At 33.2% G+C, this 144,179-nt stretch overlaps 2 protein-coding genes across 2 annotated transcripts in view; both read right to left on the bottom strand.

Annotated features, from left to right (window-relative positions):
- The window catches only part of LOC147069511 (uncharacterized), a 71,195-nt gene extending 25,184 nt beyond the window's left edge, over positions 1-46,011 (bottom strand). The window contains exons 1-10 of the mRNA XM_085950824.1: positions 45,938-46,011; positions 45,753-45,837; positions 23,787-23,918; positions 20,630-20,773; positions 20,299-20,468; positions 18,214-18,428; positions 16,167-16,253; positions 14,251-14,579; positions 13,235-13,368; positions 10,666-11,045 (exon numbers count right to left, since the gene is read on the bottom strand). Of these exons, the coding sequence (XP_085806950.1) occupies positions 10,666-11,045; positions 13,235-13,368; positions 14,251-14,579; positions 16,167-16,253; positions 18,214-18,428; positions 20,299-20,468; positions 20,630-20,773; positions 23,787-23,918; positions 45,753-45,815 (1,654 nt within the window). The 5' untranslated portion in view covers positions 45,816-45,837; positions 45,938-46,011. The remainder of the gene's footprint in view (positions 1-10,665; positions 11,046-13,234; positions 13,369-14,250; positions 14,580-16,166; positions 16,254-18,213; positions 18,429-20,298; positions 20,469-20,629; positions 20,774-23,786; positions 23,919-45,752; positions 45,838-45,937) is intronic.
- A 16,685-nt stretch (positions 46,012-62,696) lies between these two features.
- Positions 62,697-136,081, bottom strand: Flo2 (flotillin-2). Its single transcript, XM_085950430.1, has 7 exons — positions 135,990-136,081; positions 135,007-135,208; positions 69,401-69,633; positions 68,361-68,480; positions 66,995-67,209; positions 65,947-66,130; positions 62,697-64,702 (listed from the first exon to the last, which is right to left on the bottom strand). The coding sequence occupies exons 2-7, from the start codon at positions 135,203-135,205 to the stop codon at positions 64,475-64,477; spliced, it is 1,179 nt and encodes a 392-aa protein (XP_085806556.1). The 5' UTR covers positions 135,206-135,208; positions 135,990-136,081; the 3' UTR covers positions 62,697-64,474.
- Positions 136,082-144,179: the final 8,098 nt, after the last annotated feature.

Here is a 144,179-nt window from a genome sequence, read left to right as displayed (position 1 = left end):
AGTTTATATTGTTAATAATTTATTATTAGTGAATATTTTTATTTGTGTATTTTGTTGTTTGCTGTGCACTCCCTACATCTCCACTTCGCACGCCACTGATGGAGATCTCATATTTGGAGTACCGGATCGCTCCCAATCTAATGTATTACCACCACATCAGCACACGTGTGTACGGGAAGTAAATGAATATAAGTCTCTGGGTATATTATTATAAGATGGGAGGCAGGCGAAATTTTAGCGTACCTAGAAAAACTCAACGTAACAGATTTTAGCTTAAGAGCAGAATGCACAATCTAAGATTTCGATCCTAAGGATAAGTCGCCGAAAAGTATGACTTAACTATAGACAATCCTAAGTATAGAGTTAAGGAATCCTTAGCCATAGACTACTTTTGTTATGAACACGCCCCCTTCTGTATTACCATTTACCACTGACAGCTGCTGTCAAAATAAATTCGCATGTCTATAAAACAGTCCATGCACTCAAATTCATTTAACAATGTATCTTAATATGGATATTGATAGTGTTAATTCGTTTGGCATGTACTTTGAGAATATTATTTTACGTTTATACGCCAGCCCGCAGAAATACAAAATGCCAGGTGAAGAATGACGCTAGTGTTAACATGTTAAAAAAAATATCTTGTGGTGCCTGTGGAATCACGTATAATGACTTATTACGGAAACATACGAGTATTATAATTAAATATTAATATCTATTTTTAGTTATTGCATTTATAAAATGTAGTTGTCATATTTTTGTCATCGTTTAACAATTATAAAATAATTTACCTAAACTATAAGAAAGGACAATGTTTCTGCATAGTGTTTTCTGCTAAGGAAATTTTAGTTATGACAAATGTTTCTGCATTCCGCTCTAAGTGTTTATATTATAATAGAGAACATTATTTAATAAATTTAAAAAATATATATAGAATTATCTGTGGATATGTTCATGACAATTATTCATGTAGCCTAGATAATTAAATCAATAAAATTAAACTAATGTACTACTACTATTACAAGTAATTTAATGAATATTATAAATCAATCATAATTAGTAATTACTAATGATGAGTAATGACATCAATTAATGCTTAGCAATAATTTAACTATCTTAAGTGCATGTTTGTCGCAGATTGAATTTTAGTAATAAAAAATGTGTTGATAGCTATTAGTACCTAGATCAGGGGTGGCGAACCTTTTTATGTGATGAATAACAAAATAAATGTGATAACGCGTGGTGTGTCAGAGGACACTTTTACAGTCTTTTACGCCCAGTGTTTTTTAATTACAAAATTCCTTTCAGAATCAATGTCAGGAGATTTTTATTTGCCTGACTCCCAATCATTAACCCATTGGACCCTATCGGCGCCAATTTGGCGCCGGTGTTACAGGATGCAGGACATGATGAAAATCAAACAATTTTAATCATATTTAAATTTTTTTAAAGTTGATATTACTTAATAATAGATGTAGCTATCATTTTTTGATGTTGGTTATATACTGTCTAATATATTTTTTAAGAAATATTTGATTTACAAAATCTATTTTTATTTAAATTTCTCAAAATAATGATCAGTTCGCAAGGTATGTGCAGGTGTTTGAGACAGTAAAAAACATAAAATGGCCCTCCATCTTCTAAATATCTTGAAGAGTATTATATTTAGCTCCAGTTTTAGTATATCTTCTTTTTATTATTTACTTCTATCATGAACTTTTTTTTATCTATGTCATTTTGTCTAAAATAAGGCTAAAAAACCCAAAAAACTATATTTGACATGTTTTTTTCATTCCACTTATACACAACGTTAACTTAAAATGTAAATACTTAAGTAATAGAAAAATTCAATACCTATAAATATTAGAAAGATTAATTTAAATTTAATGAATAATACATGATTTATATCAATTTTAGTAATCAGTGTGCCTTTTTAAGTGATCCTGAAAAATTAATTCTGTCTGCAATGGGTTAATGTTACATGTAAATCATACGTAATACATTTCAACGTGAGCTGACGTAGAGGCCGTCAATGCTATACGACCATCGGGTTCGGATACAATATCTCATGATGAACTGTGATACGGCCAATTTCCCGTACACGAATGGTTAAAACTGTTTTCCGTGTCGAATTCCATATGTGCCAGACGTGGCACGCGTGTTATGTATCGGTGCGCTACCGCTGATCCGGATAATGTCATGAAATATAGGGGAGGAATTTAGTGGTGGTTTTAGATACGCAGATACTCGAGGCGCCGACTGAGAATATCTTGAGAAAATTACCTACCCAATAAATCGAGAGGCGTGATCTTGGCGCTAGTGTCGCGATTTGAGTATTGGCGGCGTATTGTGTGATATTAGTACTCAAAACTACTGCACCTCAAGATATAGTTGTCGGTCTCTAGTCACGTTGACAGGATTTGTTTACACTTTAATATGTATGTGATTTTTTTTACAAAATCTTCCTCATAATGTTCCATGAAAAAAATATATCCTTCTGCTTCCAATGGTGTTACAACCAAAAGTAAACCATGACCTGCTTATTTTTTTAGTCTCCGGCCAGCAGTGGCGAAGGGTGGAGGTAGGCTGTTAAGTTCCGATATAAATAGTGCATACTGAATTTTATCAATTATACGTAGTTGTTTTCTCTGAACTAAGACTACAGTTCACAGATGGTGTTGGTTAGTTTTTAAAATTCAATTATACCCTGCGAAAACCAAGCCATAATAGATAATAGTAAAAAAATACTCGTCTATCTATTAAATATCTATAATTATGACATTAAATCATACATACTTTTGGATATTACACCCACGATGGCCGCGTGGCTTAAGTACCGGCCTATAGTGTTTAATTTGTGTACGAGTCAGAGTATGGATCTAATAGGTTGAGCAAGTGGCTGACATCTATCTCTCGTAAAAATAAAATCTGTTAATACAAACCGCCACTTTGTGGAGGCCCATATGATCTTATTAGGATCGGAAATGGTCGAAAGAAAGAAGACTTTTGGATATTTTATAGATAATTATTATAATATCTTCTAACAGGGAATTGAAAAGTCGGTGTTGCAAAGGAGCTGCTCGAATAGAATTGATTATTTTTGTAACTATTTTCATAACGTGTTCAAATGACAATATTTTACAACACAGAGCTTCCTGGTGGATAATACAGTGGTAGGACATAAAGTTTGAAAATGATTCATCCTTCTTGCAGAGGGCAATAAATCCTTCGTTTTTACCTACCATTGCTGGTGCCCCATCGGTGGTTACCGCAGACAGCTTGTGCAAAGCCATATTTATTGACTTGGCGTATGTTCTGAATGTATTATAAATATTCTCACCCCTTGTCTGTCCTTTCATAGGTAATATTTGCAACATATCCTCTTTTACTGTAAAGTTACTAAATACCATTCTCACCATAACTGCTAACTGTGCGGTGTCTGATATATCTGTTGACTCGTCAAATTGTAGCGAGAACCAGTCACATATTTCCAAGGCAGTCTTTAAATGTCTGTTGAAATTGCATGTATTCTTCTTGTGACGATGTTATTTGACAACTGTAAGTCTTGTATTGCTGAGACAATCTCAAGTTTGTTAGAAACTCCATCAAACAAACAATCGGCACCAGTCAAAAATAGTTTTTTAAACAACTCACAGATTATAATAATATTTTTATATAGGTATTATGGCTTGGTTAAAACAGAGCTTAATGCATTTTAAAAAACTGACCAACAACATGTGTAATAATATGTATTCTTAATTCAACGAAAACAAATAAGTATGACTGAAAAAGTGTGCACAATTTTGTCGGATCGCCCAAAGCATACCAAAACTATTATGGTTTGATTTAGGCAGGGTTTAATTGTTTTTTTTTTAATTGATCAACTCCGTCTGTAAATTTTAGTCTTGAAACCAAATACGTATGACTGACAAAGTTTAATGTGCACTATGTATGTCAAATCTTAACAGCCTACCTCCACCCTTCGCCACCGCCGACCAGTTCTACTTGCAATTCCAATGTATACCCTTTCGTTCTATCGATCCAGCGAAGCAGTGGCCTTCCCACATTTCGCTTCCCATCTGTATAGGTATTCAGTGAGGATTGTTTTCATTCATCCAGAGCCGGCTTAAAACAATAACTCATGAATATAGTGCTCGAATTGTAGGTTGTTTACTCGGATCGGAGTACCGGTCGATGAAACATAAATTTCACCCGTTCCGGTTAACTAAAGAGCGCATTTGGATACAAACTGAGCTATGATTCTGAAAACATAAATTATTGTATATACCTACTATTATTTGAACTATATTACATCGCAAACCCTTGTCTGCTTCCTTATCCACTCATTCCTCTTTTTGTTCTTTCGCGTTATGCCCAGCAAGTACCTCTCCATACCACGTTGTGCTACTCCAAGTTTCTGGATCTCTCTTTTACTTAGGGTCCATGTTTCACACGCATATGTATGTGATTACGGGAAGCACACACCGGTTGATCGCTTTTGAAGACATTATTCAGGCGGCCAAAAGCCTCAAATAGAGATTGGCTGGACTGCTGGACACGTAGCTCTCAAATTTAGTCATCCAGTGGTATCCAAGAGGTAAAAAACGTCCGCAAGGTAGACCTAGAGGCCGCTGGATCGATGAAATGATAAAGTTCTGCGGAAGCACGTAGCAACGCAACGCGCAGGACCGAGATAAGTGGAAGTAGCTTGAAGAGGAGTTCATCCAGCAGTGGATAGATTCAGGCTGATGATGACTATTATTTAATTGGATAGGGTAATTAAACACAAAATATCTGTCCAGTTTTTAATTTTACATGTTTATTTGTTGAGTTTAACAATTTTGGAAAAGTGTTTCAATATAAATTGTACAAAGGGATATAAATTTGTATGGCAAACCAACCCGAAACTACGCAGTGTACCTAATAATTATTTCTTTGACGTATTTTCGTATTCGAACGGTTTCAGATGCCGGTTCAAATTCATCATATTGATGTAAAAATGCTAAAAATAAATTTACCATTTAAACTCTATCTACACCAGTGATTCCCAACCGGTACCGCAGTACCCTAGGGCTCCGTGAGGCGTTGTAGGGGCTCCGCAAGAATTCGAAAAAGCTACAACTTAAAACATTAATTCGTAAGCATAGCGCGCATTTAATATTTTATGAAGTCTTTGTGTCCCTTGGTTTAATGGCCTGCATTAGTAATAAAGCCAATCCTGCTTCAAAATTGCTACCACAATTAATGATAGGGTAAGCCGGTTTCCATTAATTTTGTATTCCCTGGGTTGCTAAAGGGTTCATTTGTGGTATCGTTTAAAATAAATAAATAAATACATGAATATGCTCGCGTATTCCCAGAAAAAGCACTGTCAAAGCCTAGGCCAGGCCAAAATAATGGTGCATGAACAAATTAATATTGTTTAAAAACTATTCACGAACTTATGTATAAAAACATTTTAAATGTTTTTATACATATTTCGCCGCGGACGGAACACATAATATTATGGAAAACACTTGCAAACAACAATAATTGGTGTGAACATATTTGAGGGATAACTTTTAGAGTTTCATTGGAAGTAGCGACGACTGGTTTTGATTAAAGCACGTAAATTTATACGATGTACGCTGTTAAAACTAGATTAAATTTGATGGCAATGTTTGCAGGTGTGAACGAAATTTATTTATTCACGTTCAGTTGTATCTTGGTTTGGACCATGCATAAGTATTTAAGTATAATAGCAAATACTGCCTGTTGGACGAAAGTAAACATTTATAAAAAAAAAATTAAATAATAGCAATCACTTAGACAGTGCTCAGTGTAATGATGTTATTAATACGTATGTAGTATAAAATTTCTGAAACTTTCTTATTGTTGTTTTCATACAAATTATAGTTATGATTACAGAACAATAATTTCATACTATTTCTAAATAGAATTTCTCGCATTGTAATATCATTCATTACTTACGGATAGAATATTAAACAGATTTGAAATATTTTTAGCAGATTTTCATTTTCGTCAAGCATTTCATGTAACATCTACTTGTTTAAATCGTCGCAATTTAGTAAAATGCCCGTAGCTTAATTTGAAAGAGCAAACTGGCGTGAATCCAACAGATACAGGTTCACGTCCCGTCGGGTGTCGTATTTTTTTTCTACAAAATGATTTTTTCTAGTGTGTATATGCATGATAAGTTTTTAAATTATATATCTTCAATATATAGAATGTTACAGAAATAATAAAACAGTTTATAATAATTGTACCTATTACAAGTCCAATGTAAACGTTAAATAATAATCGTGTAGTAACAAGTATTCGTTAGTGATGGGTTGTCACTAACTTCGATGTTGTCAAATAAGACTTTAATTTAAAAAAAAAGTAAAAGTAAAATTGGCTCTATAAAATGTTTTACTTTCTTTAATGAGAAAGCTATCGTACAAGTTTCTTAGAGCGTTTTAAACAAAATATAATATGCATGATTTATTATCAAGCAGATGTATTACATATGAGGGGTATAGAAGCAAAGGCAGCTATCTACCAAAACAGTGTTTTGAAGAAAAAGCTAAAAAACTAATTTAAGGCAGATAAGTTTAATGCAAAACTTTTTGTTGTTTTATTCAATGTAGAAATAAGGTTAAAAAGATAATCTGTATAATAAAAATCAGTAATTTCCCTACACTGATTAAGATATTTTAATTATACAAGTCAATATTGCTACATTTGCTTCCAAATATATAAGATTGCTGTGTTTGCGTCCAACTATTTGAAAGTTTGCTGTGTTTACTCCCAAATTATACCGAGCGGCCATTTTGTCACGCGACTATTTTGTAGGGGAATAATATTGAATATAGAAGCAACGCTAGAAATGGAAAAGTTTACGAACCGGAGCGCTCGACAGTTTTCTGAAGATATGTCCATAGTTATAAAATTTTATGGGTATTTCACAAAAATAAGTGTGTTAGATTTTCTATTTTTGGCCTATCTGGTTCAAATGGTCAAATTATTTTTTCCACGAGATGCAGCGATAATTTTACCGATCTCACGAACAGGAATGGCGCTCCGGTGCGCTCCTGTCCATTTCGAGCCCTGAATAGAAGAATGCAGCCTTTGCTTCTAATATGAATTTTTAAAGTGAATTTTGCATGAAAGAATGCAAGGTTTGCGCCTCAAATATTGTTTTACCATGTGCATAATGAGCAGCTCTATATTTCTGCATTCATAGGTTATTTTGCCAATTTTAATTGCTGCCTTTGGTTCTATACCCCTCATATTATCATCGATGTAATGTATAATTAATTGTATATGTACTATAGAAGTGGTATTCTTCTAAAGTGTAGTTTTATTTTAAATATTCGTTGAATTGACGTTTACGTGATAATCGTTTTATGATGGTTTTGAAACATTTTTTTTTGTTAAGGCTATTCTTCAGTTGAGGCATGGTCTAAAAAGATTGTGACTAGGCGATGCGCGGATTGTGGAAATGACGCGAGCCGAACGAAATATAATTTGTCATAAAAATTCAACATGCGTCCATTTAATGTTCTGTTTATTGTTCTATTAGTAACAATAATAATATATTCGTAGACATGTTTTCTTTTTCAAGTAAATGGGTAACGTTTTTTAGTCATCTTTACACGATTTAAGAATTAATACCCCCGTCGCCACCACGCAACAAATTGACGTGTAAACAGCTCGACTTTCGCTCTCCTATTGCCAGCGAGTCCAACATTTCGTCGCACCTATAGTTGAAATTTATTTGCCGTTTCACTGAAGTATGCTCTTAATAATTCAAATGCCAACTTATTGATTTTATTGTCGGATCTATTATTTTTTAATATGCACGTGGATTGAAAAATTAGCATCTTTATATACGATCTAGCTTTTTTCTTACCGTATCTCAGCGATTTCCAAACTGGGAGGCGCGGTGTGTTGCGAAGGGAGGCGCGAGAAGTTTCACACAATTAATATAGCCACAGGTTTGCAGTTTGCAAATGCTTATTTTATAAAACGGCCGCTAGATATAAACTACATAAAACAGTCCTATAAAAGGTTGTTTGCAAACCTGTCTGAAAATATGGAGACTAATTTTATAATACCTCACTTCTATAGTAGGTATATTGTGAAACGCGCCGGCTATCTCGTGAAAAAATGAAATAAAAGGGTTAAATCATAATGTTGAAATTTGAGGCAAATTTGTTTAGGAACGATAATTTTGTTGTTAAACTTGTCTATTTGGTTGAAATTAAAAAAAAAATGAGTGAATAAATCAATGCACGGAGCACTAATGCATTCACTGATTTAAAAAGACGAAATGAAGGCATTCGTAAAATATTGGAGCTTTGGAAATCAAAATTACTAAAAAAAATAAGTTCGCCATGTTGCCACTTTTAAATGATTTGTGCGCCAGATACATTGAAGCAAACAAAAATCTATTAACTGAGTTCTTGGTTAGTTTGCTAATGTACTTTTCACGTTATTTTATTAATAGTAAAAACGCTGCTTTGTTTAGAGTCTGTTAAATATTTTAAATATGTGGTTGTCCGTTGCAATTCTATATGATACCTATATGATGATTGATATACTTAAATGATAATTTTTGATATATGATGATATTTAAAAAAGTGTTTTATTTAATGAAATAAAGGGGAGGGGGGAGGCGCAGTAACATACAGTTTGTAAACCACTGCCGTATCTGATATAATTATGTTGGCAGCACTGGATATAGGTAGTATGATAATATCGTAGAATGTCAAAAGTCGTTAACCATTCTTAGTGGAAATATAATATAGAAGTAGAGTACATATACGTTTTATAGCTTTGCACTTTTTGTGCACTCTTTACTACACTGATACGCCTCTTTGCCTGATTACCTCGGATAAAATTAGATCAGATTATATTCACTTGTATTAATGTATGTAGTAATAAATTAATAAATAGATAATATAATATGTAGATTAGAATATATTACATCATTTTTATCCTAGAGCCGGAGTGCAAAGTTATGAATCATATACCTACTCTACGGCAGATTGGTACGGGTCGCAAAATCCAGTCGTACATCAGTCAATCAAAACATCTTGACAGCAGCAGTCTCGTGTGGCTACGACAGCATTTTATGATTGTCGCGACTGTTATATTACTGCCAATAGCTCGGTTTACATTCGGGCATTTTTTATTCGCTAGATGAATGTATTGTAGTGCATGCGTAGCCTGCGCATTGCCTGTCTCAAACCAGTTTCAGAACGACCGTTTTTCGTAATGAAAGTGCTAGCGGACGTAGCTCAATTTCTGTTCAACATCACATCAATGTTGCCAACCGAAGGATTCCGCTAAAATGTATTATAGTATATTATAGTACACTTTTACGCCAAATAAGCTAAAAATACTATAATTATGACAGGGCTCGTAATAGCGCACAGGAGCCCAGCTCCGGTTTGTTAAATTCCCGAGATTATTGCTTCGTCTCGTAGATTTTTTTGACCGTCTGAGTTAGTTAGGTCGACAACGTAAAATCAAACACACATAATTATGTAAGTACATATATAAAATAAATATAAAATTTGATAAATATGGTAATATTTTCGGAAAATTATCGAGGGCTCTGGTTCGTGAAATTTTCTATTTCGAGAGCTGAATTTTGAAGGATTCAAAACGAAAAATGTTCTGTGTACCTACTATATATTTTTTTTAAATATTATAATTTTTACAAATTTGTATTAAAATCATTAGGTAAGTATTATAAAAAGATGACAAAATTGAAAACTATTTGATGTAAAAGTGTAGACCATGGTTTCCCAAACTATGGGTCGCGAGCGAATATTTAGTGGGCCCTCGCCACTGTATACATGAATTAAAAAAATAGGAAGTAATAATAGTAAATAGAAGAATTACTTTGACGACTATTTTGGGGAAGAGATGAAAAAGTTTGATTGTGAGATATGTGAGGTCGGGTTTTCGGCTATGGTTAACATTAAAACTAAATACCGAAATAAATTGGATATATCGAACTCACTGCGATTAAAAGTAAATAAAGTTGAAGTTGATGCTAAAACTGTAATGAAGAAAAATAAGAAAGAAATACATCCTTTCCATTGAAATAACTTTGTAAAAAAACCTTGCAGGTGTAGGTATTTTAGTAATATTTTTTTTTATTTAAGTTGTGTTTCTTATTTCAATAGTCTTTCATTCATATTGGTAACACTTATAAAAAATATTTTTTTTATTTCAATTATAACAAATAAGACAGCATTAAGTAGTTCCACGACTCGCCACTAGGGAATCTGAGCATTACCAATATTTATACCCTCTTTTCTCTAAGACAGCTAAGAGGTGGGTCCCAAGATTGGAAATTTTTGTTAGATGGGTCGGAGCCCAGTCAACTTTGGGAACCACTGGTGTAGACAGTTGAGGCATTGCGTACCACACTTGCAACATAAAGAACGCGCAAAACTAACCAGAATTTAAAAGTTGAAGTGAAGTGAAAGATGAAGTGGTCAAATGTAGACATAGCTTACAAATATCTGTGCAACTGATTGAAAGGGTGGATAGTAAAGGCACAGAGATTATTAGGGTGAAGTTAACATGAATGACAGTATCACAAGTATAGTGGAAAAGGAAAAAGGTCAGCATGGATTTTTTGATGGGGTTTTTCATGGAATCAATAAAAAAATCTTAATAAACTGAATGCCATGAATAAAATGGATAAAGTCTTGATGATGCCAACGTAAGCAGAGCTGGCGGCGGATTCTGGCCAATCGTCTCTCTCGAACACCCTCCCCATAATGCCAAACGTCAATAATTCAGACTGCGGTGACTTCAGTGTCATCTTTAACAATTGGCTGGTGGTAGAATTGCCATCTTTGTCAACGCTGTATTTGAATGTGCTCATGTTCAGTGGAAAGATTCTGGTGTCCAGGGTAACGGGGTAGTAAACAATATTGTCCGCTCGGAGAGTGTCATTGTACACTGGCTTTGGTACTTTGGCAACGATTTCGATGGTTTCTATTTCGAATGTTTGCTTCACGGTTGAATAGTTCAGGAATCTGAAAATTTGACGATAAAGTTGGTGACAAATAAATTTTATACAAGCGGCCTTCTTAGTTATTCCACCGCTGGAGTGGTATTACGTCAATTTAGTTAATGGTATGTCTTAGGTTCGAATCACATAGTATTTAAGTTGGCAAATGCGCCAACTTAATTACTGAGGGAAATACCTATATTACATTATGATATCGACTGCATAAATCCATAAACCGACTAACTCCACTCAGTGACGTCCCTAGATAAAATGCCGCCCCTAGGCAGCGCCAAAATGCCGACCCATGTTTCTATACAGTATTTTTATCATCCTTTCATGAGTCCAATATCTAAAAAAATGTGTTGTATGGATACATTACTAACTATCAGATTGTAATTATTTGCAAATCGGCACGTGCCGTTTCTGGTCACCAAGGACGTCGAAGGGAAACGGAAGTAAACAAATTTCGCGCACCCGACAAAACCAGTGAGCTGATTTTTTTAATGGAAAGATATTTTCGTTATTACTAAGTTTTGTTAGCTTTTTCTATATATTCCAAATGATTCTCCTCAATTTGCCGCCCTTCGAGTAACTGCCGCCCCCAAGCGACGCTCAATCTGCGTACCCCCACGGGACGTCACTGACTCCACTACTTGGGCAAATTGTTCAGGAAGGAGAAAAAACTTAATACCTACTTTAACTATCGAGCGGAATTTAACAATTCCTTGGATTTTTTTTATAAATAAGCTGCACTATGAACACTATTTTAGCTTTCCTTTTATGTACTTATAAAGAAAATTGATATAATGAGTGGAGTTGTTCCATTTACGATATTGGAAATTTGGTACCTGGAGTTGGCTGTTTTGTGTGAATAACGATAACGCATTTATTTATAGATTTAGGAGTTTTTGTATGAGCATAGAAAACATGCTTTACAACAAAATGGCATCAAAATCTAATTTTTGGTTAAAATTGCAGTTAGCTGGTTTGCAGATTTCGATTTGTAATTCTTTTGATCAACATTATAAGTGATTCTTTTACGGTAGGTTATTCTTCAATCTCAGTTTCTAAGACGACAGGTACAATTCATTATTTCTGAATTAAAATATCATAACATAATTATTATACCATTGAATTACAGTACATAAAGGTGCATTCACACTATCTATAATTCGTAACTTTACATTACATAGTAAGTTATATTACGATATAAATATTTCCTCATTATCAATTTTGTGTTGAATATTTGTCGATATGGCAATTATCTTTATCTAATTACGACAGTTTAAACTAGTAGGTCATACATGGAATGCTTATCAAATTGCGTTATAATTGACTATCGGGTTTTGTGTATTAAATCAAAGAATATTAATTACTAACCGATGCCCGGCTCTCCCCAAATATTTTAGATATAGGGGATATATATCTGGGGTGTTTTCAAGTTATGTATGATAATATATGGGATGTAACATTCTCAAAATCTTGTGAATTATTCGTTGAATAAAAGAAATTGTTTATTAAAACTATGTACACAGTTATTTATACAACTTTAAAATGTTAATATGACACATATTGGCTGTCACGAGTGGCAGAGTTGCGACACCGTTAGTGTCATATGCTGGGTCCAAACTGGCAACATGTCGCCGGCAACCTCGTTGAATTTTAGGATTATTATCATAATTGCTTAAGAAATTTTACGATAATTATCATACTTATCGTAAAATTTAACGAGGTTGCTGGCGACATGTTGCCAGTGTGGACCCGGCATTATGTGCGCTCACTATTGGACAATATCGCACCCGGGGAATAATAGTGGCACAACTCGAAAAACTTATTTTTGCAGGAGAGCAGTGTAAATATTTTATTTTGGTGTGTTGAATCAGTTTTTTTTTTAATTTACTTTATAATAGCGTGAAGTTGGCACACTTGAGTCATCTCATTTCGAATGTTATCCGCAATAACAATGGCACAACGATTATTGTGCTACTATTTCTGCTTGAATTCAATTAAAATATTATAATATGATAAATGATAAAAATGCGTTTAAGGCCACCATTATATTTTTAAGAATTATGCTGTTATTTGTGCGGATAGAAATGATGTCGTGGAACATTTCTGCATACTTATCTCAAAAATGACTATTTTGACTTATGCCATTATTATTCCCCGGGTGCGATATGTATTTAACAAATTTCTATTTAATGATAGTGTTACCTGGTACCACATGAACTGATGCTTGAATTGGTACAAGCCACGAGTGCACAATTTATATTTCCTCCAGTTTTATAAGTGTACGAGCGTACTCCATCGAAGACCACTGCTCTGTATCTGTAGCTATGTACGCCTTGCTGGAAGTATACAATAAACATCTAAGTGTAATAATAAATGGTGGGTACTTTGGTGGAACAAATGTGTCACAACACAAAAACGATTTATTTACGTCGAGTTTACTGGGTTGATGTTATACTTCTTTTGGTGCGTTTGGGAAATCAGATCAGAGTGTATAATGCACATAATTTATTTTTTCACACGAAAAAAAAACGCACTCGATTGGATTCGAACCACCGATTGTTGGATTATCGGCCGAACGCACTACCTTTACGCCACAGTATGATACTGCAATCGTGACGATTATACAGTATAATATTATTTTAGTTTAGAATTGTTTCGTTGCCTAGGCAGCGAATTTATTATTGTCGGCCATTTGAAATTCCTTACGTAAACAAACGATTAAACGTCAGAGTGACAGTAGGTACTTTAAAAATAAAAACAACGAGAAACCATTATATAATTTAGTAATATAAGTTAAAGTGTATAGAAATAAACCAACGGCGTTCCAACAACTGGTCCTTTTTCTTGAGTGTGTAATTTAACAAAATAATTAAGAGCTAGTCATAGATTCTAGTTTATCACAAGTTTTCTTTTTGTTTTGTTACGCCAAAGAAGTATAACTTCTAACGCGCGTACATAAGTACACACACCGATTTTTTATTTATCTGATTCAAAAGTTTAGGGTGCCATAGAAAAGTCCTGATCTACCATGAGCGCCGTAAACCGAAAAATTCTCAGTAAACTCTAAGTTTACTTGTTTTTCAAGTCTTAACCTACGCCATGAATTTCGTTCTCCGGTACCGGCACACAAAACGGCCATGGCCCAGATAAACTGTCAAAAAACATAATGAGACGCAACAAGTGAATATAGAGTAGTCAGTTAAAAAAATACCACTCACTTCATTCTCGGAGACAAAACTGGTGTTAATAGTAATCCTGAAAGCACAATCCACGTCTCCATGTGTCAGACTGAACACTTGTGTCTCGTTCATGTCCAGTAGTTGTGATGTGTAGATGTTCATGTTCTCTTTCTTCAGAGTCAAGCTGTCCAACATGTCTGGGGTATCAAGGCGTAGTTTAATTCTCAAGTGTTCGATTTTTGACGGGGTGAGTTTTTTGATATTCATGCCGGGGATTTTGGGGACCTCCGCCACCAACATTTGACGAGTCATGTTCCCTCTCATAACGGCAATGATTTGACCCTGGTTTCCGGCGTAAATACCGCTTCCTGTAATTACATAAATACGGTTATATAACTTATCCATTATATTTTAATAACAAAGTGTAGAATGTACCCTGACTGTTGATAGACTGCTCCATGTCATGGACCGCACATCCGAAAGCGGGCCCCCAGACCAGGATGTTTGGTGGGCCTCCCTACCTATCGTTAAGATAAAGAAGATGAAGGGCAGTGTGATTTTTTTACAGTAGTGTCCCCCAAATGGTTTCCGCGGAATTCCAGAGTTATTTGAAGTAAATTTAAGAGTGTTTCATGTATTTTTAAATAAATACAGTTGGTATAGGTATTATTGAGTTGTCGAGACTCATTATGAAGCACTAATCGCGATCCCCTTTGTGGTTGCCAAGTAACATGTGACCCTTCGACATATTGGATAAATAGTCACTTTAATAGTCAGGAAACACACTAAAAATAATTTTACCTTAACCATATCACATCAAATTGCATTGAATCTGAAATAAATATAATTATAATAGCACCGCAGGTGACTTTTGTATACCATTGTACACCAGGCGACACTGGGTGGTGTATGTATATCTCACTTAACTGGCCACGCCGGGCCCCTAGGCGAGAGCCCTGTCAGCCCCCCCCCCCCCCTTGTAGGGGCCATGCTCCATGTACACTGTATATCAACAAGACGGCTATCAAAATTATTCCTCACTGTACACCCCGATTGGAAGACCTCGTTGGCGCTGAGTGGCGTGTTAAAGCAATGGTTGAAACAGACCGAGACTACTGGCGACCGAAAATAATTTTGGATCCAATGCTGGAATGTTACTGTACCAAAAATCAGTGGCGTGTGTGTGTGAAGAAGAAAGGTATGCGTGCGATGCAGCCGCCCCGAGCATAGCTTTTGTGGTTACATGTAAATTGTACGTACAACATTTCACCGTGGCACAGTTCGCCGTGAGTTTTCTATCGGAAAGAGATGACTGTATACTATACGGTCTACAATTTTATTAGATTAAATATGAACATTAATTTATATTTATATTTCATAGCTGGCAAAATTCATTAATAATTCAAGAATGAAAACCTAACCTAACCTAACAAATAATCCGGTATATCGGCTATTTTCAAAATTTGTTTGCTGTTGGCTTCCTGTAAAGTGTAAATCGACAAGAAACGTGTTTTATTTAGACGTGAATTGTATGTCAGTACTATATGAACCAAAGAGGTTGGATTGTCTTTAATATACGGCCATATATTTCCGATACAACATTTCATGGTGAAGTGTGATACGGCGAGCTGCATACGTACAAGTTTCCGGACACGAGCATTTGTTAGGGAAGATAGATAATTGAAGAATGAATCTCTTTGTTATTTGTAATGTCTATTGTTATTTGTCTAATTGTCGTATATCTATATTATGTTGTAGAGATTTTTAATAACACAGGTTTACAATATGCCGTAAAAAGTCAAATTATAGAATTTCTGCATTCCTAATCGCTGGAAAACCTCAAGTAAACGGGACTCAACTCGGTGTTGCCGGCAAGCTACGTACCAATATCTAGTCTTCAGTCTAATAATATGTTCAAAATGCTTGGGTACTAAGTAAAGTTTTTATGTACTGACCTGTACTACCAACTTTTGGATCATTCGCTCCAGCGGCCAAGAGATTGACGTTATGTGTACGGGCCCAACTTTCCTGTATTTGCACAGCTGGAAGATAGAAAGAAAATATTAATTAATTTAGTAGGTACCCGAGGTTCTTAAAAAGTCATAAAAGTCTTGGGTAACTGATCCTATTAATTTCTCCGGCACAAACAATCTTGGTGAGGCTACAAATGCTTACATCAAATTTTATGTAGGATTTCAAGAAACAACAAATAGTTTGGTTTGGAGGGGGCGTGTGCCCATGTGTTTAGTAGATATGCTTGTCAGAAGTCATCATCGGCCGGGGTCGATCCTCTGCTGTGGATGAAGGCCTCCCCGAGCTCCCTCCACTCTTCTCTTACAAGTCCGTACATTCACCGAACTTTACGAGTTCGTCTATCCAGCAGGTTTTAGGGCGTCCATGTGGGCGTTTAGTGCTCCTTGGTTATCACTGCATGACGGTATTTGTCCAGCGGTTGTCCACTCGCCGAATGACATGCCAGCTCATTGCCAATTAATCTGCTTAGCGACCCGTATCACATCGCGTACTATTGTCTGCTTCCTTTTGTTTATTTTGTGATATTTACGCGTTATGCTCAACATGCACCATTCCATGACACATGGCGCTTCTTATACTATTTGGATTTCACTTACGTTAAAATTCCATATTTCATCTGCATACGTGGGAGATGGTAGCACACATTGATTGTCAGTATAAAGAATGATTGAATTTCTCCGTACAAAGTAAGCATTTAACAAAAAATAATAAGAGCTCCGGTTAGTAAAATTTTCAATTCCGAGTGTTAAATATTCTCTAAAAGTTCCTTTGACTTATTTTATAGACTTATACTCTCTTTATAGTGACGTATTTAGTCAAAATTTTATAAAATATAATTTAGAAGCAGGCGAGACCATGGCCCCCGCATTTTGAAGCGGGCCCCACAGACTAGAATCTTTGGCGGGCCCCATACCCATCACTAAGTTAAAGGCAGTGGGACGCTTTACAGAATCGTTATCTAAATGTTGTTTCAAATAAAATTAGGGGTATTATGTGTATTTTTAGCGATGGTTTTGTACTTATTGTTGAATAAATCCACTTGAATAATTATAGAGTTGTTGAATATCGACAGACAGTAATCAAAAATTGCATCTCACAAGTAGACATTTTAAAATTTTAAGACTCAACAAAATGACCCTTTTCCCATTAGGATATTATAAAAATTGGGTAAGTAGGTACCTGTCAAGTAAGTACCTAAGTAGTTTATCAATCAAACTACTGAAATATTTATGCTTATCCGATAACTTACTTAATATTTTGTTTGTAATTTCATAGTATCTTAAAATACGCATTTATGCATAATAATATACATGTTTAAGCTTTATTATAATATTAAGTCGATAAAACGCTTAAAAATAATGTTATTTACACTATATACACTATTTTTAATATTTGTTGTAAATATAAATAAGTACCCATGTATACACAATAAATTAATTCATTATGCACATCTTTAAGTTCTAACGAGGTAAGAAATATTTTCTTTTAATAAACATCATAAGGCATAATAATTATTCTCCATCCATATTAAAAATGTGTCAAGCGCGAAATGTATAAGGTACAACTACTGAGAAGATGGAAGCATATTAAATTGACTTGCTTATTTACTCCAACAAATCGTAACGTACGTCTATTCCTTTGCGCATTTAATTAAATTGTGCGGCGTCCAATCCTCCCGGTGGCCAATTGGGTCGGCGTCCAATTGGGCCGGTGTCCGATTGTACCGGCGGCCAATTACCGGAGGCCAATCGCCGGAGGCCAGTTATCGGTGCCAAATCGTCCTAGACCCCAAATTTGTGATGTGTGTTTATCTGTCAGCCCCCCCCCCCATCTTGTGGGGGCCATGGGTGAGACAGTCAGCGTGTGTGTTGTGGGCAGCTTTAAGCAGGAGACAAATCGTAACATCTGACAGTCGTGCTTGCGGTAGATCTAAATCTAAAAATAATGTATGCAACAACAACGAAATACCTGTCAAGAATGGTAATTCTGAGAACCACATCGTGGGGAAAACTATATCCCGCACTCCCTCCTTCTTGAGGATTTCAACAGCGGGGTTCTGGAACAGCAGATCGAAGCAAATGAAGTGGCCGAACTTGACGCCGAAGTCTGTATCGAAAACACCCAACTCCTGTTCGATGGAAGGCGAAAAGCCTATTTCTCCAAACAAGTTTATCTTACGGTATCTGGAACAAAACGAGTATATTTTGTATGTACTTAGAGAATGACTGTAACACAGAACAGGTAATAAATAGAATTCCGATAAGCTATATTCAATACGCTACATTTTTATGCAGGGATTTGAATGACGTGTGAGTGTCCTATGAAAATGAAACACGCATTATGCACGTGCAATAGTGTGTGTAATACACCAATATTAACTGAGTGTCAATGCATAAACTGAGAGCAGTTATCAGTATTCGACGGATGACGTATTTTTGACTCGAGATCGGTTACCTGCTACTCCTTACCCGTTAGGTATTTCAGTTCCCGTTATTTATGAGTTCGTGTATGCAAAACTTAAAATATACCTATTAAAGAAGATATTGACATCTCGAAGTGACTGAATGTGTTTGGGAAGTACATGTTTGTGCAGACCAAATTACATCGGAGTGTGTAAGGAAAACAAGTAAAAATTTTGAAATATTTTTCATAAAAGATACAGAAAATATTTAGCAGTAGAAAAATCACCCCCGAATTTCATAGGATGCACGCTGCTTCGGAGGTATTATATTTCATTACATTACAATTTTATAAATAGGTGTACATATTAAATTTGATGGATTTTGTTTTATTATTATTGCACCTTTGTTGGATTCGGTCAATCAATCAACCGTTTAAAAAAAAATCAGTTAGGTACATGTTCAAACACGCGCGTTAACATCATTTTACTCCCTACTTCAATTATAGTTTGTTAATTTATGGCTACGGCCATATGTTGTAGCTTAACCACTGGGGAATGCCAAAAGAAATGGCGTATTTCAAAAAAACACTACCTTATTCTTAGATCAATAATTATTATAAAGCAATCATTATTCGTAGGATGTTTATCACACTTGAATGGTAAAAAACATAGCTTATAATTAGTATCTTTAGAATTATCTTCAAATGTGTCAATCTTGCCCATTTTTTGAATAATAAAATGCCTAATTCTTGTCAAATTTGGGATCACAGAGATTATCAATATAATTTTTTATCGTAAATATTTCACTATAATAATGTCGATATAAATTATACTGATGGTTTTATAAATGTGTTTAAAAATTAATAAATGTAAAAAATCTTAACACCACTGCACATTTATGTACTTACTGAAATATGACTATATTCTAAAACATTAGAGCGAGAGGTTTAAAAGAATACTATTTTATGTAATAAAAATACTTTATGCAGTCATCAAATGTTTAAAACAAATATAAAGGATAATAAGGCTTCAAAATAATATAAATAGATTATCTACATCTAAGGTATGTCCAGGATCATGCTTTGAAAATAGAACAAAAGCTCTATTTTGACCTACGCTGAGCATGTCCCACCTTAACACAAAAATAGCTATTTTAGCAACACGGTTATCGACGCATAATTAACCAATAAGGTAAGATTTGGCGGCTACACCGAGCAAACCATCTCCCAAATCTGTAAACCTTTTATCTTACTCTAGCGCGTGTCGCAGAGATTATAAGGGTGTCGAATACTTTCTCACTCGCACTTATGCATCGTTTTTGTTCAGGCCTTGGTAAGTACGTAAAAGCCTCGCGAGGCAAAATGCTCAGTCAGTCAGTACACGCCTCGCCCGATCATTGCCATACCGATCTAATCGTTGTCGGTTTATCGATGCTCGAAGGTGCTGCGCGCGGCTGCCTCGCGTGACGTTAATTTTGTTGAGACTGGCCCGCGAGATGCCTCGTGTAGCGATTCTCGCAAAGCATATGCCCTAGGCTGCTCGCTCAGTTAGTACGCGCCTATTGACATACGATACGTATAATGCTTACTTTTGATATGACGCGAGATTAATAATGGTGTAAAACGATCCATTGTCAAGAATGAATTACGTACCTTGAAATTACCCTTCCTTCTCTGTTGAAAACCACGTTCGTGTTGAACAAGTAGAACCCGTGCTCCGGACACTTGTCGTCTTTAGTTATATTACAGTTCACGCGTTCTACAACATTTATGACGACATAGATTCTATGGTCTTTGGCAGAACAGGATATGTCTGTCAGCATCTGTAATAAGATAGGAAACACGTGATATTATTGTTTTCGCCAACGCTCGAAATGTACCTACCGAAGCGGACAGGACAAACTTTGTGTTTTATAGTATAGATAGACTATAGATAGACTATATATAGATTATGTTGATATTGTGGATCAAGACATCGACTAACCTTATTGAACTTCAAAGGCTGGTCACAAGGGATTGCGCCTTGGTTTTCATGTGGAACAGTGAAGGCGACCCCTTTGTATAGCTCAATTGGTCCTTCATCGTATCTGTTGAATGTTGCTTCGGGAAAAACCAAGATGTCTACCGACTGAAATGAACAATAATTTGTTATTATGGTGTCATGGTATTATGGTGTTAACTTAGCAAAAGTTTAGTCCATTTATAAAAAATATTCATAATAATTTAATATTGATTTTTAAGGTGGCTGGATTAACAATATCTAACAGGTGACACTGATTTCACTCAGGCATAGGAGAATCCGCACATGAAAGCCCCCCCCCCCCAACCCCCTGTGTGTGCGAATGTAATTCAGTGATTTTCAACAGTGGAGCCGGAGCGCTCCAACACTTCTTAAAACGGTTTCATGAATAAACAGAACTGTGCCAAAACAGAACAGCGATAAATATAACTATGGAAATTCACGAGAAATCGGTGTTATTTGCATTCGTTCTTTAATTTGCTGCCCTTAAGCAACGCATGATTCACATACCCACACGGTACGCATTTAGGTGTTTTGGATGTAGTAGATTTGTGTGTATGTATATATTAGAATTTTTGATTCTCTTTGCACCACAGAACAGATAATACATAGAATACCGATAGGCTATATTCAATACGCCGCATCTTGATGCAGGGTTTTGAATGTGTGAGTGTCCTACGAAAATGAAGCACGCATTATGCACGTGCAATAGTGTGTGTAATACACCAACATTAAATGAGCGTAAATGCATAAACCGAGAGCAGTTTTCAGTATTCGACGTAAAACGTATTCTTGACACGTGTGTAAGTTTAACCCGGATTCTTCCTTACTCGAGTCGGTTACCTGCTATCGCCTTACCAGTTATGTATTTCAGTTCCCATTATTTCTGAGTTCCCTGCTTTGCACGTATTGATATGATAGGACAGCGTTTCCCAAACTTTTTATGCAATGGAACACTTCGCAAACGCGGAAATTTTAACGTTATTTTTTAGATTGATTCCTAATAGCTAAAATTTAAAAAAAAAATAATGACTTTAATAATTTTGAGTCCTTGAATTGCATATCTTCTTGATATCAGGCACAATATTGCTAAGTTGCATTCTAATAGGTATCTGGTGTGGCGTCGAGCCTGTTCCTGCACTTTGACTTCGTTGCAGCATAAATAGAAAATCCCGCTTCGGATAAATAGGTAGTAGAAAACGGAAGTAATACAATCATGGCCCCACATCCTGAAGCGGGTCCTCAGACTAGGATATTTGGCGTGCCCCCTACCTATCTCTAATGTTAAAGGCAGTGTGACACATCACATTAACATTTTTCAAATTTTGTTACTGCTCAAATTAAGGGCCCTTATTCAGTGTATTATTAACTATTTTTTTTTATTTTTAATACGTCTACTTTCATCATGGAGTTGTCGAGTATAAATACGCAATAATCAAAAATTACATCGTTCAATTATATTATTTTAAACTAATTAATTTTAAATTAATTAATTAATTAACTAAATAATTATAGCGCCAGGCGAGTTTTTTTTTTACTATTAAAGCAAATTTGTGATGTGTGTTTATGTTACTTATTTGATCAACCCGGAACGCCGGGCCCACCCAGAGCCCGTGCCCCCGGGCTAAAGCCCTATCAGCCCCCCTTGTGGGGGCCATGAAAGCAATAATAGCTTGTTTTGAAGAATTGGGGTACTCTTCTGACAAACTCGCCCAGAAATCATTTAAAGGCTGATCTTCAAATCAGAGTCACTAATTAAATCAATAAGATTTTTATAGTCACTTGCGCTTAAGCCTACTGGTTTAGCTGTCGCGGAAAATGGATTCCGAACCCAGGAATCGTCCTTACTAGTTGTCAGAAAATATTGCAAAAGTGTATAAAACCTTTTAAAATTGTCGCGGAACACTTATTCAGGTTCGACGGAACATAGTTTGAGAAACCCTGTGATAGGACATGCAAAAACAAAACCGTGAAAAAACATAACATAGATAAACACAACTATGAAAAATCATTCTGCAGCCTAGAAAAACCATAAATAAATCATTAAATTACGGATTTTTTTTAAATGAACCTCCCCCATACAATCTGTGTGCGCACCTGATTGATATACAATTTAAATGAACATTGATAGATGACGGAGCTTTATTTCGGGACGTTACTGCCCATGTATCAAGCAATTTATGTTACCCAGAAATCATCCCTATCGAAATCGTCATCCCCTTAAAAACTTACATACTGCTTATATACTGCAGTCTGCAATTTAGAAGAGATCTTTATTTAGCTACGTATTTTTTCAAGTTATACGTGGTGTAAATGAGAACTCTGCCATTCTCGGCAGTGTTGACATGACGTGTGTCCCTGATAACTATCTTAGAAATAGAGAGCATCAGTTGTTTATTTTCCCAAGGTGCAGAACCAACCTGCCACTGGTAATGCCAATTGGAAGGGCGACAACGATGTTCAACCAAATTGCTTCCGGTGTTGATATATTTCACTTGCGTGAGGGTGAGTTTAGGTGGACGCTATTTTATAAATTCTTAAAATAGGGTCTTCTTAGCAAACTTGGTGTACTTCTTTGAACTTGTATATTATGTAGAAGTATAATTGTATTTTCACTGCTTTTGTATGTTTATATTATGTTCTCTTTTTATATTTTCATTTTATCGTTTTAATTACTTTTTTTTATTTATAATATTGTTTCATGACATGTTGTGAACGTCGTAAACTTACAATTAGTAATATCCATAATATGCTAAAAATAAATAAATTGAATTTGAAGTTGTAAAATGTGCCGCCCTTTGATATGAAAGTCGGTAAGGGTGAATTTAATATTTAAGACGGTCAATAACACCAACATAATATTTGTTGTCCGATAGGATTTTCTTTATATGGCTACCCATTGGCCGATATGAATAGTCAGTATTATCAGTTGTTTTAATTAAATTTTATTGTATATAATCTTTTAGTTTAAACTATTATTTTTGAGCACAAAAAGCTACACAAAACCGTCTTATAATTTGTACTGAGTCTACAAGAATATGAACAATCATCAAATGTACCAAAATAAATAATAGATGTCGCTGGTTTTATAGTCTGTGATATAAGTATTATTATGACTTACCTTATCTTTTGCCAATTTGATAAAGTTCATGTAATTTTCCAAGTTTTTATCCAACCGGTCAAATATCGACACGTCACTACTGGGGTAGTATTCCACAACCCCCGCAATATATGACGTCGAATTTTCATAGGACTGAAAGCAAAAAAGACTTATTGATATTTTAACATGTTAATTTATTGATTTAAAAAAATGTTAAATTCGCCACCGGTGTACATGATACTAAACTGAGGAATTCCGAGGAAAAGTTGTGTTCGTCCCCCCTGCACGCATGTCCACCTTTCCGCCGTAGCGATTGACTCATATAAACGGCGGAGGGCGTGTTACGGGAAAAGTTGCTGCGGCGCGTGGTCATCATGGGCGGGTGGATTTAATCTTTAATGATATGCTATATAATATTTTTAATAATAGCGCCGACTGACAGATGCTTTCCAAATAAACCCTGCAGTGTGCCTGCCTACATATTATTATTACCTACGTTTTGTGAATGCCAAACAAAATAAATTATCAACACATTCGACGTACTGTTTTGAGTCCCTAATGGGTCTATTCTATTCAGATGTTAGGTATATTTTCTTATGATGAGAATAAATTATTATTGTCAATGTTTTGGGTATATTTAATTATTTTCAAATCACCAAACCGGCTGTCATCTTTGGATTGTTCTAATAATGTATTGATAATATTTATATTTTTACTTAGGTAATCTAATCATTATTTTCTAAAAATGTGTTGTAAAATAGTCTATGACGCCATTTTTATGGAGATCATGTGTATGGTCTAATGATTCCATACCTAATTAATTATCTTCATTATTATGAGAATGTCAATAATTTACAGATTGTTATCACATATAAATATCATTACACAATATTATTATATGTATATATTTTTTTAATACAATTACTATAAAATCCAAATCCAAATTCTAATACAATCCAATCCATTACAATTAAACTCACATAAGTAATTATTATAAGGTACTACCAGGTCGATGGTCCACGTATATTTTTATAATAATCTGACAAAATATAAAAAAGTCCGATTGAAATAAAATGCAAAAAATATATATAACATTGTTTAAATAATAACTGTAATTATATCATCTGTTTTTAGATTTTTTATCAATATATAATTACAGTGACATCTAGATAAGATGCCTCGAAGATTCATTCAAATTGGATTGTAATTAGAATTAGATTCTGATATAATTTTAACCTATATGCTTTGTAATTCGGGGAATAGATGGCTCTATGAAATCTAAACTTTTTATGACATCCCCCTTAAGTGGCAAAAAGTTCGTTCTTGACGTTGGCGGTCGCGGGATCGAATCCCGTGTCTGGTAAATTTACATGGTGTTTTTAATGTGTGTTTGGAATGAGAACATGAACCAAATAGAATAAGTGAGTGACTCATACCTAACGTGACCATTTATTTTTTCCCCCAAACCGGGACACCTAAACAAAAAGGTAGGTACCTACTTACCGTTTTAGACACCTCACACTATCATACAATACAATTGACAGGATAGTAATGTTCTCATTTCCCCCATATTTTTTCATAGTAGGTACATATTATTTTATTTATTAATGAAAACTACATACAGGAATGAATACATGAAAATTTATTAGGTGTTTTCCCAAGAAAAAATTTTCTTAAATACTTGATTTCAAAAACGAATGAAATTCTTGGCAGGATTTGATCGAATTTACTTTTCTAATCAACATTGCTTTAAGGACATCTACTTTCACTCGTCCACAACTTGTTCGACGATACATCAGTGAAACGGCAAATAATTTTCAACTATAGGCGCGACGAAATTTTGGACTCGCTGGCATTCGGAGAGGGAACGTCGAGGTGTGAATACGTCAATTTGTTTCGTGATGGCGACGGGGGTATTAATTCTTAAATCGTGTAAAGATGACTAAAAACGTTACCTATTTACTTGAAAAAGAAAACATTTCAATGAATATATTATTATTGTTACTAATAGAACAACAAACAGAACATTAAACGGACGCATATTGGATTTAAATGACAAATTATATTTCGTGCGGCATGCGTCATTTGCACCCGCGACCCGCAATCCGCGCATCGCCTAGCCACGATCTTTTTAGACAATGCCTCAACTGAGGTATAGCCTTAATAGAGAAGACCCTTACTACTGGTGCATTAGTGCCGAGCAGACATAAGATAATAATATATTCAATAATATTATACGAACATTCTTGTGAATCTCTCTTTTTGAAAACGGGACATTTTGGCGTCCCGAAGCTATGTTCGGGAACACCGGTGAAAACGAGACGTCTGGTCACATTGCTCATACCTCGTTATGCCTTGTTCGGACTGAGCCAGTGATTTAGTGAAGTAGCGAGTGATTTGGTAAAAAACCGTGTCTGAACAGACAAATTTAGTCCAGTAGTTTAGTAAAATGGTCAGTCAATCCGATCCATTTTATTCTATTATTTCTGGCGAGTAGCGATCCCCACCACCTCTCCAGTGCTCGAAATGGAAAATTTCACGAACAGGAACGCTGTATAATTTTCCGAAACTAAGTACTTATGCTAATCCTTTCTTTACGTACGTACGTACTTTTGATATAAAAATGCAACAATAAACTTTAAACTTCTTACGTAGATCTATATTTGGCAGGTTGGTAAGGATTGTCAGCGCCGCAGGCGAAATAATCTTGTTTTAACAAAGTATACCGTCAAAAATTGTATTATTCTTTATTCTTACTTTATCTACCACTATAACCAGTGCATGATACCTTTACCACCACTCGTCACTGATTATAACTTATATTACTGTCTCATTTGGGATAGATAAGTTTGTAATTAATTAGTCATAACAAACAACATATCCACATAAGTACCTTATAGATTCAAATTAAAAATTTATTTACGTACTTATAGAAAATTTTACAAATTCCATTTAAATACGAGCACAGAATATCAAACATCAAGAAATAGTATTTAGTGTTTAAAAAATAAAGAAATAGTATTAGAAAAAACAGTAAGTGCCTACCTATACCAAGAATTTATAAAACAACGTTCACATAAACTCGTTCTCACGCAGGTGGAATATACGATTATCCGAAGCGATTTGGTTGAACATAGTTATTTCCTGCCCAATTATCATTAGCAATTATTGCACCTTGGCAGAACAAACAACTTAGATTATCAAGAAAGTTATAAAATAATATATAATAAAATCAATACTAAGTACCAATAATGGCAGAGTTCTCATTTGTACTGGGTAGATATAAGTTGGAAAAAGTACGTAGCCTAAATACCTAGTTCTCTTTTTAACTTTCAGAATACAGTATGTAAGCATACGTCTTGAGAAATCAATCGGATAAAACCATGGATAGTATCCACTATCCACACAGCTTTAAAGGATTCTCAAAGATTTATTTTGAACCTTCTCCACTATAAGGGGGCATAAGGCCGTACCTACATCTAATAAAAGTTTCAAGTCATCCAAACAACGTAAACATAGCATTATTTGTAATTAAATTACCAATGGTGTGTCATTTTCATTTATATAAGATAAAACATGACGGAAGGTGAAACTCAGGTTGCTAAGCGCGATTCTTATAGAATAATATAAAATTGTCATTAATTAGTACCTACTATATTCAACATTATAAGGACTAATATTGTATTGTATGCATGGTATGTTACAATGGTGATGCTTTGGTTACCATTATTGTAATATACATCTACCACCGTATTTATTTAATAATCTATGACTTAACACCACCTAAAATAATTAGATGTCCGCACTGGACACATAGGTACCTAATTTGTTAGTACCTACTTATTCTAAACGATTTAATCTATGTTGTTCGTCCTTCCCTACTCACATTATTATTGCCATGGAAATGATAATAGGTACCTACATACAATACAGATATTATGATTGTCGTACATTTTTATTGCAGGATATTCCTATTTTTTTTTTAAACAAATTTATAAACAAAAATTAAGTAAAAGTTCTCTACACACTACCTATGTATTATTTCTATTATTTTTAAAGTCACAAGCTACAATGCATGTAATAATAATTGTAATACAATAGGAACGTCCCAAATAAATAAACTCTGCAGAAGGCTATTCAATATTTTCTGCCCAAACCGTCAATGGCCCAAACACATTTTTGTAGAAAAAATCATATTATTCATTGTAAAAATTGGGGTTTACGACTTATCATAAATATTTTTTTAACACGAGTCAAGTTGTTGAGATGATAATAATTATTGAATCACAGAACAGATGTTGCCACTGTATTGTCCACCGGAAAGAATTCCTAATGTTTTAGCAGATTTACACGAAGTACCTACTACGTAATTAAGCCTTCATTATTTTTATAAATATCCACAAAATTATCAAATTGTGCGTGTGGCCAGAATTATCTTAAATCAGATACCAGCGACAATAGTATATAGGTATATAATAATATTATATAATAATATAATTATGTAAAAATGGCGAATTTGTATCCCACAGGAAAGTACTTATTAAAAACGATAATTGTAAGGGTGATTATCCACTTAGTGTTACGAATAAAAAGCGAATTTAACATAATAGACTTTTTAAAATATTATATTATAAAGCCTATTATAAGGACAGTATTCATCCACAGGTAATTAATAAATAAATGTCAAAGGTTAAAAATCCTCCTCCTGTAAAATAGTATTTTGGTTAATTCGCCCATTTTACAATACACCGACGATATAAAGGTATTCCTATCGCCTGCTGAGAATTTTAACCAACTTTTAAGAGAACAAATTGTTGTTAAAAAATATGTTCAACACAAAGTTAAAATTAAAACACAAAACTTACCAGAAGCAACAAAATTCACTTACAAAAAAGTATACTCATCATGACCTATGGCAAATAAATGAATGAATGTAGTAGTTATATCACAAGATTTATTGTACTATAGTCGCAATTCAACAATAATGTAAATTACAAAACAAATGTTTTAAAGATCGTAAAGATAGGGGTTTACGACACGTCATAAACTTTTTTTAACAAAAGTCAATTGTTGAGATGAATACCATCTGTTGCCACGTCAATGGTTATTGGAGTGAATTCCTAATGTAATGTGGTTTTTGCAGATTTACACGAATTACCTACTACTTTATTATACCTTCATTATTTTTATAAATAACCACTCAATATCATTTTTTAAATGATCAAATTGTGTAGGTATGTGGCCAGCGTTACGTTACCTGCGACAAAATATTTTTCAATAGTTTCGGTTAACACGTTTCGCCTGATGACATTTTTGACCAACTTTTAGAACATTTTTTTAATAAAAAATCAAGTTAAACACACAGTTAAAATTAAAACACAAAACTTACTAGAATGCAGCAAAAAAAACACCAAACTAATAATATAAACAATTTTGTTTAGAAACGTATTTATATCTTAAATAATACAAAATATTTTAAAAGGCAACTAATAGGAATATTATAGCGTTATTGCACGAGTCAAATTATCAAACTTTTTTGTATTAATTTATCCACCGAAAACACAATTCATTCACCCGAAAATAAATGGCGAAGTAATATTTTTTGTCACTCCGAATAAAATAATATAATAAATTAGTAGGCAAGTAAATTAACAATGCGTAATAGTCAAAGGTAAGATTGTATTGAGATTTGAAATGTTTCATCCTTTAGAAATTATTAAACAATGTATACTTTATTTTTTAAGAGTTTTCAAATAGTGTCGGCACAATAGGCACATTTTTTTGGGTAATAAAGTAATTTACGCTTGCAGCTGGTTGTTTCTTGTTATTTAGACAATGCATTTAGGCATGGACATATTGACACAAAATAAGAAGGTTGAAAGAAATTTAGGGATGTCATTATTTTTATTTTTAACCCTTGCACGCCCGGCATAACATAACTTCGTTAATTTTTAATTTTGAGAAAAACTTTAAAAGATACATTCATATATAATTATCTCAATCTAACGAACCGCAACGCAATTTTAAATGAATCCACGAGCCGGAACGGTATATTTTGGAATTCCACGAACCACAACGGCGCTCCGGTGCGTTCCTGTCCATTCCGAGCGCTGCACCTCTCACTATATACTAAACAAGCCACAAACCAAGTCTGAACAGGCGAGTGCATTAGTGTTGTCGGCTGCCGTAGGAATGGCACAGCTATATTTATAACATCTATGGGCACAGCGTTGAAACAAAGATTACTACTCGAAAAAACATAACTTATATTATTATACTTCAATGCGACAAAAAGTCGCGAACGTGTGTTGATAGATCCGTAGATAAATGGCGATATTTCACAGAAAGCTTGTTGTTATTGAGGATAGGTAAAGAGGTACACATTATCTTATGATTATTATATATTATATTATATTATTATATATAATTATTATATTCATTTATTATTCCGTTTAGGTACATTGTACACTCAGTATGAAGGATATTATGTCATGTCAGTAGGTAGTGTGGATAATTTGTTGATTAAAACTTTGATAAATAATGGAAATATTTCACAGAAAACTTGTTGTTATTGAAAGTAGGTAAAGACGTAGGTAGGTAGGTACACATTATCGTAGTGTTCATAAGAATAATAATTATAAGTTATATTCATTTATCATCTGTTTATATTTTTTATAGTCAGTAAGGACAATGGAGCATAAAATCAGGGGCGGATCAAGTCAAGCGGACGCCCTGAGCGGTAAAAATTTCGGGCCCCCCAAATTCAAGTTAGAAAAAAAGTTTTATGCGTAGAAACACTCATTAATTTATTAACATAAAATATAACAAAGGTAATAGAAATAAAATAAAAAAAACATGTTTTAAATAAATTTTCGTCTTGCAAATTCGTCAATTATTTTGGCAGTGTCAATTCGGTTTAAAATTTCTTGCTCTATATACAAAATTAAATCTTTTTCTCCCATAGTACTTCTCAAATAATTTTTTGCACGCTTTAAAACAGAAACGATCTTTCACCTGATGCGTTAGATAAGGGGATTGTTAAAAAAATATTTCTACATTTGGGAATGTGTAAGACATTTCTTTGGCGGTTCGATAGATGTCTGGTGTGGTTTTAATATTGTGCATAAAGTAAGTACCTATTTATTACCTAAACAAACTACAAAAATACATAGGTAAGCATACAAAAATTTATGCAACCACAAAAATATAATAGGTAGGTATCCTATGTAAAATAGTATTCATCATTAGTATCAATAGGAATTTGGAGCATAAATCGATTTAATTCAACAACGCCGTTTTTGCATAGTGTAATTTGAATTATTTTTGAAGTTACGACAGACGGCAGCACTCTCGTGTCGCGCGAATGGTGTCCGTTTGAAATATCCGTCGTTCTCGACGCTCTGTTCATTTTGACGCGTCACTCACTAATGAACTGTGTTCGGACACTTTTCAGTTACTAATTCACTAATTCACTCGCCACTCTACTATATCACTCGCCCAGTCCGTACCGGCCTTTAGGTTGAGCAAGTAAGTAGCTAGCATTCATTTCACGGGAAATCAAGGTCTTTTAACACAATCTCCACTCGGTGGAAGCCCACATAAAGAAATAACACGTACCTATTTCGTTATTTGTCATACATCGTTGGGGCTTCCCACATTGTTGGTTACTTGTAAATTGTACGTATTACATTTCACCGTAGCATAGATCGCCGTGAGCTTTCTTATCGGAATGAGATGAAAAAAATACGCGTTGTTCGTGGAGCATTGCAAACAATAATGTTCCAATTTTATTAGATCCTAACCTAACCTAAACGAATCTCAAGTAACCTAACTTAACATAACAAGTATATTGGCTATTTTCAAAATTTGTTTGCCGCTGGCTTCCTGTAAGTAAACCGACAAGAACCGTGTTTTATATTTATACACGATTTTTTACTCAGTACTATTCGACCCAAAGAGGTTGGACAGTCTTTAATATACGACTATATATTTCCGATAAAACATTTCGCGGTATGTGAAATACGGCAAACTGCATACGTACAAATTTCCGGACACGCGACATTATAAACCGACGCTTCAGCCGCTCGGCCAGTTAATTGAAAAATATGGGTGCCGGACGAAATCCCGAAGGCCGAAATCCCGAATGCCGAAATCCCGAATGGACGAAATCCCGAACGGCCGAAATCCCGAATGGCCGAAATCCCGAATGGCCGGAATCCCGAAGGCCGAAATCCCGAAAAATAAAAAAATATAAACAGTATTAATTTTCAACCAGCGGTACCCCAAAAGGCGGCGCTTTTTCTCGATTGTACAATTTAACTAGATAATTAATATAGATAGTAGTATTAAAAACTATTATTAATTATGGAATGAAGCAAAAACATAATTTTCAACCAGCTGCACCCCAAAAGGCGGCGCTTTATCTCGATTGTATAATTTAACTATATAATTAATATAGTAGTATTAAAAACTATTATTAATTATGGAATGAAGCATAAAAATAATTTTCAACCAGCGGTACCCAAAAAGGAGGCGCTTTTTCTTGCGTGTGTAATTTACCAAGATAATAAAAATAGTTTTATAAAAACTATTATTAATTATGGATTGAAGCATAAAAATAATTTTAAACCAGCGGTACCCAAATAGGCGGCTCTTTTTCTTGCGTGTGTAATTTACCATGATAATAAAAATAGTTTTATAAAAACTATTATTAATTATGGATTAAAGCATAAAAATAATTTTAAACCAGCGGTACCCAAATAGGCGGCTCTTTTTCTTGCGTGTGTAATTTACCATGATAATAAAAATAGTTTTATAAAAACTATTATTAATTATGGATTGAAGCATAAAAATAATTTTAAACCAGCGGTACCCAAATAGGCGGCTCTTTTTCTTGCGTGTGTAATTTACCAAAATAATAAAAATAGTTTTATAAAAACTATTAATAATTATGGATTGAGGCATAAAAATAATTTTCAACCAGCGGTACCCAAATAGGCGGCTCTTTTTCTTGCATGTGTAATTTACCAAGATAATAAAAATAGGTTTATAAAAACTATTATTAATTATGGATTGAAGCATAAAAATAATTTTCAACCAGCGGTACCCAAATAGGCGGCGCTTTTTCTTGAGTGTGTAATTTTACAAGATAATAAAAATAGTTTTATAAAAACTATTATTAATTATGGATTGAAGCATAAAAATAATTTTAAACCAGCGGTACCCAAATAGGCGGCTCTTTTTCTTGAGTGTAAAATTTACCAAAATAATAAAAATAGTTTTATAAAAACTATTATTAATTATGGATTGAAGCATAAAAATAATTTTCAACCAGCGGTACCCAAATAGGCGGCTCTTTTTCTTGCATGTGTAATTTACCATGATAATAAAAATAGTTTTATAAAAACTATTATTAATTATGGTATGTAGCATAAAAATAATTTTCAACCAGCGGTACCCAAATAGGCGGCGCTTTTTCTTGAGTGTGTAATTTTACAAGATAATAAAAATAGTTTTATAAAAACTATTATTAATTATGGATTGAAGCATAAAAATAATTTTCAACCAGCGGTACCCAAATAGGCGGCTCTTTTTTTTGCGTGTGTAATTTACCAAGATAATAAAAATAGTTTTATAAAAACTATTATTAATTATGGTATGAAGCATAAAAATAATTTTCAACCAGCGGTACCCAAATAGGCGGAGCTTTTTCTTGAATGTGTAATTTTACAAGATAATAAAAATAGTTTTATAAAAACTATTATTAATTATGGAATCAACCATAAAAATAATTTTCAACCAGCGGTACCCAAATAGGCGGCGCTTTTTCTTGAGTGTGTAATTTACCAAAATAATAAAAATAGTTTTATAAAAACTATTATTAATTATGGATTGAAGCATAAAAATAATTTTCAACCAGCGGTACCCAAATAGGCGGCTCTTTTTCTTGCGTGTGTAATTTACCATGATAATAAAAATAGTTTTATAAAAACTATTATTAATTATGGATTGAAGCATAAAAATAATTTTCAACCAGCGGTACCCAAATAGGCGGCGCTTTTTCTTGAGTGTGTAATTTTACAAGATAATAAAAATAGTTTTATAAAAACTATTATTATTTATGGTATGAAGCATAAAAATAATTTTCAACCAGCGGTACCCAAATAGGCGGCGCTTTTTCTTGAGTGTGTAATTTTACATGATAATAAAAATAGTTTTATAAAAACTATTATTAATTATGGATTGAAGCATAAAAATAATTTTCAACCAGCGGTACCCAAATAGGCGGCTCTTTTTCTTGCGTGTGTAATTTGCGAAGATAATAAAAACAGTTTTATAAAAACAAACTATTATTAATTATGGAATGAAGTAAGAAAATAATTTTCTATCTCAATACACATTATTTTTTTAAATGTCCCGGAAAAAAACATTCCCAGAAGAGCTAAAAAGTTTCTCAACTTTCATTCATCTGAATAAAAGTTGGCAACCCTTCATACAATTTATCATACTTACTATCAAATGAACAAAATAATTAATGGATACATATAATTAAATCCTTATGAAGCACATTTTTAGATTATGTTTATAACCAAAAACTTTGGTAGGGCCATGGAATAGTGATTCCAAACGGGTATCGGAAACAATTAAGAAATATACTGCAGAATTTCATTCTATTTTCTTTATAAATCATAGAAATTCTGACAAAAAGTAAAAATAAACTTTTCCCACATTTTTTTTTATACTACTAGTATGTTAAAGTAAAGATGTCGCTTGTGGCGCAATTTTATTTGGTATTAAAAAAACTGTACTGTGAAAAATATGTACGCCATAGCATATTATATTTTCGATGAATGTTTATCATTTTTTAGCATTTTCTCCCTGGTGAATTATCTTTTATGTTGAAAGTTCACTGTTTTTGTGGAATATAGCAGCACTGGCTTTGCATATTATGAGGCTGTTAATTTCAAAGTTGGTAACCTGCATATTCCACCATTTTGAGACACTCGCAAACAACAGCTGTCAAGCACATTTAGGACAACAAATAGAATATTTTATTTTTGCAAACATATTAATGATAAATTAGGAAAAGCGAGTAGTAAAATAAAATATCATTAACGTCATTAGAATTAATAAAAAATCATGTATAGAGTTGATATATATAAAAAATGGAGCCTGATGAATGTATTCAACTTTGCACTCGATTTCCTGTTTAATTCTATTTAACTAACAATCGGAGCTGGATTTGATATTTTATGAAAATACATATGTACGATGGAATTGTACTCACAGAAATTGAGTCAAGAACAATACAAATAAAAGTATTTATGAAGGTTACCGACTTTGAAACTAATAACCTAATATTATTTATGTTGATTGAATTATTTCAAAAAAATGCAATTAACAGTGTGACATAATAAGTCACTAAAGATAATGATTATAAGGAAGAGTTTATATTTGCTATCATTCAGAATAATTTTTATGGCTAGCAATTCAATAAAATCAATGTGAAATCGCTATTATATGATACATATAAAAATGTCCCTCTAGTAATCTAGTTGGTCAAAACTCTGATGTGGTTAAATTAATTATTAAATTAAAAAATGGATAAAAAACGATAATTTGAAAGTCCGAATGAAGTTATATGTCAACCAACATGTTAAGTATTTTTCAATGTACTGCGAAAATATTATAATTTGAAAAGTGTGCCGTGACATGAAAAAGGTTTGGAATCACTGCGATAAAATTAAATTTTCTTTAACGTTTTTGTACATAATTATATTTATTTCATATCATTACTAGTCCAAGTCGACCCTGAGTCTCGAAAAAGTCGCCAGTGTTAAGCTAGATTTGATATAAATAAAAGAGATTTCACGATTTTCAAAAATGAAATATAGAAAGTATGATTTATTCAAAAATATTTTTATTAAATTCAACAAACTTATCACACTACATTTAAGTGATAAAAATACCGATAAAATCTGATACCTATAATAATCAAAGACGGGTGTTGAACGAGCGCACATTTTACGACGGTTTTTTTTAAATTGTGAGTTTTAAGAAACGTACATATTGATTAGTTAAAATACAAAAAAATGTTATTTAATTGGATGCTAGGTTTTAGAGTGGTGAAGGGTGGAAGTGAGCTGTTAGGATCTGACATAAATGATGCATATTAACTTTGTCAGTTACACGTATTTGTTTTTATTGAACTAAGACTATTCCCACAATGACCGCGTGGCTTAAGCGTCGGTCTATAGCTTTGTGGGTCCCAGGTTTGAATCCTGGGTCTGTACAAGTACACATATTGCCTTTTTAATTTGTGTATGAGTCAGAGTATGGACCTAATGAGTTGAGGAAGTGGCTGACATCCATTTCTCGTAAAAAAATAAACCTGGATCGGACATGGTTGAAAAAAGAAAGAAAACTTACAGATTGAGTTTGGAACATGACTACGTATTAACAAAGCTAATGAAAATGTTATGTATACCTGATAATTATTAATAAAAGACAGCTTTATCACTTTCGTTCTCAGATAAGACCACATTGAACTGTCCATCATCAGAAATCAAATTCCGATAAAACCTATAATCAATATACAAGGCTTGTATTACAAGCGCATTTGATAATTATGATTAGGTTATTATCCATCTAAAATGATATTTAAAATGAAAATTATTTTTGGGCTTCATTCCATAATTAATAATAGTTTTATAAAACTGTTTTTATTATCTTGGTAAATTACACACGCAAGAAAAAGAGCTGCCTATTTGGGTACCACTGGTTTAAAATTATTTTTGTGCTTCATTCCATAATTAATAATAGTTTTTATAAAACTATTTTTATTATCTTGTAAAATTACACACTCAAGAAAAAGCGCTGCCTATTTGAGTACCGCTGGTTGAAAATTATTTTTATGCTTCATACCATAATTAATAATAGTTTTTATAAAACCATTTTTATTATCTTGTAAAATTACACACTCAAGAAAAAGCGCCGCCTATTTGGGTACCGCTGGTTGAAAAATATTTTTATGCTTCAATCCATAATTAATAATAGTTTTTATAAAACTATTTTTATTATCTTGTAAAATTACACACTCAAGAAAAAGCGCTGCCTATTTGGGTACCGCTGGTTGAAAATTATTTTTATGCTTCATACCATAATTAATAATAGTTTTTATAAAACTATTTTTATTATCTTGTAAAATTACACACTCAAGAAAAAGCACCGCCTATTTGGGTACCGCTGGTTGAAAATTATTTTTATGCTTCAATCCATAATTAATAATAGTTTTTATAAAACTATTTTTATTATCATGGTAAATTACACACGCAAGAAAAAGAGCCGCCTATTTGGGTACCGCTGGTTGAAAATTATTTTTATGCTTCAATCCATAATTAATAATAGTTTTTATAAAACTATTTTTATTATCATGGTAAATTACACACGCAAGAAAAAGAGCCGCCTATTTGGGTACCGCTGGTTGAAAATTATTTTTATGCTTCAATCCATAATTAATAATAGTTTTTATAAAACTATTTTTATTATCATGGTAAATTACACACGCAAGAAAAAGAGCCGCCTATTTGGGTACCGCTGGTTGAAATATATTTTTATCCTTCAATCCATAATTAATAATAGTTTTTATAAACCTATTTTTATTATCATGGTAAATTACACACGCAAGAAAAAGAGCCGCCTATTTGGGTACCGCTGGCTGAAAATTATTTTTATGCTTCAATCCATAATTAATAATAGTTTTTATAAAACTATTTTTATTATCATGGTAAATTACACACTCAAGAAAAAGCGCCGCCTATTTGGGTACCGCTGGTTGAAAATTATTTTTATGGTTGATTCCATAATTAATAATAGTTTTTTATAAAACTATTTTTACTATCTCGGTAAATTACACACGCAAGTTAAAGAGCCGCCTATTTGGGTACCGCTGGTTGAAAATTATTTTTATGCTTCAATCCATAATTAATAATAGTTTTTATAAAACTATTTTTATTATTTTGGTAAATTACACACGCAAGTTAAAGAGCCGCCTATTTGGGTACCGCTGGTTGAAAATTATTATTGTTTATATTTTTTTATTTTTCGGGATTTTGGCCTTCGGGATTCCGGCCATTCGGGATTTCGGCCATTCGGGATTTCGGCCGTTCGGGATTTCGGCCATTCGGGATTTCGGCATTCGGGATTTCGGCCTTCGGGATTTTGGCCTTCGGGATTTCGACCCAAACCCGAAAAATATATTATACCTACAAATAACTATATTTTATTCAATGAAATATTCAAATTTAAGAATGTTACAAGAGTTAGAGCATCTTGGCGCGAATCCCAGGGTACGCGGATTCAAATCCCGCTGGGTGTCGTATTTTTTTAGAAAGATTTCATATGAAGCGCATAGTTTCAAATCCCCAAAAAACGGTTTCTGAGTTTTTTTGAGTTAGATATGTATTTAGATGGATTTATTTACATATATTATGACGTATATTATGATTTTACGTAAAAAAAAACGCCAAAAACCGTCAATACGTAGATATGATAAAAAAGTAGGGTAAATTTCAAAACCCGCTAAAATGGTTGGGTGTGCTTTTCAAATACCCCTAAAATGGATAAGCCAAAATACTCTAGAATGTACGAATTTAAAATAATAAATACACAAAAAAGTTCACAGATTGAATAGGTATGAGTTTTTCTCATTTTATAACATAACAAATTTCTCAAACCTACCTTCAATCGTTTTAGGGGGTTTTGAAACTAGGCGCTTATTTTATTATATTATATTTTATATTATTATACTATTATATTTATATTTTCTCTGAGGTGTTTTCATAATTATGTATGTAAAACTATACATTCTCGAGCGACTTTAAAACTCTTACACCCTGCGACAGAATTAGGTAATACATTGATGACAATAATAATCGAATCGATGTAAAATTTGACCGTCAAAACTGTTACAGCATATCAATTATTAAAACATGAATATTTTGATATTTAGTTAAATGCATTAAATATTTTATTGGCCAAACTGTGACCTCTTAATCATGTTTCTTGTTAAATCATCAACGTAATATTTGTTTTTATTGATTTATTTTTTTTGTTGCGACCGGCGATTACTTGAAAAGTAATTAATGCACCACAATCTATTGTTTCTATACAATAAAATATTTTTTTTTTGTTTTTTTTTTTTTAATATTAGTACCTAATATTATTATTTGCCGTCAGATAATCTAAAATATTTTAGTATTGGTAAATTGGTACGCGTATCGGTTCGTAAAATTACTCAAATATATTATATTTTAGAGTCTGGCCACCGCCATCTTTAGATTAATAAAGCCTGAGCATAACTTTTTGCACAAGCAACGAGTGGTCCACTGCCATACTATTTATTGATAACGTACTTGCAAGCAGAGTTTGGTATTATATAATGACTGAAGAGTATAAATAAGTTATTAGCTATTGTCGTTTAGAATCGACTGTTACATTGACAAACGTCCTAGTGTATTATGAGCAATGACATTAATATGGACAAAGCATGTGGAAAAAAATGACACTCACTTTTTTGTCGGGTCTGGCGATTGGCATAATCTGTTCTAACGCTATTACAATAAAGGTTGTATTGCTATAAATTTACGATGCTTTTTGTCGGGTCTGCCGAATGGCATAGTTCATATTTTAATATCAATATCGCTCGCTCAAATAAACATTGACAATAGAAACACTGTTCTGACGCCATTACAATAAAGGTGATATTGCTATAAATTCCCGATACGTGATATCGCATAATGGAAATTAGGAAATTTTGTCACGTGACGTCTACCTATACATGTGCGAATGTCGCTTTTACTTGCTAGCTACTGTAATGAGTGCGTTGTCCATTAATAATGTCATTGATTATGATATTATTATACACAGAAGAAGTTTACTTACTTTGATCGTCACTTCCAATTATTAATAACACATAACCACTAAATCAGATGAACTCCAAGGTCTCCACGATACGTTCAAATAATTTGAAAGAAATCTGAAACTAAGAATACTCCGACAAGTGAACACGACAGACGCGCCAGTATGAGCACTCTATAGATAATGACAGGAAATGACGGGTCATCCATAGACAACGGGAGGGGCGAAAATTAGGACCAGTCGTGTAATGTATCGGCTTCCTTCTTCAGTGGGCAATGGTCTGGCATGATGAGACTAGGGATTGCAATACTGAATGAATATAATATCAATACCGCTATTTAGGAATTTCTTATTGAATACCGGTATTCGTTAAAACATATGGAAAAAAGAAGTATCTATCAATAAAATATAGCTATTAAAATCTATTTCAAACATTATTTTATAGCAACCTAAAGTATCTACCTAAATTTATAAGGTTGACTTTTATAAATATGTATAAATAATCATAATATTTTAGAACTGCAAATTTTCACAAATATAAGTCCAGGCACACGAAAATCTCTGTCAAATTCAACGTTTGTTGGATGTACTATCAACGCTGGATCAAGAGTTATAGAATATTTGGAAATACTTGCCACGATTGTTTTTTCTCGAAATATGCTAATTCATCACGACAATTCTACAGGTAGGTACATTTGAGGGATTTTGTTTCATTATTTAAATTTTGTTGGTTTAAGTCAATATATTTGCGTTTTGGCAGCATTCAACTCATACATTAAAATAATCTAATATACAGTATAGTAGGTACCTAGTAGTAATGAATAAATAACATTAAATTTATTTACGAAAAACATAATATGCTTAAGTATGTGTGTTTTCTTAATACCGAAAATATCGGTATTTTGGATTTTTGAAATCGGTATTTCCGTATCGATAAATAATTGAATACCGGTTTTGAGATACCGGTATCGCAATCCCTAATTACAATATGTTGGGAGAAGATTTAAAATCAAATATGGGGTAAGCTCACTAAGGCTTTCTTTACATAAGCTCCACAAATGTTGTGTATTTGATAGCGCGCTAGTCGTTACTAATATAGACTGAAAAAGAGATTGACACGACAGTCCCCGATTCCTAGATGAGACAACATAAGAATAAATGAAGACACACTCATACCACAAATTCACTGTTGATACACCCGGCTCTGCGAATTCATCAGTTCGCTTCAATTGCAAGGATTTTCGCGAAAAATTTAAACTGGAAATAAAAAGGGAGTTTGCGTAGAGACATCACTGTTCCCCTTGCACCTCCATCAACCTGCTGCAGTATGCTGCATTGCCTAGGGGTTTGTTAGCAGATCTATCGTGAATAGTCGATTAGTAAAGTTAACGTTTCAAATGGAAGCACACCTGATCTGCGCATCTTACGGTATTATAATTGATACAATAAGTTGACAGGTGACTAGCGTTGACTTTAAATCAGTGTCCGATGTATATGTACAACAATACTTTATGTAATAATAAACATAAGGTTTGTTTATACGGGCTTAGTGGTAATTATTAGTACTCACTACACGCACTAATGATTAGTACTAGTCCCGTGTAAGCAAGCCCTTAAGCGGACCCTACATTGTCAATATTACTGATAGTAAAATCGCATCAGTGGGTCTAGTCTATACCTAAGACGGCTATCGGCTGCTATCGAGGGTAGTTTATCATATATATGTATTGAGGTATTATGATTATTACAATAAATTAGCCGTCTAAAGTGTCAAAACTGTCTATCTCAATCTAAAAGTTAACAGCCAAGAGAGGTGCCGTTAAAACATAGCAATTTTTGACAGTTCAGAAGGTTAACTTATTGTAACATTTTTCCCCTACCTTTTCTTTTAAAATGAGACCTTGTGACATCTGAGAGGCAGACCTCGGTTTTCTGACTATTATTGCTAGGGTTGGGTCTTGTGAGTACATTAATGCCCTTTCCCACATGTGATCTAGCTAAGTATCGAGCTGTTGAATCTACTTACATTCGCTTTTCAAACAAGTCTTTCAAGGGAAAACAGTTAAGAAAAATCCTAATATTATACTAATCGGTCCAACAAACAAAAAGTTCATCCTTTAGCGGGATATTTGGCTTGAAATTATGATCTTGTATGGTTAACCGCCTCAATAAATAAATATGTTAAACTACTCTATATAGCCGCCGATAGTAACCTTATCTATGTATAGCAGGGATTGTCACACTTTTCTTTTCTAGGATCGACTATAAAAATTATATCGACATATCACTTGAAAACAGATATTTTATACGCACAAAAAAATCAAATTAACGACAATAATATTATATTATTATGTCTTTCACTTCTAAAAAAATTAAGTAGGTACACATTAACTGTAATTTCGACATAGTTATACAATTTACTTGTATATCGAATATTAGAAATTTTGTAGTAGCCAAGTAACATGCAACCCTAGGCCAGGAAACATACTTAAAATAAATTCTATACATGAATTATCATTTAATTACATCAATAATCATATCACATCAAATTGCATCGCACAACCGTGTATTTTAAAATGTAAATTTTCCTCGAGGAAAATAGCGCCGCTGTCGACTTTTTTAAGAAACCTAAAACGCATAGTTGTGCAATATCCGTGTAATCTACCGACTCGTCAAATTGCAAGGATACGAATTTACATTTATTTTATTAATGTTTTCCTGTAGAATTTCTTCCAAGTTTAAGCTCATCACTTATGTTCTTCGCACGACTGTCTTTCTTGATAATGATAATATGTAAGAGAAGAGATAAGAACTAGCGGATTTTAAGAGCTGGAACGTCAAGTAGTTTTGACTCGTTTGAATAAGAAGTAGTCCAGTACATTATTATGTCCGCGATCGACCAAAAATACCTTCGCGATCGACGCACTGGCCATCCCTGATCTATAGAATAGATCCGCTGGCATCAGGCACACCTGTAACCCACTGAAGCGACCTATACGACCTGGTACCTAGTGATTGGACCAGACTAAAAACGTTCTGGAAACACAATCTAGAGTTGACATTATTGACAAGTGCATTTAATTAACTCTTTCATAGTAATTAAATCTATATGGAATATACTATATTCGTACCGTATTTAATGAATTTAAGATAACACTTACATACTTTTACTATTAATAAATAAATTGTTCATATGTGCAAGTAACTATGACGATGATAAGAATAGGATGTATATCTACCTATATACATACAAAGATATTTATTTAGCATTAGATATTAAATGATAACTATGTCGTGTCCGGAAATTTGTACGTAAACAGTTCACCGCAGGACACTTAAGTATTCGTGCGCCGCAGTAAGTATGTGAAACATAAGTTCGTGTAACATTCAAATGACGAGTTCTTCGTTGAACATTTCACCGTGGAGTATATTTGTACGTATGCTACAACATGTGGCGAATTTTATGAGATGTCTTTACTAGGCTAGGTTAAGTTAGGTTAGGGTTAATCTAATTGGAACAGTACTATTTGCAAACTATCGCCGCATTTTGTAAGATACGTACAAATGAAATGGTCAACGAAGAACTCGTCATTTGATAAAATGTTATACGAACTCATGTTTCACGTACTGCGGCGCACGAATAAGTGTCCCACGATGAACTGCATACGTACAACTTACATGTAAACGAAATGTGTACGTATGCAGTTCGCCATATCACACTTCACCGTGAAATGTTGTATCGGAAATATATGGTCGTATATTAAAGACCGGCCAACCTCTTTGGGTCGTATAGTACTGAGATAAAATTCATGTATAAATAAAACACGGTTCTTATCGGTTTACAGGAAGCTAGCGACAAACAAATTTTGAAAATAGGCGATATACTGGATTATTTGTTGGGTTAAGTTAGGTTAGGTTCTGTTAGGATCTAATAAAATCGGAACATTGTTGTCTGCAATGCTCCACGAACAACGCGTATTTTTTTCATCTCGGTGCTATAGAGATGCGGTGGTATAGTACCTATACGGCCATCTCTTTCCGATAAGAAAGCTCCCGGCGAACTGTGCTACGGTGAAATATCTAAATAAGTAGGTGCTTGCTATTTTTTATGTGGGCTTCCACCGATTGGAGATTGTGTTAAAAGGCTTTGCTTTCCTGTGAAATGAATGCTAGCTACTTGCTCAACCTATCATGTCGGCTCTCTGGATCCAAGCATATACTGAAAAACAATAGGTGAATTTTCCAGACCCAAGATTCAAACGCGGGACCCACGGACATCGTTAATTAACTTAATAAACTCAGCGCTCGAAATGGAAAATTTTACGAACCGGAGCGCTTGATAATTTTACGAAAATATCAACTATATTATACTATACTACATTAATTGTAAATGTGATTTATAAAAATAAGCGTGTTATTTTTTTATTATATGAAATATCTAGCTCAGACGGTCAAATTAATGTTTCCACGAGACGGAGCGATAATTTTGTGGATTTTATGAACCGGAACGGCGCTCCGGTCCATTTCGAGCCCTGAATAAATTGTTTATTTTGTCCAACGAATAATTCACATAAATTATACGTTGTATAAAAGAAATAGTTTATTAAATTATTAGCAAATGCAAGTACGTTATAACTAAAATTGGGAGAGATCCAGACGTCGGTTAGTAATTAGGGCACTTGATTTAAAACACAAAAAATACGATAGCCAAATTAACGCTATTTGATAATCATTTCTTGTAATAACTACTAGTTAATTTCATCGTAATTAGATGCCCCTAGGTTAATTGTTAGAGCACATTGCCATGAATCTAGTGCGTACATGTCGAAGGCGTTGTGATTAGGGAATCCAATCCCGAGCCAAAATTCTGATCTCGGGATTTCGGGATTACAATATGACAGTCCCGGGATTGGTCCCGGGATTTTTTCCACTGTTAATATAAAAAAAATATATTTACAAATAGCATTGATAAAATCGGTCAAAAATAAATCTAGTATAATTTATACTATTTAAGATATTTATTGTTAAAATATATAAGTTTAATGGAGTAAATGATATTGTAATATAAATAATAATGTGAATTTAATATTAGATTGCTGTTTCTGATAGTAAAGACTGGTAAAGAAGTTTCTGATAGTAAAGCTTCATAAATCTAATTAGTCAGCCAAATATAAAACTGCCGTTAAAACGTATGAGATCATGGTGGAATTACTTTGTTAATGGTGCGAAGCATTGTTTTTCCAATTTTTCTCATTTTTATTAATTTATGTGAAAAAATAAAATGAATCGACAACTTACACATGGATATAAATCAAACTTCATTCATACTCAGTTTATTTCTAATATAGTTATTTGTTATTAAAAGTATGTTTTCTGTTATATTTTCGTTTTAATTTTATTTTCCATAAAAATTTAAAAAAAAAATCAATCTCAAAAGTTTCGGGATTATGTTTATCAATCCCGGGATTCATAGGTATCGAAAATAGCTCGGGATCCCGGGATTGGAATCCCTAATTGGAAATTGACAATTTTACGAACCAGAGCGCTCGATCATTTTCCAAAAATATTAACAAACTTATTATACTATTATTATACATTTTTTGTACATAACCTACATATCTCAAATGGTCAAATTATTGTTTTCACGAGGCGGAAATCTAATATCGGGGGTTTCACGGATCGGAGCTGCGCTCGATATAAGATGCCACCAAACGAGGGAGAAGATGATATTTTAATAATTTATTTACTATCAAATACTAAGTCCCAAACCACGCCATATTAGATCATGTATGTAACAAAACCAGATACTTAGCTAATAATATTTTAATTCATAAACAGTGTTATATTATATTGATAAGTATTTAGTGCACATTTCATACAGATCAGCACCGCCCACCAGTTTTATTTGTTATAAAGAAACAAAACATATGGAAAATCTGTATCATAGAGATAAAACAAAGTATCTTGTTTCACTATAAACGATAACGTCCCAGAATGAATTACATTTACAATACCTACTTAATATGGTGATATATTTTAATATTAATTAGAAATAAAACATAAACTGACCTGTGTTCTTGCATCGCTAACTCCGAGGAAAATTGAGAGAAACACCAAATGGTAGGTCTTCATGGTTGTAGAAAACGGTTCTCTACTGAAATTTATAGAATATACATTTTGAGGAGTCAAATAATCATTATTAGATAATAAAAAAAATATATATTAATATTGATTATTAAAAATAAAACAATTACATTTGTTTCTAGGTATTATCAGCTGCCTCTACCACATAAACAATGTCACACTTATATCACGTCTGTCCGCGACTGCATTTCCAACTGAACGTAATTAGATAATATTTTTTTCACATATTTTTATTATAGAGTGGTGTATTTACGTATATGTCTGTCGTATTCATATTTAGGTACAACGATAATAATATATGTAAAAACAATACTAAATATATTAATTCTCAAAATGCATAATCAATACACAAAATATAATTGGCACTAGAACTAGAAGAATAGGTACTATGTGCCATTGCCAATATCCTAAATAAATCTATAACTGCCTAATATTATATACTATATATGTAAGATGAAAACTTATATGGATATCCAAAGATGGCTTTGGGTGTAAAAGGCAGCGTGATTATTTTTATTAAATAGGCACTAAGTGCCGTTTAGTTAATATGTATCATGGGACTTATAAAAGGCACTAAGTGCCGTTTGGTTAACATATTGTGCCATGAGACTTAGTATTCGTTTTCGATATAAAGCGTGGCGCTTAGTCCTTTTTTAAGCAATTAATGTTGCGACGTAGTGCTTTTCTAAACTATCGTTCCTCAAACGTGTTTTTCTCACAATTTTAAATTAAATCTATGACGAAGCTAATAAAATAGTGCTTTTATGAAAAATAAACAAATTATTCATTAAAACCCCTATATTATCTCAGATTCAGCTTATTGGTACTTAGTGCCTATTTTAGTTCGTGTATTCAATTGTGCTGATAGGTACCTCATATTATCATGTTCTTTGTACTTCGTAATATTGATCTTAAAACATCTAATAATCTGTACAGTTGGAAAATATGTTAAATTATAATAATATTAACACTAAGACTTATCAACGTCGGTAAAAATTAAATAAAAAATAGAGAGTAATAGGTAATAGTTTTAAATTTAAGTGTGACGTTGATACCTAGTTGAATATAGTTATGCAAAAATTAGCTAACCCACAATCCGGGAAAAATAGTTAAGAGTCGTAAGCTACGTTCTGCATAAATCACATAGGCTCCTTACATAAAAAAAGGTTATAAAAATACTTATTGAATTAAAAGTTATTCACAAGTGGACTTATATTTAATAAATAAATTTAAATCCACTGTTTTTATGATCATCATCACCGGGGTTGATCCTTTACTGGACAAAGGCTTCCTCCAGCTCCTTCCACTCTTCTCGTTCTCTACTTCTTCACTGTCACGTACATCCACCAAAAAAGAGTTTGTCTATCCATCGAGTCTTAGGGCGTCCCTGTGAATGCGCTTCTTCTTCTCTTTGTCCATCGTCACAACTCGAGCAATACTTTTCTAGCACCGCTGCAGGGTGAGAGAGGGTCGGCCACGGCGAAGGAATCCTTGTTGAGCAACAAGGTTACGGAGTGTCATACTCTCACGTCATGTCCAATCACGTAAAGTGTCTCTTTGCGATTCCTTCAATCACCGAGGGATCCGTTCACGAACTCGAGTGTTTATAAGGCGGTCGTACAAACGTACCCTACGACATTTGGTTCTCACAGAATACTGCCTCGACCTCGATGCTATTCCATGTTGATTTAAGGCAGCCCGCCACATCCATGGGGATTTTATGTTCAGATTGTTCACCGGAAAGACTGCCATCGTCGGCAACAGTGACACCTAAGTATTTGAATTCGGTCAGCAGGTCGACGGGCAGAGGAGTGTCGGCATCAATGTATGTACCATTGCGGGGTCCCGACAAAACCGCCCGGACATTACTGCCCAGACATTGCCGCTAAAACAAGTTAGAAATGAGACAATTTTAATTTTTACATGGCATTACATTTTAGATAGGTACACAAATAAAAAAACATACGAATAAAGGTAAACCTTCTTAAATATTCTAAATTAAAAATACAACCGTACAAAGGCATTAAATAAGTGTTAAAAGCTGATGATTTTAAGTTATTGCTCTACTAAAAGCTGCAACGGATTAAATCTCAAATTGCACTGATTATCGTAAGTATCATTTCTATCGATACGCAATTCTAAAAACCAAAATAGATCTTTTAAATATTTTTGTATTTTTTGCGGACGGTTTTGTCTAGGCGGGTTTGTCCGGGCGGTACGTAGAGTTGGGTATTTCCCGAGAAAATCTCAATCTGGAAATTCGGGATTTCCCGAAATGATGAAATTTTGAATTCTCGAGATTCGGGTACCTATTCCAGGAAAGATTTCTAAGATTCTCGAGAAATCGGGAAATTGCTAAAAAACTTAAAACCTAAAATTGGTGTAAAAACAGACAAATTCAAAAAAAATATGATTTTTTTTTATTTATGTAAGAAGACAAACAAAATAGAAGTAGGAAAACAAAAATAGTTTAAAACATTACTTATTAATATCTTGGACGCTGAAGACGCACATGCGCGTAATGACCAGGCGGGCGATCGATGTAATTAACGTGCATTTTAGAAGTGCTAATTAAAATCTCATTATCTACTCAGCAGGGAATGCGTTAAAATAGGATTTCAAAAAACACAGACTGTCAATCGCTGCGTCTGACAATCGCGTACGCTTCTGAGACACAAAATTCCATGATTTTTTCTCATTTTGATTCGATGTTGGTTTAATTGTATTAAATGCCCCGATCAGTCCTTGAATTTTGTCTTTTCTGTCCACTTTTTCCATATAGAAAATCGTTTTTTCAATTAATATTTGATAATAAAGAAATCCCGAATCCCGAGAAAAGATTCTCGAGATCCGGGATTTCCCGAAATGTTAAAAATTTCCATTCTCGAGATTCGGGATGGAAAATCCCGAAAATTTCTCGAGAATTCCCGTCGGGAAATTCCCGAAACCCAACTCTAGGTACGGGCCCATTTGGTTTGGCGGCAATGTCTGGGCAGCAATGTCCGGGTGGTTTAGTCGGGGTGCCCACCACTACATACGGATTAAATTTGGTCTTTGCCGCATAGAGATAGAGCGATGGTTCGCGGCAAGCCTGTTCACGCTAACGGCAGTCATTTAACAGCAAATGAGCAAAACGCCGGTCTCTGAAGTCGTTGAATTCCTCGTCTGGCAAAAATGCAGGTTACCGACAGAACATAATATTATTAATAAGATATAAATGATAAATTGTCCATCATAAAGTAATACACCATACTCGGCTTCAAAACCTTGGTCCATGGCAACTGGCTTTCCTATTTATAATATAATCTGTTCTGTGATCCATACCGTAATACTGCCCTGTATTCCATGCTGGTATGATAGTAAGCCAAAACGGTTTCTTATGGCAATTGTGTAATAGAGACGAAATATCGATCATAAACAATATTCAGTGTAGTAATAATAACATCAACGTCAACATTTTGCAGCCATAAATACTTAATGCATGAGAGGTGGCACTCGAAATATTTTACGTTATCTTATTCCCGAACACTCCAAGTCATTAGTGTTTATCTAGAGTTGTTATTTTGTATGACGGAGTACCTACTTTCCTTCATACGACAGGTAAAAGCTTTTTTAGTTATTTGTAATAAGTATATTTAATTAGTGCCCGCGTAGGTTGCGCAGTCGTGTTGCTAGGTTGTACCCATCGGGCACAAGAACCGCTGAGATTAGGTACTTGTCTTCGTCACTATCATTGAGTTTCTAAGTCTTTCCATTGGATTTCAATCTTCCTCTACGTTAGTGATTTCCATCCCCTTTTGGTTGGTGGAACCCTTGAATTATTTTGTAAAATATAGCAGAACCCTTCGTTACGTTTAGGTATGCCCCAAGGTAATGCGTAGGTGCTGTGACTAGAGTTGGGTTTCGGGAATTTCCCGACGGGAATTCTCGATAAACTTCTATATGAAAAAAGTGGACAGAAAACACAAAACGTTCAAAGACTGATCGGGGCATTAAACAAAATTAAGCCAACGTCGACTCAAAATGAGCGCAATTTTTGCAACAACAGGGAATTTTGTGTCTCAGAAGCGTACGCGATTATCAGATGCAGCGATTCCATTTTAATAAGTAATATTTTGAATTGTTTTTGTTTTCCTACTTATATTATTTTATTTGTCTTCTTACATAAGTAAAAAAATTATATTTTTTGGAATTTTTCTGTTTTTACACTGATTTTAGGATTTTTACAGGTTTTTTTTAAATTCCCCAATATCTCGAGAGTTCTCGAGAATTCTTTTCTGGTAGTCCCAAATCTCGAGATTGAGATTTTATCGGGTAATATCCAACTCTAGCCGTGACGGTGCCCCAAGTTGTCATGACGCAAAATAGGTTGGAAATCTAATGCTTTCTGCTCTATAATATAATATAATGCAATTGCTCTATCTATAACATAATATAGGGCAGGGTTGGCGAATCTTTTTATATACACGTGCCAAAATTTCCCAATAATTCTGCCCAATCCAATGTCTAACGTGCCATGTAGTTTTTTATGGGGGAAACAAAATGAAAAAAAGGTTACAAAGAATTTTATAAGTATGTTAAAAGTTTAAAAATTACAAATGAGTTCTTGAGATTCTATATTTCACCGTATTTCTAGCCAAAGGATTTATTACATTAAATAAAATGCATGCACTTTTCTTCACTGAACAAAGTTTTAACTACGGCTAATATCGGCTGGATCTAATAATTATTGTTAAGAAAATTAGGAAAATTTCTTGGCTATACAGAAATTGACATTCAATGTAAATTTTTTGCCGGTCACCTGTAAACATTAAGATTTCATCAAAACATTCAACGAAACGCTGGAATTTTGCAACAGTCTGCCAGAATTACTACTACTAGCTGCATCAATTTTTTTTTCTTATTTGCTACAGCCATTTTTGAAGGTAGAAATTAAATTATTTGGTAGTGTATTACTTACTTTGGTTATTTAAGCACAAATTGACATCAGAAATGCTCCAATCAGATGAGGCATTCTCTCGCTACAGTGGTCTCAAGCATATCGATCAACATTAGAGGTTTCGCGGCGCGTTTTCCCCCGCTGCCTGATGAGGTTAGTGCGATAATATTATATGTGACGCATAAAGCCTAAGGAACGACCTATGCAATTATATATTTACATTAAACGTAATGTTTATTCTTGAAGAGTTTTTGCCGGCGATTTTTTTATACAGTGCGATCTGTCATTTATTATTATTAGGTATATGTTTTTTACAACGTTTTTCTTAGCTCGTATTCTTATTTTTCCGGTGGTTCTTTGTCCGGTACAAATCTTGCAATCGATTTTTAACTAACTTCCCGACTAGCTAGACATTTGAAACTTTTAGAGTATATCAGAACACGATGCCAATGCATTTTTTAATACTTTTAGCCATCTTTAAGTAGAATTGAATTCATTTTCAGTTAATTCTGTTTTGTATGAAAAGTTTTTTCGACACCATAATTGGTTGCTAGGGGTCTGGGGTCCTAGCAACAAAATTATTAATATATACGTGCGTTACAATGGAAATCAATATGACATTTCAGTATTATTTCTACTAAGTACAAATTTTATTGATCGTTTAAGCTCGTCAAGTCAAGTTTATATGATTCAACAGAAAATTTAAAAACGTTGTATATAAAAAGTTCTTTTTATCTTGTAATTATTTTATTATCTTCAAAATAAAATATTCGTGTGCCATAGGTTCACCACTACTGCTGTAGCATATATGCTGCATGATGAACTAAAGGGTTATAAAGCAATCTTTTACTGTTATTTTACATGATTCACGTTTCCAAGTTGCCAGCATAATACATATGTTTTCGTACTTCCTTCCTTGGTTGGGCTTTCAACTAAATAGTTCTAAATAATTGTAAATACATGTACCTACAGGTGCTGTCAATCTGTCATTGATAACAATATTACAACATATTGTGTCTCTTATCTAAAAAAAGTAATTTTTACGGAAGCACCGTATGATACTCGTAATATAACAATGTACGGAATAATGTTGGTAAATCTACTCACAGATCATAAATGATTTAATTTAATAAATGGAGACGTGATTCACCGTAATTCAAATTAATATGTTGCTTTGGGTACCTATTGAAGGGTTCCATGAATAAACAGAACATGAAGAAACAGAACTATGACATTTCAGGAAAAATATAACATTTAATATTGAATTTTCGTATCCAATTCTCCATAATATTATGTTGTAGACATTTTTAATAACACAGGTTTCAATAGGCCGTAAAAAATCAAATTATATCTATAATTTCTGCATTCCTTATCGATGGAAAGCCTCTATTAAACGGAACTCAACTGCCGGCAAGTTACGTATACCTTGTCTTAATCAATCTAATTATATTGTTCAAAATGCTTGGTTGACTAGGTACAACGAAATATTGAGTTTAATAACATATTAATACAGATGAAATTGTAAATTATCAAAAGAAATCTTAAATTGCAAGCTTCGTATTTTTCCACTAGGTTCTTTGTTGGCATAAGGACCCCCCTTAAGACCAATCCTCTACCTACCAGAGGCACGTAGCGGAAAAATGCGAAGCTTACAATTCGAGACATTGTTTTGATAATTTACAATAATAATAACTTACAATGTAAAAAAATGTTTTCATGTGTTTGTAGAAAGATTCATATTAGTGATGTCCCTAGTCAGACTTAAAATGGCGTCTTCTTTCATTATAGACTTTTATTACAAGTAAGTACCTACTTGTATAGGATATTTAAATTTATCAGTTTATAATAACAATAACATAAATAGAGCCTGCCTACGGATATGATTTTTAATGTTGTACGTTGGGCATTAGCTGAACAAATTGTATGCAAATTTTATTACCTTTTCATTTTCGGCTACCTATTTTAAAGACGCAACCAAAATCTTGAATAAATAATTGACATATACCTATACATCATCTACTGACGATTAGGGTATTTTCACAAAATCTACTTTCAAGCATTATGTGGTGTTAGGTATGTGACCACTGATCTGAGGTGCTAACAAGTTTGAAGGCACCCTTGTCACTAAAAAAACGAATTCAAAACAAAACAATGTCGGTAATTTCTAAAGAAGTGACCGTATTGTCATACTATATCTCACTCTAAAACAGTTATGTTAAACATAACATAAACATACGGTTATGAGCGGCCATTTAAAAAAATATCATGCCTGACAGTTCACACCCCGGGATAATAATTAACTGTCTGAATAGGATACAGCATATTTATCAATTTTTAAAATAAATTTTTGTGTTAAGTGATATGTTAGAATAGCCCTGTAGATTTGCTTTCCATGTCATTATCGATCCATTGCTGGATGAAAACCTCCCTTAGCTCCCTCCACCCTTCTGGGTCCCTATTTTTTTGGTGACACGTACATCCACTGAACTTTAAGAGTTTGTCTATTCATAGGTTTTTAGGCGTCCTGAATGACAGCATTTGTCCTGCGGTTGTTCACTCGCCGAGCTACATGTCCAACACATTACCATTTCATCTGCTTAGCGACCTCTATCACATCGGGTATTCTTGTCTGCTTCCTTATTCTTTGGTTTCTTTTGTAATTTTTACATGTTGTGCCCAAGCATAGATATTGCCTTTCCATGTCACGTTGCGCTACTTGTAATTTTTTGGACTTCTCTTACAGGCTATATATACCTCAGCTGAGGCATGGTCTAAAAAGATCATGACTAGGCGATGCGCGGATTCTGCAAATGACGCGAGAAATATAATTTGTCATAAAAATTCAACATGCGTCCTTTTAATGTTATGTTTATTATATATTCGTAATAATAATAGTATATTCATTGACATGTTTTCTTTTTCAAGTACATGCGGAACGTTTTTTAGTCATCTTTACATGATTTAAGAATATATTCCTCCGACGCCATCACAAAACAAATTGACGTGCGAACAGGTCGACTATCGCTCTCCGACTGGCAACGCGGCCGAAAATACGTCCCACATACTGTTGAAAATTATTTGCCGTTTCACTTATGTACGCTCTTTAGAGTCCTTGTATCACATGTATACGTGAGCTTTGGTAGCACACATAAGTTGAACACTTTACGCTTAAGACCCAATGGGAAGTCACCTTCCATGCACCTTAATGATAATACATAATAAGTAGGTAGGTACTTTTAACTTCAAATAGGTAATAAATAAATAAATAAATACACATAGTCTTGCTTTTTTTACTATATTTAATATTCATAGATGGGTATAATAAAAAAATACAAGTAAAATTGGGGATATATCGAATAATAATGGCAATTATTATTCTCATTAAATACAGAATTTAGCTATAAATTTATTATTATTACTCTCTTCCACTTTACAATATTGTGTTGACGCAAATTTAGGTTTGTTTTGGTTCTAGTTAATTGTACCGACACAACTCTTGCTTCGTAACTGTTGGGTAAATTAGGAAATTATAATACCTCAGCCACATTATGAGAAGATCAAGCAATCTCTCGCTCATTATCCAAGGAAAGATCGACAATTTACGTGGTAAAGTGCAGCTAAATCTAAGTGAGGTTCTACCTGATGGTGGGAAGGGTAGTAAAAGTCGACGATACCTAAGACGTGACGAATGAAGCCAATGATAATTGTAAATAATAGTAAATAAACAGTTCAGTGGCACTTTAGATATTTTTTCTTAATAAAGTGGCCCTTGGTCGATGAATAGCGTACACCACTATGTCAGATGCTTCATTTTCGGGTGGTGTCTCCTGTTCGTATGTATGACTCGGGTATGTATTTTGAAAGAATTTGACACTTTGTGAAGCTTACATCCATTATAAATATATCACTTGAGTTCAGACATCTATCTATATTCTGAATATAAAAGTGTTAGAAGCGGTATACGGTGGGAATATATAAGTACGTGAAACAGAGCAGGGATTTGATATATGTAGGCAGCATACTATAGTGGCGAAGGTTGAATGTGGGCTGTTAAGATTCGACATAAATAGTGCACATTAAACTTGGTCAGTCATTTCTCATCATTGAACTAAGAATACAATTTGCAGATGGTGCTGGTAAGTTTTTAAAATTCAATTAAACACTGCCTAACCAAACCATAATAGTTTTGGAACACTTTGGGCGATCCAACAAAATAGTGCAAACTTTTTCAGTTATACTTATTTGTTTACGTTGAATAAAGAATACATATAACAGATGTTGGTTAGTTAAGCTAAAATTATGTATGGTTTAATGGCATAATTTTAAGATATTTCATAGACAAATGAATATTTTTTGACTATTATCTACTATTAGGATTAGGCAGTGTTTAATTGAGTTTTAAAAACTAGCAAACACTATCTACACATTTGTAGTCTTAGTTGAATGAAAACAAATATGTTTGACTGATAAAGTTTAGTATCCACTATTTATGTCAGATCTTAACAGCCTAGCTCATAGCTATACCTCTGCAGCATAGAGATGTGTTTTAAAAAAAGTGGGGCAATTTATAGTTCTCCAGATGGCAGACATAACGTGGCCAGAATATTGTAGTCGTGAATTTAAGCACAATATGTGAGTGTTATTAGCAAGATAAAGCCTTCATAGACTACACAGATACTATACCCGACTCCCTCTCACATTGCAATTATGATATAAGAGCAAACTACTTACGTACTCTAAGTTATCACTAATAGAAACAAAAAGAGGTCCTTATGCATCTACGTTGAGGTGTAAAATACGATGTAACTAAAGAATGTTAGATTTACAGAAATGAGATTGATAGAATCTGTACAAAGAAAACCAAGTTATTAAAAACGGCAATTTGTCTACCTAAATATGTGCTTGGATTCATGAGTTGATAAAAACCATGCCTCGTAATGTAATCTATTAGTTGGTGTCAGGTGTTTATTAGCTTTCTACAACAGCAAGAGTGGCGACGGTATAATTAACTAGTACTTTTATTTATCTCTGTTAAATTCACAGTGTGAACTGTTTAAATAATTTAATTAAAAAGACAGTCGCTGGGAATTTTTTTTTTGACTAATTATTTTTCCATTTCTAATTGAACACATCAGTATTTTTTGTTCCATCGTTAGTACAATATTATAATAAATATAGTGATTATATATACAATACAATATGGTCACATAACTTTTAAATAATATACATATAAATAAAAGATTAAAAATAGAATAAAAATACAATTAATATAGAACTTTTGATATATTGAACATACAACGAAAAGATAAATTAAAATTGTATGATGAAAAATAGAATAAACAGAGATTGATTAAAAATGAAGACTTTAATTATGTTAACTAAATATGGTAATGCGATGACTTGCCATTTTACTGTATCAAAACTAATTCTCCTAAGAGGGATCAATAATTACATCTATCTCGGACAGTAAACACTCGTATGTGAAGAGATCATTATCGAAAGCAATAATGCATTGAAACATTTAGGAGATAAGGAGACATTCATTTACGGTTGGATCGACGCCGCATGATGAGTATTAAGAAGCATCTTCAACCAAAGTATTGGTATTCATATACCGGTTATATAAAACGCCAACTGGATTTCAGCATCCTGGAAGGCCGTTAAATACTATCTACTGACATGTCCTGGAATAATGCAAGACTGGCGAGCGACAGGAATTCTTGGAGCCACTATGTGGTGTTCATTTGCTCCAATTGAGTGGACATCGGTAAAGTAGATTATAAAATGAGATGGATAAATTTGTCAGTTGTAAACCAAGAAGTAAAATATGTCTGAAAAGTAGACTTTTGGTTCAGAGACATAGTTAAGTTCTTCAAAACGCAATCCAAAGGGCTTAGTGGAATCAAATCTGCTAGGGAAAATTTCATCCAGTAGTGGATTGAGTCGACAAAAGTGCTCAACACATAGAATATAGGTGATTCTCGAGGTATATTATATTCATACCGAATACAGCTATCTATCGTTCTGAAGGTCTGCAAAAACATTATTATTAAAGGCATATTATAAATATCGGACAATTAAACAGTACCAGTAACTGATTAATCCTACACGTGGTTTAGGTAGAGTTTTGGTTATTTCACTGACCAGCACTTGAGATCATTGGTATTGAAGGGGAGCAATATCACACTTACTATGGGACGAATTTGTTTAGATTACGATCGATATTATGTCCCTTATTAAATAGAATAATTGGAGAAGTTAACGCGGGAAGTTGACGTTTGACAGGACCTTTGCGTAAACGGCGTGACCCTCCATTTTGGGGATAGTTTTTCAATTAAATTCTAAAATATTCAAAGATTTAACATTTCTGAAAGGGGAAGCAAGATGCGAAAAGGGGAAGGGTATGAAAATAATGTCTGAGAATCTTGTCAGGTTTCCAAAAAGTCCCATTGTAATAATGTTAGGTAAATTCTTATTGCTTAGGTGATGCTTTTGAATAGTATTCAGGTATAAAGGGATGCATTCGATACAGTAAACTCCCATGCATGAATTTAATTTTTAAAAACAATTCAAACAGATATTGGAAAGATTCCTGCAAACAAACCAAAATCACATATTTTCTTAATAAATAATGAGTATTAAACATGTTAAAATAATTGTCTGTTTTAGAAATGTATAATATTATGTAGTATTTTAAAAAGAAAAAAACAAAGTTCGGTTTATCCGTGTTATTCGTTTATCCGTGCCACCTCTCTCCACCATTAGCCCGGATAGTATACTGTATTTATTTGTGAGCGAGGGGTTCTAAACTTATGGGGTAGAATGTCGCGATTTTTACTTAATTCAGATAATTATAATAGAGATTTTTGATGGTGAATTAAGGCGTGTCCGGAAACTTGTACGTATGCAGTTTGCCATATCACACTTCACCGTAAAATGTTGTATCGGAAATATATAGTCGTATATTAAAGATCGTCCAACCACTTTGGGTTGTATAGTACTGACATAAAATTCATGTCTAAATAAAACACGGTTCTTGTCGGTTTACACTTTACAGGAAGCCAGCAGCAAACAAATTTTGAAAATAGCCGATATACTGGATTATTTGTTAGGTTAGCTTAGGTTAGGTTTTCATTCTTGAATTCATGAATTTTGCCAAAATCAGCTATGAAAATTGAATTAATGTTCATATTGAATTTAATAAAATTGGAGACCGTATAGTATACAGTCATCTCTTTCTAATAGAAAGCTCACGGTGAACTGTGCCACGGTGAAATGTTTTAAAATTTACGTGTAACCGAATTTAGGTATGTTACTATCAATTACATATTATTGGTAATATAAAATTATGTGACCATAGTATCGAATAATCATTATTACTACTATAATAACAGAGCAAAAAGCCAACTTAATGTAAATTTCAAGTTACACTGAAAAATATATTTACTTATGACTAGTTTTATTACACACATTTTTTTAGAAGTATATTTTATATTATTGATAATTAAAGTATTCTTTCAAAATACAAAGAAAGCCCATATTAGTATATAATAATATAAAGTGCATATTGTAATTGTAATAACTTGTTTACAGGGTGCCACATCACACAGAATATTTTTTTTTTGTTTATTTATTGTACAATGAATATTAATTTATTTATAGGTATTATAAAAAATACACGCCAATATCAGTTAATATGATTTCACTCAATACATCAAAGCAAACCATACATAAATAATATTATAAATTAATAATAATTTATTTTATACTTCGTTTAAGAGATGGCGCTTAGTCATCATATTTATATTTTCAAGTAAGACAATGACCAAGACCTCCTAAAATTTTCTTTATGTAGCTTTATTGAAATCAACATAATATTAAAAATCACAATCTGTTCGATTAAGTTCTAATATTTTCTGACGGTTTTATGTTATGCATGTAAAAATAAAGCGACATATCTATCCTAAAAATAAGAAATTGTCTGTAAAAGTATAAACATTAATTTTCCTATACCTACACATAATATACGCCTAAAAATATATCATCGGTAAATATAGAGGTATCAACAGATCAAAATCACAAACAACTATTAACACAATTACTGCATACCTTTTCATTAATTTTTAATTACCACATTTAAATAACATATTAATTGCATCTAATGACCGTTTAACGGGGACACAGCAGCCATGTCGTCCGCGTCGAACGAGTTAAACAGAAATAATATTAAACCATTTCAAGTTGAGAGTTTTTTTGTTATTACCATGATGTTGCATGCGGACTTTAAGGGTTTGGTCACACTGTACGGTGTGGGATGGAAATTAACTGTAACATTTTTCTTGCTTCTGCAGATTACCACCGATACTGGCAGCGGATCGTGGACTAAGCAAATGAATGTAACAACGGAGCAGCTGGACACTGCTCATAAGATAATAGGTACTGTGGTATTTTTGCACACTGCGTAACAGACGAAATCTCAAAGTCTCAGCCATCGCATGCAATGGAGGTGTGATCAGGGTTAATGTGGTGTTGTTCAAATTAATATATTATATATCAATACACCATTTTAATAAGCAACTCAAAGAAAATCGAAAAACCCTTCCTGAGATTAATCATTAATTCATTTATATACTGAAATTTCCGGGGTAATTGTAAAATTTCATTATGCATTGGTGAATTCTACTAAACTAAAAATAAAAAACATACGTTTTCCTCAAAATCAAAGCTTTAAAATTAAAATGAGAATTCCTACAAAAAATTAAAAAGCCATTATCTTGGAACAAGATGTTTCGAGTTGTTTTACTATTGAACTGTGGTATAGATCTATACACGCTGCAGGAAACAGTGCAAGATTATTATTCTATTCCTGTAATGTTGTAGTTTGGCATAAAACCTGATTAGGTATTTCATTTTTGTAAAAATGTCGCTTGATCTATAAATACACAACACCGTTTGATAACAATAATTGGCCATCAGTCAGGAGTCAAAATCACTGTCGATTTTTGTTTAGTGTGGTCACCGCTTAACGAAAAATGTTTTATAAACATCGTACAACTTATAGATAAATTCCCGATCGAACTAATAAAATATTAAACAATTGAAAATATCTATAAGTTATTTTATAATAGCGTTTAGTTATCACAATTATCATTAGATTGAGTTCAATATTAAATAACGTGAAATATTCAACCAAACCAAAAGTGAATCACACTACTAAACGATGTGGACATAACTCGACAGAACATTATTACAACAGGTTAAAATACCAAAACGCACAAAGAAAGGTTAATAATAATAATACAAAAAGACTTATGAGTATTGTTTAACAGATTCAATAAGAACAATTAGTAGAATCAATGATTCGCAGATTTCCTATTGGAGAAGTGTATTTGCAGCAATCGTCCATTTTATGATGAATTAAGGTAACTTTGAAACAATAATTTGAAAATGTTGATTAATAGAGGTAACATTGCACCTAATGCAAATGTTTTTTTTAATTCAAGATAACTGCATTATGTATTTTTATAGATTAAGAAATTTTATTTAGTTACGTTTTTAGGTTTGGGTAGGATTTGTAGTAGATAGAGAGCTTTTCTCAAAAGCCTTGATTAGCGGCTGTTAATTTTTAGGGGTGTACAAATGGATAACAACCATGGATGTATGCCCTGTAATGGTAATTTACCCTTTTCATTAAATGTTTATGGAATTAAAGTTATCGTGAATTCACAATAAATTAACATTGAATAAATCACTTTAACGTAATCCAATTATTGTTAGTAGGAATGTTGTTAAAAATATACTCTTTTCAATTTTTGCGTTTGGATAACATGGTGGCCATTTTTACCGGATAACGTGTACACTAGTCAGTTTACCTAAAACTGTATGGATGCAAAACAATCTTATTGGTATTAAACTTGACTCACAGTATAATTTAAATTGATATTAAATCATGAATGAATGAATAGTAATAAAAAAAAAAAAATTAAAGGTAGGAAGGAAAAAGGACACAAGGAAATACTGGTACAAAATAAAATAAAACAAATAAAAAGTAAAGAAGTTTATTAGTTAAAAAAATGACAAATTTAAAGAATATCCAATTAATCAATTACACATAAAATGGAAAAAAAAATATGAATGTAGACGAAAGAAAAAAAACAATAAAGGATGACAATGTTTTGTCAAACGTCCATTAAAATTAAACATATTATGTAAGTATATAATTCAAGCAATTTTTAAGATACAAGCCCTTATCATACCCACTATGGTGCAACGTAATATAAAAAAAATATAATTATTCTATACTAACAATATTTTTCATGCTTAAATACGAAAGAATTGTTGTTGGTTTTTTTTAAAAACAATAAGTGTGTAAATTAACTTAGTTCAAAGGTAATAATTAACACCTGTTTCATATTTTCCAATAATATACTGAATATCATTAGACAGAGCATATATTATATTTTATTATAATACGGTTTCAATAGACAGACAATCAACACGGAATTGATAATTATTCAACAACAAAAAATATGAAACATTTATATCATAATATATATGAGGGAAAGTTACGAATTATAGATAGTAATGCACCTTTATGTACTGTAATAAAATGTTATAATTATGTTATAATATTTTAAATCAGAAATAATGAATTGTACCTGTCGGAAAAGAATCACTTATAAAGTTTGTCAAAAGAATTACATATCAACTACTTAATCTGCAAACCAGCTAACTGCACCTTTGACCAAAAATCAGATTTTGTTATAAAGCATGTTTTCTATGCTCACACAAAATTTCAAACTTATAAATCTATAAATAAATGCATTATTGTTCTTCACACAAAACAGCTAACTGCAGGTGCCAAATTTCAATATCATAAATGGAACAATTCCACTCTTTATATAATTTTTCTTTATATAAAGGGAAACTAAAATATTGTATTAATTCATAGTGCAGCTTATTTATAAAAAAATTTATTTCCAAGTGTATTTTTGGAATTGTTAAATTTCACTCGATAGTTGAATTGTTAAGTTTTTTCTATTTCCTAATGAAGAATGAAGAAATGAAGTTAGCTGGTTTGGATGTTAAGCAGTCGAAATGAGTATTATGGTTCATTTGCCATCTTTAACTCGTTTTTTGATTTTTAAGACTTATCGCCATGTTGCTTTCGCACACAGAATTATGTTATGATATTTAAAATCAGAAATAATGAATTCTACTCGTCGTAAAAGAATCACTTATAAACTTTGTCAAAAGAATTACATATTATTATGAATAATAATTATTTGTCAATAAAATTTACGGAGCACAGTTATTTTCATCATCGGAAAATATTTTAAACAGAATTTTAATTACATATGTCAAAAATACATTGAAATTATTTGAAGCAACTGAGAGGACGAAATTACACAACAAAAAACATGTTATTATTACATACAAAAAAATAATATTTTGGTAACATTTCGATTAATTGGTAATATTAATTATATCATATAGGTGCGCGTAACTTATGAAAATCAATAACAACCTACATTTTGGCATTACACTAGAAATATACGAACTTGAAGTTTTGATTATTAGTAATATTATTACGAAGAAAATGCGGTAGAATGGATTAATATGGCTGATTCAATACGCGATGATGAGTTGTTGCCGTATTAATTTACGCAATTATATAACTTTTTTATTACGCAAATTTGCTGTTAAAAATCAAAGAATTATTAATTAATCCGACAGTATTGTAAACACTAATCTCTCAATGCATAGAGATCGTACAATACACAAAAAATAATGTTTACATAATTATACGGTTTCGTAAACTACCTTATTCAAGTAAAAAGTTACGATAAACGTCAGAATTAAAGATATTATATAAATAATAAGTCAGAAATGATTTAGCTTTACGATTTTTATTAACCTTTTCTATGTGCTTTATGATTTTACTATGGCAGATTTTACTATGACAGGCTGCATATTTTTAGTGACACATATTGAATGTAGAGAATGCAGAATGCGAAGCTCATACTACAATCACTGTAATATCGATAATTTGTGACTTAGTATTTCATATTTATTCAAACAGATGTCACTGTCTTTAATTTTTTAGATTATGCAAATCAATTTACAGTGGCTAGTAATTTGGGTTTAAAGTCGGACGAAATTTGTATGCGCAGCCTGTCGATCATGGCCGAATACGAGCGAGAAAACACACTGAAGGGATAGAACTGGTTAACAAGCAACAACTCATATCGGTTTAACACACTTAGGTCCTTAATAAATATGGAAAATAAAAGCCTTAATAGCACATAATAAATTGTATTAATTAATGAATTATCATTTAAAATATCATCTTGAAGTACATTTATGAAGTATTAATAATAGAGTTACGTACACGCATACAACATACAACATACGGAAGGCCTCAGTGGGATTATCTACCATGACAAAATAAACTATTTTTTTTTCATACAGCCCCCTAAGTTGTTCTTGTTTTCTAATATATTATAATTTTTCTTTAATCATAAAAATATAGCAGACATTCAAGAACCCACCGGAAAATGGCAAAATTTAAAAATTACCGTATTTTCACAGGATTTATAAAGAATGCTTTCTTACATTGTAAAGATTATGTATTCGCGGTGCATTTTACAATTGGTTTTTAAAGAATATTACAATACGTTTTGTATATTGCGGGGGGATTAATCACACTTTAAAATCCAGTGAAATACAATGTGAAATTTACTAATATGAATGACGTATGTATCAAAAAAAATAAGATACAGATATTAAAAAAAATATATTAATAATGGAGATATACCGTTGTGACCTAAGGTATCACAACTTTATAAACCACTATTATCAACAAATTTTATACAGATTTTACTTTTTATTTACGATTACATTTCCGAAGCTGCCGAAAGATTTAAAATATAATATAAGTAGCGAGTTGAGATTCAAATTGTTTCCGATAGGTTCCCGAGGGTAAATATCAATTTCGATTCCCATGTCGAGAAATTCGTGTTCCTTTATTTCGATATCACACTTTTAATAGTTTTAATGCCTAGAGAATGAAATGCACCTATTTTGAGCATACCCTGTCTGAGGATATTTTTTATAAAAATACAAAAGTATCCCTAACAATATGACCTAGCTCTTTATGTGGAGACATGAAAACTGAATGACAATTCTAATCACGGAAGAAAAAATAAAATTCGAATAAGAAATATGAAACAAAACACAATCAGAGAGTAGTGGATATTTTAAATTAAGAACATGCAGAGTTTTTTTTTTAACATTTTATGGGGATACAAGGAACTTAGGGTTACTGAAACTAATCGATATTTTCTTATATAATCAAATAATAAGTAGGAATCTACTTTTAACTATGCAAATTTATGGTGAACGAAAATTAGTTTCAACAGTTTTTGGACAATATAAAAAAAGCATTTTGTATTTTTACTGTAGGTACCATATTATTAAAAACTATAATTTTTACTATTCGAGATTAAACGGTTAAATTTTTTTTTGGACAAAAACTGTAATAATTAATATTTTTGGACACAAAAAATATATATTACATCTCAATTACTTGTAATAAATAGTAACACTTTTATTGAAACTAGTTTCATAATGAACACCAATGGATAAAGGAACACGAATGTGGTCGACGCGTTTAGGATAGCTGTGCAAAAATATCATCATAAGTAGGTTACTTGGCCGCGACCGTGGCAGCCGAGGAGTGATGAGTGGGGGTGACCTTGGCTCCGGGGATCTTGCTCAGCACCTTGGACAGATCGACGCCGGTTAGGGCGCTGATTGCGGGCGGAAGCTGGCCCACCAATCGGGTGATGTCTGCAGCCGCACCATCACCAGGCCCCGCACCGATTATTACGATCTCTTCCGTCTTGGCCAGAGGGGCAGATATCTCAGCAGCAATCTGGAATGATAAATATATGTAATAATTCATTATGGGGAAAAATCAATTTGTCGGAAACTAAGCATTTGATTTCGTGATATATCCGTACCTTGCACATACAGTGAAACATTGAATTTATGGGTTTGAAGGGACTATTTATGAAAAATATAATTTTTAATAAAATAATTACAAGATAAAAAGAACTTTCTATATACAACGTTATTAAAATTTCTGTTGAATTATTATGCTCAATATGCTAAAACTTGTACTTGATATGAAGTAAATAAAAAACAAACAAACAAATATAGAATACTGAAATTTCATTTTGATTTCCATAGTAACGCACATATGTATTAATAATTTTGTTGCTAGGACCACCCCCTTAACAACCAATAATAGTCTTTTACTTTTTACGGATTTGTCTGAAATAACTTTCCATACAAAACAGAATTTTTCTGAAAATGAATTCAATTCTGCTTAAAGATGGCTAAAAGTATTAAAAGAATGCATTGGCATCGTGTTCTGATATATTCTATAAGTTTCAAATGTCTAGCTAGTCAGGAAGTTAGTTAAAAATCGATTGCAAGATTTGTACTGGACAAACAACCACCGGACAAACAAGAATACGAGCTAATAAAAACATTGTAAAATACAAATTGGTTTGACGCATATTTTTGGCTTGTATATATAAAACTCTTTCAATATTGTAAATCAATTTGAAGGTTTTGTTTTGTATGTCTTCAATGCTAGTAAAATCACATTTTGGGTCCTAGATGTACCTCATAGCATTTTCTTTTATTGGAATTGGATTTGAGTTTACCACTTCTTGACTGGAGACTTATTCATCAGACAAATTTTCTTGAATATGACTGACATAGATAAGTCAGAATGACTTCTGATAATTGGCTAAAACAAAAAATCGCCCATAGATTGCATTGCGTTGGACATTGCTGACGTGTCTATAAATAGAAATTGACATGTGCATGCTTTAAAATGTATTTATTTCAAAGATTGCCATGCATTTAATTGAATTTTAAATATGTCATATGTAAATTGCGGGAAATAAAAATGTAAAACCGGGTATTCAATGTATTAAAATAAAATGGAAATGCAGAAATTAAACACAAATAATAGGAAAATGTGAATTCCAGGAATGTAAAATCGGGGTTCCACTGTAGTATAAGGCTTGTTGCTGTATCTCTGTCTCCATTCTGACCGTGTCATAAAAAATCTGATGATGGTTGTCAAATGACAAAAAAACTCACCTTGGGTAATGCTTCCAGCACCATGGACATGATAGCCGCCTCTCCGTACTTTTTGTAAACAGCAGCCTTCAACTTCATTCTGTCGGCTTCAGCCAAACCAACGGCCAAGATTGCGTCGGCCTCGGCGGATCCCATCAGCCTGATTCGCTCGGCATCAGCCTTGGCGCATTCGATGGTCTGAGTTCTGTGGACAAGATAATATTATATCAAAACCTATGAATATAAAAAAGAAGTAATGAGCATATGTGCAAATCACGGCAATCAGAAAGGCCGGCAAATATGGCCGACATTGTGTGATACACAAACAAAAAATACACAAAATTACTAACACATAAAAAGTTTATACGCACACGTACAGAGCATGTGCGCTTTCCAAGATGGCGAATTTGGTTGCCCGTTTTTATACTGCAATGAATCAGTATGTTCCTTCCTTTCTCTTTTTATTTGTTGATCAAAACATAAACAATAAACAAATATGAGTAGAGACCAGAATCTTATTGTTCTCATACAGAGTACAGACATTAGATCAAGGCTGCAGATACATTAGTTGGAACTAATAGTGGTAACGATAATTAAATATCCCCTATGCAATTCGTGTGCAATAGAAGAAATCGCAATCTGCGCAATTTCAAGGTTAAGTTGTTCCACTATATGCTTAGAATTAGGTTGCAGATTTTGATTTGTGGTCTCGTTCAACAACCGTGCAAGTAGGAAGCACTGTGCGTGTAAAAAAAAAAATAATTTCACTAGTAGTAGCTAAATTTAATATTATGATGTCGACAGGTCGTCTTTAGCACAAAGCCTAATGAAAGCGGCTTCGTGAGGTATGGGGATCGGAAGAGTCTTATGATGAGCAAACTGAGCAAATTGACCGTAAAACCCTTAGACTCCAACACATAGCCAAGAGATTTAAACACCTTCAGTACCATCTTATTTGGAACAATACTTTCAAGATTGATAAGATCATCAGATGTATTTTTTAGATTTGACAACTCGATGAAAGATCTTTAATAAGAACTCTGGTATTATAATGCAAAGTTTCCCTTACTTCTTTCCGTCGGCCAAACACAGCACCTTGTAGGCCTCCGCTTCCGCCGGCAGACGGACCATAGCGTTGAGCTCTGCAGCGCGTCGCTGAACCTCTTGTTGCTCCACTTCGATGCGCTTGCGTCTCTCCACCACCTCGATCTGGATCTCTTCGTTTCGAATGCGCTGGCGCACCTTCGCTGCTTGCAGCTCGTAAGCCAGCTGAGCCTCGGCTTTCTGCAGAAGAATACATCAAGATTGGTATCATCGTCATCACAAGTTGTTGCTTGTGGACCTAAAGCTAGATGCGAGACCGAACAAAAACATTGCTAATGTACTACATACTACAATAAGGTTAGTTCGAAACACTGAAGATGTTGAAGAAAAACTATCTTCTAGATTCTATAAAATAGGTATGGAGCCGTTAAATGTACAAAGTTGATTGTGATTAAAATTAAAAATGATTAAATTAACTGAAATTCATTTGAAGTTACATGTTCATATTTTTTAATTTTATTAGGCTTCGGCCATATAGGCAGGTGCCTTGCTTGGTGGTTACGTGCTAGGTAACATATCCTAGTGAACGAACGCACACTATTCTATTGCGATGGCCACACTGCACGCTTTGCGCCTCGCTACGTGATTATGAATCACCTCGTGAGTCTTCCGGCGAACAAACGTGTTGGTTATTTTTATTGTGTCACCTAGTGATTTTGCGCATTGTCTACGGATTTTGCAAGATGGCGGATGTTTCTTCAGTATGACAAACGTCAAACATTGTATATTTTGATGTTATGAATAATGATGCATGGGATAAATTGACATTATGCACCCAACAAGTTCGAATTTGAGAATTTCGAAATTTTCAACTTAAATTCTCTGTGAGAAGTAGCTTTCTGGTTAGTTTTGAGAGTGACATATCGTTGTTGACTTGAGCACTCCCAAATGTAAAATGAATTGTACCTAAGCACGTAGCGTGCAATGTGGCAGTAGTGTTTTTAGCATAGCATCTAGCTGAGGACTAGCGAAGCACCTGCCTATGTGGCCGAAGCCTTAGGGAAAACAGTTAAATAGATTGATTATAAATATATATAAATTTGTAGGTAACTGCTGCAGTAGCTAAGTAGGTAGTCTGCTTGGTAAAAATACAGTGTTTTTGGTTTTACTGAAATGAGAAACCAAAGTGACCAAATAAGCCACCACCAAAGAAGGAGAAAAGACTACAATACTTCAGGCATATTTTTCGCAATGAGAAATATGATCATAATCAGGAGAAAGAAATTCTCTTGGATACTCGATCTTCATAAATGGCTAGATGTCAAATGGATTGATAGGCAGATGCACTGAAGTTCGCACCGAGACGATAATAATTAAGAATTTGAACTTACAGCAGTGTTGACTTCTTGGTCGAAGTTAGCCTTCTGTAGCTTGTACATTCTCGTATTGTCTTCGATCTTCGTATCGGTCGAGTACTTCACGTCCATGGCTAGCTTCTCACACTCGGCTTCCTGAAATAATACAAAAAAACGTAAATAAAAATAAGGAATTTCTAACTGAGGAATAGACATGCTCCAAAATACTCGACTGTATATCCGTGAACAGTTGATTGTATGAAAATAGCAGACTTTTGTTTTGTGGCTGATGTGAGATGTGTCTTGACCCTAAACAGGCCTTGTTTGTAATCGCTCCTGTATTTTCATACAAAATATGAAGATGCAGCAGCCGAATTCCCAATAGGTACTCTTGAGTTCCTTGCGAAATAACTGTGGCCGAAAATGGGCATTTATTAGGGGACACCAAATTAATGAGATACTGGGTGTAGTATAATAGGGTATGAATCTCAAGTGCGGAGAATTAATATGGGGAAAAATTAAACATGTAAGTATTATAGAATATGTTGTTTTCAATAGTTACGTCTACATCACAATTAGTTAAGACACTTCATGTAATTAAAGATAAATGACGGCAGAGCAAGCATTCTTTTTATTTTCTAAAACTCTTTCTTTAAGCACTAAAGTGCACGGTTTCTACATCAGTCCCGTGCAGCATTGCTTCGGGACAAGGAAGTGTGGCACTAAAATCTTTTCATTGTAACACGTTTATAGCGTAATGGAAGGCGGCCGTACCAAACGGCACAAACATGGCGGGTGGAGATGGGGCAACTCAAATGAGTTTGTTATATGAACGAAACGCGAATTCAAAATTTGAGGATATCGGCGCGCTTTGCGATCTTTGCATTTTATGGCCTGACCGTCATAAAGGAATAACGGGAATCCGGCATCAAACCTTTGATCCATGGCGACTGGCTTTCACATTTCTATAAACTTAGCTAATTAAATTTGTGCGTGGTATTTATCAATAGCTGTGGAATAATTCTAAAACAACCAATGGATAAATGGAATATGTACGGTTTGTAAGAATCGCTTACCCTGATGCCGGCGTCTCTGTTGGCCTCGGCGACGCCGGTGTCTGCGTCCCTCTTGACGATGGCTGTCTGCGCCTTGCCCAGTGACGCCAGGTACTGCACCTCATCGTAGACGTCCTTGATGGTGAACGAGAGGATCTCGATCCCCATGCGGCCGACGTCCGGCGCGGCCACTTCGCGCACCAGCGCCGCGAACTGGTCCCTGTCCTTGTACACCTCTTCTACCGTAAGCGTTCCTGCGGAAGATAGAAATGAAAACCATCAGCACAAATTCACATTGCATAACACAGATCAGTAATTTCCGCGGAACCCCGTGGCTCCATGAGAATCCACAAGAGCTACAAATGTAAATAGGAAATTCGGATAATAGAGTGAAAAAGAGTTTAACATGACCAAGAGGGGTCTAGAACGATTTGGCGCCGGGACAACTGGACGCCACGCAATTTGAAAATAAATAGACGTTAGGTACTTATGAGTACTTTAAAAAATATTTAATATTATTATATTATGATTTAATAGTTGGTGAGAATTTAAATATACACACGTAAATAATGATTAAATCGTGCATATGTTTAAGTTCCAACGAAAAAAGAGTTTTTTATTGTTATATAAAGCCTTAGGAATGGTAATTCTCAATCCTCAATAAAAAAACATTATGTTAAGAGTAACATGAATTAAAACTACTAAGTAGTCGATAGAAACTGATTAAAATTCCTCTTCTACGTTCTCTTTAGGTGTCTACGACAGTGCGGCGTCCAATTGTCCTGGCGTCCAGTTGTCCAATTCCCGACCTAGCGTGATAAAGAAGTATTTTAACAGTGTTGTCAGTATTGAAAGTCACCGCCTACTACGCACTGTTATTTTATTCTCTGCCAAAGCGTTTAAAATTTGAGTGACAACGTTATAGTTGCACCACAAAAATGATTTATTACAATACCATGTATTGTTAAGTACGTATTTATTGGCCTCCCAATATCAAGTTTTATTCTTCCAATCATTTTTTTGCCTGAGACTAATAAACCTGCAAAATATGATCTTTATGTCTAATTAAAGGGATGCTAAATGGCACTTTGCCTCGGTGTATAACTGCCTACTGCTTTATTTATTATTATTATTACATATTGTATATTTTTACTATCTGGACCTTATCTGTTGGATAGTTAGGAATTCCTCGTGTTCATAGAAAGTGTCCCAAGGGGTTCCAACCAAATATGTTGGAAATCGCCGTCTTATATAGCAAGAATAAAATTTTAATATAAACCAGCGGTAAGAGAAATTTTCAGAGCGTATTAATACGATTTGATTACTGACATATTCAGTGACGTCCCGTGGGGGTAGGCAGATTAAGCGTCGCTTAGGGGCGGCAGTTACTCGAAGGGCGGCAAATCAAGGAGAATCATTTTGTATATATAGAAATAGCTACCAAAACTGAGTACATTCACGAAAGTATCTTTCCTTTAAACATTCAGCTCACTGGTTGGAAACAAAATGTATTAAGATCATACTTCAGTGAAACGGCAAATAATTTTCAGCAATAGGTATGACGTAATTTTGCATGCGTTGCCAGTCGGAGAGCGATAGTCGACCTGTGAGCACGTCAATTTGTTTTGTGATGGCGTCGGAGGAATTAATTCTAAAATCGTGTAAAGATGACTAAAAAACGTTACGTATTTACTCGAAAAACAGAACATGACAATGAATATATTGTTATTATTACTTAAATAACAATAAACATAACATTCAAGCTTTGGTTTATATACTATATTTTAAGTAAACGTTATAATATTTTTGACCTATAGTTAGTTTTGTTTACCTGGTGATGTTGAAGGTGGTGAATCCGACCATCAGACCGATTTGTATGGAGAATAAAGCGATTATGTTCATTTTGTTAAATTTATATAGGTTTTTTAAAGCACTGTTAACTCACTGGCACACACCAAATAAATCAGAATCACAGCGATACGATTGCAAATACATGTATTCAGTTTTAAACGACTGTAAAGAAAATTATAGTCTAAAATATATACATATATATATATATATATAATAAATTAAACTAAGTATTTATTTCGATGAAAAAAATTAATTAGGTATGAAAAAGCCGCAGAACAGATGAATGAATGGTATAGGCTATATCCCAATACAGTACATTTTCACGCAGGTATATATAAACTCACACAAAAGCACTTGTAAAGCCAGTGCTCACCTACGCATCGGAAACCTGGAAATTAACTCTGCGAAATTAACGAGCCCTGAACATCTTCGAAAGAAAAATTCTCCGCCGTATATATGGACCGATCAGGGATGGCACCAATTGGAGGAGAAGATATAATGCGGAGCTCTACGGGCTGTACGAAGATTGCAGCGCAGTTCAATCAATGAAGATTGGGAGACTGCGATGGCTAGGTCATGTGCACTGAATGAATGACAATGAACCGGCAAAGGGAGGCCAATGATTCGATGGTTGGATGGAGCTGCCAGTGACTGCCGTATTCTGGGGGTACCAAATTGGAAAGCGGCCACACTGGATAGGGACAGGTGGAGGTAGCTGTTGGAGGAGGCCAGGACCCACACCGGATTGTCGCGCCCCTGATGATGATGATGGTGATATATAAACTCAGCTCACGCAAGCGGAATATGTAAAAATCCGAAACGATTGGATGAATATAGTTATGTATTTAGTAAATATTGGTCGGTGACACAGAACAATACTGAACTTACGACAAGTCAAATCAAACATCAAATCGCATTTCATTTAAAAAATCATTGTTTTTAGGAAAAATTCAAACGAGGAAAAAAAATACATGACAGTTATGATAAAAAAAGTTGGCTAGCCAATGTAGTGTAAAGTGTTAAGATAAGCCACGGATTAGTAGGGGGGGGGGGTAATAGTAGGGAGTGAAGTGAAAAAAGGGATATTTTGACAACAAAAAAATGATATCTCGCTATAATTTATTGACCCAGACATTATTATTTTCGCGATAAAGTAACCAGTGCTTCACAAAGATAATTGTTATTTGACGATTATAAATAATATTATCGATTTGCTAATATTTCGAAATTAAGTATTTAAGACAATACATAGACATTAATAAATAGGCATATACGATAAGATATAGGGAATAAATAATAATCAAATAATAAATGAATCAAATTAAATCGCACATCGTCGTTCAGCTGTTGAAATCACCGATGTGACAATTTTATCAAATTACATGGCACAGTTTAATAAAACCCACAATAAACCATTTCTTTTATTCAACGAATAATTCACAATATGAGAATGTAACATTCCATATATTGAACATACATAACTTGAAAACAGTTCAGATATATACGTACTAGAAAATATCATATTAAATAAAAAATACAACGGATTTGAACCCGTATATCCACTTGTATCGCGCCAATATGGTTTAACCAATTAAGCTACAGGCCTCCTACTTAATTAAGTACGATAATTTAAACTAGTAGGTTCTATTTAGAAGAATATTTTCGACGACAAGCAGTGCCACGCATTACTATTTAAATTAACTATAATATGTACAAAAAAAGGATCATATAATTTGAGGAGCACTGCTTTAGCTTATTGAAAAAAGTGAGGGTAAAGAAATGACAGTGTCAAAAGAATCTATCCTTCCATAAATAAAAAAATGAGTTTTATAAAAAAGGACTCAACATAATATAATATGTATACTTAGTAAAATATGTATGCTTTAGTCAAATACGAAAAGGGTTAGGTACGACGATATTAACACCATCAGGCCAGTGACATATCAGCCGCAATACGCGGTTGATACTGACGCCATACTAAATACATTTTTATATTCTACTAATCATGAAGGCTTTATTACAAATAAGAATTGCAATACCGAATGAATATATTATCAATACCGGCATTTCTTACTGAATACTGGTATTAAAACCGGTACTCGTCAAAACATATTATAGTAAAGTGTCTATCAATAAATATAACTATTAAAATCTATTTAAAACACTATTTCATAGCAATATAAAGAACCTACCTACATTTATTTTGTTGACTTTTATAAATATGTATAGACCATAATATTTTAAGCGTCAATTACACTGAGGTACTTTACGAGCTGTTTGTTGGCGAATTTTACAATCTGCCTGTAAAGTCACCCAGTGTAATCATTGAACAAGCTAACAAACAGATTGTAAACAATCTAACGAGAAAAGTTGAAAGCCGGTCAACTTTACACGCTACACGCCGGCGTGTGGGCCTACTGCGTCTGCGCAGTAGAGCGAAGTAGAGACCTCTCAGTAAAAAAACGAACTACGTTCTGTCAAAATAGTCGCTGGCTTGTGGCTTCTCAGCGAATAGAAAGTTTTGTGCGTCATCATCACAGTCGCAGTAGCTGAATCGCCCGCTATTAAATTCGCCAACAAACAGCTCGTAAAGTAGCTCAATGTAATTGACGCATTAGAACTGCTAATTTTTACAAAATACTATTATAAGTCCGTGTACAGGAAAATCTCTCTCAAATTCAACGTTTGTTGGACGTACTTTCAACCTTGCATCAACAGTAATTATAGAATAATTGGAAATATTTGCCACGAATATTATTTTCTTTTTTGAAATCCTATGTAAGTATGTCAGTCAATTCATCGCAACTTTGGCGGGATTTTGTTTCAATAATATTATTTAACCTTTGTTGTCAATATATTTGCGTTTTGGCAGCATAAATGTTATACATTAAATTTAATGCTTATACAATATAGTAGTATATAATGAAAAAATAACATTGAATTTATTTTCGAAACACATATTATACTTATGTGTATGTTTTCTTAATACCAAAAATATCGGTATTTTAGATTTTTGAAACCGGTGATGTATCGATAAATATTTGAATACCGGTTTTGAAATACGGGTATTGCAATCCCTAATTACAAAATATTGGGAGAAGATTTGAAATCAAAAATTGGTTAAGCTCTGCGTTGGTTTGTAACAATAGCTTCACTAAGGATATCTTTACATATGCTCCACAAACATTGTGGATTTGGTGGCTCTGCAAGTCGCGGTTTCATAGGCCCTGGCCGAATTCAAATTAGCAATACCCGATGCGGGTAGAAGAATAGTTTTCAATAAGGCATATTCTCTCAGCCGGCACAATTTTCATTTGACTAGCATCAAGTAGAGTAGTTTGCGTGCCAAAGTCCTTAAAGAAACCTCGATAGTTCATGCGAGGTATCCATAAAGGCATCTAGAAAAAAAAAGTCGTTACTATTACAGGGAAAAGACTTCGTAATTGAGGTGGAAAGCACGTGAGAGGTGCTTCTGACAATATTTTCATATTCAAATAAATCACATATTAGGCTTAATTCTATATAGGTATGTTTGACGTTCGATGTTTGATAACGGAAAAAAAATGTCACAATATGACATTGTCGAAAGTCAAGAATTCACAGAATACTGACAAAGAAATTGATAGATACGACAATTTATTTATTTCGCAATATAGCTACGTATGACAATTGTAGGTACTGAACCAGAGGTCGGCAATATGGGGAAGCGACTGGGTAGAGCAGTGGTTCTTAACCTTTACGAAGTCACGGTGCACTTTTGATCATAAGAAAAAAATACGATGCAACAAAATCAAACGGTCATAAAACAAAGAAAATATGCGAACATAACTGTTATTACAAAATTAACAGATTACAAAACAGTCAAAGAAAAAAATATTAAAGAAAAGATAGAAATGATGGAAAAACTGTAATTAAAATTACCCATAACAAAATGGAATTTATTTGATGTGAAAATCAATTAATGTGATACTTGAGCGTGTCGGATTTTGCAGATTTCAGAAACATGAGGTCTAATATTTGATATAGCTACCCTCAGTAATAAAATTCTTCGTCTAAATTTGTAAGTCTTTGTCGTTTTTTAGTTTTTATATTAATGATTGTTGAGAAACCGAGCTCACACAAATATGATGTTGAAAACTGTAAATTTTCAAATGCCCTCGTGTAGAGAGGTGGTTATTCGTCTTGGACAGAAATCCAAGATTCCTCCATAGTTATTTCATAAAATTTAATTTTCCGTTGACAAGGTGACCAAATCTTCGTCTTCTTGGTACGAAAATTCACAACTCGATGTACCTATCGTAGCAAATAGATTTCGTATCCAGTCACAATTTTTTATATCTAAGGAAGGAAATTAATATGCAATATTTTCTTCCAATAAAGTTAAATGTTCTGTTATAGTGGAAATAATTCCCTCGGCAATGTTTTCGTTAAATGAAGATTTTTCTATTATTATCATTTTTTTCGCGGTGCACTTACAACAAGGTACCAGTGCTCCGTGGTGCACCGGTTTAAGAACCACTGGGCTAGAACGTATACAATATAAAAAGACTAGGATTGGTGAAATATACAAACTTTTATATTAAATATATAATTTGATACAGATTATAGAAAGTTTTTAGAACTTTTAGTTCAACTGATAGCTAAATAATATCTAATCTAAATATTCTTTGATAGCAGCAGTAAATCATAAAAAGATGGCAGACACTGTTGTGACGTTTTGCTATGATAAGGGAGTGCAGAATTCCTGGTTTTATCAAAAATATCTCACAGCACACAAGTAATAACAAACTTGCTAAAAATGAGTCTGCAATGCGAAACGACTTCGGACTGCTTTAATCAATAATATATATTTTAAATATATTTATAGATAAATCGGTATTGTTACAGTGGACCGCGCTTTACCTTTAACCTTTCATAGTCAACTAAAATTCGCAACAAGGAAATATTCAATTGAAGTCAATTAAATCATTTCAGATTTGAGTGGGCTGGCGACAATTGAGACAATAAAAATTGTTTGCCGTTAAGAAATTGAAATAGTTTAAAAGGTGACCTTCCAGCGAATTAATTTGTCTATCCACGTTAAAAATACTTAGATATTATAAGTATAATATAGTACCAAAGCTTAAACTAGCCAGTATAAATTAAATTAATAAAGACATTGTTGAATAATATTGTTTACGATTACTAGGTTCTTAGAAAAAATATTAACGGAAATAAACAGTTGTCTGATAAACATCAAAATAATAATGTCACTCGCCAATGTTTCCGGATTAAATTCTCGTCATAGTATAAAAATCTGTATGTCTTAATAAATAAGTTCAGTGGTGTGGCAACGTGTTTTAGGGCCCGGGGCAGTGACGAAAAATGCGCCCCTTACGTAATATAAAACTTGTAGGTATAAATACTCGATTTGATGGTGAACGGTTCACCGATCCCCGATTGTTTTGACAGTATAAAAAGCACATATTTCTTCATTTTTCTTTTCAACATTACAATAAATAAACTAGACTAAAGAATATAAGCGACAACGTAATTTTTCGTATTACATACATACATATTTTTTATGATAATAAATAACGAGAATATTTGCGAATTTTTTACGATAAAACATTTTTTTTAAAAAAAATCTTAAGGTTCGTTACCAAACAGTTTGACCATTTTAGGATGCAGTGGCAAAGGGTGGAGGTACGCTGTTAAGATCCGACATAAATACTGCACACTAAATTTTGTCAGCCATACGCAAGGCCTGATTAACGATACATAAGTGCGAATGAGAAAGCATTCAGCATAATATGCGTTAGAGTAAGATAGAATTTCTACGTCTGATTTAAATATTTTTTGTACGCGTCGCCGGTAAATATTCATTTGAATGACTACATTTATTTCAAAACTGTGAGCACGTGTTGCTGAAATTTATCGTTTTTGTGGTAAATATAAAGTAAGTGGTAATTATTTTTAGTTTAATTTAATTTAGTAGAAAATATGGTTAATTATGTTGTATTTAAATTTGGTAGCCGTACTGAGAAGCAACATGATGGTATAACATTTAATAGTTAAGTTAATAATAATAAAATTGAGGTTCTACTGTGCGTTATACGCAAGTATCATTTTGCCAAAAAATACCCAATCTCTTTATATTATTACTCTGAGGTCATATGTATTTGTTTTCATTGAACTTATACTAACAAATTGCAGATAATGTTGGTTAGTTTATAAAAATCAATTAACCCTGACTAACCAAAACATAATAGTTTTGGTATATCTACCATGGGCGATTTTCTTTAGTGATTACAGAATCACTATTAAGTTTTGAAATACAAACGGATCTTATTACTCTCTGTAGGGTATAGTAGTTTAATAAATTTGCATAACATGTAAAATCTTTGATTCCAGTAACAGTATTTTGTCATATTATTTTAACACTTCTACATATTATCATTTACCCCGTCGATTAAATCGATGGTAACTAAAATCCTTGTCAAAACTGTAATACAATGTCTCAACGTTACACGGGAGTCATAAGATCAAGAGAAATCATGGCGTAATATAGGTACAGTTATTGAATGGTACAGCAAATAAAGGCTAAGTATTATATTGAAATAAGTGTAAATCTTTTTGTGAATGGAGTTAGCATATTTTGATTTCAAAAGGAATACAATGCTTTGACGACTACACGTGAAAATTTTAAAACAGGTGGCATAATACGGTGACCAAAACAAAAAAAGATATTCATTACAGATTCTTTTGTAGTATTGAGAGCCTTGAAATGATACCGAGGTATACACAACTAACAACACGTAAATAATAATTACATCGTTTAAACATAGCTATTGACAATGGGATTTGATTTGAAACAGTAGGCGACAAAATTATAATAGTCGGCCGTGAAAAGATGAATTAGAATGATTCGTTTAATTGTATTAAATTGAGATAAACGAAATAAATAATACAATTAATTGCAAAGATGTTACGGATAGATTAATTGTGTACTAACACGGCACGTATTCACGTTTTATAATTAGGACATTCAGTTTTATTTTTAAATTGGTAAACGATACTAGCAAAATGACCGATAGGATAGCGATTGTTGAGTGTTTGAAGCTAAGTATTTAAGGCTATACTTCAGTTGGAGGATGGTCTAACTAAAAATATCGTGGCTAGGCGATGGGCGGATTGTGCAAATGACGCATGCCGAACGAAATATAATTTTTCATAAAAATTCAACATGCGTCCATTTAATGTTATATTTATTGTTATATTACTAATAATAGTAGTATATTCATTGATATGTTTACTTTTTTAAGTACATACGTAAAGTGCTTTAGTCATCTTTACACTATTTAAGAATATTTTCATCCGACGCAATGACAAAACAAATCGACGTGCGCACATTTCGACTATCGGTCTCCGATTGGCGAGTCCAGGCGACGAGTGAGAAATTTCGTCGCACCTACTGTTGAAAATTATTTGCCGTTTCACTGAAGTACGCTCTTAACAAAGAGGTTATGGTTATGAGTAGGGAATCCAATCCCGAGACAAAATTCTGATCCCGGGATTTCGGGAATTCAATTTGACAATCCCGGGATTGGCATTTTTTTCCATTGTTTATATAAAAAAATATATTTACAAATAATATTGATAAAATCGGTCAAAAATAAATCTAGTATAATTTATACTATTTAAGACATTTATTTTATTGTTTATATTGTACACGTTCAATCTTGGAAATACATAAGTTTAATGGAGTAAATAATATTGTAATATAAATAATAATGTGAATTTAATATGAGATTGCTGTTTCTGATAGTAAAGACTTAATGAATGGGTTAGCGAGATTTAAAATAGTAAAGCAAATCATGGTGTACTTATGGCCTTTCCGCTTCATAAATCTAATTAGTCAGCCAAATATGAAACTGCCGTAAAACGTATGAGATCATGGTGGAATTACTTTGTTAATAGTGCGAAGCATTGTTTTTTTCCAATCTTTCTCATTTTTATTAATTTATGTGAAAAAATAAAAAGAATCGGCAACTTACACATGGGTATAAATCAAACTTCATTCAAACTCAGTTTATTTCTCATGTAGTTATTTGTTATTAAAAGTTTTTTTTCTGTTATATTTTCGTTTTTATTTTATTTTCCATAAAAATTGATAAAAAAATAAATCCCGAAAGTTTCGGGATTATGTTTATGTTGGACTCCCTAGTTATGTGTGCCTTATGCATCTTATTTAATATTATACACTCTCCCAATGTCATTCTTTAACTATAACAAACTCATTATATTTGGGATACATGTAAATTGTACGTATTATATTTCAATGTAGCACAGTTATATTATACGGTCATCTCGATATAGCACCGAGATGAAAAAAATATGCCTGGTTCGTGGAGCATTGCAGACAACAATGTTCCAATTTTACCTAACCTAACCTAACAATAATGTTCCAATTTTACATAACCTAACCTAACCTAACAAATAATCATACTAGATTATTATATATATATATATAATGTGAAATGTTCAACGAAGAACTCGTCATTTGTTTTTTGTTTACACTGTTTACATACAAATTTTCGGATACGAAAATATGTACCCGATAGCTCTATTTTAATAATATTAGTTGCGGGCTTTTACTAAACGTTAACTGGCTACTATGCAAAAACTTAAATGGGGATTGACGTGTAAAATTCATATTATGCTAATATTGTAATTAATCATTTAGAAAATCTAATTATTTCAGAATAATGCATAAGCTACATAATATATGATAAGACGCATCTGTTTTGGCAGATAGAGTACATATTTGAAAGTTTGCAATGAATACTAAATAAGCCAGAAGAAGGGATAATTTAATTTATATTTATAAGATGCGAATACATATAATATAATATAAACTATATGTAAGATATCTCGCATGGAAGGCTGTATGATAATTTTATTTATATTATGTAGATGCGTATATCATTTGAGTTGTCAATCTACGTTCAAATTAATTTCGACTTCACATGAGGATCAGGATACATTACACAGTGCCGGGAGACATCGAACAGAATAACAGTCTGCCGATAGCAGAAAGGCTAGACGAAAAGTACTTAGATACCACATTGGTTTGAATGTACTGCACTTATTTGTTGGCAGGACTATTGTTTCATTCATATATTTACCACGTTTTTCTTAGCTCGTATTCTTGTTTGTCCGGTGGTTGTTTATCCAATACAAATCTTGCAATCGATTTTTAACTTAGAATATACCAGAACACGATGCCAATGCATTATTTTAATACGTTTAGCCATCTTTAAGTAGAATTGAATTCATTTTCAGTTAATTCTGTTTTATATGAAAATATCCGTAATTCAATCCACTATTATTGGTTGCTAAGGGGGTGGTCCTAGCAACTAAATTATTAATATATACGTGCGTTACTATGGAAATCAAAATGACATTTCAGTATTCTATGTTTCTTTGTTGCAAAATAGCAAAAAAATGATTTGTTGATAATTGCCTTATTTGTCCTAAATTATTGATACATAGAATTGTCAAGTTTATATGATTCAACAGAAAATTTTAAAACGTGGTAAGTATATAAAAAGTTATTTTTATCTTGTAATTATTATAAGGTTAGATTAAAAATAAATAAAGATGATTTTAAGTTATAGACACTTATATTTTCTTGAAAAACCCATTGTTTTTTTTAATAAAACAAAACATTTTTAAAACTGTGAGTTGTTAAGACATCTTCCTACAGCGTTCAAGAGAAATAACATGTAATATATACACATTTATAACAGATGTTTTTAAGTAAGTTTATTTGAGATATATATTATACGCATTGATTTTAAAAATGAATATTGTCAATAAAATGTAGTAAATCGCAGTTTTCATATTCTGCCACTAGAGAGATTATTCTAAAGAATAACGAATATACGAAACTTTAAATTAAACGGACCTTATGTTGGGCGTATATAGTCTAATTAATTAAAAAGCGTTCCTGTTCTGTCCTGTTCCGTTCCTGGCGCGAAACCGTCCCGTACTCATTTTTACTTCTTTCTTTCGACCATGTCCGATCCTAATAGGATCATATGGGAGTCCACAGAGTGGAGGTTTGTATTAACAGATTTTTTATTTTTTACGAGAAATGGATGTCAGCCACTTGCTCAACTTATTAGGTCCATACTCTGACTCATACACAAATTGAAAAACAATATGTGTACTTGCCAGACCCAGGGATTCGAACCTGGGACCCTCGACTCTATAGAGGCCAGCGTTTAAGCCACGCCGCCATCGTGGGTGTTATTTTTACTTAGAATTTATATTTATTCTGCGTAACATTATATAGTAATTTTATTGCGATATATAAGATTTGGTTATAACATAACTAATAGGTATGCAATTATAACGATGTTTACTACCATTGTTTACTGTATTTACTGTCCTAAATCAATAACTATTTTTTTTTCTAACCGCAAATTTTGACAATAACCACAAAGATGTAAACAATAATAAAAATATTTTCGCAGTTATTTTGATAATTACGAAGTACCCATTTGCATTGATTAACAGAAAGATACAAAAGGGATTAATTCATATGATAGAAAATATGCGCGACAAAAATTCAAAAACGATTGATAGCCATTCTTATTCTTACTCACAATGCGTATTATAGACTCACTTACGTGCCAAGTTTACAAAAAAACTGCATACTGCAAATTCGAGTGAAATCGTGTTTTTGACTGCTGATGTCCATTTTAATTTTGAAATGTTGTATCTAAGACCGTTTTTTATGTAACTGTATTTTATACTAATATCGAGCATACTAACACTATAATGTTGTCAAATTGGCGGTAGTTATAACGAAAAAAGAAACAATATAAGTATATTATATTATAATCAATAACATATTAGTAAGTACGTGCGATTATTGATATACTAGAATACACTGTCAGATAAAAAAGCCCAACATTAAAGTTAATACGTTTTTTGGAATAGGTGAACGAATACATGTGTTGAAAAATTAGTAACAATCACCCTAATTGAAATGCAGGCAGACGTAATTTTTATTTATATTAGTATTTTTAACAAAGCTGTATACGTGTTAGCAGAATATGACAACTTTAATATATTATACGTGTTGACACATAAACGCAGATTTGCAACAATGACCGTTATACGGGTAAACTGAGCTTTCTCCGTGACATTCCGCATTTCTACGATAAAAGCGTAACCAATGAAGAAGTATTATTTATATTTAAAAAATCGTTAGCAGTTATAGGTATATTCTTTTAACTGTACAATATGCTGAGAATTACGTCCAGGAATAAGTTAACTGTGAACCATTTTCTTCTCTTAGGGATGCATTGGTATTTTAATTAGGTATGTTTCGTAGGAACCCATGAAATTTAAACTTAACTTAAAAGAATTCAATTGTGGAGCATGTAGTATAACAAAACGCACTGATCAGGGGGTACAGAATTAATGGGAACTGAATACCTAACGGGTGTGGAGTAAAAGGCAACCGATCTTGAGTATGTAAGAATATGGGATAAACTGAAACACGTGTCAACAATACGTCATTCTAAGCTTGTCTTTTGTTTTGAGAACTACTCTTGGTTTATGCACTGATGCTCATTCAACATTGGCGTATTTGAAGGTTGTGACGCACACTATTGCACGTATATATGTGTCTACTTTTCGTAGGATGCTCACAAATTCAAAACCCTGCTTCAAAATGTAGTGTATTGGTATTATAGCCTATCTGAGTTATATTTATCTGTTCTGTCCTTACTGAATAGAATATATTGTTTTATGTTACTAGTAACTATTTTTATATCACAATATCTCTGTTGCTAAAAACGTTTAAAAGATCATTAGAATTTGTAACGGTTAAATATTTCCTTATCACGATTGGATTAAAGATGTATAAAAGACTGCATTCATTCGATTGAAAACTGTAAAATTCGTAGTAGATATCACGGAATAAGTACTGTTTACCCCAATGTTTCACATTTTTTAACAAAATAATACAACAGCCGAAAGAGCGGACCCTAGCAGTCTCGTAGGGGATGGGGATGATCATTTATGAAGGTTATTTAAAATTTTGCACACTTTTGTCCACTTAAAACGTTAACGAATTTTATGAGATATAAAACTTAAACAGTATAAGTATGTAGATAAAATAATATTAAGTATTATATAGACAAATAATGAAAATAATAATAATATAAATCACTGTTCACTGGTCGGGCACACACACGAAATATTGTAGAAAAAAATATTTAGGTACATAAGTAAAATTATTATCGTAAGGGTGCTATGTTTTTCACGAACGGCCCACGACCAACTAGCGCGACACTTAGTAAGGGACTGATGGCAAAGAAAACGAATGTTATCCTTCCGTTATGGCGGGAACGCAGAAAACGCGCGTGGAAAATTAATACATACATCGGCGGATTTTTATAAGGATTTTTTTGCGTACGGTGTGTTTAATTTAATACATAGTAAAAAATACCCGGTTTAACCTCTAAATTGTGAAATTAATTTTCCACCATGAAAACTTCAGTGAAACACAAAAAAATCGCCAGGTTCGATGTGACCTTTTCGCATAAGAAATATCCGTGAATAATAGACAAATATTTTTTTTCGTATTTTCGTTTAGTAATCAGAATTCAGTTAGAAGTTATTTAAACACCATATGATTGAAATAGCAAAACTTTTCGTCAAAATATTGAAGAAATAAGAGCGATAATCGAATGTTGTTGTATATCGTAATACATTAAATATAAAATTATTCATATACTTACTCCATTTCGTTTTTTTTATTTACATATAAGTGTAATTGATGATACATTAATAATATCAATATGCGGCACAACACTAAATCCGCATTACACATTTTCATCCGTCTGATTGTAATTAAAAAAATACAAAGACATGATTTCAAAACTCTATGCTTGCACTCGAAACGGAGAAGTTTTTCAGACACTTATAGTACACACAGTTTACGTAAAGTCGGAAAAATTTCAGTATTGCACACTTTTGATATTTTGTTTGCTATGGCTTATAAAACATATTATCTGACAATTGGATAAATTAACGAATAAAAAATACTATTAAAAAAAAAATAGTTATATTTTTCGTAATAATTTGTGTTATTCATATAACGTTTGTTATGGAATACTGTGTTTCAAAACCCTGCGATTTTTTTCGTTTCATTCGAAGTTTCCTCTGTATGTTAAAAATGAAAAGAAAAATATAATCGAATTAAAAAAAACGATATTTGAAAGATCAAGCCTTTCGAAAAAAACATCAATATATATCGCAAATAACCATTGAACCGACAGACAGATAGATATTGACAGATTAGATAACGAAATTCGTTGCACTGTCGTCTCGGTGGCTGAGACGTGTAACTAATCATTATCTTTGATACTAACTCAATCGGAATCGAGAGCTTCTAGAGTTCAAAAAAAATGTCTAAGTATGTAATTCAGCAGAAACCAAATAAGTAGTAATTCACAAATTAATGGTAGGTTACATTTCCTTAAGAACGTTTTATGTTGTATATATAAATCGCGTGATTTTAACTTTGGCTATATTATTAATATGAATATAATAATAATGTAAATAAAGTACATTTTTGCAACCATTATACGATTTCGGAAAAGTATTGAGTATTAAAAGTGTACTGGTGATGTATATAAAACCAGTTTTGTATAAAAAATTAGCAAATATGTACAATGTGTTTTAAGAACACTTTGGAAGTAAGTTTAATCAATATGGTCACCTAAGCAATTGGATTAATTAAAATATTAAATGCCCAGTTCCTCAATTATTGTCGAGTAGTAAATATTTCATTTCAAATGTATTGAAAATAACAGCGAACGTACAACATTAATATGACCAAATATTTTGAAGAAAACCTTATTTATAATATCAATTTTATCTTTTATGCATTCGAACAATATATTATAGTATATCTTTTATTTATTATAAAAACATGGTTTCATCAGATTTAATAGGTATAATTTAATCACGTAAACAGTCATTTTTTTAACAAATAACAATTTAAAAAAATCGCCCGCGAAATTTACTATCAATAATAGTATATAAAATTCGCAATTTCTGCCTTAATTTGGTGTCTTAGCAACGTATTATCTGCCTACTCAGCATAGCAATGGCCGACTCACTGAATGTCACTGATTTTAACATTGTTATTAGTTAAGATTTGGTTATGTGGAATTTCAGTAGATATTGTTTTTTTTGTAAGAAATACGCATATTTTTATAGATTTGATATAATTTTAAGGCTGATTTGAACTGTTTGGTGTAGGGATTGCAATAGCGGTATTTCAAAACCGGTATTTTTGGTATTAAGAAAGCATACACGTTTATGTTTTTCGAAAATGAATTGAATGTTATTTTTTCACAATTTACTACTTATATTGTGTATTAAATTTAGTGTATAAGATTAATGCTACCTAAATGCAAATATATTGACTGAAATCAACAAAAGTTATATAATAATAAAACAAAATCCCTTAAATACACTTAAGTATAGAATTGTCGCGATAAATTAACATATTTCGAAAAAGAAATCATTCGTGGCAAATATTTCCAATTATTCTATAACTATTGATCCAACGTTAGTGGTACATCCAACAAACGTTGACATTGAGAGAGATTTTCCTATACCCGGACTTATAGTATTAAAATTAGCAGTTCTAAAATATTATGATAAGTATACATATTGATAAAGGTCAACATAATAATTTATTTAAGTATGTACTTAAAGTTGCCATAAAATGCAATAAAATGTTGCAAATAGATTGTAATTGCTATATTTAACTATAGGTACTTCATTTGTTCTTTAATATGTTTTGAGGAATACCACTAAAATAAGAAATACCGGTATTGCAATCCATAGTTTGGAAGTCCTATTTTAAATTGTATGACGAATCAGTTGCGTTATTTGCGTTAAAGAAAAACGCCGCTGTGTGTATGAATCTCTAATGAGCTTATTTTAGTTACAGCTTGTCAAAATTAGCCATAATAATATACTAGTAGTAATATTGCAGTACATTAGAAAATGACTTGTCACTAAAATTATTAATGAATCCTAAGCTTCTAGCATTTATGACCTTCCCAATTATAACGCAGCGCCACCATGGTACAACTCAACTAATTGGCTTAGCGAGTTGTACTTAGTAAATAATACTGACACAACTCAATTTCCGCAATGCTAGCGTACGTCCAAGGTTTTAACTCGCACATTGGCGGTGAAAATATAAATGTAACCTTTTTGGAACGGATACGGCTTCTGAAAAGAATCTGTCCGGTGCAAAGGGTTGTATTTGACATCGGAGAGAAAATACTGTTAGAGGCGAATAGGTCAACGAGTGGAGACATTCATATTATTAGTCTCAATATTGGTGAGATGCCATGCCATAAAGAATATCAGGAATAGAAGAATTATGTACTTATTATAAATTATCTAAGTATAACAAAAAATTTTCATATGGAATAAAATTAATAATGTGCTGACTGAAATATGTTCTAATTAAAAAGGTTTAAAATAATACGTCTACTTTATGGTATACATAATTGAGGTGGCTCATTGACTCTAGTGACCAGTACGTCTATCGCATTATTTTAAAAACAAATTATACAATGCTTAAGAAGGCAAGCAATACATTATTATTTATATTGTTTTCGAGAAGTACTTTCATTTACATTATATTATGTACACATGGAACACAGAATTATTAATGAAAACTGATATACTTATTAGGTAAAGATATGCTATTCTTTTTTAAATGTGTGCACTGCACTGCAAATATCTGTCAAACTGTTATGAGAATGTTCTATCGTTTGTTTTCTTTCTCGACCCGATTAAAATAAACGATTCCATAATTTTAGTGTAAGTTTCTTTTTCAAAGTGTCGCTCTCTCCTAAACATTTGAAAAAACATATGTCAATTTTACATGCGTTACAGATGAATCAAGACAAATATATATTGAAGATAATGCTCTTTATATATTATATGCCATCAAAATGTGGTATGCTGTCGGCGTATACTAAGGAACTCCATGACTGCTAGGCGTACCAACAGAGATGATCTCTTGAGATCTTTTAATGAGTTTAAAGAAACTGGTTATGATTAGTACGGTAATCGAAGAAGAGGACCTATTCAATACACTAGGCGGTTATCGGCGGCTATCGAGGGTAATTTATCATATTTATGTATTGAGGTATTATAATTTTTCCAATAAGTTGTCTAAATTGTCAAAATTGTCTATCTCGCTCTAAAAGTTAACACAGCCAAGAGAGGGGGTGTTAAAACATAGCACTTTTTGACAGTTTAGACGGCGAACTTATTGTAACAATTAACCGCTTCAATACATAAATATGATAAACTACCGTCGATAGCCGCCTTGTGTATATAATATACCGACAGGAATTAAATCATGAAAGCCGACACTTAGGTTTAATTTAATGTTTGTTCAGTAATGGCAAACAACACTGAAAATACATTAAAAAAATATATATTTAATGAAAAATCAATTTTAGGGGTTGAATATTTCCCTACGTGACACATTAATATGTAGCAAAAGCGACACATACTCGTAATATTAAAACTACCGGTCTAAAAAGCGCAATGACGTAGGCATAATTTCAACTGCACCGTTACAAGGCAGTGCTAGTCTGTGCCACGTCACTAACGAGGTTTGTTAGATCTTGACCCAAAATGATAGCTACTCACCTCCATTCAATATATTTTTACACATAAGGCTTCGCTTTGAGTATCTCGACGCAATGCTTGTCTAGCAGAAACGCGTCTGGTCACGTACTTCACTGACAATCTAATAGATTATAATTGATAACCAGACTAAGTATATTGAAAGTATATTAGGTCAAAGTATTATGTTTGGCTATACAGCGTTGTGACGTGATAATTACGTCATTGTATAATAGTGGTGGCCAAACCGTGGCGTATTGGGTGATTAAAAGTTGTTACATGTATGTTGAACGTATGCAGTTCATCGTGGGACACTTATTCGTGCGCCGCAGTACGTTGAACATGAGTTCGTATAACATTTTATCAAATGACGAGTTCTTCGTTGAACATTTCACCGTGGAATACATTTGTACGTATCTTACAAAATGCGGCGATAGTTTGCAAATAGTACTGTTCCAATTAGATTAACCCTAACCTAACCTAGTAAAGACATCTCATAAAATTCGCCACATGTTGTAGCATACGTACAAATATACTCCACGGTGAAATGTTCAACGAAGAACTCGTCATTTGATTAAATGTTACACGAACTCATGTTTCACGTACTGCGGCGCACGAATAAGTGTCCTGCGGTGAACTGTTTACGTACAAATTTCCGGATACGATTACAAGTGGCGCATTGCATCTTTGAAGCAGGCGGCATAACTGAACCCATCTTCATATTTTCAACATCTGAGTGCTCTCGGTTCAAGTCATACAGCCTTCTTACTCATCAGTTCGTCCCATTTTTTTGACAGTTAAAATTTGTAGGATGTGAACAGTGTGTGTATGTATATGAGAGAGAAACAAGGTCGCGAATAACTGATTTAAATTTGAAGTAGTCTCAGTAACAAATTTAACACTAAACATTGAAAGACTAGCGAAATCCCAACGCTCAAAAGCTCTCAGCGCTCCATCTCGCTCAGAGCTCTCTCTCTCATCACATCGAACCACTTTGGTCCAGAGTTATCTTCACCAAACGAGACTCTCCGGCAGCTGTAGCACCATCATCGAGGTCCACGACAGCGATCACCCTCTCGTCCAAGAGATCATTTCTGACTATTGTAGATTGGTGCTCCAATAAACGTGTGTTTTTTGAACTGGCATAAATTAATTAATTTAATTGCGTGATTGAGTTATTCCTTTTCCTCCCCTAAGCGAAGCAGATCCTACCCCTATCCCTATTTAACAACCACAACCGTGAACGTAAGAAGGTAGAAAAGGTGCTTGAGTTGTATGGCGTATCTGAACTCGTATGTGAAAAAAATTGGCGCATGGTATGCACAAGGTTAATAAAAATAATACAGTCTAATACAGTCTTTGATAAAAAATGCCAGAAAAATTAAGAAAATAAACTAGATGACAACAAAAACAAACAGTAGGTTATTTCATAAAATAATAAGTAATTTTTACGAAAACAAACTGACCGCAAAATGTTATATATTGTCATTTGCAAACCATAAATATGACAAACAATTAAAAATGAATGTAGGTAGGTACATGTTATGGAATATGGTCATCGTTTAACAGCGCACGCCCACTAGAACATCGGGCCGTTGGGTTTTCCACCTATGTCCCGCGTAGGTGTAACGCGCCGACTGGCTTCTAAATTTCCTACGGCGGAAGGGTCGCGAGGCGAACAGGGGGTCTTATATATCGTTTTCAGCGTAATTCATAGTACATATTGCTCGCAGTCTCGTAGATTATGGTTATCCAAATCTGTAATATCCTTATGTCCATCGTTTACCTCCTTAAAAACGGAAATATTCAACAGTGTTTAGTAGGAAGCTAATATTAAATCCAATATACATCTAATCGAGTTATGCATCAGTCAGTATAATTGAATCCAATGCATTCGTCTCATTGTCTATACAACATTGCAGAGTAATATTTAAATTTAAATGCCAAATTATATTAATCTTCCACTGTACCAAGTGCCAAGACATATTTCATGTTCATGGATGCATCTTCAAAGGTAATTGAATTCAATTGAATTACGCGGTGATTTGCCAGTCAAATTTTCATCAGAATATCTTGAGATGAATTAATACACCCGCTTTGAAAGCTTCATGCTATTATGTTAGCCAATAAAACGGATTATAATAATTCATAATGTGAAAGTTCTCAACATATCTAATTGACTGAACCAGGGCTGTGGAGTCAGGAATCGTGATTTTTATCAAAGACGTTGAGAAACGTCCTCCTATATATAATATATCAGTGCATGCCAAACTCTGTGCCGTGAGAGGTTCCAGGTGTGCCTCGAAAGAAGATCTCTGTGAATCTGTCATTTTTGTTAGATCACGTATTTCACTAGATTATCAAGAACGAGTGGGTCATAATATATCCTTTCGCAAGATACAACGGTACACAGTGAAAGAAATTTTAATACAGGTACTTACCTACATGAAAAACGATTCTGTGAAAAAGCCTCATTTTCTGAGCTAGAGTTGTCAGTATTGTAGATTTCGGTTTGTGTCAATATAATCGATTAGCTACTACAGTCATTAAATCTATGTTGCCATTTGGATCGTCGTATCTTTGTAAACATTTTACCATTTATTAGGTCGTATTATTATTTGTCCGGTACAAATCTTGCAATCGATTTTTAATTAACTTCCCGACTAGCTAGACATTTGAAACTTTTAGAATATATCAGAACACGATGCCAATGCATTTTTTAGCCATCTTTAAGTAGAATAAAATTCATTTTCAGTTAATTCTGTTTTGTATGAAAAGTTATTTCGAAAGAAATCCGTACCTCAATCCACTATTATTGGTTGCTAGGAAATTATTAATATATACGTGCGTTACTATGGAAATCAATATGAGTGTCAAAATTACATTTCAGTATTATTTCTATCAAATACAATTTTTTTGATCGTTTAAGCTAGTCAAGTCAAGTTTATATGATTCAACCATTGATATACTACTAGATGAGCAGTTCCCACACAAGTGTCATTTTAAAAATGTACCACAAAAGATATAACGAATATCGTCTTATAATATTTCCTTGTAGGTATAATGCGTTAAGATCGTTAACATGGATTCCCGAATTTCACCCGTATTGCCCTGGCTGTAAAACTAAATTTGCGTTCTTGGAATAGTGAACCTAAGGGCGGCTGCAACGCAAAACAGACAGAGCAAGTCGTCATGCGCTGACTATTAGTTAGAGTAAGATGCAAGCTAGACCGGGCTTACTCAGTAAGTTTTAACAAAGGCCGACTCGCTGAAAATCGGGCGTCATTTTAGGAAGCATATGATTCATCCAGTAGTATATCAATGGATTCAACAGAAAATTTAAAAACGTTGTATATAAAAAGTTCTTTTTATCTTGTAATTATTTTTTCTGTGCCAATGGAAATGAAAAAATAAAACATCGGGAACGGTTATAATAATATGCGGTAGATGATTTTTTATTAGGTTACGTGTTTGTTTATCTAATTTAGGGCCGCGTTTTGACATAACTTCTTCTCAAAATCAATTGCATTATTGACAATATTATTTTATTGTTACTATACTAAGATTTTTTAATTTATGCTATAAATGCCCATTTCCCAGTGTGCCGCCAGGTAAAAAAAGTTTAAATGTACGGAAAGACTAGTACCGCGTTGTATTGGGATGTGAATTCTGGGCACAAAGCGGAGGGCATAAATATAATTATTGGATAAAGAACAAAACAAGGGGACGCGGTGTAGCTGAGTTAGAAAACGGTATAAGTACCTACATTGGCTACGAATAAAAAAACTCTCAATTCTCTCTTTAAAATACTCAGTGGAGAAGCAGTGGAGCGTTTTTATCTCCAAGTACGGCCTATTTACGGGAAAGTGTACCTAATTATATTGTAATTCATTTCAGGGTTACAAAAATGCATCAGATTGACATGTTCAGGCTCTCTTTATAAACCAGTCTCAAGACCAGTGATTCCATAACGTTTAGTTTGGCACAACATTTAAACATTTTTGTAAAATTCCGAGAACCCCTGTCGGCTGACAAAATAATATAAAAGTCCGAAAAACGGTTTCATTCTGTCATATTTACGAAATTCTTCCGAATCCCTAGGGTTCCACGGAACCCCGCTTAGGGATCACTGCTCCAGACCATAAAAAATATTAATATAAGTAACAGTGGCGTCCCGTGGGGGTATGCATATTGAACGTCGCTTGAGGGCGGGGGTTATTCGAAGGGCGGTAAATCGAAGAGAATCGTTAGGTATATATAGAAATAGCTAGGTAGGTACCTAAACTTAGTAATAACGAAAATATCCAAATAGGTACCGATTAAAAATTCAGCTCAATGGTTCAACAAGACTAGATTTTTTTTGTCGGGTTCGCGATGTCAAGTTTATTTCCATTGCCCTTGGACATCACGTCCTTGGTGACCAGAAATAACACGTGCAAATTTGCGAATTATAGATAGTTACTAATTTTAAATTTATCCAAATATTTTTGCGAATCACTCGCGAGTTTTGGAAGTTGCCAGGTTTTTTTTAAACGTATCTGAAACCGTGGACGCGCAATATTGTCTATTGAAGCAGAGATGACATTTAAATTAGATTTGGATGCCATAGTTACGTTAATGACTGTGCAACAAAAAAGTTTTTTATTATAATAGTTGAGTATTGAGACTATCTATTAATAATTTACATGTTACATAGCATAGTAAAAATGGTGTGAAAATAATTAATCTGTGTATTGCTAAATGGTACAAACCAATAATTATTGTTTCAGAAATATCAACCAAGTAGGACCTCAGACTCTGGTGATTTGGGTAAGTGTCTAAACTTAATTAGGTAAAATACTGTATAAAAATTGGGGCGGCATTTTTGTTTAGGGACGTTACTGAGAAGTAATAGTTAATATTATACAATATTGGAAATTACAATATGTCCTACCAAAAGACTTGTTAATACTCGCAATGGGGACTTCAATTTCTGTATACACCTAAAGCGATGATAATCAAATTTGGAACATGATATTAATAGAGTGTAATATATAAATACTTATATATAAAATTTATTAACGTGGCATAATGAAATATAATATGTCAATGAAATTCATTTATACAGCATCCCTAGCAGCTTTGTATTTTAGGTATTAGATTGAGCACGAACAGTATTTAATGTATGTTGTAAAAACGGAGTAATAAACCGAAAGCATAAGGGAAATTATTTTTTTACACCAAAGTGTAGAAGAAAGTAGAGATAAGGCATTACCAGGTTTCACACTTTATGGCGTACGTTTTTACTTGAGATTAAGCCTGCCCACTAGTCGCAAAATAATACGTAATACCAGTGACGTCCGGTGAGGGTAGGCAGGTCATGCGTTGTACAGGGGCGATACATTATAAAGGGCGGCGAATGAGGGAACGAATACAAATATTACAACATATGAGTAGTGGCGGTTTTTAATGAAGCAGACGATTCAGTCGCTTCGTTAGAAAGTAGGCACGTCATCTTGGCCCCCAGGTCAGGATCTTTGGCGGCCCCCCTACCTACCGTAGGGTTAAAACCAGTGTGACGCTCTTTCGAAGCGTTTTCCAAATGGTATTCCAGGTAAAATTAAGAATAGGTATTCAGTGGATTTTTAGCGATTTTTTGTATTCTTGAATACACCCATTTAAATTATGGTGTTGTCGAATATTAACTCATTTGGTGCTAACACCGCGACTGGCGCGTTTGGAGTAATTGGCCATTAGATATAATTAACGTGTTATTTAAATGTGGTAATTAAAAAATCAGCAGTGATTGTGTTAATATACAATAATTATTACAATTTGTATCACACAACATAATATTTTAAATTTGTGATATGTGTTTATCTTACTTATAGGGTAGACGCGTCACGCAGGGCCCCCCAGAGCCCTGTCAGCCCCTCCTCCTTGTGGGGGCCATGCAAGTCATGTTAGTTTAAAAAATAATCGAATGGTTAAAAAAAATACATATACATATATCTATCAACGAAAATAAGCACATTTGTATAGACGTGTGCTACCCGAAAAAAATCTTAAAAACTCGTTGAAGCTTTCCTGGATAGAAACTAATTGGAAAGACAATATATTGGCAAAGCACTATTATTGTAGGTATTTAATTTATATTTATTGGAGTTCTTGGTGGAAATTATCTCAATATTCTTATTTATCCGGGTAGCTATGACGTCTGCTGGATTATCTGATTAACCGCGATTAATATCATCAATCACTGTCAAAGTCGGCAACATTATTTCATGTTTAATCAGCTGCTGAATGAATTTTCAGTCATTTTCCCCCTTTAATCGCAATTATATAATTATTTCATTCTTACTTTCTAGAAGAAATTGTACAAATAGATAAGGTTGTAACAGTATCCAGTTATTACATTAAGTGGCAGCATGCGACTAAGACAGAATAAAAGCGATTGATAAACTAACTAACTAACGTTTAGGTTTAGGGTGAAAGACAATATGGTATATATATGTCAAATTGTCCAGTTTTAAGTAGGCTGTGATCTACTTATCGAGTATTAAAATTGGCAGTGACCTACGAATCAAATTGGGTTTTTTTTTTATCAAGGCACAATTTTCCGAAGTACGTTTTTGCAAAGTTTTCCAAATGTTACTCCTTCGCGGGTTAATATCAAATTTTCAAAAGAGAGTTTGCTCAATAAATAACTTAGATTAAAACATTTACTGCAATTTATTTAACTTGGATTTGAATGGGAATTATATGTTCAGTTGAAAGTCATCAAATCTCTTTTAGAATATGGCCAAATACTTTTCTTATTAGAAAAATACAGTCAGGTTTTTGTACGATGGTTTTACATATTAGGTATGCGATCAAAGCTATTGATTGGAAGGTCAGTCATAATTATATTATTAAATTTGGTTTTGTAGGATGACACTATGCTATAATATCTCCAATGCATTTATTTTTACCTTGAAGCTGTAATAATCCATTTTGTGACAAGGTAAGCCAGATCGAACAATTCATCTTTTACTGTATTTTTTTTAATTAATCGTTAATATATTATGTATACATCCTCCAGGGTGGAGGTAGGCTGTTAAACTCCGACATAAATAGGGCACGCTAAATTTTTTTAGTCATATATGTGCTTTACTTATTTCTTTTCATTGAATTAAAACTACAATGTGCAGATGGTGCTGGTTAGTTTAATTAATTAAAATTTAATTAAACCCTGCCTAAACTAAACAATAATAGCTTAGGTACGCTATGGGCGAACCGACACAAGCAGTGCAAAAATATTGATACCAAAAAAACAAAAACAGTATTTTTATCCGACCATAACGATTTGAATCAGTGGGTCTATTCTATACTTATCGAACACTAAATTGATAAATAGTATCAAACTTAGGGTAGGTTTGTATCAAAATATTAGCACTTATTGTAACAATTACACGAAGCTGGTTTTTATTGTTGCAATAAGTGCGATATTTTAACAGCACCTATCTTGCTGCTGTTAAAATATCGCACTTATTGCAACAATAAAAACCAGCTTCGTGTAATTGTTACAATAAGTGCTAATATTTTGATACAAACCTACCCTAAGTTTGATAATATTTATCACTTTATCACTTTAGCGGTCGATAAGCATAGAATAGACCCACAGGGCCATCTATCTGAGTTATGATTCCAACGCGCAGAATTTTTATCGACGGTGGGAAAAATGTTGGCGGCTAGAATAATTAAATTAGCAAAATTTGTCGCCATCTATCGAGGGATAAAGTAAACATTATAAAATTTCTACAAACCATAATGAAAAAGCAACATAACAATAATAGTTTGTTCTCCCCGCTTCAAATCCTTACAATTTAATTAAACCCTGTTTGTTGACAATTAATTACAAAAAAGGTTATTCAGTAATTTTAAATTTAACCAAATATTTTTGCCAAACACTCGCGAGTTTTGGAAGTTGCCAGGTTTTTTTTAAACGAATCTGAAACCGTGGACGCGCAATATTGTCTATTGAAGCAGAGATGACATTTAAATTAGATTTGGATGCCATAGTTACGTTAATGACTGTGCAACAAAAAAGTTTTTTATTATAATAGTTGAGTATTGAGACTATCTATTAATAATTTACATGTTACATAGCATAGTAAAAACGGTGTGAAAATAATTAATCTGTGTATTGCTAAATGGTACAAACCAATAATTATTGTTTCAGAAATATCAACCAAGTAGGACCTCAGACTCTGGTGATTTGGGTAAGTGTCTAAACTTAATTAGGTAAAATACTGTATAAAAATTGGGGCGGCATTTTTGTTTAGGGACGTTACTGAGAAGTAATAGTTAATATTATACAATATTGGAAATTACAATATGTCCTACCAAAAGACTTGTTAATACTCGCAATGGGGACTTCAATTTCTGTATACACCTAAAGCGATGATAATCAAATTTGGAACATGATATTAACAAAGTGTAATATGTAAATACTTATATATACAATTTATTAACGTGGCATAATGAAATATATGTCAATGAAACTCATTTATACAGCATCCCTAGCAACTTTGTATTTTAGTAACAACATAACAATAATAGTTTGTTCTCCCCGCTTCAAATCCTTACAATTTAATTAAACCCTGTTTGTTGACAATTAATTACAAAAAAGGTTATTACTGTTCCACCAAAATATGGGGAAAATTGAAAACTTGCGTGAATTGTTAATAACTTACCCTCTGACAACTGCTAATGTTGCGCCTACTGTTAATCCCAAATTAATAGCTCCCATCCACAAGATAGACATTTTATAGCCTCCTCTTCAACGAAAAAAGACACTTTTTATTGCTGGCGCAGATTCACTTTACGATACATAAACGATATTGTCTTTTTATCACGACGCCGGTACAGTTTATGAAGTATTGATTATTATTTACGATTAGATTTTAATAATAAAAAATCCAAAGGAAATTGTTTTTTTCACTTGCGGCAACACTGAATGTAATTCCGATGTAAACTGAAACAATATTTCTGCGCTGTTCTATATTTGAATTTATAACGTCGCGGTATTGTGATTTTTATTGTAATTTCAAACAAAATTCGAAATTAGAATACCCAATAAATTATCGAATTCCGCTAAATCTGACTTGTCAAATTTGAATATCTGAAAGCGTTGATGTGTTTCAATGTTCGAAATTTAAATTGGAAGTTTATTTTTAAAATAAAAGTCAATCAATAATGTTTTACGCAATGAATTCCGATGAAATATTTGATATTTCGAATGTATCGTTCTAAATTTGAAAGTTTAATTATTTTTTTTATAGTCGCACTTGAGAACAAAACTTATCGTTTGAAACTTGTTGGTTATTAAAGCGGTTCGAATTTTGAAATATCAATGCGATTAATTCGCGGTGTTTTGATGGGTCTGGTTGTAAGGTTCTTTTTAGCGTTCCGTATTGGACTGTCATTGGCGGTGTGCCGGTCGGTCGTTTTATCGGATCTCCGCCTCCCACTTTTTCAGTCCCAGCTTACACCGTCACAGAATCGCGGAGAGTTGGAAAGTCCAAGGTTCGAATCCGCCGCGGATCGAACGCGTGACGTCACACGGACGCGCAATCAGCTGGCGCACCGCGAATCCAATGGGATTTACCGCATTTCGCAATATTTGCGCAAACTAATCAAAATAAATAACAAAGAACGGATTAACTTATTGTATATTATAATAGTTTATTAAACCGGTAAAAACAATAAGATTTTATCAGAAAGTAATTAAAACATGCTTATACAATATCCATACAGTCAAAGCACAAAACAATAATTAGACATATGGTTAAAACGACATCGTTATAGATGAGCTTTTTTTCTATTTTACAAGTAATGTCACGACGACAATTTTTTTTGAGGCAGTCGACTCCGTGGTAGATCCTTCCTCACTCTGCAGGGGTGCTACAAAATAGATCTACTCGCTAAAGCTCCCACTAGCAGGATGCGCGAGACGTTACGATGGATAAAAGGAAGAGGCGCAACTTTGTGATCGGTCTATGCTCCAATGCTAGAGCGTAACAGGGTGCAGTTAGTACCTAAGTCAGTAAGTTTTACCACAGATCGGAGTAGTGTGAATTCTGATAAGAGAAAATTTTGCCGTATATAATATTAGTTATAATATAATAGATACATAATATGAATATGACACATAATTTTTATTATATTATATATTAGTCTTGATTAATATTATGTGTGTCATTCTTTGTGTCTATAACGAACAAGCCGTCTCTCTCCGATGCATGTACATGCGAAAGAGTTTGCGTCTATATTGCGCAATCAAATAAATATAACACCCAAGTTGCATTCCTCTCATGCGTGCTGCACCCAATCGCTTAGTCACGTATATGCATTTCGCTGCCACGCTTCTTAACCAATACCAATTAAACTCACGTAAAATACACCGGCTTTATCGAAATAGATACCTACCAATCTATTTTATTAGAATTCAAATCGACGCCTTCTTTAGCTATGGATAATGTAACCATATACTGCTTTGCTTATGATATAAAATAGTATTATTGAGCACACCGACAAAAATGTTGACAGGTGGCACTGCCGCCTGGTATTTTTTCTAGTTTGAAACATAAAATAATCACTGTGTTTGTTTATAACCTATTAGATAAGTTGGGATCTAAATATATGGTGAAGATATAAAGCAAGCGCAACGTTATAATAAGTATATAGATCAGCATCCTAATAATCAGACTGCATTATTCCACTTCTAGATGAAGGCCTTCCCAAGCTGAATTCATTCCTTTCAACAGACCTGTCGATACTCGTTGATCTAGCGAACGTTTTCTACCACTGTGTTAATAATAGTCGACGAAGAGTTAAGTAATGTCTTATTTTCACTTGAAAAAAAAATGTTTATGCCAATTTTATTTTCATAGACAAGTTGCAGACGATGATGATGAATATACAGGTGAATTGTTTTGATATTATAACTGAGTAATAATACATTTCACAACAGGGAATATTTTTTGCAAACCGCAGCGAAGCATTTTCCTCATATTTTTTTCCCGTTCGTAATAAACATAAGTACCTACTGGAATAACGCTGTGCAAAAATTCTCAAACACTTCGTGGTTGGACCTTATCTTAAAAAATACCTATGCATTAATACTGATAAAAATATAATACACGGAATCGTGACAAGTCACGTTATAAAACGTGTTCCCACATTGTTAGTAAACATCTTGTTAAAATAATTTAACAAAGTATACGACAACAAAAAACGGACACATTATTAATATTTGTTGGTTAATTGAGCAAATATTCATACCACGAAACAACGTTATACCTATAAGTCTTAACTCAGTGATGTAGATTTATTATATTATAATGTACCTAATATTTAGTTGACATTAACACAAAGGGTACATTGGCGGATTGATAAGATAGAAACGCGAAAGACGAATAAATTCTTTGGGGGTAAGCTATTATACGCAAGATATATACAGAGGAAACACAAAAATAGTGTGTGAGAAGATGCGATTCTCGAGTGTGGAGAATTATGGGATAAACTAAAATAAGTGTTGATATAATGTTTGGGTAACCAGACAAAACAAAACATAAAAAAAACAGAGCAGTGACAAAACAGAACAGCCAGAAGAAAAATAAATCATTTATTTGTGACGTATCTGACCTCTGCACCTTACATAAACGGCCCTTACTTTGGATCAAACACAAATTGAACAAAATAACAGATTATCCTTTTTGGTGTTAGGGGATATGAGAGACTATTTTATATAAGAAAGGCCAATAATTCTTCAAACTGAATATAGTAGAATGATAATGAATAGTTCAAAGTGAACAACCGAATATACCTATATCTGCTTGTTTACTGAATCGGAAGAAAGTAGAGCAAAAATAAATATAGGTAAATCGGAAAACAATAGTGACATATTTCTTTAATACAATAATGTAGCAAGTGACGGAAATAATTTATGTAAGTACCGTCTCAATAAACAAAATATACGAAAACATGTTTTTGAAAAATTCAAATCATTTATCGGTTATGCATGAGGGGGGATAAGGTATTTCAAAATTTATAGAAACAACATGTTTATAACGTGGCATACATAACGCATTACTACCTATTTCATAACTAACAAGGGAAGGACATGGTAATAGATGATAAGTAAAATAGTATGGTCCTAATTAAATAATTATTCAACCCTACTACTTATTTGCAGAAATGCAGAAATATTCATAGCCGGCTCGCACATCTACACTTGTCTCGTTTGCAATATGTCGAATAATATAAGTAGTAAGAATAGAAATAGTCGTTGTTATTCACAAAACACACGTTACCAAATGGAGTTTCACACACTGCTGGGATGCGACTTTATAGTTTTAAAAAAATCTGGTGTCGCTACCGTCAAATTTCACCGGCTCGCGCCCCATCGTCGCTGTAGGATTGGTTTGTCGAATAGACCAAATATCAAATGTTCAGGAGACGAAAAACAAATTTGGTTATCCTATATTTAAATACATGAAGGTATTTAAATTGTTTTTACAGCATATGAATGCTGTTTTCATTACAAAGTAATTTAGAGAATATGATGGTTCTGGTCCATTTAGATACAAAAAATCATTCTGCATTCAAAAGTCGATTTCGACAAAAAAGGATATTCGACGAACCAATCCCATAGCGACGCCATGTCGCTCGCCGTCCGTGTTGCAGTTACGCATGCGCAAACCGTTAGCCGGCTCTCACATCAAAACTCGTCTCGCCTAAAAGCGTGTCGAATACGTCGATGTGACGTAATCGTTATTCAACACAAACAACTGTTCTGTTCAAACTGTTCAAACTGTTCTGTTTGAAAAAACATCTAGCTGTTGCAATCGGGACTACTACACATTGGTCATTCCTATACCAGGTCGCCGATCAACGCATTCAAATATCTAAACGTTTCGAAGGGTACGCGCGACTGTCGCTAGTAGGGAATCCAATCCCGAGCCAAAACTCTGATCCCGGGATTTCGGGATTACAATTTGACAATCCCGGGATCCCGGGATTGGCATTTTTTCCATTGTTTATATAAAAATGTTATATTTACAAATAAAATTGATAAAATCGGTCAAAAATAAATCTAGTATAATTTATACTATTTAAGACATTTATTGTTAATATTGTATACGTTCAATCTTGGAAATACACAAGTTTAACGGAGTAAATAATATTGTAATATAAATAATAATGTGAATTTAATAGGAGATTGCTGGTTCTGGATAGTAAAGACTTAATGAATAAATTAGCGAGATTTAAAATAGTATAGCAAATAATCATGGCGTACTTATGGCCTTTCCGCTTCATAAATCTAATTAGTCAGCCAAATCTGAAACTGCCGTAAAACGTATGATATCATGGTGGAATAACTTTGTTAATAGTGCGAAGCATTGTTTTTTTTCCAATTTTTAATAATTTATGTGAAAAAATAAAATGAATCGGCAACCTACAAATGGGTATAACTCAAACTTCATTCAAACTCAGTTTATTTCTAATGTAGTTATTTTGTATTAAAAGTATTTTTTCTGTTATATTTTCGGTTTTATTTTATTTTCCATAAAAATGGATAAAAAAAATGAATCCCGAAATCCCGGGATTATGTTTATCAGTCCCGGGATTCATAGGTATCGAAAATAGCTGGGGATCCCGGGATTGGAATCCCTAGTCGCTAGGTAGATGTGCGCGGTCTTCACGAGCAACACTGGATCTCAGTTCTCGGAACGTTTATTTTATGGCTGTGCGGCACACGGACGAGTTTTGATGTGAGAGTCGGCTCATGCGTCAGCAAACTCATCGGTCGCCGCATCTCCTACAAAATGACAGACGAGCGCACCGATATTTACTTCGACCAAGAGATTGAAAAATATCCGTGCATATTATTATAATTATACAAGGAGAGACAGCTTCAGAAGATTTCTCCACTCAATACATACTAATCGCTGTTTAAGTGTGTAATGGAATTTTTGTGCAATGCCGTTAAATTTTTTTTTGACGACTTTGACGTTTCGACATGTTGCGATCGTCACTGTCGCTAGGCTCATGTGTGCGCGGCCGGCTATGCAACATTCTTACAAGATTTGATTTATGGCTTTGTCGCAGACGAGACGAGTATAGATGTGCGAGTCAGCTTAGGAATCTTTATACATTACAACACGTCGTCGTGGAAACCCAGAAATTATTTTGTAACAAATGTCACAAATTAGCATAAAACTCTTGTTATACAGGAAGTAGGAGAAGGGGTCCATTTTTTTCTACGGATTTGCAGAAACTGAAAATCCAGTGCAGCGACAAGACTTAGACTGAAAGAGTGAATGGAGCCAGAGAAATCCTATACCCAGAAGTGGGTAGGTATTCTTTGCTTAAAATTGTAACTTATGTTTACATAGCAACCATAGTGAGAGATACATTGCAACAGAGTGCATCTAAACGATAAGTAAATAATATCTTATATTTTACGATTATGGAATAATTTATACACATAAAAGGTTATCGTACCTAAAGTATATTGTGATATTTGCCTATGTAGTTTTAACACAAGTTTACATAAACAAGTTAAGATTGACGTAAATTACTATGTACATTAATGAAAACACAAAAGCAACTTCATCTGTGACGATAATGACGTTGTAAGAGTTCACGTACAAAGATCAATATTTTCTCATCAAATACAAAACACGACATAAATAAGTACAAAGCTAATATTAAACGAATACTGAACGATGTTAACCGTGTGAACTTTGGATACAATGATTTTATAAATAAACACTCGTAAGTAATATTAACATAAGGAAATTTTAGCAACGAAATAGTGTAGGGCTCATTTGAACGGAGGGTGCTGCACGCTATCTTCGGATACAATTACGAGCTTAACGCTTTGTACGGAGATCTGCACATCGTACTGTCTACCAAATTGGGCCGCCTTAGATGGCTATGCGATGTACACAGTCACGCATGACAAAGTCACTGATATTCGAGAAACCGAAACACAAAGGAAGACCTGGTCGACCTCGTACAAGGTGGATGAACAGTGTCGAAAAGACTTTGAATGTATTAAACTGGAAGGAAGCGGCTTTTGATAGATTTGGATGGACGCAGATGTTGGATGAGCTAAAACCCCACATACGGTTGTAACCCAAGGAAGAAGAAGAAATTTTAATTAATTAAATTAATATTGATTGTTTCACATTATTATATCGTTATAATTTATATTCCTTTGAGCTTTCCTTAGAATATCATATTATTTTAAATTAAATAAAAACATCAAACTATATCGCATTTTAAATCATAACAATGCTAACATCTTTATAATATGCCTACATGTTTGTCAAAAAACGGAATTTTAATGTCGCTTACGACGTTTTGATATTCAATATATTTTTTAATTAATATTTTACAGAAAAAAAACACGCACAGTTAATATGTAACAATATGACACAGTTGTATTTTGCTGAATTTTATTGAAAATATATTATTATTATATTATCTAATATTTACTACTTACATAGGTACATTGGTACATATTATTATCAATATATATAAAGTATACATATTTTAAATGACAGTTCGCCGCTAAAAAAAATATTATACTTACAATAATAATTATTGTAATCATTTTTTTTAATTGACATTATTTCAAATTTAGAATTTCACCTGTCAGATAACAAAATAATTTAAACTGCATTTTTTAATGACGTGTCTAAATACATCACTGTTATTTTACAAATTTTATTATTGACATAACATGTTTATATCGTCGTTTTTGCAATTTTAGATAGATATCGGATATGACCAATACATTATATGACTTTCTTGTCGCCCTGTCTTTGTTTTTCATTCATTATATACGATATGAAATGGAAAATGCATTTTACTTCGCATTACCAATAGCCGCTATTTGATGATGAGCGTTATCATTAACTAGTTGATCTTGCGAGGGATCACGATAGTCATAATGACTCCAGAGCATGTCACTCTCATGAGGGCAGGAGTCGATCACAATATTGTCCTTTGAGATAGATGTATCGTGGCGCAGAAGCCGAGATGACAGGAAAATTACTTATAATAACTGACGGCATGATATTTATGTAACTAAATTATTACATTCTGACCAAAGATATTATGAAACTACGAACAACATGTGATCTACATACCGCTAATTTTATTAGACCTTGTTTAAAAATCTAGGTTAATATAATTATTTAAAAACAGTGACATCCCGTAGGGGTGGTCAGTTTATGCGTTGCATAGTGGCGGCACATTATAAAGGGCGGCGAATGAAGAAAGAAATACAAATATTACAACTTTTGAAAGCATTGGCGATTTTCCGTGAAGCAGACGATTATAAAGTAATGCATCAATGACATTGAGCTACTTTACAAGCTGTTTGTTGGCGAATTTAAAAGTGGGCGATTCAGCTACTGCGATTGTGATGATGACACACAAAACTTTCCATTCGCTGATAAGCCAATAAGCTAGCGACTATTTTGACAGAACGTAGTTCGTTTTTTACCGGGAGGTCGCTACTACTCTCTACTGCGCAGACGCAGTAGGGCCACACGCCGGCGTGTAGCGTGTAAAGTTGACCGGCTTTCAACTTTTCTCGGTAGATTGTTTACAATCTGATTGTTATCTTGTTCGATGATGACACTGGGCGATTATACAGGCAGATTGTAAATTCGCCAACAAGCAGCTCGTAAAGTAGCTCAATGTCATTGACGCTTAATAATCGAAGTATACAAATCGTGACAATATAAATATTGTTGTATTGTTATATACGTTTCACAGGGGTGCCTCCAAACCTGTCAGTGCCGCAAACCAACACTGTTTGAGAATGGGTGTAGTGAAACTGTTATAATTCTCATTAGATGGTGATTATGTAAAACTTCAAGATTTTTTTTGTTATCTATAAAAATAAATTACAGAATAGGTAAGTGGGTATCTACCTAACGAATTTGTAGAAACTCAAAACTGGCTATGAAAGGGGATGTTATTGTAAGTCTGCTTAAGGTCGACACTATGCCTAGGCACGTCACTATTTAAAAGGTTAACAAACCGTAAAATACAAAATAAAAATAAACGACGATACTAATAAATAGACGTTCATTATGTACGACTTTATAGAGAAAGTAGACAAGGAGGTTTAATGAAAGCCCGACGTAAAACGTTTAAACGTTTTAAAAGTAATTATTTCAGGAACGTCAATTTATTTTCGAATTTCATTTGATTGCATAGCGCCCAGTTGTCCCGGCGCCGAATCATCCTAGACCCAAAATATGACATAGTTGAAGCGACGACGAGCGAGAGAAAACTATGCAACAGGCTTCATGTAAGGGCAGTTCGAAATAGCATTGGTAACAATAAATAATTCCACCGGCGTGAATCTTGCGTAATAAAAGAAATTGCAATCTGCGCAAGTTCAAGGTGAAATTGTTTCATTATATCTGACTTTTTACGGCGTATAGATTATAATTATGTAGGATATAATTAAGTAGGTGCCATAATTGAAAAAGTAAATAAATACCTACGTCTCTCAAATAATGCTTGTTTTGATGTCCTATTGACAGCGAGTAAAAAATATACAGATTTGGCAATAATATTGTTGAGTGTAAAAACTACATAAAACAAATTAGGAAATGTTTTTGATTAGTCTTGTGGTCGATTGCAGCGTGACTTAGGTTTTTAAATTTTGCGCAAAAAATAGTAAACCACGAAAGATTATAATCACGAAAAAAGAACACAAAAAAGGAACCTAGGTAAATTTTGAACATAATCAATCATTAATTAAATAAAAACTGTCTTTTTTTGACCCAATCCCGTCGTCGAACCTCGTCACAAATTTTTTAAACCCCTGTCTGAATAATTTCACATTTTCAACCCTCCTCTCAATTATCTTAAAAACTACAAATCATTGAAAATAAATTGACTTCAGTATAAATATTTTTTTATACAGAAAAGAAGTTATATTATTTTGATGGTTTTGTGATGTAAATTTTTCTGCACCTACCCCTTCGTTACAAAATATCATGACGTTTATATTATGTCAGATCATTGTGTGACGTCATTATATGAACGACACCTTATATATGTGAATTAGATTAGCAGTCTCAACGACATGCAGGTTTAAGCTGACTGTCGTTACCAAGACCAATAAATATAGACAAGCCGAAGCACTGAATTATAAGTTACGATGGTAGTGCTATATCATTTATTTAAATTTCAAACAATTGTCATTCTCTACAAACTGTTTATTTTCTTGCACTCGAAGAAGAAGAATTAACTAGCACTACGAAATGTACAGTTCTATGTTACGGCCTGACTATGTTGAAGGCCTTAATCGTTAATCATAAAATAACTATTACACACAACTATTCAGATATCAATTGAATTGTCTCGACGATTGTTGTGATTGGCTTATAACATAATAGCGCCTGTACACGTGGATGGATTTACTTGCACCAATAGTGTGTAGTTGAAACTATCGCGATAATAGCTGTTTACACGTAAAATTGCTGACTGTCTCGTCAATCTAATTCTTCAAGAGTAAGCGAGACGCGATGTTATCATTGTATGGTACTATTTGACAGGTTGTGAAAATCGGTTAACATCAAAATGAGTCTCTGCGCGGTGCAGTTCGTATTTTCCCGGCAGGTTCGCCACTGTCACTGCGCAGGCGAACTGTCGCGTGAAAATTCAGAAGCTTCTGAACTTTTTTGATAAATCTTGCAACTTGCACGATAATAATTTGTTATGGCCGTGATAATGCGTACTGTTAGCAGTAAATCCATGCACGTTTGAAAGGGGTATAACAAATTATGTTGGTGTCGTTAGTGTAGAAATTCAGAAGAATACCAAATAATATGTATTGCAGCGAATCTATTCTAGACAGTATACTGCTTTTTGTATTGTTTTGTATCGAAGTATTAACACTTATTGTAACAATTACAATAAGTTAGTTGTATTTGTTACAATAAATACTATGTTTTAACAGCACCTCTTTTGGCTGTGCTAAATTTTAGAGCGATATAGACAGTTTTAACTGTATAGACGGCTAACTTATTATAACAATTATAATATATCGATACAGACATAATATGAAAAACTATCCTCGATAGCTGCGGATGGCAGTCTTGTGTATAGAATAGATGCGCTGAACTTGTTTTACCTAAGCAATCGTTTCTCGTATATTTTTGTTTGAATTCATTTTGAGTGCTGTTAACATTATTACTATGGCCTCTGAGTAGACAATTCGATTACGTTTTCGAATATCAGCTGTTAGAACCAGACAAAAAGTAACCATTGTATCATTATTGAATTAACTACCAGAGCTAGAAAGTAAAAGTTGATATACCTTCAAAAATAATTCGTCACTTGATTGCGAAATACCTAATCTATAAAACTGCTAATGTGACGTTAGTGTTGGTAGCTATTTTTTTGACAGTAAAAATTATAAGTGTTGTGTTAGATAACACATGACTCAGAGATACCTGAGGTATTTATGATAGTCGTGAATATTAGAAAATTGTGAATTTGAATTGAGGTTAAAAATTATATTACCACAAATCAATGACATTAATATGGGCGAAGCATCTGGAAAAAAATGACACTCACTTTTTTGTCGGGTCTGCCGAATGGCATAATCTGTTCTAACGCCATTACAATAAAGGTGATATTGCTATAAATTCCCGATGCTTTTTGTCGGGTCTGCCGAATGGTCCGGTTCGAGCGGGTTCGCTCAAATGAACATTGACACTAGAAACACTGTTCTAATGCCATTACAATAAAGGTGATATTGCTATAAATTCCCGATGCGTGATATCGCATAATAGAAATTGCGTGACGTCTACCTATAAATGTGCGAATGTCGCTATGCGCGAATTTACTTGCTAACTACTGTATTGAGTGCGTTGTCCATTAATAATGACAACATAACGATGATCTAACATTGACACCTCGTATCTGACAATATTTTCGAAAGGGGAAATTAAAATGTTATCTATAAAAAATCAGGTAGGTAAAAAAATTAAATAAAAACAAAAATACAGTTAGGTTAAAAAATAAACTAAATTATTGTTGCACTAAGCGTATTTTTTGGTTTTATTGAATATATATATATACTAGACAATGTATAGGTAAATGCGTAAAATAATGAGTTCGTCTTATGGAAGAAAATTGATAAGAAAAGGAAACGTGGCTAAAATTGATTATATTATATTTTAATATAAAAGTAAAATTCACTTTGTAAAAGTATTTTTTAAAATTAGAACGTGTTTATCGTAGATTCCACAAAATCAAATTAGCACGTAGCACAATATCTATCACGTCATTTAATATAAATGAGACAAAGGGTTGAGTCCTAAGGGGGTTATTCGAATTTCTGATAGGGTGATAAATAAAAAACGACACTAAATCCCTATAATTCAATAACATGTCATCTGGTCGAATTACCGATAGTTTTTAAAAGTCAGAGTTTTGAATATTTACATGAAATATATTTTTAATGGTGTTAACTGTCCATTCTTGGTGCAAAAACAGTGTTGACAACAGGGAACACAAAATGAACGAAAAATTGCTTATACTAGAATCTAGATACCCTACATTGCAGTGGCGAAGTGTGGAGATAAGCTGTTAAGATCCGACATAAATAGTGTACACTAAACTTTGTCGGTCATACGTATTTGTTTTCATTGAACTAAGAATTTAAGATAGTAAAAAATGCGATTAAACTAAGCGTAAACCATGCCATAATACTTATATAATAGTCAAAAAATATATCTCTAATAAATCGTATATAATTTTAGATGTTTTATAGATAGAATTTTTATCTGTTATGGTTTGCAGATGCCACATGTCTAAGTAAGCACACATTACATAATTATAATAAATGATACCATAACATCACTAAAACGCCAAGAATGCACATATTGTTTCATTGTGTTGCTTTATTTCTCAAGTACTAACTTACCTTCATAAACCTACCTAAATCTGAAAATTACCTAAGTCATAAATTTGATATGCAAGAAAATAAATAATAGATAAAAATCTAGCTTATTTTTAGCACATTTAAAGCTGTTGAAGGTATCAAAAAACTGTAACAAAAACGCCATAAGCTAGATGCATGTTTTGCAAGCTAGACCCCTATCGAAAAATGCTAAACGATGAATGATGAACGATATGAATAAGAGAATATTTTTTGACTGCTATCTACTATGATTTGGATTAGGTAGGGTATAATTGAATTTTAAAAACTAACAAACACTATCTATTAGTCATTATAGTCTTAGTTCAATGAAACGAAATACGTTTGACAGACAAAGTTTAGTGTGCACTATTTATGTCGGATCTTAACAGCCTATCTCGACCCTCCTTCACTGCTACTAGAAGACACTAAATATGTACATAATGAAATGAAATTGTATCAAAGAAATACTGGTAGCATTGAAATCTTTTTATATATATAAATCCATAGATACTAGATAGGGGAAGTATCTACCGAACAAGACATTGTAACTGCTAATTTAATTAATTCGATACGTTACATACCCGTTTAATTAAATACGCATGCAAAACGTTACGATCTGTGATACGAAATAACAATAAAATTGCCTGGAAAGCTTTGAATAACGAGGACGAAATCAAGGATCTTTTGACAGTACTGTAGCAGTCAATGTCCGACCTTGCCCTTCTTATATTAACCCTTAGAATGCTACGCAACGATGTATCGTTGTTTTTGATAATGCCCAGAAATGCTAACAACGATCGTCGTTTTGCTTTTGATGCCTGAAATGTTAAGTTAATTTGGGAACATACTAATGCACCAGTGGTACGAAACATTGTTTATCTATTTAGTTTTATTGTTGTGTAATATAACCCGATTCATATATGTTTTGTGACTGGGTAGGTTTATAACTTATAACTATTGTATTTTTTTTCATGGCATCACCCTTTTTACAATAAAAACAATTCCAAATACAAATTTCAGTTTACCATATAAAATTTTGTTTACAGTCAAATTCTTGGTGGAAGGACAATGTTTTATTTTATTTTATGCATTTGAAATAATGGTAAAGACTTTTACTCAACTCAGTGTTTAAAGTAGAGTGGATTTGTTATATATAAAAACAGTTTCATTTATAAAAAAATAATGAAATAAAATCATTTGCAATACATATTTTAAATGTTCCAATAAACAAACACCATGAAGACCTTTTTCACAAATCACGCATATTGTACGCGATCTTTTAACATGCAATTTTTTTCTTTTCAGCCGGGTAGTTTCCTAATTTCACTACTTTGTATTATCCCTCGTGTGGCATAACCGATTGTTTCCAATAACTGATAAAAATCAAAACTTTGTGCGCGGATCGTGCATTTCGCTCGGTCTCGCGATCACCCGTATGATCGAGCGAGATAGAGATATGTCAATTACTTGCCTCGTTATCTATTCAAAACGATAAATTAATTACGAAACGGGTTTTCATAATATTCCGATTTCGCAGAATCAATTAGAGTGGTAAGGTGTCTAAAAATAATACAATACTTTAATTTATCGACAATTATTGGTAGCAATCCTCGACCGGATTTTGCACAACATCGTAGCAGCGAAAAGGTTAAAAGGGGAAATTGGTGAGAGTTGGGTCAGTCTTGAGAAATATTAAATTAAATGATAAAAACCATTTTGACATTTTATAGGCGAGTCACAAGATAATATTATACAGTATCAATGGTTATTTGAATGTAATTTATTATTTTTATATCCTAAGGCATATACATATTTTAAGAACGTGAAGTACATTTAAATTAATTCCAAAATCCGAAAGCTTCGCTTTGCCAAAGTTTGAAATATGTCTCCGTAAATATTGGATTTAATTCGCATGTCATATGTAGATCGATAGCCCAAAGGCAATTATCATGGCATATTATACAATTATCAAGACAGTGAAAAGGTGTGAAGTTCAAGTTGCACTTGGTCTGACATTTTACCACGTTTTTCTTAGCTCGTATTCTTGTTTGTCCGGTGGTTGTTTATCCAATACAAATCTTGCAATAGATTTTTAACTAACTTCCCGACTAGCTAGACATTTGAAAATTTTAGAATACATCAGAACACGATGCCAATGCATTTTTTTTATACTTTTAGCCATCTCTAAGTAGAATTGAATTCATTTTCAGTTAATTCTGTTCTGTATGAAAAGTTATTTTGGAAGCAATCTGTAATCCAATCCACTATTATTAGTTGCTAAGGGGGTGGTCCTAGTAACTAAATTATTAATATATACATGCGCTACTATGGAAATCAAAATGACATTTCAGTATTCTATATTTGTCTGTCTGTTTGTTTGTTTGTTTGTTTGTTTGTTTGGTTGTTGCAAAATAGCAAAAAAATGATTTGTTGACAATCGCCTTATTTGTCCTAAATTATTAATACATAGAATTGTCAAGTTTATATGATTCAACAGAAAATTTTAAAATGTGGTACTTATATAAAAAGTTCTTATTATCTTGTAATTATTTCGTTAAATGTCAGAATTTCGTTAAAATTGGAATGTTTTGAAAATATAAATTAATTTAGTACATCAATCGCCCGCGATGGAGAGTGATAACGTAGCTTCTTATAATATCGTGCATCTCAGGTTCGAATCAAGGGTCAGAAATATTAATTAAGCTGTGGGGACAAAACTTTAAAATAGTCTTGAAAATGCGGCTAATAATAATATGTTGTTACGCATTTCTTTGAAGTCGAGTCCGATGCGAAGAACTCTCCCCTATGTATCAACCTATCATATATCTGGTCACAGAAATAAAAATTATATAGTGTGTTGCCATCGCAAAAAAAACAACCTCGATTCGCAAACCGTGAGACAATTTAAAATTTAAGTCTGCGATTTTAACGGGCGTACGTTTTTACAAGGGCTCTTATTTCTTAACATTTCATTTCAGCATGCGATTGGATTTGAATGCTAAGCAATTCGTATATTTATAACCGGCGATTAAACTATAATATAAGCTCACATTTAATTATTATAATAACGTAAGTAAAGTCAGATAAACCCGTTAGTAAAATATTCTATCTTGATTCTGATGCATTAAAAAAAATACCGCGGGCTATTTTTAAATATTGTTGTATATATATTAAATACAACACCTTGTAAACATACGAATTTTTTTCTTTGTCGACAAAAATAGTTCAATGCAATTGATTAGATGGACAAGAAATGAAAATATAATTAATATTAAATTCTACAGGTTTTTTTTTTAAAAGGTTTGTCGATAGCTATTTCGGTTGTAACACCATTATCAAGACTATTATAAAAATTCAGGCTATTCAAAAAATATCAGGCCTTTTATAAAAAAAAAAAACCTGTAGAATTTAATATTAATTATATTTTCATTTCTTGTAAAATGGAATTCTACCAAGTAAATGCTAACTCAATTAATGATTAGATGGAGCTCAGCCAAAGTTTAATAGCGGTAAGCAAATAAAGTTGTATCAATAACACACACCTTTATATCGAATTTCTTCTTGAGTTAAGCATTATTTGCATTTTTTATTATTATGATTGAATATAATTACCCATTTTTGTTATCAATGCATCGCTATAATGCCGCGTTCTCACGTGCCGATTTTTGTTGTTCAACTATATGTTGAATGACAGTTAAAAGTCAATTGATAAGTGGGAACCACATTTTACGAAAGTTGATCAGCTTGTCATTATTTTAGTCAACAAGCTGTTACAGCCCCGCAGCTTTGAGAATATTTTTGTATTATTTATTATCAATTATTAATAAGCATGCATAATGAATGTATTTGATAAAGATTTGCTTTATCGCACAATTGCTATTACTTATTAATTACCAATTTACAAGTCTGGAAATATCAATGCATCTTTATCGCGCATTGTTTTAAACTTCATTGTAAACGATATTGTTTTATAAGTACATGTAAGTACTTTAATTATCAAACTAAAGTCTGAGAATGCCATGCGTAACATTAATAATGTTTATTAATAATTATATAATCAAAATAGCTTTTTAATTCAGTTTTAATTCAACCATAAAGAAGGACTCATCGACTGCATTCAATCACTGAATCAAATCCGACTGTAAACAAGTTATAGTCTAAAACATAATCTATTATAATTATATATTAGATTAGCTTATAATAAAGCCAGTTTAAATATAAAAGGTGTTTATATGAAGTTGATGACGCCGTTCCATAGCAAACAAAGCAAAGAAAATTGTATAGAATAATCAAAGCGATCAAAGTGAAACTCGCATCGGCACGTTAAATTTGTTCGTTTCGCTGGACGACCTCTTGTTGACGATTATCAGTTCAACTTGAACCGATAGTGGAACAATCAACAGACAGTTGAACGATAAAAATCGCTACGTGAAAACGCGGGAAAATGCATAGATATATAAAATCAACAGACATTGATAAAAACTATTTACATTTATGGATTGCAATACCGGTATTAAATTATTTATCGATACGGAAATACCGGTTTCAAAAATCTAAAATACCGGTATTTTCGGTATTAAGAAAGCATACACATTAATGTTTTTTGAAAATTAATTAAGTTTTTTTCATTACTTACTACTATACAGTATTTAGGGGCAAGTTGTGTTCCTCTGGACAATCTCCAGTTTTAAGCTTTCCTGATTTTTTTTCTCAAAAACTATAAAAAAATTAGAAAAAAAGATTAAATTATTTCGAGTTTAGATAAATGATGCATCACTTTTTATTTTTTGTTTCAGTGAATGTTTTTCAATAAGCGAGATATAGACACTTTTATAAAAACCTCTAAATTGTCCAGAGGAACATGCCCATGTATGTTCCTCTGGACATAGGGTCATGTTCTTCTGGACAGTGTTGTTCTTCTGGACAGCACAAAATCAATCATTTTTAACTTAGGAATAACCTATATATAAAACGATATTTATTACTCAAAATATTTTTATTTAAATTGACAATAAAAATAATAAGTGTATGTGTATTAATATATACATAAGTGTATTAATGAGACATGAGTACATTTAATGAGACAAACATAGTCAAATTTTATCTCTTTGTAGGTACATCTGCAATTGTTATTAGATACTCACTACTAACAGATTTGTCCGATTCATTATTTCAAATATAACACTTTTCACACACAAAAAAACCTTCACGTCACTCCTTGGTATGTTTTCTCTATGATTCTTAGCAATACATGACCTGTGAACGTATTACTGGCATGTATCAATCACATTTTACTAGGTACGCTAGGTTCAGTACCCAACCTTTTACAAATGCTACAAGTAACCATTAACCCATTACTTAAGATCTCTCGATGCATTTTTTGTGGCATTTGGCTGATACCGAGATCGACAGAATCAATAATTGTATCCCTTTTTTCAGTTAAAGTTTTGGCTTAATATATCCCGTATAATTTTGTTTTTAGATTCCTATTTTATGTTTCTGTCACTGATACTAATGCATTTTTATCTGGTGTGTTAGTATTGACTGACACATCGATATTGATCCGGAATTTTCCAGGTTTACTACCACGAACGATTTTCTTTGGGGGTGCTTTTAGGTAAGGATTAACTATTTCAGGTAATTTGCTTGTATGCACCATTTTCCTGCAACTCGAGGTAAGAAGAAAATGTCTCATGCACCTGCTCAGTTGGCATCTGCGCAACTTCGATTGACTCAGAATTCTTTGTTTCCATGACTGAAATAAAGCCGTACTCCTGTTGGTTTATTATAATTGGTTCAAGATTTTGCGGATGATCTTTAACGTATGCTGATAAAAAATCATCTTCTGTAAAAATAGCATCGTTGAGAGGAGCGTTACCTGTTACTTAAAATTGCTTACGACAGATTGTCAGTAAGTTATGATCCATGAGGTGATCCCTTGTCTTTCCAAGTTTGCTGCATGACACTTTAATATGAACTGGGTAGAAATTAAGTTACTTTGTTTATAAAAATATTATGCATTGTTTCTCTGGACGTGTCCAGAGGAACAATCAAATATTTGTCCAGAGGAACATGACATGGCAATTTTTAACGGTTTTTAATGTTGTACTTTTTGGGGTTAAGTTATCAAAGAGGTAATTAGCTCTAAAGCATTCTAAAACAATAAACTATTATGTGACATTAAATATTGCCATATACAAGGCGTCTTTACAATAAAAAAGTCACTTGATAATAAACAAAAATACTTACTTTTTCATTGAAAAAAAAACAAACACTATGATTGTCTTTCACTTTGAGATATGAGACTAAACGTCAGGACAGTTTTGCCTGGGGTAAAAATGTGCATTTGAATGTGTTGAAAGAAGAAAAATATGTTTACTCGTTTACGAGAAAATACCACTCTCCAGAGGAACAATCGTCCAGAGGAACACAACTTGCCCATATATAAAATTTTGTGTAAAGATTAATGCTGCCAAACCGGAAATATATAGACTGAAACCAACAAAAGTTAAATAATAATAAAACAAAATCCCTCTAATATACTTATTGAATTGTCGCGATGAATTAACAAATTTCAAAAAAGAAAACATTCGTGGCAAATATTTTCAATTATTCTATAACAATTGATCCAACATTGAAAGTGCATCCAAAAACGTTGAATTTGAGAGTGGTTTTCCTGTATATGGACTTATACTTATAGTATTTGTAAAAATTAGTAGTTCTAAAATATTATGATCCATATAATGTATACAATATGTCATATTTATAAAGGTCAATAAGTAGGTTCATTAGGTTGCTATAACATCGTGTGTTCGATAGATTTTAATAGCTATATTTATGAAGTACTTTTTCTTATGATAATATGTTTTGACGAAAACCGGTATTAATACCGGTATTTAATAAGAAATACCAGTACATATATTCATTCGGTATTGCAATCCCTATTTATATTGTATACATTTTTATGAATGACTGAAAATATACAAGAAAAGTAAAAGTACTTATTGATAACGAAAAGCGCTGTATACATTTTTTCGCAGTCAATAATAAAACGCCCATATTTATTTATTGGCGATAAATAAACAGATAAAGTTCACTCTGCCACAGTGATATAATTGTATTGTATACGTAGGATATACCGACTGTAAAACAAACAGGGCTTTATTTACGTTTAAATTTGTCTACAATAGCGTTGAAATATATCCATAATACAGTGAGCATAATTCATAAGTAATTATATTAGCCGAAAATTGGAACATCAGAATCAAATTTAATGTACCAGAATTGTACCTACATATTAAGTTAGAATAGATATATCCTAGAAAAAATATTTACAAGGACTTAGGAATACCATTCTGGGAACACTACTGTATAACATCACAATTAACCTAAGCGACAAGTAGTCAAAAATCATGGATTTGGTCTATGATGTGGGGGCCATGGATCGAACCGAAATATATTATATATATTAAGTAATTTAATATATATTAATATATTTCCCGGATTCTGCAATAACTACCAATACCCATGTTGGGTATTGTTGAATATTATATAAAATTGATTTATTTCATCAAGTCGACTATCAAGATTTACTGCGGATTTCTGAGTCAAAGATATACTACAAACAACTCAGATCATGGCCCCCACACCCTGCAATGAACCCCCAGGCCAGGATCTTTGACGCCACCCCCAATATCTATTGCTAGGATTAAAGATAGTGTAACGGTTTACAGTAGCGTTTTCCAAATGATGTTCCAGGTAAAATTAAGGGTATACAAGTGTATTTTTTGTATCTTTAATAATCCCACTTGAAGTTGTCGAGTATCGAAACACGATAATCAAAAATTGTATAGCAAAACCACGTGTTTTAAGAAGAATAATATTATTTAAGAACAACACCTCAAGTAAAATACAGGCGACTTTTATTACTGTTAGAGATAATTTGTGAAATATGTTTATCTCACTTATCTGGTCGATCCCGAGCCCTGGCCCCAGGCCAGATCCCTGCCATCCTCCCTTTTGTGTGGGCCATGCCTCAAATAATGTCCGTATTCTTTATGCTGACGTGCGGTTTCCCCCCCCCCCCCCCCATCCCGCTTCAGCATCTTAACACTGCATTCCCTCTCGTTTCCTCCCATTGAAAACTTGCAACAGTCGAACGCGATGTTACAATGCTTTCCGTCCGCGAGCGACGTGACGTGAACGCCAGCATAAAGAATACTGACTCTACATAATATTATCTAGATAGACAAAAAAATAGTCAGACAGGACGAGAGTAACCTGCACCATACCCATTACAACGAAATTAAGTAATAGTCATGTAACGGCTCGAGGTAAGCGTGTTCGGCGGCGCGTTGAGCGGTACGCGCAACTCAAACGTATAACCGTATAAACGTATAACCAAAAAAAACTTTGTCTACGAACATTTTCACACACGGTTATACGTTTGAGTTGCGCGCGCCGCTCAATGCTTCGCCGACTTCGCCCACGTAAGACGCCCAGTAACTGAAGCATTTAAAAATATCGCTAGTATCGGCGATTGGTTTTTGTGGTTTGATTCATGGTACCAATAATACACTTAAGAGCATACTTCAGTGAAACGGCAAATAATTTTCAACTATAGGTGCGACGGAATTTTAGACACGCTGGCTATCGGAGAGCGAAAGTCGAACTGTGAACACGTCAATTTGTTTCCTGCTGGCGACGGGGGTATTAATTCTTAAATCGTGTAAAGATAACTAAAAAACGTTACCCATTTACTTGAAAAAGAAAACATGTCAATGAATATATTATTATTGTTACTAATAGAACAATAAAAAGAAACATTAAATGGACGCATGTTGAATTTATATGACAAATTATGTTTTGCTCTGCACGCGTCGTTTGCACAATGTTCGCGTCGCGTAGTCACGATCGTTTTAGACCGTGCCTCAGCTGAACTATAGCCTTAAGTGCCTCGATTATTAGCCAGCGTTAGGATTTTTCCAAATTTCTGAACTCTTGTGAATTAAATTTTATTGAACGAATAAAATGGTATATCACAGTTAATAGCTAATAATTTTATTGAAATGTCGGTATAAAGAAAAAGCTCCGGCGGAAATAGGAAACGATTTTTCAGCTTGAGTCGTGCGTCAAATTTTTAATAAAATCATCACACAAAGGTCGACCTTCTTATTCGCGTATTACAGGCAATATTAGCTCCATAGATATGTAACAATAATGGAGACGTCAAAATGAATTATTAATGACGACATAACACCGTGTGCAGCATACAAATTTATTACAAGATACTAATATAGTATTTTTCCGTCCTCAGGAAAAACCAGGCCGGGTTTCTACCTGGACGAGCGTGTGCAGACCAAATCCACAACCTTAGATGTCTTCTGCAGCAGAGCCATGAGCTGAACAGTCCGTTGGCCTGCTGCTTTGTGGATTATGAGAATGCTTTTGACAGTTCGCACCGCCCCTCCCTCTGGAGCCTACCTACTGGGAGAATACGGGATCCCTCCCAAGATCATTGTCATAATCAAATGCCAGCACGAGAATAGCGAGTGCTATGTCAGAATTGCTGACACTGTCACGGAACATCGTCGCTATAGGATTGGTTTGTCGAATATCCGTTTTTGTCAAAATCTACCTTTTAATGCAAAATCATTTTTTGTATCTAAATGGACCAGAACCATTCTTTTCTTTAAATTACTTTATAATGAATACAGCAAGCATATGCTGTGAAAACAACAATTTAAATACCTACATGTATTTAAATATAGGATATTGAAATTTGTTTTTCATCTCCTGAACATTTTACATTTAGTCTATTCGACAAACTAATCCTACAGCGACGACATGTCAATAAATCAGCTCACCAAAACAGTGTTCATCTTGAAGTAACACCTGCACCAAAAATATTCCACCATTTCGTAATAGTTCGGAGTCAAAGAGCGGTTTGTTAGTATGCTACTAACTTATAGATTGTCTGAAGATGAATACAAAATAATAATATGTCACCTAAAAATGTGCCACGGTGTGCAAATCGGCGCCAAAATTGACTAGGCCCACTTACACGTAGTTGTCTATATAAAAAAGCACTTAATTTTTATTGAAAATAAATTATTGAATAATATTTATTGTATTTTTATTAATCATATTATCTACATTAGAAACAAATTGAGACCATTTAAATATCACTGAGCACTCACCTGTTAAACAGTGTCCATTTAAAATGATATTGATGTTAACAAACTTGACCTTTGGTGAAATCTTTATTCTATATTAAAAATACTGAAAATCAATTCGCAGATTTATTACGTATGATCATACAATTATGATACTGTAAACAAATCTCTTTCAGTAGGTACAACTGTCATATATGTTTGTTATTAAACAAGCAGCATTTTCAATTGTCATTTCATCGTTGCTCCCAAATCTACACATAATAATTAGTAGTATTACGTTATTTATATAAATATTTTATCACTAACTCGATAAGGCATATTATTCTAGAATATTATCCGTTTATTGCGGGTATATTGCATCATACATCTTTATCCCAGATACATACATAATGCAATGACTACAAGTTCACGGACTTTCGATTCATGGCGCTGCCGTCGGCGTAGAGGTCAAGAATCCGACTGTCATGTTACCTACTAAATACTTTATTAAATAAAACAAGTACATAACTATCTGCATAAGAATGAAGTTATTTCAGTCAACTGTTGAATTGATCGAACAAAGATGTACCTAGTGATCAGTGGCGGCTTCTCTAATACGTAATTATAATAGTGCGATGCACTCCTTCCTTTTTTTTAAAACCACTTAATGTATAGAGGTTTTACCCAACTCTATCACTGACATAGTATTGTATATGCTCAATTGTAGAGCATAGACAATAATGAAACGGAAACGTCAGCACACAGTTGTCGAAGTGAGCTTCAAAAGTGTAGACGTTACGAAACGCTCGGCCTTACGTTAAAATATCAAAGTAAACGTATCATTATAAACCTGTACGTGTAAATTCATTGATTAATACACTTTTGTGTTATCCGGCCGTGTAATATCACCAGTGTAATTGTGCTATATACAAAATACAAAACGATATAAATGCCCTCGCGTGTCACATCACACATCCACACGCAACCGTCTGAATATAATATATGAACGGGAGTAAGATAACAACTCTAAACACCCCGCGATAAATGGTGACCCCGACGTGGTATCATCATTGCTTTCATAAGTGATCACTCGCAGTCATCAAAAAAGTGCGGACGGGGGGCTATAACACGGATATGGATCATAGTTTGTCATATTAAGCACAACATCGGATCCAGGCCTGAACAAAAACGAACCATAAGTGCGAGTGAGAAAACATTCGGCTCGCTTACATTCTCCGCAATATACGTTAGAGTAAGAGAGAATTTCTACGGATTAATTAAATTAATTTTTTGTATATGTCGTCGGTAAATATTGGTTTGAATGACTCCATTCATTCAAAAACTGCGAGCACGTAGTTTACGCGTAGCACAGTATTGCTGAAATTTGTTGTTTATCCCGAGCTATTTTCGATACCTATGAATCCCGGGATTGATAAACATAATCCCGGGATTTCGGGATTGATTTTTTATCAATTTTGATGGAAAATAAAATAAAAGCGAAAATAAAACAGAAAAAATACTTTTAATAAAAAATAACTAAGTACATTAGAAATAAACTGAGTTTGAATGAAATTTGATTTATACCCATGTGTAGGTTGCCGATTCATTTTATTTTTTCACTTAAATTATTAAAAATGAGAAAGATTGGAAAAAAACAATGCTTCGCACTATTAACAAAGTAATTCTACCATGATATCATACGTTTTACGGCAGTTTCATATTTGGCTGACTAATTAGATTCATGATGCGGAAAGGCCATACGTACGCCATGATTATTTGCTTTACTATTTTAAATCTCGCTAATCCATTCATTATGTCTTTACTATCAGAAACAGCAATCTCATATTAAATTCACATTATTATTTATATTACAATATTATACTCCATTAAACTTGTGTATTTCCAAGATTGAACGTATACAATATTAACAATAAATATCTTAAATAGTATAAATTATACTAGATTTATTTTTGACTGATTTTATCAATGTTATTTGTAAATATAAAAATTTTATATTAACAATGGAAAAAAATGCCAATCCCGGGACCAGTCCCAGGATCCCGGGATTGTCAAATTGTAATCCCGAAATCCCGGGATCAGAATTTTGGCTCGGGATTGGATTCCCTAAATATAAAGTAAGTGGTAATTCTTTTTTATTAATTTAGTAGAAAATATCAGTAGCGAAGGGTGGAAGTAGGCTGTTAAGGTCCGCCATAAATAGTGCACAGTAAACTTTGTTAATCATACATATTTGTTTTTATTGTACTAAGACTACAGTTTACAGATAGTGTTAGTTAGTTTTTAAAAATCAATTAAGCCCTGCCTAATCCAAACCATAATAGTTTTGGTCCATTTTCAGCGATATGTCAAAATTGTGGAAACTTTTTCATTCATACTTATTTGTTTTCGTTGGATTAAGAAAACATATTATACAAATTGTTCATTTTTTTAAATTCATTATCCTCCTTACAATTATCATCCTTTTCAAAATTATGTAATTTCTAGAGTATAATTATATAAGTATTATTATATCACAGTGGCGAAGGGTGGAGGTAGGCTGTTAAGATCCGCCATAAACAGTGCACATTAAACTTTTTCAGACATACATATTTGTTTTCATTGAAATAAGACTACAATTTACAGATAGTGTTGGTTAGTTTTCAAAATTCAATTAAACCCTGAGAAACCAAGCCATAATAGATAATAGTCAAAAAATACATGTCTATTTATAAAATATCTAAAATTATGCAATTAAATCATACATAACTTTGAATATTTTATAAATAGAATAATATTTTTTATTTATTATAGTTTGGTTTAGTCAGGGCTTAATGAATTAAAAAAAAATAACCAACAATATGTGTAATATGTATTTTTAATCCAACGAAAACAAATAAGTATGAATGAAAAAGTGTGCACAATTATGTCGTATTCCCCAAATTAGACCAAAACTATTATGGTTTCGTTTAGGCATGGTTTAATCGATTTTTAAAAACTAACTAACACCATCTGTAAATTGTAGTCTTAGTTCATTAAAAAAAAATACATATGACTAAAAAAGTTTAGTGTGCACTATTTATAGCGAATCTTAACAGCCTACCTCCACCCTTCGCCACTGTTATATCATGTGTGTACATATTATTATTGATTATTTTTTAGCACATTGTATAACCGTCTGATTGGAGTGCATCCAAGTAGGTACACAGTTACCTTAAAATAACGTCTCGATTATCTGTCAATCAATCTTAATTCAATTCTTTTTGAAGTTACATTATTCTCATATTTACGCGACAATAAATTAATTATAGTTACACATTTTTGTAAGATGGATATGACAAAAATATTTGGCACATTGAAAGTGAAAATTTTTGGCGATCGCCTAGCGAAAAATCAAAGTGTTTTTTTATTGTCTCATTTCCATTTACACGTTTTCCTTAATTAAATTCATCACATACCTAATATTGATTGACAACGACACCATATTTTAAATACTAGTAATTCTTAAGTTTACGATTTTTTTTTGGATAAGTACATCGGAATTTGTTGATGTAGTATTTTGTTTTCGTTGCTGATATACGTTGATGACATTGTCGTTTGGTATTTATTTTATACTTCATACATTCTTTCATCCATAGTGTTTTAAATTTATCTGTCCACATGAAATTCTAACGACCAGAGGCGGCTCTACCTTAAAGGTACGTAGGGACCATCCCCAGATCGTTATCATGTCAAAAATATACGTCCGATATTTTTATTTTATCCATCTAAACCTGCCGCAATTTTATAGAGACATGTATTATTTTATACAAATAAATATAGCAATTATGGTAAATTATGTAACAACATAATGAGTGTTAAAATAATTAATTTAATTAAATACGCTATATTTCACGGTGACACTTATGTACACATTAAGAAAGCTATGACGTCTATTTTTTGGTGAACGGGGTGGGGTCACTCAGTCCCATCCCATCGCCGCTGTACAATATCGTTCTACAAAGGATGTGAATGTATTAGCATTAATATACGCATACTGGGAAGCGAATCAAATAACCACTAGGTGAGTAAAAAAGCTCGCTGTATGTCGTTGTTCAAAAGTGATAATGGTAAGTCTATAATAATAATTAAGTATTAATAGTTAAGTTATAAAAAAAATAAAAATAGACGTTACCAAACAGCTAAAATGGAGATGGGCGGGGCACATTGCTCGCCGAAAGGACGGCCGCTGGACAAATGCCGTCATCCAGTTGTACCCAAGAGGAACGAAACGGCCACAGGGTCGCCCTTAAAGCCGCCGGATTGACAAACTGGTAAAGTTCGGCGAAAATACGTAGCAGCGAATGATACAGGACCGAGAGAGTTGGATGAAGCTTGGGGAGGCCTTCATCCAGCAGTGGATTGACCCCGGCTGATGATGGTGGTTAGTTAGGTCAATATTTTTAAGCACGCTTTTTAGATGTGATTAAGTGTCGACTCAGATAATCATATTATTATTTATTTTGAAAAAATACTTATTTCCTCATTAATAAAATCATATTATTATAAGTCGCTTGGTACATAATGTATAATATGAAAAAGTTGGTAGGCATGTATATTTAATAATTAATGGCTAAACCCCATCACCTAGAAAATCTCGAGCCGCCACTGCAAACGACCAAGAAATCAGTTTCTCAATATTTCATTCATCTTATAGCCTATGTATACTATTACTGTCACTGGTATGCGCCAGTATCATAGCATAGGGCAAGCACAAGGTTGCGCCACTTTCCTCATTCCATCTTCACGTCTGACGCATCCCATCATGGTACATGCAGCACGACGTATCGCTGCTGCAGGACGAGGGAGGATTGGCCACGGCTACGGGTTATGTATGCAGTTTACCGTGAGCTCTCATACTGTAGAATTGCGATTAAAAATTGACACGTCGTTTATGGAGCAATTCACGAGCACGCGCCAACTCGCTAAAATACCTTTGAATCATTCAAAATTCTATATCCGATGATTGTATTTCTAATTTACTTACCTACCTATTCTCGCCTGACTTTTCCTTGCATTCCGTTGGTTTTAATTAAGTACCTACATATCTTTAATTAAGTGTTCAATTTATACATAAATTTTGATACGGCTAATTGCATACGTACAAGTTTCCAATCGATTCATATTTTGCAACCCGGGTTTCGCCTTCCGGCATCTTCAGGCACTATACAAACTCACCAATGGTACTCGTAAAAGCACACTGACACAATATAATATAGATATTGTTTTAACAATATAATAAAACGATCGTCAAGACAATATTATGTTAATAGATACACCCAGAAAGCCTATTAAAATGCTATTACATTATATATTTGTCTTTATTTATCTGTCTGTAACGCAGCGCAACACAGCACAAGCTACACACACAGGACGAAGCACACACTAACTATCTGTATGCCAAAGGTATGCAGGTGTATATTGAAGGAATTGAGCGTATCAAAAATGTTGACAGGTGGCACTGCCACCCGTTTTTTTTCTAGTTACTCACAAACAATGTGACTAGAGAGTGTTGAAAACAATATCAATAATAAATATGATAATAATACTTATAATATAAATACAAAACAGTTAAATAATGTTATAAATAATTACAAGATAAAAAGAACTTTTTATATACAACGTTTTTAAATTTTCTGTTGAATCATATAAATTTGACTTGACTAGCTCAAACGATCAAAAAAAATTGTACTTGATATGAATAATACTGAAATGTCATATTGATTTCCATAGTAACGCACGTATATATTAATATTAATAATTTAGTTGCTAGGACACACTTAGCAACCAATAATAGTTTTACTTTTTACGGATTTCTTCCGAAATAACTTTTCATTCAATTCAATTCTACTTAAAGATGGCTAAAAGTATTAAAAAAATGCATTGGCATCGTGTTCTGATATATTCTAAATGTTTCAAATGTCTAGCTAGCCGGGAAGTTGATTAAAAATCGATTGCAAGATTTGTACCGGACAAACAACCACCGGACAAATAAGAATACGAGCTAAGGAAAACGTTGTAATAGAAAAGAAATACTACGATGTGGTAAAATAATTGTCAAAATTATTGTAAGATCGTTCTGAAGACGGGTCCGTGACCCGGAACGGCTCTCAACTTAACTCGAACGTTGTATAGGTAATTATTATCAAAAACTTGATCTCAACAACACCTAGGTATTATTTTCAATACGTTTTTTTTATTATTACCTTCTATCTTCAATCCTGTAAGGTAAGGCACCATATAATTAACAACGGAATTGCTTTGCAATCAAGATTAAGCCGAGGAGATTGTACGTCTGTAAAAAATATTCGGTAAATTACATACAGCAGATGCACCGTGAAATAAATGCATCGCGGAAGTGCATTTAGAATCGTTGCAATAAAAAGATATTAAAATCGCTTTTATAAAATATAGAATTGGACGTTTACAAGGAAAGTAATAGTGAATGACCTCAAATATATCTCGATTTATTCGGTCATTCACATAATAATAAGATACAAAACTGTAGGTACTACAATGTATTGCAATTATTTGAGGGTTTTGTATTATGACGTTTTTCCTTATATTAAGCTTTATCCATTCTTATACCCCGGTAAAAGGGGTGATCTCCCTTTCTTCCTGGAGCTACAATCCTACGTGGGTATTGGCAGTGACGTCCCATGGGGGTAGGCAGATTGGGCGTCGCTTGGGGGCGGCAGTTATTCGAAGGGCGGAAAATCGAGGAGAGTCATTAGGTATATGTAGAAATAGCTACCTAAACTTAGTAATAACGGAAATATCTTTTATTCCGGATGTCACTTAAATTTATTTCGTTTGTAGAATAAATGTGGACAAAATACGTGTAGGCGTCGTGTAATTTTTTTTCGAAATACCTACCTACCCATTCAGTGAGGTCTAAGTTTTAAGATTTCAGGGGCTTAACTACAAAAACGCGTGTTTTGAGTTAGCCCCAGTTTGGATAATGCCAAAATCATATTTATTTGTGACACAAAGCTCTACGTCGTACATGTATATTATATCCGTTTACAAGATATATTTGAGTAAAATGCGCTTGATTTAATGAATAACATAGTAGAAAAATCTTTATTTATGTAGATAGGCCCCTATGATCCTAAAAACCCGCTAGGTCCAGGAAAAAAACGTATTCTACGTTAAATCAGGGTTTAATGGTTATGTTATAATAATGTTGTTTTAAGTTATAATATCGTTAACAATAATATCTATATGTATTTATCATTATTGCAAATAATAGGAATAACCGACACGTGTTAGTACTAACTCAATTATTAGTATATTTAATTTTATTGTTAGTAGGTAACAATTGCGGTTGTTATTCTGTTACGGGCCAATTGTTATAAGTACAGTTATTGTATAACCAATTGAAATGCAGCAACGTGATGGAAAACTACTGGCCATTTTGTTTTGCATACGTTAGGTAGTTGCATCAAATGTTTATAAACACATTAAAATTAAAATAATGCCAATAACAGCGCTTGATAAACTTCCAAGTTTACGAACAGTTTGATTTTACTTAATTTAATTTTACTTTCCTTCATGACTAGCGATTCCAATCCCGGGATCCCGGGATCCCGAACTATTTTCAATACCTATGAATCCCGGGATTAGTAAACACAATCCCGAAACTTTCGGGATTGATTTTTTTTATCAATTTTTATGGAAAATAAAATAAAAACGAAAAAATTCATAAAATACATGTTTGTTTAAATATAAGTACTACATAAATATGATTATATCAGCACACTGTGTTGCAAAATTAACTGAAGACAACAAGCAAATAATTCCAAGTCCATTTTTGTAGTGAACTGTTAATGCCATCTTGTGGAGAATTTCTTAACGTATATTTCTGTCTAAAAACATTTTCGGAAAAATAAATCTGGTCCCATAAAAACGTGTTTTTAATAAAGTGGTCAGGGAAAGATCATTCCATGTGCATGAATACTGGGTAATATGTATTGTATTTTTGTCAATTGAGTAAATTTTGAAATAAATGGTAATGTTTATTAATCATATTTTTATGTTAAATAATTATAAAAATCGTTTAAAAAATATAGTGAAAGATTAATTGTAACTATTCAGAGTTTGAAACATTAAAAATCGATTTACTCAAAATGATACAGATGTGACATAGAATGATATTTGCTTGTGTTCTTCAATTGTTTTGAATGAAAAATCAATTACTTGTATAAATATTTATTATTTTATTCCAATGTTGTCCGCAAAACATTGGTATAAATTATACTAGAATATAAACAATCGAAAAAAATGCCAATCCCAGGATCGTCAAATTATAATTCCGAAATCCCGGGATCACAATTTTGGCTCGGGATTGGATTCCCTATTCATGACTGTATATACACGAGATGATTAAAGACGGCATTAAACGTATCGTATAGGTACTGACTTCAAGAACAGATGCTTGCGACGCGGGCGCGCGAAAAAGGGTGAGTTCGGGTCTGGACCCCCCCCAGAAACGGAAAAAAAACGCAAATTATTTAGGTTAATGGAATACTATGTCTTCTTCTTCATTAGTACAGTATGAGTGTGGATCGTGACCCGGACGATTCGAATGTCGAACAGCCTTCTCCACGGACTGGCCCTACTCCTTTCGGCATTGCACCCGCGGCACTCATAAATTGGTGTAACTATCTGAGTCACCCGATGTTTTCTTTGATATCCCAACGCGGCATGTCGACAAGACAAGACAGTGCGGACGAAACAAACGGGTCATAATAATTATGACTGTTAAGCCACGCGCATTCAATAACCATTTGTAGATGCGACAGCGCGCAATAACTAGTAGGTTAACACACTTAATTATACCTGCAGGCCAAATGTGTATAGCTCGAATCAAAGAATGGAGTGTCTGGGTATGGGGAATGTACCCAGATAAGTATAATATTACGCGATTGAAGGGCTATTCAGTTGAAAATGTCCCTCTGAGGCGGACGAAACTAGTCCAGATTTATTTATTACTAAAAAAAATTGCGTTTTATTAAATTAATCAACAAACAATTAGAAATGTTTGAGAAGCTTAGTATTTTCCATAGCGACCGTATCAATATTACGTTAGGTACCGTTGTCGCTGGGTATAGCAAAATGAACTGCTGTACTACGTACATGGTAAAAAAAGTTGATTCGTATTAGATTAGACGTCACGTGTCGATACCAGATGACTGCATTGAGGTGGCGGTGTAAACGCACCATTATATTATGAAGAAAAAATAATTACAAGATAAAAAGAACTTTTTATTTACAACGTTTTAAAATTTTCTGTTGAATTATTATGCTCAAACTTGTACTTGATATGAAGTAAATGAAAAACAAACAAACAAAAAATATAGAATAGGTACTGAAATGTCATTTTGACATTTCTTTTTGATTTCCATAGTAACGCACGTATATATTAATAATTTAGTTGCTAGGACCACCTCCTTAGCAACCATTAATAGTCTTTTACTTTTTACGGATTTTTCTGAAATAACTTTCCATACAAAACGGAATTAACTGAAAATGATTAAAAGAATGCATTGGCATCGTGTTCTGATATATTCTAAAAGTTTCAAATGTCTAGCTAGTCAGGAAGTTAGTTAAAAATCGATTGCAATATTTGTACTGGACAAACAAGAATACGAGCTAGTAAAAACGTTGTAAAATACATATATACATACCTACAAACTTATCTGGAGAATGGCCAAAAATGGAACTACGAACTACCATAGGACGCCATATTAAAAATCGTCATTCGAATGTCAGATTTTGTCAGTTACAAGTCGTGATTGGGTAGTTTTCGACAGTGGCTCCTCCATCTCATTCTCCAGATAAGTTTGTAGGTCTGTACCTACATATCGAGGGCTTAGTGTCAAACAACACTATCTACAAAAGTGCAACTTTACAGGAGAGCCAAAAATCGTTATTTTAGATTCTTGTAACTCAACAAGGGAAATGTTTATTTAAAACCTAATGTTAATATTTTATAATTTATTGTGTATTGTACATTTATCTTGCTTATGATGATGTTAAAATTTATAGGGATAGTTTTTAAAAAATATGAAAACAAGGGTAACTTATGTAGTTAGCGTTAAACTTTACTGACGATTTAATAAGAAATTAGAAAAGATTGACATAACGTTGTTTGACTATCATGTAACCATATTTGTAAAATAACGTTATCTCAAAAAAAAAAAAACACTTTTTTGTAGATAACGTTGTCTGACTTTAAGCACTCGATATTATATTGTATATACATATAGGTACCTAACGACGGGTTGGCGCCTTTATATTTTTATATTTAAAACTGCTAAATGAAGAATGTAACGAGACTGTCATAATACTCATAATCAAGCTCGCACACAGAAAAATTGTTCGGGGGGTCCATTTTGAAAAAATATCTACTTATAATATTTTTTTTTCATTTTTAACCCAATGCTTACGGGCCGCACAAAATTGTGATTTTGCTAATTACTTTTCAAATGCAAATTAACACGTTAATTACAAAATTAATTAAAAGGGCCCGTAAGCATTGACTGCGGGAGGAGGTGGGGTTAACAAAATCTAGCAGATGCCACTGACTTTTACCTTTTGACATTTACCTCGCCCGCGGAGAACTGCAATTTTCCAGGTGCATTCCCCGTAGTCAGAACCTCGACACATGACTATGGGTGTTCACCTGAGAGTTACTGCGAGCTGTCGCGTCCACAAGTTGTTATAGAATGGGCTTAGTGATCAAAATAAGTATTAGTGTCCGTTTGTGTCGTTGGCGCTGTCTTGTCATTTAGACGTGCCGCATCCTGATATTAAAGCAAACATTAGATGCCCCGGATAGTTGGACCAATTTATTAGTGCCAAGTGTCTTCCAGTGGCCACAAGTCGTGCGTGTCGTAGAATACTGAGATGAGTGGGGTCAACCCGTCTATGGGCTGTACCGACAACCAAGTCATGAGGTCCTGACAAAGAATAAGAAGACGTAATATTCCATTTAACTAAATAATTTGTAATTTTTTACATGTTCGGTTTTTATTCTTTAAAAAATATTATGAGGACAAAAAAGGAAAGATCAAAAGTAAGCAGCGTATCAGAGGAGGACGCCACACTTTGTGACTTAAGAACCTTCATGATTGGTACAAGTGCAGCTCTATTGAACTGTTCTGGGTAGCAGATGATAAGGCTAAGATCGCCCTGATGGTGGCTGACCTGCGCTAGGGGAGGGCACGATAGGGAGATTAAAAAATTGAATGATTATTTAAATTTTACAAAAAAAACGCTCAACACAAAACAATGTTATAATCAGTGACGTCCCATGGGAGTAAGCAGATCATACGTTGCTAAGAGACAGCAAAATATGGCAGAAACTGCGAATATTGTATACCTCCGTTTTTGATTCTGTTAACATGAATATTTTTGGTCTACACGCTACAGATAAGTCTCTGTACCCAATATTCCAAAAAAACGAAAGACTTACACGGTTTTAAAACGCTGTGGTATCAAGCACACGAAAGTGAATAATCTAAAATTTTTTTATGTTTGGTTATTATGACAGGTATGCTAACTTCAATTTTTCAATTTTTTTTCAATTTCAATTTCAATTTCAATTTTAATTTATTTTACATATTGTGGACATTACAAATTATAAGTTTAAGACGTTCACAACATGACATTTAGAAACAAATAAATATTATTAAAAAAGTATTATGTAATATTGTAATTATGCAATATTAAGTTATTCTATAGTATAAATGTGTAAATACAAAAAATATGAAGTATATAGGTACAAGGAAGTACACCGGATGAGTTAAGCAGACCCTATTTTAAGAATTTATAAAATAACGTCCACCTATACTCATTCTCACGTAGATGGAATATATCAACATCCGAAGCAATTTGGTTGAACAGAGTTATTGCTCTACCAATTGGCATCACCAATGGCAGGTTAGTTCTGCTCCTCGGGAGAACAAACAACTGATGCTCCCGATTTCTAAGATAGTTATCAGGGACACACAAGTCAATATTACCAAGAATGGCAGAGTTCTCATTCACACCACGTATTAGTCTAAAAAAATGCGTGGCCAAATATTGATATCTTCTAGCACTTAAACTACAGTATGTTAGCATACCTAAGAGAAAGTCAGTTGGATAAAGCCACGGATAGTATCCATATAACCTCAAATAAAGGAGTCTCAAAAATTTCTTTTGAACTCGCTCCACCATAAGGTCATATTTCAACTGATGCGGGGCCCAAACAATCGACCCACTCTCAAGCCGGCTTCTCACTAAGGAATTATAAAGAATTTTTAATACAGTAACATCCGAAAATACCCGGGAAGTACGCAAGACGAAGCCCAACATTTGTAGCGCCTTTTTACAAATGATCAACACTATCAAAATAAATAATCGAAAACAATGTAACACACGTGAAAAATAAATCCTTCAAAATACCACAAAGGTCATGTTTTGGTTTACATAACGAATTACCAGCTAGTTGGAAAAAAAATGTTAAGATAAATGACTATTTTCCGTTAATGAAAACAGGTACGATGAGTAGGTTTCAGTGGCGTACTGTGACTTTTGAGATGGGGGATTGATGCTCTTTAAAACAAGTGGGGCGCATATAGAAAGTAGATATTTTGTAAAATAATATAAATATACACTACTGACTACAGCAATGTACTTATATTGGCAACTCTGCAATTTCAATAAAAAACGAATAAATAGAAAAATAAATAGTGTACACTAAACTTTGTCAGTCATACGTATTAGTTTTCATTAAAATATTAAAATAAGACTGCAAATTTACATATGGTGTTAGTTAGTTTTTAAAATTCAATTAAACCTTAAGCCATAAGAGACAATAGTCAGAAAATACTATTAAATTAAGCAATTGAATCATATATAACTTTCGATATATTATAGATAGAATATCATTTTTCATATATTATTGTTTGGTTTAGACAGGGCTTAATGAATTTAAAAAATGGACCAACAATATGTATTCTTAATCCAACGAAAACAAATAAGTCTGAATGAAAAAGTGTGTACAAATTTGTCGTATCGCCCAAAGTATTCCAAAACTATTATGGTTTGGTTCAGGCAGGGTTTGATTAATTTAAAAAAAATAGCCAATATCATCTGTTGATTGTAGTATTAGTTCAGTAAAAACAAATATGTGAGACTAACAAAGTTTATTGTGCACTATTTATTGCGGATCTTAACAGCCTACCTCCACCTAGCTACTGGCATACATAGAAAGTATTATTTTCAATAATATGTTATATAGAATATATTATTAATTAATTTCCAAGACTAAAAAAAAGGATTTTAATTTTAATTATTTATTGTAAGTCTGATCCAATATATGATCCGATGAATATTTAAAAAATTTAGGGGTGTACTGCATTCCACAGCACCTACGGACGGCACGCCCTTGGCTTTAGGTATGGTGACTATGGTAGATTGCATAGCAGATTACAGGTAATATTTAACAGTTCATAGAAATTGTGTGCTTTATAGAAGAAAACATGTCTGCACCTTGATTATATTTTTTATTACCATGTCTGATCCTAATTAGATCAAATGGCCCTCCACAGAGTGGAGGTTGTATTAACAGATTTATTTATAACCTGGACACTAATTCAATGTTCTACAGGTAAACTCTCAGATTAAGAAGAAGAGGATCTTCACTGACCTAACCTAACCTAACCTAACCCTTGGGTAAACTCGGCATTAACACATGGTATGATCCAGGGAACTCAGAAATAATGGGAACTGAAATACCTAACGGGTAAGGAGTAGCAGGTAACCGATCTCGAGTAAGGAAAAATCGGGATAAGCTTAAACAAGTGTCGAGAATACGTCATACGTTGAATACTGACAACTGTTCTCGGTGTATGCATTGATGCTCATTTAATATTGGTGTATTACACACTATCGCACATGCATAATGCGTGTTTAATTTACATAGGACACTCGCACATTCAAAACCCTGCATCAAAGTGTAGTGTATTGAATAATGCCTGTCGGTATTCTAATTATTATCTGTTCTGTGGTATGATGGGACAAGTAAAAAAATCAAAACATCCTTCATTCATTTGGCAACCTATGTCGATCCCTGTATCTATTTACACGTTGAAAATAATAATATAGGGGTTGTATCCAGCTGCAGGATTTTAATCCGACCCCTGTACACAGTCATTTTAATTTAACACTTATGTCATAAACATGTTATGAACTTATATAAAACTATACAATTATTTAATTGATGATAATAATACTTATAAAAAAGTAGCAATCAGCTGTTTTTTATATATTATGATAAGGTCATTGACATTAAATTCATTACTGTATCGATAAGAATAAAACACCAATGATCTTGAATAATGAAACCACATGATGTACAAGGTCATCTGTCATCAGTAGGTTTAACTAATCTATTTTCATGCTAATAGAATTATTAAAACCATTAATTGAATAGATTACAGAGCTTGGATTGAGTTCAGAGTCAGGGTCATTTCCTGATCTAAGTACCATAATTTATTGAATAACTAAAACAGAAATGATCCATCTAGTGACAAATTTCAGTAGTACAGTTTTATCAAATACTCAAACCTTAAAGTTGGTAAATATTAATTAATATTCACCACTCATAGATGTCAGTGCATGTAATAATAAATAAAAATCATCAAAGATTATTATTATAATAATAATGTCTAGGTATGTACAATATTATAATTAATGGTGGTAATTATTAAAATGATAAAATAATCAAGGAATTTATTGATTGAGTTTTATGTTTTAAACCGAATTATTAAATCACTAGGACTAGGGCATGAGACGAAGTGTAAAAGAAACAGAGAGGTGAACAGATGACAAAATAAAACAAGTGAAACTATTCATATTCAAATGACTAAATTAAAATAAATACTATGTCTTCTAATGTCAAAAGTCCGAGGACAATGAATCGTTTGATTTGTCTATGCTCTGTTACTGGCCAACAAACGATCAACGAACGAGTGGTAACAATGTTGAGTTGTCAAAAGTCAAAAGTTGCGATTATTGTAATTGTCTTCTGATAATCCTAAAATGTTGTATTATTTACATGTAGATTTGCATAAAATAATATAGCAGAGAAAACGACACAAGTTTTACGTTATCTTTTGAGAATCTCATAAATTCAAATTTTAAAAATATTGAAATTCTCTCATTTTCTAATATGTAAATTAACAAATTAATCAATAAAAATGTTTAGAATAATTATACAGAGTCAGGACTACGTGTAATGTAACATGTAATTTAGGTAACGCAAATTGTATGGACGGCACACGATCTCCACGCTAATCCTGTTGTTGTTCAAATTATCGAGCACTGCGAGCGCATTTGTGTTTGTGTCAAAAACCGACAGCAGATGAAGCAGCATGAATGTCGCTGCGAGCATTACATGTAAGGATCGTAGTTACGTATGGATGACGAATTCGCGTTACATTGCACGTTACATTACACGTGTGTGAACGCAGCCTAACATGGTTTTTTCGGTCCGAATGATTGATAGACAAATTCTGGCAACTCAGAGAATAAAATATTAGACATATTTGAAATCCAACGACATGGTCTGCAGAATTGGGGTGCTCCACAGGAAAAAAACTCCTATGACTGTAAATCATCTGACTTTAGTGCCAATGGAGCACAGGCTTAATACATATTATATACTGATAAAATGTTGACATTCATGAAAAATATTGTACCTATAGATTTCACTGTGCAAAAAAATTAATATAAAGATATGTAATAATATTATTTAGTGAATATATTAATAAACTCTATAATTTAAAAGTATAACAATGAAAACTCACCCAATATCGCTCTCAGGTGTCCCTCCAAGGTCTGCAGGATGGTCATCTTGATTTCCTTGACCGTTTTTCCAAGGAACTGTTCGGATGCAGTGCCTAGGAGCTCGTCGGCTTTCATGATCTTGCACTGTGCAACTCCAGTCACGGTTAGGGGGACTCCTTGGGCTGTCTCCACGCTCTCGCACATCGGGTTTAAGGTCATCACCTGATGAGGAAACCGAAATAAAATTAGTCACACTGAAAGCGTGACTATTTCATTCACATGTTACTTTATGACTTTATGATTTATCGACGGTTTATCAAATATGACTACAAACATTAAACATTTGAGTTCAGATTGGAAGTCTACAAAATGGCAATTCTGTGTAGAATTACAATAATTGAGGAAAGGGGTTGGATTTTTTAATTTTGAGTAATGGGGACCAATTTGGATGTATGTTAATGTTTTTATTTATTGCTCACGAAGTGAGCGAAACAACTGTCATAAAATAATTCCATTTCTAAGTGATTATTGATTCCAATTATTTATGTAAGTGTGACTACGCATTGGACCCTTAGAGTCTTTATCTTATTCTCTCCTTTCTCGGTGTTACATGCTAGAACGGGATTTGGGTTAGTCCATTGGCTACTTTCAATCATCAATGTTTATTTGTCTTAAAACTATTAGGTATCGTATTTCTTAGGCTAAACAATCCGGTGAAGATCTTGGAAGCCCCATTTCTTAACAGATGTTTATGAGGGATTGATTTTAGATGCTTTGGATCAAAAAAATATTCTTAAAACTATTATATGAATTTACCAGATGTCGGATTCGGGCCCGTGGCTCACGATTACATTAGCAAACGCTTCATCAGTAGTCCATCGCATTTTATTGTAAGATTAATCAACAGTGTTCAGCTCAGAAGGCATCATTCTCTAGAAGCCCTCTGGTGTCTGGTATATTCAATGGTAAATGTATTACAAATATTGAGGATTTAAGAACAAACCTCAAGCGAGAGCCTCTGGACATCGGTGACGAGCCACCATGCCCACGCATAACCTCCGACTATCGTCCTCTTGTTTGTGGAACCGCAACATCCTCCTGCAATCGAAAAAAAGAGCATGGTCAGTAAATTGAATAAAAAAAAGAATATGAGAGATTTTAGTCAATGATCGATAGGACAAACCGGTTCATTCTAACACTGGATCAGTTGGCTATGCAGAAAATTGAGTAACAACAAACAAAAAAATAAAAAAAAATCGGGTACTTGATGGAATTTGAATTTAAATTCTAATAGATATGCATATTGAATGTATTATTAGTGATTAGGTATATAATGATCTATTAGGTAAGGTTTTATATAAACACTTAACTATTGATAATTTGTTGGTTATATTTTTTTATTGTGATCCTTGACTTAATAGGTACATGATAAAATTTTTAACTACTTTATGGTATTATTTTTATTATATACGTTAGAATTATATGTATTCGATGTCAGTGTGTTTTTACCATTGGTGAGTGCGCATAGTGCCTGAAGATGGCGAAAGGCGAAACCCGGGTCGCAAAAAACGACTCAAATTGAATATTAAATAACTTAAATACCTTCATTAGAAAAAAACAAATTGTTCGAACCAGCCTTTATGTGAAATGTAACTAGGGGCATCGCGATAGAATACATACGAAGCATACAATTGAATATAGTATACATACTAATAATTATTAGTCGTAGTGATCGAGAATTCTCGAGAAAGAATCAGAAAAGGTCAATCTCAAATCTCGAGAAATTAATCATCAAAAATTTCGAGAATTCGAGAAATTTTAGGGAAAAAATAAGTGAATTGAAGAAATAGTATTTTAAAAAAAAATAAGGCATAAAAAAGTACTTTCTGAATCTGAAGAAAAAATCTAGAGAATTCTCGAGAAAACTCAAACTCTTAAATTCGAGAATCTCAATAAATGTAAAATGTCGAGAAGTCACAAGCTCTACTAATAATATACATTGTAAAATGAATGAATTAATTAATACGGATCCAAAAACACTAAGAAGGAAAATACATAAATTTTAAAAACAGTCTTTAAATGTGATTTACAATAAGTTTTCTCGAATGTGTTAAGAGATTTTTTAAGTCTTCGCCACTAGAATCTGTTTACTGTCTGTTACAATATTACGTATTGCAAATCCAGTATAGTTTTTTTCCACAATAAAATTATCGAGAGTTAAGGATGCCGCCCTCCGTCAATGAATTTACGTCATCGAACAAACAATGACGCGTCCAGAAGAAATCGATTCATTTCTCAAAAGTAATGCGAGTGAGGTGAATACTCAGTAATTTTTTATTTCACCATTTTACTCTAAACTAAAACATCGAGCGACAAGTCTTATAGTAATTTTAAACAGGTTAACAAAAATTTCTCGACGGCATACGTTACCCAAGTCAGGTATGCCAGGTGACACGTGCAAACCGGAGGTAGATTGTGAAGAATTATTATTTTCTTATAGTTATAGTTACGGCATACATTCATTTCAGGGTTTATTTAGATAGTAATTGATTAAACCAAAAAAATTGACTATGAATAGAAGGAACCTTTTACGCACAGCAGATTAATAATTATTAATATAATTCAAATAGGCTAGATTAGCCCCTAGACCGTAATACACTACATTTTGAAGAAGTGCTTTGAATGCGTGAGTGACAAAAATGAAACACACGTTATATACATCCAATAGAATGTATTGCAATCTTCAAATACACAAATATTGAGTAAGCGTCAGTACATAAACCGAGAGTAGTTGTCAGAACGAAGGACAAGCTTAAAAAGACGTATTTTTGACATGTGTTTATCTTATATTCTTCCACACTCGAGATCCGTTCTCTGTCAATTGCTTCCACAACAGTTAGGTATTTCAGTTACCATTAATCCTGTATTTCCCCTGCTTATACGTTATTTTTATTATGTATGATTATTAACATGCCCAACGAAGGTCAAAATGGAGTTTTTATGGCATTTTCAAAGCATTAGCCCCAACATTCCTTAAACGTTGTAGATAATCTATTTATATAATTTTGAAGCCTTATTTTATTATCCTTTATATTTATTTTAAACATTTGATGACTGCATAAAGTATTTTTATTACATAAGATATGTATTATTCTTTTAAACCTCTCGATCCAATGTTTTAGAATATAGTAATATTTCAATACATCTATGTGCAGTGGTGTTGAAATTTACTAATTCTTAAACGCATTTATAAAACTATTAGTAAAATTTATGTTGACATTATTATAGTAAATTAGGTATTTACGATAAAAAATTATATTTATAATCTCTGTGATCCCAAATTTGACAAGAATAAGGCATTTTATTATTCAAAAAATGGGCAAGATCACCACATTTGAAGATAATTCTAGAGATACTGATTATAAGCTATGTCTTTGACCATTCAAATGCGATAAAACATCCTACGAATAATGATTGTTTTATAATAATTTATGATTTTTTAACATGTGGTCCATAATATCTGGTCTACTAGTTAATATAAAAAGGTCGTGTCAAAGTTGTTTGTGTTAATAAATTTGCTCTATGACTGATCCGACTCATATTTCACATTTATTTCATCAAGGCTGTCGAAGACATAAATCATATATATTTATAATTTTAAATTTTTATTTATAATATATATTATTTAAGTTTTGTGCATCTAATGCCGGGTCCACACTGGCAACAAGTTAATTTGCTGGCAACCTCGTTAGATTTTACGATAATTATGATGATTATCGTAAAATTTCTTAAGCAATTATGGTAAGTATCGTAAAATTTAATGAGGTTGCCAGCAACTTGTTGCCAGTGTGGAAATGGCTTAATATCCACTGTGGTTCACGTAGTGGCATGGACCTGGGGTTAGCTAATTCAGGAAGTCAACACCCATGATGGAATTTTTTCCAGTTTTGGTTGCATTATATTCCAAAACTCTTCTGTAAAAATCGTTTCCGAGTTTATAAATGGAAATTTCTCGGTGTACATAGTAAACAAACCTACGAATAAAAAAAGACAAAAAGGAACATGCTGATTCATGGCAGTAAAATCTGGTAATCAAATTCGCCATTTTGAAAAGCGACGATTTTGCGTAAACAAATATCACGTGGTCTGTACGTGTGCGGCAAACTTCGAATGTGTTTGTAATTTTGTGCAAAGTGCGAATGTAATGTTTTCAAATAATTGATATGGATTAATTATACCATCGTATTATTTTCTCGAAATCATAAACATACTATAATAGTATTTGAGTATCAACCTATGTTCAATTTGAATTGGGTTATAATAATAATATAGCCGTATATATATCAATAGTATGTTTGCTACAAAATCCACCCAAGTTATCAGTACGTACTTGCACAGGTTTGATTAAAAACTATGATGAAATTAACATTTTAAAAATATGAATGCTTAATATATGCTTTATAACTCATTGAAGTGTGACATCTCTTCGGCTCACAAATCATATCTAACGTCGATTGGTCGAAATATTGTCTCAGATCCTAATTGTTTTTGGAAATATATTCATTCGCTTAATTCCAGTAGTACTACAAAAGACAATGCCATGATGACGTTGAATAATGATCCTATAGAGAACCATGTTATATCTGATGCATTTGCTAAGCATTTTGAATCACTTTATAGCTCAATAGAACCGCTACTTGACCCCGATTCTGCTGGTCCTTCGTCTGCAACGCAAGATATTCAAATCTCAGCTTTTGACGAGAAAGATATGGAATATGGGTTTTCAAATTTGTCTCCCAAAAGTTCATTTGGTCCAGATGGCTTGCCACCTTATGTGGTTAAGGGCTGTTACGAACATATATCCTTTCCGCTTAAACATATATTTAATTTAATCATAGCATCCAGCACTTTTCCTGATGCATGGAAAATAACCCGCCTAAGGCCGCTTCATAAAAAGGGATCTAGATCAGAGATCTCTAACTATAGGCCAATAGCAGTTCTTTCGGCTCCATGTAAATTATTTGAATCGATATTACATATAAACATCAACCGTCAAATAGACTCTCGCCTCTCCGATTCGCAGCATGGTTTTCGGCTTAGGCGGTCCACAGTAACAAATCTTATAGTGTATAATAATTTTATTTCAAATTCTATGGATAAGTCAATTCAAGTTGATTCTGTGTACACAGATATTTCCAAGGCATTTGATCGTGTTGATCACGATACTTTATTACAAAAACTTTGTACATTTGGCGCGTCATATAGTATAATATGTTTTTTTGCTTCTTATTTGAAAAATCGCCGTCAATTTGTTGATTACCATGGGAATGAATCGCGGATTTTTAGAACAAACTCTGGTGTTCCTCAAGGTTCAAATCTTGGCCCAATTTTGTTTTTAATATTTTTTGATGATATTGTCAAAGTTATAACCAATTCTTCTTGTTTGCTATTCGCAGATGATCTTAAACTTTTTCGAACTATTGAAACCCCATTATGCTGTGCGATGTTGCAGTCTGACCTAGATGCTATCTCGCAATGGTCTATCTTAAATAAACTTGAATTCGCTACCTCCAAATGTAATATTATTTCATTCAATCGTTCAAGGCACACCTTATTGTTCCCATACACATTGTCTGGTATAATATTGAGTAGGGTAACGGAGATAAAAGATTTGGGAGTATTGTATGATACAAAGTTCACTTTCAATCAGCATATTCTTAACATCAGTACTAGATCTAGCAAAATGCTTGGTTTTGTTATGAGGGTTTCAAAATCATTCGAAAACGTCCGAGTGCTACGTACATTATACGTATCATTTGTGTTGAGTATTCTTGAATATGCCAGCATTATTTGGAGTCCTAATAGGTTCATGCACACAATTAAGCTGGATCGAGTCCACAATAGATTTCTTAGATTTCTCTACTTAAGAACATACGGGTTCTTTCCTTATGATAATGACAATAAAATGAATTTCCCGACTCGTTTTCTTCTGGGTATGCTATCAATGCAATCCCTGTCTACCCGAAGAGTGATTGTTCTTTTAAAGCATTTCTTTTTACTTCTTCGTGGGTTCATTTACAATCCGCATATACTGGCAAATATTAATTTTCATGTTCCCACCAATATCACTCGCAGCTCCACGGTCTTCAAGATACCTCGTCGCAGGACAGATGTTATGTTTCATGATGCTGTGTATCGTGCAATTAGCTTATTTGATGGCACCATAAAGGTTGATTTGTTTTTTATTAATTATATAATGTTTGTAGACGTTTTAAATAGGATAAATTTATAATTGTATATATTATCATATTTCTTTAATATTTACACATGCTGTCTTTTCCACTTTCTTGTCATATTAGTTGTTATTTGTAATTAAGATATTTTTATATATTTGTATGTATTATGTATTATGGCGCATTGGCCAAAAGCTGTAATGCCGTAATACTCTTTTTTATAAATAAATAAATAAATAAATATTATTTTGACAGCCCTGTTTTCTGATCGGCTTTACATCTCGCAGGTGTTCATTAAAAAAATAATAATGCTCCGCGGCAGAAATTATCAGTAATAATAATAATGTTTCTTGAAATAAAATCTCCGATGATTAGTGATTTTTGCGAAAAGATCGATTTAAATTAACGTAGTTACGACGCCGAGGTCCTTTTTATACTGAATTATATTTGAACGTCGAGCTCTTCAGCGGCCCCTTAAGAATCAGGTTGAATTTTTTTGAAATACGCCATTCCTATTGGCATTTTCCAGTGGTTAAGCTACAACATACGGCTGTAGTATGTAATATGTTGATAAACGATAACTGAAGTAGGGAGTAAGATCATGTTAACGCGCGTGTTTGAACATGCGCGGGAATATTCGCTGCGTGTGAAACGGTAGTTAAAGTGTCTCAAAGAAAATAGAGCACAATATACCGCGTCACGTATTGTATAATGATAGAGGAGACACAGTTTGTTCTGAATCGAAATATTTTGTGAGATTTTATTGATTTTTTTTGCAATATTTTGAAAGTGTTCGTCGATAATTTCGGTGTTATACTTTTACTGCTTCCTCTGAGTGAATGAAAGTATGCGCTTAATCGAGAATGAAAGAAATGTTGCGGTTGAATTACAATTATAGGAATAAAAAATGTTATCTCTTGCATCGCTCTGTCCGCCGGTTTGTATAATAATGCAAGTGGAATACTTACATTTAAATGGCCGATTCGAATAGAAGAAGAAGAAAAAAAAAACAACAACGGAATAATCTAGAGATAGCTCTTTCACCGGATAGTAATAGACAATAATTTGTAAGAAATCGACAACCGGTTAATTAACTCAATAAAAATGTTTAGTAACCATAAACTTGTAAACAAAATTAATGGGAATAAATGCTGAATAATATTGCCTAATATAAAACAATTTTGTAACAAACTCAGACTGGGGTACACACCAAAAGCCAACTATATTCAGGCTACGGCACCAAGCTGCGAATTTCGATCGTAGTATGTATACTATTTGTAGAAAATGATGATTGTTTTATATTGAGAAAATAATTAATATAAACGAAATATGCTATACAAAAACCTACATTAAATTTACAAAAAAAAACAGGATACCGGAGACGACAACCGGTTATTTACAGTGACGTCCCTAGACAAAATGCCGCCCCTAGGCAGTGCCAAAATGCCGTCACATTTTTTTATACAGTACTTTTTATCATCCTTTCATTACTCAAATATCTAAGAAATGTGTTGTATGGATACATTACTAAGGCTGCAGACACACGGCATTGCAATAGACGTGCGTAGACGCAGGTCTTATTTGATTCCAATTGCATCCGATTAGAATTACCGGTTAGATTTTTTGTATCTAATTGGTGATTCTAATCGGATGTAATTGGAATCAAATAAGACCTGCGTCGACGCACGTCAACGGCAATGCCGTGTGTCTGTACCCTAACACGATATATAGCACTAAATATAATTTAAATGCCATCTCTGCTTCAATAGACAATATTACGAGTCCACGGTTTCAGATACATTAAAAAAAAACACCTGACAACTTCCAAAACTGGGAGTGTTTTGGTGAACTTTTTAGACAACATTAAATATTACCTACCTATAATTCAAATATAATTCGCAAATCTGCACGTGTCATTGCTGTTCACCAAGGACGTGACGTCCAAGGACTACGGAAGTAAACTAGACATCGCGAACCCGACAAAAAATTAAAGTCCTATAAAAACTTTTATAGTAATTACTTAATACATTTTGTTTCCAACCAGTGGGTTGAATTTTTTAATGGAAAGTTTCCGTTATTACTAAGTTTAGGTACCTAGTTATTTATATATGCCCAATGATTCTCCTCGATTTGCCGCCCTTTGTGTAACTGCCGCCTCAAGCGACGCTCATTCTGCCCACCCCCACGGAACGTCACTGGTTATTTAACTCCATAAATGTTGAGTAAACATAAACTTGCCAACAAAAGTAGTGGGAATAAATGCTGGAGAGGATTGCCTAAAATACTGGAGTGCACATCAAAGGCCCACTATTTATATACAGGCTGCGGCACGAATCTGCAATTTTACATCGTAGTTCTAGTTATTGTTCACACTGTTTGTAGAAAATGATGATAGTTTCAACTCAGTCAAAGCTAACGTGAGAGTGTGGTGAGTGGTGACCTCTCACTTTGAGACTTTACCTGTCGTAAAAACTGCTGATGCTTCACATCGAAACGTAGGGCAACGTTATAAACTTGATTAAGAGGTGCGAGGTGGGTTGGTTTCGAGAGATCTTTGTTTGCGTAGTTTCATATTGAAAAAAAATAATGGTAATATGTTAATTAATATGATTGACACTAGTATCTATCTTTCTAAAAACCATACGTTTCAAGTTTAAGTTTAAACGGTCGCGAATCAGTTTCTGACAATAATTAATGGATCATAGGGTATCAGCGTCGGAATCATGCAGCGGAAAGATAGTTGCGACTCAATATCTAAAATCTGGTTAAAGCAGACAACAATCACAAGAGAAGAAATCTTTGTATTGTAAAATATTTGATATCACGTAAGGTGGTGATGATAATTATTTATTGATTATGGTTTCCGATGTCTGTCCGCGACAGAGAAAGACAGAAACACTATCCTCGGAGTGAAAATGATGTTGACGGTCAAGGCTCTCGAAGAACTGTGTCAGCCGCAG

The sequence above is a fragment of the Rhyacophila brunnea genome, unplaced genomic scaffold, assembly GCF_057557595.1.
Source record: "Rhyacophila brunnea isolate RB1 unplaced genomic scaffold, BYU_Rbru_1.0 scaffold_23, whole genome shotgun sequence".
Lineage (NCBI taxonomy): Eukaryota > Metazoa > Arthropoda > Insecta > Trichoptera > Rhyacophilidae > Rhyacophila > Rhyacophila brunnea.
Note: the sequence above shows the minus strand (reverse complement) of the source record. Positions and strands in the feature narration are given on the sequence as shown.

Excerpts from the sequence above, each read along its gene's own strand:
- Flo2 (XM_085950430.1), bottom strand. The coding sequence starts at position 135,205 with ATGACCTTAAACCCGATGTGCGAGAGCGTGGAGACAGCCCAAGGAGTC. Across the intron at positions 69,634-135,006 it reads ACACCTGAGAGCGATATTGG|GAACGCTTACGGTAGAAGAG; the intron begins GTGAGTTTTCAT and ends TATCTTCCGCAG. Across the intron at positions 67,210-68,360 it reads ACCAAGAAGTCAACACTGCT|AAAGCCGAGGCTCAGCTGGC; the intron begins GTAAGTTCAAAT and ends ATTCTTCTGCAG.